General features: G+C 47.1%; 2 protein-coding genes across 2 annotated transcripts; one reads left to right on the forward strand and one right to left on the reverse strand.

The window, feature by feature from the left end:
- Positions 1–48,686: 48,686 nt before the first annotated feature.
- Positions 48,687–54,394, forward strand: CLEC3A (C-type lectin domain family 3 member A; the record flags this gene model as incomplete). The annotated part of the gene is made up of 3 exons (XM_084270157.1): positions 48,687–48,801; positions 50,856–50,936; positions 54,003–54,394. 3 exons carry the CDS (start codon positions 48,687–48,689, stop codon positions 54,392–54,394), a joined length of 588 nt encoding a protein of 195 aa, XP_084126283.1.
- A 12,698-nt stretch (positions 54,395–67,092) lies between these two features.
- On the reverse strand, positions 67,093–121,611 carry VAT1L (vesicle amine transport 1 like; the record flags this gene model as incomplete). The annotated part of the gene is made up of 9 exons (XM_084269916.1): positions 67,093–67,191; positions 69,144–69,227; positions 94,460–94,654; positions 96,337–96,392; positions 97,590–97,693; positions 100,983–101,125; positions 110,716–110,931; positions 114,866–114,995; positions 121,382–121,611. 9 exons carry the CDS (start codon positions 121,609–121,611, stop codon positions 67,093–67,095), a joined length of 1,257 nt encoding a protein of 418 aa, XP_084126042.1.
- Positions 121,612–121,896: the final 285 nt, after the last annotated feature.

Genomic DNA, 121,896 nt, shown 5'->3' on the forward strand with positions numbered 1-121,896 from the left:
AAGCAGCCCCTCTCCATTTGGGTCTGGGGGCTTTCGTTGGGCCGGGAACCTGGCAGGTACCTGCCAGGTTGCAGTTCACGGCCCGAGAAGCACTCTCCGGCCAACATGCCAAACGTGGAGCGACTGCTCCCAAAGCGAAGGAGCCAGGACCCAAAGACCTAGCTGGCCTGAAGGGGCCCCAGGGGGCCCCCAAGCAGCCCCTCTCCATTTGGGTCTGGGGGCTTTCGTTGGGCCGGGAACCTGGCAGGTACCTGCTAGGTTGCAGTTCGCGGCCGGAGAAGCACTCTCCGGCCAACATGCCAAACGTGGAGCGACTGCTCCCAAAGCGAAGGAGCCAGGACCCAAAGACCTAGCTGGCCTGAAGGGGCCCCAGGGGGCCCCCAAGCAGCCCCTCTCCATTTGGGTCTGGGGGCTTTCGTTGGGCCGGGAACCTGGCATGTACCTGCCAGGTTGCAGTTCGCGGCCGGAGAAGCACTCTCCGGCCAACATGCCAAACGTGGAGCGACTGCTCCCAAAGCGAAGGAGCCAGGACCCAAAGACCTAGCTGGCCTAAAGGGGCCCCAGGGGGCCCCCAAGCAGCCCCTCTCCATTTGGGTCTGGGGGCTTTCGTTGGGCCGGGAACCTGGGATGTACCTGCCAGGTTGCAGTTCGCGGCCCGAGCAGCACTCTCCGGCCAACATGCCAAACGTTCAGCGACTGCTCCCAAAGCGAAGGAGCCAGGACCCAAAGACCTAGCTGGCCTGAAGGGGCCCCAGGGGGCCCCCAAGCAGCCCCTCTCCATTTGGGTCTGGGGGCTTTCGTTGGGCCGGGAACCTGGGAGGTACCTGCCAGGTTGCAGTTCGCGGCCGGAGAAGCACTCTCCGGCCAACATGCCAAACGTGGAGCGACTGCTCCCAAAGCGAAGGAGCCAGGACCCAAAGACCTAGCTGGCCTGAAGGGGCCCCAGGGGGCCCCCAAGCAGCCCCTCTCCATTTGGGTCTGGGGGCTTTCGTTGGGCCGGGAACCTGGCAGGTACCTGCCAGGTTGCAGTTCGCGGCCCGAGCAGCACTCTCCGGCCAACATGCCAAACGTGGAGCGACTGCTCCCAAAGCGAAGGAGCCAGGAGCCAAAGACCTAGCTGGCCTGAAGGGGCCCCAGGGGGCCCCCAAGCAGCCCCTCTCCATTTGGGTCTGGGGGCTTTCGTTGGGCCGGGAACCTGGGAGGTACCTGCCAGGTTGCAGTTCGCGGCCCGAGAAGCACTCTCCGGCCAACATGCCAAACGTTCAGGGACTGCTCCCAAAGCGAAGGAGCCAGGACCCAAAGACCTAGCTGGCCTGAAGGGGCCCCAGGGGGCCCCCAAGCAGCCCCTCTCCATTTGGGTCTGGGGGCTTTCGTTGGGCCGGGAACCTGGCAGGTACCTGCCAGGTTGCAGTTCGCGGCCGGAGAAGCACTCTCCGGCCAACATGCCCAACGTCCAGCGACTGCTCCCAAAGCGAAGGAGCCAGGACCCAAAGACCTAGCTGGCCTGAAGGGGCCCCAGGGGGCCCCCAAGCAGCCCCTCTCCATTTGGGTCTGGGGGCTTTCGTTGGGTTGGGAACCTGGGAGGTACCTGCCAGGTTGTAGGTCGCGGCCCGAGAAGCACTCTCCGGCCAACATGCCAAACGTGGAGCGACTGCTCCCAAAGCGAAGGAGCCAGGACCCAAAGACCTAGCTGGCCTGAAGGGGCCCCAGGGGGCCCCCAAGCAGCCCCTCTCCATTTGGGTCTGGGGGCTTTCGTTGGGCCGGGAACCTGGGAGGTACCTGCCAGGTTGCAGTTCGCGGCCGGAGAAGCACTCTCCGGCCAACATGCCAAACGTGGAGCGACTGCTCCCAAAGCGAAGGAGCCAGGAGCCAAAGACCTAGCTGGCCTGAAGGGGCCCCAGGGGGCCCCCAAGCAGCCCCTCTCCATTTGGGTCTGGGGGCTTTCGTTGGGCCGGGAACCTGGCAGGTACCTGCCAGGTTGCAGTTCGCGGCCCGAGAAGCACTCTCCGCCCAACATGCCAAACGTGGAGCGACTGCTCCCAAAGCGAAGGAGCCAGGACCCAAAGACCTAGCTGGCCTGAAGGGGCCCCAGGGGGCCCCCAAGCAGCCCCTCTCCATTTGGGTCTGGGGGCTTTCGTTGGGCCGGGAACCTGGCAGGTACCTGCCAGGTTGCAGTTCGCGGCCCGAGCAGCACTCTCCGGCCAACATGCCAAACGTGGAGCGACTGCTCCCAAAGCGAAGGAGCCAGGACCCAAAGACCTAGCTGGCCTGAAGGGGCCCCAGGGGGCCCCCAAGCAGCCCCTCTCCATTTGGGTCTGGGGGCTTTCGTTGGGCCGGGAACCTGGGTGGTACCTGCCAGGTTGTAGGTCGCGGCCGGAGAAGCACTCTCCGGCCAACATGCCAAACGTGGAGCGACGGCTCCCAAAGCGAAGGAGCCAGGACCCAAAGACCTAGCTGGCCTGAAGGGGCCCCAGGGGGCCCCCAAGCAGCCCCTCTCCATTTGGGTCTGGGGGCTTTCGTTGGGCCGGGAACCTGGGAGGTACCTGCCAGGTTGCAGTTCGCGGCCGGAGAAGCACTCTCCGGCCAACATGCCAAACGTGGAGCGACTGCTCCCAAAGCGAAGGAGCCAGGACCCAAAGACCTAGCTGGCCTGAAGGGGCCCCAGGGGGCCCCCAAGCAGCCCCTCTCCATTTGGGTCTGGGGGCTTTCGTTGGGCCGGGAACCTGGCAGGTACCTGCCAGGTTGCAGTTCGCGGCCCGAGCAGCACTCTCCGGCCAACATGCCAAACGTGGAGCGACTGCTCCCAAAGCGAAGGAGCCAGGAGCCAAAGACCTAGCTGGCCTGAAGGGGCCCCAGGGGGCCCCCAAGCAGCCCCTCTCCATTTGGGTCTGGGGGCTTTCGTTGGGCCGGGAACCTGGCAGGTACCTGCCAGGTTGCAGTTCGCGGCCGGAGAAGCACTCTCCGGCCAACATGCCCAACGTCCAGCGACTGCTCCCAAAGCGAAGGAGCCAGGACCCAAAGACCTAGCTGGCCTGAAGGGGCCCCAGGGGGCCCCCAAGCAGCCCCTCTCCATTTGGGTCTGGGGGCTTTCGTTGGGCCGGGAACCTGGGAGGTACCTGCCAGGTTGTAGGTCGCGGCCCGAGAAGCACTCTCCGGCCAACATGCCAAACGTGGAGCGACTGCTCCCAAAGCGAAGGAGCCAGGACCCAAAGACCTAGCTGGCCTGAAGGGGCCCCAGGGGGCCCCCAAGCAGCCCCTCTCCATTTGGGTCTGGGGGCTTTCGTTGGGCCGGGAACCTGGGAGGTACCTGCCAGGTTGCAGTTCGCGGCCGGAGAAGCACTCTCCGGCCAACATGCCAAACGTGGAGCGACTGCTCCCAAAGCGAAGGAGCCAGGAGCCAAAGACCTAGCTGGCCTGAAGGGGCCCCAGGGGGCCCCCAAGCAGCCCCTCTCCATTTGGGTCTGGGGGCTTTCGTTGGGCCGGGAACCTGGCAGGTACCTGCCAGGTTGCAGTTCGCGGCCCGAGAAGCACTCTCCGGCCAACATGCCAAACGTGGAGCGACTGCTCCCAAAGCGAAGGAGCCAGGACCCAAAGACCTAGCTGGCCTGAAGGGGCCCCAGGGGGCCCCCAAGCAGCCCCTCTCCATTTGGGTCTGGGGGCTTTCGTTGGGCCGGGAACCTGGCAGGTACCTGCCAGGTTGCAGTTCGCGGCCCGAGCAGCACTCTCCGGCCAACATGCCAAACGTGGAGCGACTGCTCCCAAAGCGAAGGAGCCAGGACCCAAAGACCTAGCTGGCCTGAAGGGGCCCCAGGGGGCCCCCAAGCAGCCCCTCTCCATTTGGGTCTGGGGGCTTTCGTTGGGCCGGGAACCTGGGTGGTACCTGCCAGGTTGTAGGTCGCGGCCGGAGAAGCACTCTCCGGCCAACATGCCAAACGTGGAGCGACGGCTCCCAAAGCGAAGGAGCCAGGACCCAAAGACCTAGCTGGCCTGAAGGGGCCCCAGGGGGCCCCCAAGCAGCCCCTCTCCATTTGGGTCTGGGGGCTTTCGTTGGGCCGGGAACCTGGGAGGTACCTGCCAGGTTGCAGTTCGCGGCCCGAGAAGCACTCTCCGGCCAACATGCCAAACGTCCAGCGACTGCTCCCAAAGCGAAGGAGCCAGGACCCAAAGACCTAGCTGGCCTGAAGGGGCCCCAGGGGGCCCCCAAGCAGCCCCTCTCCGTTTGGGCCTGGGGGCTTTCGTTGGGCCGGGAACCTGGGAGGTACCTGCCAGGTTGCAGTTCGCGGCCGGAGAAGCACTCTCCGGTCAACATGCCCAACATCCAGCGACTGCTCCCAAAACGAAGGAGCCAGGACCCAAAGACCTAGCTGGCCCGAAGGGGCCCCAGGGGGCCCCCAAGCAGCCCCTCTCCATTTGGGTCTGGGGGCTTTCGTTGGGCCGGGAACCTGGCAGGTACCTGCCAGGTTGCAGTTCGCGGCCGGAGAAGCACTCTCCGGCCAACATGCCAAACGTGGAGCGACTGCTCCCAAAGCGAAGGAGCCAGGACCCAAAGACCTAGCTGGCCTGAAGGGGCCCCAGGGGGTCCCCAAGCAGCCCCTCTCCATTTGGGTCTGGGGGCTTTCGTTGGGCCGGGAACCTGGGAGGTACCTGCCAGGTTGCAGTTCGCGGCCGGAGAAGCACTCTCCGGCCAACATGCCAAACGTGGAGCGACTGCTCCCAAAGCGAAGGAGCCAGGACCCAAAGACCTAGCTGGCCTGAAGGGACCCCAGGGGCCCCCCAAGCAGCCCCTCTCCATTTGGGTCTGGGGGCTTTCGTTGGGCCGGGAACCTGGGAGGTACCTGCCAGGTTGCAGTTCGCGGCCGGAGAAGCACTCTCCGGCCAACATGCCAAACGTTCAGCGACTGCTCCCAAAGCGAAGGAGCCAGGACCCAAAGACCTAGCTGGCCTGAAGGGGCCCCAGGGGGCCCCCAAGCAGCCCCTCTCCATTTGGGTCTGGGGGCTTTCGTTGGGCCGGGAACCTGGCAGGTACCTGCCAGGTTGCAGTTCGCGGCCGGAGAAGCACTCTCCGGCCAACATGCCAAACGTGGAGCGACTGCTCCCAAAGCGAAGGAGCCAGGACCCAAAGACCTAGCTGGCCTGAAGGGACCCCAGGGGCCCCCCAAGCAGCCCCTCTCCATTTGGGTCTGGGGGCTTTCGTTGGGCCGGGAACCTGGGAGGTACCTGCCAGGTTGCAGTTCGCGGCCGGAGAAGCACTCTCCGGCCAACATGCCAAACGTGGAGCGACTGCTCCCAAAGCGAAGGAGCCAGGACCCAAAGACCTAGCTGGCCTGAAGGGGCCCCAGGGGGCCCCCAAGCAGCCCCTCTCCATTTGGGTCTGGGGGCTTTCGTTGGGCCGGGAACCTGGCAGGTACCTGCCAGGTTGCAGTTCGCGGCCGGAGAAGCACTCTCCGGCCAACATGCCAAACGTTCAGCGACTGCTCCCAAAGCGAAGGAGCCAGGACCCAAAGACCTAGCTGGCCTGAAGGGGCCCCAGGGGGCCCCCAAGCAGCCCCTCTCCATTTGGGTCTGGGGGCTTTCGTTGGGCCGGGAACCTGGCAGGTACCTGCCAGGTTGCAGTTCGCGGCCCGAGCAGCACTCTCCGGCCAACATGCCAAACGTGGAGCGACTGCTCCCAAAGCGAAGGAGCCAGGAGCCAAAGACCTAGCTGGCCTGAAGGGGCCCCAGGGGGCCCCCAAGCAGCCCCTCTCCATTTGGGTCTGGGGGCTTTCGTTGGGCCGGGAACCTGGCAGGTACCTGCCAGGTTGCAGTTCGCGGCCGGAGAAGCACTCTCCGGCCAACATGCCAAACGTGGAGCGACGGCTCCCAAAGCGAAGGAGCCAGGACCCAAAGACCTAGCTGGCCTGAAGGGGCCCCAGGGGGCCCCCAAGCAGCCCCTCTCCATTTGGGTCTGGGGGCTTTCGTTGGGCCGGGAACCTGGGAGGTACCTGCCAGGTTGCAGTTCGCGGCCCGAGAAGCACTCTCCAGCCAACATGCCAAACGTCCAGCGACTGCTCCCAAAGCGAAGGAGCCAGGACCCAAAGACCTAGCTGGCCTGAAGGGGCCCCAGGGGGCCCCCAAGCAGCCCCTCTCCGTTTGGGCCTGGGGGCTTTCGTTGGGCCGGGAACCTGGGAGGTACCTGCCAGGTTGCAGTTCGCGGCCGGAGAAGCACTCTCCGGTCAACATGCCCAACATCCAGCGACTGCTCCCAAAACGAAGGAGCCAGGACCCAAAGACCTAGCTGGCCTGAAGGGGCCCCAGGGGGCCCCCAAGCAGCCCCTCTCCATTTGGGTCTGGGGGCTTTCGTTGGGCCGGGAACCTGGCAGGTACCTGCCAGGTTGCAGTTCGCGGCCGGAGAAGCACTCTCCGGCCAACATGCCAAACGTGGAGCGACTGCTCCCAAAGCGAAGGAGCCAGGACCCAAAGACCTAGCTGGCCTGAAGGGGCCCCAGGGGGTCCCCAAGCAGCCCCTCTCCATTTGGGTCTGGGGGCTTTCGTTGGGCCGGGAACCTGGGAGGTACCTGCCAGGTTGCAGTTCGCGGCCGGAGAAGCACTCTCCGGCCAACATGCCAAACGTTCAGCGACTGCTCCCAAAGCGAAGGAGCCAGGACCCAAAGACCTAGCTGGCCTGAAGGGGCCCCAGGGGGCCCCCAAGCAGCCCCTCTCCATTTGGGTCTGGGGGCTTTCGTTGGGCCGGGAACCTGGCAGGTACCTGCCAGGTTGCAGTTCGCGGCCGGAGAAGCACTCTCCGGCCAACATGCCAAACGTGGAGCGACTGCTCCCAAAGCGAAGGAGCCAGGACCCAAAGACCTAGCTGGCCTGAAGGGACCCCAGGGGCCCCCCAAGCAGCCCCTCTCCATTTGGGTCTGGGGGCTTTCGTTGGGCCGGGAACCTGGGAGGTACCTGCCAGGTTGCAGTTCGCGGCCGGAGAAGCACTCTCCGGCCAACATGCCAAACGTTCAGCGACTGCTCCCAAACCGAAGGAGCCAGGACCCAAAGACCTAGCTGGCCTGAAGGGGCCCCAGGGGGCCCCCAAGCAGCCCCTCTCCATTTGGGTCTGGGGGCTTTCGTTGGGCCGGGAACCTGGGAGGTACCTGCCAGGTTGTAGGTCGCGGCCGGAGAAGCACTCTCCGGGCAACATGCCAAACGTGGAGCGACTGCTCCCAAAGCGAAGGAGCCAGGACCCAAAGACCTAGCTGGCCTGAAGGGGCCCCAGGGGGCCCCCAAGCAGCCCCTCTCCATTTGGGTCTGGGGGCTTTCGTTGGGCCGGGAACCTGGGAGGTACCTGCCAGGTTGCAGTTCGCGGCCGGAGAAGCACTCTCCGGCCAACATGCCAAACGTGGAGCGACTGCTCCCAAACCGAAGGAGCCAGGAGCCAAAGACCTAGCTGGCCTGAAGCGGCCCCAGGGGGCCCCCAAGCAGCCCCTCTCCATTTGGGTCTGGGGGCTTTCGTTGGGCCGGGAACCTGGCAGGTACCTGCCAGGTTGCAGTTCGCGGCCGGAGAAGCACTCTCCGGCCAACATGCCAAACGTGGAGCGACTGCTCCCAAAGCGAAGGAGCCAGGACCCAAAGACCTAGCTGGCCTGAAGGGGCCCCAGGGGGCCCCCAAGCAGCCCCTCTCCATTTGGGTCTGGGGGCTTTCGTTGGGCCGGGAACCTGGGATGTACCTGCCAGGTTGCAGTTCGCGGCCCGAGCAGCACTCTCCGTCCAACATGCCAAACGTGGAGCGACTGCTCCCAAAGCGAAGAAGCCAGGACCCAAAGACCTAGCTGGCCTGAAGGGGCCCCAGGGGGCCCCCAAGCAGACCCTCTCCATTTGGGCCTGGGGGCTTTCGTTGGGCCGGGAACCTGGGAGGTACCTGCCAGGTTGCAGTTCGCGGCCGGAGAAGCACTCTCCGGTCAACATGCCCAACATCCAGCGACTGCTCCCAAAACGAAGGAGCCAGGACCCAAAGACCTAGCTGGCCTGAAGGGGCCCCAGGGGGCCCCCAAGCAGCCCCTCTCCATTTGGGTCTGGGGGCTTTCGTTGGGCCGGGAACCTGGCAGGTACCTGCCAGGTTGCAGTTCGCGGCCGGAGAAGCACTCTCCGGCCAACATGCCAAACGTGGAGCGACTGCTCCCAAAGCGAAGGAGCCAGGACCCAAAGACCTAGCTGGCCTGAAGGGGCCCCAGGGGGTCCCCAAGCAGCCCCTCTCCATTTGGGTCTGGGGGCTTTCGTTGGGCCGGGAACCTGGCAGGTACCTGCCAGGTTGCAGTTCGCGGCCGGAGAAGCACTCTCCGGCCAACATGCCAAACGTCCAGCGACTGCTCCCAAAGCGAAGGAGCCAGGACCCAAAGACCTAGCTGGCCTGAAGGGGCCCCAGGGGGCCCCCAAGCAGCCCCTCTCCATTTGGGTCTGGGGGCTTTCGTTGGGCCGGGAACCTGGGATGTACCTGCCAGGTTGCAGTTCGCGGCCCGAGCAGCACTCTCCGTCCAACATGCCAAACGTGGAGCGACTGCTCCCAAAGCGAAGAAGCCAGGACCCAAAGACCTAGCTGGCCTGAAGGGGCCCCAGGGGGCCCCCAAGCAGCCCCTCTCCATTTGGGTCTGGGGGCTTTCGTTGGGCCGGGAACCTGGGTGGTACCTGCCAGGTTGTAGGTCGCGGCCGGAGAAGCACTCTCCGGCCAACATGCCAAACGTGGAGCGACTGCTCCCAAAGCGAAGGAGCCAGGACCCAAAGACCTAGCTGGCCTGAAGGGGCACCAGGGGGCCCCCAAGCAGCCCCTCTCCATTTGGGTCTGGGGGCTTTCGTTGGGCCGGGAACCTGGCAGGTACCTGCCAGGTTGCAGTTCGCGGCCCGAGAAGCACTCTCCGGCCAACATGCCAAACGTGGAGCGACTGCTCCCAAAGCGAAGGAGCCAGGACCCAAAGACCTAGCTGGCCTGAAGGGGCCCCAGGGGGTCCCCAAGCAGCCCCTCTCCATTTGGGTCTGGGGGCTTTCGTTGGGCCGGGAACCTGGGAGGTACCTGCCAGGTTGCAGTTCGCGGCCGGAGAAGCACTCTCCGGCCAACATGCCAAACGTGGAGCGACTGCTCCCAAAGCGAAGGAGCCAGGACCCAAAGACCTAGCTGGCCTGAAGGGGCCCCAGGGGGCCCCCAAGCAGCCCCTCTCCATTTGGGTCTGGGGGCTTTCGTTGGGCCGGGAACCTGGGAGGTACCTGCCAGGTTGTAGGTCGCGGCCGGAGAAGCACTCTCCGGGCAACATGCCAAACGTGGAGCGACTGCTCCCAAAGCGAAGGAGCCAGGACCCAAAGACCTAGCTGGCCTGAAGGGGCCCCAGGGGGCCCCCAAGCAGCCCCTCTCCATTTGGGTCTGGGGGCTTTCGTTGGGCCGGGAACCTGGCAGGTACCTGCCAGGTTGCAGTTCGCGGCCGGAGAAGCACTCTCCGGCCAACATGCCAAACGTGGAGCGACTGCTCCCAAACCGAAGGATCCAGGAGCCAAAGACCTAGCTGGCCTGAAGGGGTCCCAGGGGGCCCCCAAGCAGCCCCTCTCCATTTGGGTCTGGGGGCTTTCGTTGGTCCGGGAACCTGGCAGGTACCTGCCAGGTTGCAGTTCGCGGCCCGAGCAGCACTCTCCGGCCAACATGCCAAACGTGGAGCGACTGCTCCCAAAGCGAAGGAGCCAGGACCCAAAGACCTAGCTGGCCTGAAGGGGCCCCAGGGGGCCCCCAAGCAGCCCCTCTCCATTTGGGTCTGGGGGCTTTCGTTGGGCCGGGAACCTGGGATGTACCTGCCAGGTTGCAGTTCGCGGCCCGAGCAGCACTCTCCGTCCAACATGCCAAACGTGGAGCGACTGCTCCCAAAGCGAAGAAGCCAGGACCCAAAGACCTAGCTGGCCTGAAGGGGCCCCAGGGGGCCCCCAAGCAGCCCCTCTCCATTTGGGTCTGGGGGCTTTCGTTGGGCCGGGAACCTGGGAGGTACCTGCCAGGTTGCAGTTCGCGGCCCGAGAAGCACTCTCCGGCCAACATGCCAAACGTGGAGCGACTGCTCCCAAAGCGAAGGAGCCAGGACCCAAAGACCTAGCTGGCCTGAAGGGGCCCCAGGGGGCCCCCAAGCAGCCCCTCTCCGTTTGGGCCTGGGGGCTTTCGTTGGGCCGGGAACCTGGGAGGTACCTGCCAGGTTGCAGTTCGCGGCCGGAGAAGCACTCTCCGGTCAACATGCCCAACATCCAGCGACTGCTCCCAAAGCGAAGGAGCCAGGACCCAAAGACCTAGCTGGCCTGAAGGGGCCCCAGGGGGCCCCCAAGCAGCCCCTCTCCATTTGGGTCTGGGGGCTTTCGTTGGGCCGGGAACCTGGCAGGTACCTGCCAGGTTGCAGTTCGCGGCCCGAGAAGCACTCTCCGGCCAACATGCCAAACGTTCAGCGACTGCTCCCAAAGCGAAGGAGCCAGGACCCAAAGACCTAGCTGGCCTGAAGGGGCCCCAGGGGGCCCCCAAGCAGCCCCTCTCCATTTGGGTCTGGGGGCTTTCGTTGGGCCGGGAACCTGGGATGTACCTGCCAGGTTGCAGTTCGCGGCCCGAGCAGCACTCTCCGGCCAACATGCCAAACGTGGAGCGACTGCTCCCAAAGCGAAGGAGCCAGGACCCAAAGACCTAGCTGGCCTGAAGGGGCCCCAAGGGGCCCCCAAGCAGCCCCTCTCCATTTGGGTCTGGGGGCTTTCGTTGGGCCGGGAACCTGGCAGGTACCTGCCAGGTTGCAGTTCGCGGCCGGAGAAGCACTCTCCGGCCAACATGCCAAACGTTCAGCGACTGCTCCCAAAGCGAAGGAGCCAGGACCCAAAGACCTAGCTGGCCTGAAGGGGCCCCAGGGGGCCCCCAAGCAGCCCCTCTCCATTTGGGTCTGGGGGCTTTCGTTGGGCCGGGAACCTGGGAGGTACCTGCCGGCTTGCAGTGCGCGGCCGGAGAAGCACTCTCCGGCCAACATGCCAAACGTGGAGCGACTGCTCCCAAAGCGAAGGAGCCAGGACCCAAAGACCTAGCTGGCCTGAAGGGGCCCCAGGGGGCCCCCAAGCAGCCCCTCTCCATTTGGGTCTGGGGGCTTTCGTTGGGCCGGGAACCTGGGATGTACCTGCCAGGTTGCAGTTCGCGGCCGGAGAACAACTCTCCGGCCAACATGCCAAACGTGGAGCGACTGCTCCCAAAGCGAAGGAGCCAGTTGCCAAAGACCTAGCTGGCCTGAAGGGGCCCCAGGGGGCCCCCAAGCAGCCCCTCTCCATTTGGGTCTGGGGGCTTTCGTTGGGCCGGGAACCTGGCAGGTACCTGCCAGGTTGCAGTTCGCGGCCCGAGCAGCACTCTCCGGCCAACATGCCAAACGTGGAGCGACTGCTCCCAAAGCGAAGGAGCCAGGACCCAAAGACCTAGCTGGCCTGAAGGGGCCCCAGGGGGCCCCCAAGCAGCCCCTCTCCATTTGGGTCTGGGGGCTTTCGTTGGGCCGGGAACCTGGCAGGTACCTGCCGGCTTGCAGTTCGCGGCCTGAGAAGCACTCTCCGGCCAACATGCCAAACGTGGAGAGACTGCTCCCAAAGCGAAGGAGCCAGGACCCAAAGACCTAGCTGGCCTGAAGGGGCCCCAGGGGGCCCCCAAGCAGCCCCTCTCCATTTGGGTCTGGGGGCTTTCGTTGGGCCGGGAACCTGGGAGGTACCTGCCAGGTTGCAGTTCGCGGCCCGAGAAGCACTCTCCGGCCAACATGCCAAACGTGGAGCGACTGCTCCCAAAGCGAAGGAGCCAGGACCCAAAGACCTAGCTGGCCTGAAGGGGCCCCAGGGGGCCCCCAAGCAGCCCCTCTCCATTTGGGCCTGGGGGCTTTCGTTGGGCCGGGAACCTGGGAGGTACCTGCCAGGTTGCAGTTCGCGGCCCGAGAAGCACTCTCCGGTCAACATGCCCAACATCCAGCGACTGCTCCCAAAACGAAGGAGCCAGGACCCAAAGACCTAGCTGGCCTGAAGGGGCCCCAGGGGGCCCCCAAGCAGCCCCTCTCCATTTGGGTCTGGGGGCTTTCGTTGGGCCGGGAACCTGGCAGGTACCTGCCAGGTTGCAGTTCGCGGCCGGAGAAGCACTCTCCGGCCAACATGCCAAACGTGGAGCGACTACTCCCAAAGCGAAGGAGCCAGGACCCAAAGACCTAGCTGGCCTGAAGGGGCCCCAGGGGGCCCCCAAGCAGCCCCTCTCCATTTGGGTCTGGGGGCTTTCGTTGGGCCGGGGACCTGGGAGGTACCTGCCAGGTTACAGTTCGCGGCCGGAGAAGCACTCTCCGGTCAACATGCCCAACATCCAGCGACTGCTCCCAAAACGAAGGAGCCAGGACCCAAAGACCTAGCTGGCCTGAAGGGGCCCCAGGGGGCCCCCAAGCAGCCCCTCTCCATTTGGGTCTGGGGGCTTTCGTTGGGCCGGGAACCTGGGAGGTACCTGCCAGGTTGCAGTTCGCGGCCCGAGCAGCACTCTCCGGCCAACATGCCCAACGTCCAGCGACTGCTCCCAAAGCGAAGGAGCCAGGACCTAAAGACCTAGCTGGCCTGAAGGGGCCCCACGGGGCCCCCAAGCAGCCCCTCTCCATTTGGGTCTGGGGGCTTTCGTTGGGCTGGGAACCTGGGATGTACCTGCCAGGTTGCAGTTCGCGGCCGGAGAAGCACTCTCCGGCCAACATGCCAAACGTGGAGCGACTGCTCCCAAAGCGAAGGAGCCAGGAGCCAAAGACCTAGCTGGCCTGAAGGGGCCCCAGGGGGCCCCCAAGCAGCCCCTCTCCATTTGGGCCTGGGGGCTTTCGTTGGGCCGGGAACCTGGGAGGTACCTGCCAGGCTGCAGTTTGCTGCCTGAGAAGCACTCTGCGGCCAACATGCCCAACGTCCAGCGACTGCTCCCAAAGCGAAGGAGCCAGGACCCAAAGACCTAGCTGGCCTGAAGGGGCCCCAGGGGGCCCCCAAGCAGCCCCTCTCCATTTGGGTCTGGGGGCTTTCGTTGGGCCGGGAACCTGGGAGGTACCTGCCAGGTTGCAGTTCGCAGCCTGAGAAGCACTCTCCGGCCAACATGCCCAAAGTCCAGCGACTGCTCCCAAAGCGAAGGAGCCAGGACCCAAAGACCTAGCTGGCCTGAAGGGGCCCCAGGGGGCCCCCAAGCAGCCCCTCTCAATTTGGGTCTGGGGGCTTTCGTTGGACTGGGAACCTGGGATGTACCTGCCAGGTTCCAGTTTGAAGCCCGTGAATCACTCTCCGGCCTACATGCCAAACGTGGAGCGACTGCTCCCAAAGCGAAGGAGCCAGAACCCAAAGACCTAGCTGGCCTGAAGGGGCCCCAGGGGGCCCCCAAGCAGCCCCTCTCCATTTGGGTCTGGGGGCTTTCGTTGAGCCGAAAACCTGGGAGGTACCTGCCAGGTTGCAGTTCGCGGCCGGAGAACCACTCTCCGGCCAACATGCCAAACGTCCAGCGACTGCTCCCAAAGCGAAGGAGCCAGGACCCAAAGACCTAGCTGGCCTGAAGGGGCCCCAGGGGGCCCCCAAGCAGCCCCTCTCCATTTGGGTCTGGGGGCTTTCGTTGGACTGGGAACCTGGGATGTACCTGCCAGGTTGCAGTTCGCGGCCTGTGAATCACTCTCCGGCCTACATGCCAAACGTGGAGCGACTGCTCCCAAAGCGAAGGAGCCAGGACCCAAAGACCTAGCTGGCCTGAAGGGGCCCCAGGGGGCCCCCAAGCAGCCCCTCTCCATTTGGGTCTGGGGGCTTTTGTTGGGCCGGGAACCTGGGAGGTACCTGCCAGGTTGCAGTTCGCGGCCCGAGAAGCACTCTCCGGCCAACATGCCAAACGTGGAGCGACTGCTCCCAAAGCGAAGGAGCCAGGACCCAAAGACCTAGCTGGCCTGAAGGGGCCCCAGGGGGCCCCCAAGCAGCCCCTCTCCATTTGGGCCTGGGGGCTTTCGTTGGGCCGGGAACCTGGGAGGTACCTGCCAGGTTGCAGTTGGCGGCCCGAGAAGCACTCTCCTGCCAACATGCCCAACGTCCAGCGACTGCTCCCAAAGCGAAGGAGCCAGAACCCAAAGACCTAGCTGGCCTGAAGGGGCCCCAGGGGGCCCCCAAGCAGCCCCTCTCCATTTGGGTCTGGAGGCTTTCGTTGGGCCGGGAACCTGGGAGGTACCTGCCAGTTTGCAGTTCGCGGCCGGAGAACCACTCTCCGGCCAACATGCCCAACGTCCAGCGACTGCTCCCAAAGCGAAGGAGCCAGGACCCAAAGACCTAGCTGGCCTGAAGGGGCCCCAGGGGGCCCCCAAGCAGCCCCTCTCCATTTGGGTCTGGGGGCTTTCGTTGGACTGGGAACCTGGGATGTACCTGCCAGGTTGCAGTTCGCGGCCTGTGAATCACTCTCCGGCCTACATGCCAAACGTGGAGCAACTGCTCCCAAAGCGAAGGAGCCAGGACCCAAAGACCTAGCTGGCCTGAAGGGGCCCCAGGGGGCCCCCAAGCAGCCCCTCTCCATTTGGGTCTGGGGGCTTTCGTTGGGCTGGGACCTGGGAGGTACCTTCCAGGTTGCAGTTTGCTGCCCGAGAAGCACTCTCCGACCATCATGCCAAAGTTCCAGCGACTGCTCTCAAAGCGAAGGAGCCAGGACCCAAAGACCTAGCTAGCCTGAAGGGGTCCCAGGGGGCCCCCAAGCAGCCCCTCTCCATTTGGGTCTGGGGGCTTTCGTTGGGCCGGGAACCTGGGATATACCTGCCAGGTTGCAGTTTGCGGCCGGAGAAGCACTCTCCGGCCAACATGCCCAACGTCCAGCGACTGCTCCCAAAGCGAAGGAGCCAGGACCCAAAGACCTAGCTGGCCTGAAGGGGCCCCAGGGGGCCCCCAAGCAGCCCCTCTCCATTTGGGTCTGGGGGCTTTCGTTGGACTGGGAACCTGGGATGTACCTGCCAGGTTGCAGTTCGCGGCCTGTGAATCACTCTCCGGCCTACATGCCAAACGTGGAGCAACTGCTCCCAAAGCGAAGGAGCCAGGACCCAAAGACCTAGCTGGCCTGAAGGGGCCCCAGGGGGCCCCCAAGCAGCCCCTCTCCATTTGGGTCTGGGGGCTTTCGTTGGGCTGGGACCTGGGAGGTACCTTCCAGGTTGCAGTTTGCTGCCCGAGAAGCACTCTCCGACCATCATGCCAAAGTTCCAGCGACTGCTCTCAAAGCGAAGGAGCCAGGACCCAAAGACCTAGCTAGCCTGAAGGGGTCCCAGGGGGCCCCCAAGCAGCCCCTCTCCATTTGGGTCTGGGGGCTTTCGTTGGGCCGGGAACCTGGGATATACCTGCCAGGTTGCAGTTTGCGGCCGGAGAAGCACTCTCCGGCCAACATGCCCAACGTCCAGCGACTGCTCCCAAAGCGAAGGAGCCAGGACCCAAAGACCTAGCTGACCTGAAGGGGCCCCAGGGGGCCCCCAAGCAGCCCCTCTCCATTTGGGTCTGGAGGCTTTCGTTGGGCCGGGAACATGGGAGGTACCTGCCAGGTTTCAGTTCGCGGCCCGAGAAGCACTCTCCTGCCAACATGCCAAACGTCCAGCGACTGCTCTCAAAGCGAAGGAGCCAGGACCCAAAGACCTAGCTGGCCTGAAGGGGCCCCAGGGGGCCCCCAAGCAGCCCCTCTCCATTTGGGTCTGGGGGCTTTCGTTGGGCCGGGAACCTGGGAGGTACCTGCCAGGTTGCAGTTGGCGGCCCGAGAAGCACTCTCCGGCCAACATGCCCAACGTCCAGCGACTGCTCCCAAAGCGAAGGAGCCAGAACCCAAAGACCTAGCTGGCCTGAAGGGGTCCCAGGGGGCCCCCAAGCAGCCCCTCTCCATTTGGGTCTGGGGGCTTTCGTTGGGCCAGGAACATTTGAGGTACCTGACAGGTTGCAGGGCGCGGCCTGAGAAGCACTCTCCGGCCAACATGTCAAACGTCCAGCGACTGCTCCCAAAACGAAAGGGGCCAGCACCCAAAGACCTAGCTGGCCTGAAAGCTCACCAGGGGGCCCACATGCAGCCCCTCTCAATTTGGGTCTGAGAGCTTTTCTCTGGGCGGGGAACCTTGGAGGTACCTGCAAGGTTGCAGTTCGCGGCCCGAGAAGCACTCTCCGGCCAACATGCCAAACGTCCAGCAATAGCTCCCAAACGAAAGGGGCCAGCAGCCAAAGACCTAGCTGGCCTGAAAGCCCCCCAGGGGGCCCACGAGCAGCCCCTCTCAATGTGGGTCTGGGGGCTTTCGCTGGGCGGGGAACCTTGGAGGTACCTGCAAGGTTGCAGTTCAAGGCCCGAGAAGCACTCTCTGGCCAACATGCCAAACGTCCAGCAATAGCTCCCAAACCAAAGGGGCCAGCAGCCAAAGACCTAGCTGGCCTGAAAGCCCCCCAGGGGGCCCACAAGCAGCCCCTCTCAATTTGGGTCTGGGGGCTTTCGCTGTGCGGGGAACCTTGGAGGTACCTGCAAGGTTGCAGTTCACGGCCCGAGAAGCACTCTCCGGCCAACATGCCAAACGTCCAGCAATAGTTCCCAAACGAAAGGGGCCAGCAGCCAAAGACCTAGCTGGCCTGAAAGCCCCCCAGGGGGCCCACAAGCAGCCCCTCTCAATTTGGGTCTGGGGGCTTTCGCTGTGCGGGGAACCTTGGATGTACCTGCAAGGTTGCAGTTCGCGGCCCGAGAAGCACTCTCCGGCCAACATGCCAAACGTCCAGCAATAGCTCCCAAACCAAAGGGGCCAGCATCCAAAGACCTAGCTGGCCTGAAAGCCCCCCAGGGGGCCCACAAGCAGCCCCTCTCAATTTGGGTCTGGGGGCTTTCGCTGGGCGGGGAACCTTGGAGGTACCTGAAAGGTTGCAGTTCGCGGCCCGAGAAGCACTCTCCGGCCAACATGCCAAACGTCCAGCAATAGCTCCCAAACGAAAGGGGCCAGCAGCCAAAGACCTAGCTGGCCTGAAAGCCCCCCAGGGGGCCCACAAGCAGCCCCTCTCAATTTGGGTCTGGGGGCTTTCGCTGGGCGGGGAACCTTGGAGGTACCTGCAAGGTTGCAGTTGGCGGCCGGAGAAGCACTCTCCGGCCAACATGCCAAACGTCCAGCAATAGCTCCCAAACGAAAGGGGCCAGCAGCCAAAGACCTAGCTGGCCTGAAAGCCCCCCAGGGGGCCCACAAGCAGCCCCTCTCAATTTGGGTCTGGGGGCTTTCGCTGGGCGGGGAACCTTGGAGGTACCTGCAAGGTTGCAGTTCGCGGCCCGAGAAGCACTCTCCGGCCAACATGCCAAACGTCCAGCAATAGCTCCCAAACGAAAGGGGCCAGCACCCAAAGACCTAGCTGGCCTGAAAGCTCCCCAGGGGGCCCACATGCAGCCCCTCTCAATTTGGGTCTGAGAGCTTTTCTCTGGGCGGGGAGCCTTGGAGGTACCTGCAAGGTTGCAGTTGGCGGCCAGAGAAGCTCTCTCCGGCCAACATGCCAAACGTCCAGCAATAGCTCCCAAACGAAAGGGGCCAGCACCCAAAGACCTAGCTGGCCTGAAAGCTCCCCAGGGGGCCCACATGCAGCCCCTCTCAATTTGGGTCTGAGAGCTTTTCTCTGGGCGGGGAGCCTTGGAGGTACCTGCAAGGTTGCAGTTGGCGGCCAGAGAAGCTCTCTCCGGCCAACATGCCAAACGTCCAGCAATAGCTCCCAAACGAAAGGGGCCAGCACCCAAAGACCTAGCTGGCCTGAAAGCCCCCCAGGGGGCCCACAAGCAGCCCCTCTCAATTTGGGTCTGGGGGCTTTCGCTGGGCGGGGAAGCTTGGAGGTACATGCAAGGTTGCAGTTGGCAGCCCGAGAAGCACTCTCCGACCAACATGCCAAACGTCCAGCAATAGCTCCCAAACTAAAGGGGCCAGCACCCAAAGACCTAGCTGGCCTGAAAGCCCCCCAGGGGGCCCACAAGCAGCCCCTCTCAATTTGGGTCAAGGCGCTTTCTCTGTGCGGGGAACCTTGGAGGTACCTGCAAGGTTGCAGTTGGCGGCCCGATAAGCACTCTCCGGCCAACATGCCAAACGTCCAGCAATAGCTCCCAAACGAAAGGGGCCAGCACCCAAAGACCTAGCTGGCCTGAAAGCCCCCCAGGGGGCCCACAAGCAGCCCCTCTCAATTTGGGTCTGGGGGCTTTCGCTGGGCGGGGAACCTTGGAGGTACCTGCAAGGTTGCAGTACGCGGCCCGAGAAGCACTCTCCGGCCAACATGCCAAACGTCCAGCAATAGATCCCAAACGAAAGGGGCCAGCACCCAAAGACCTAGCTGGCCTGAAAGCCCCCCAGGGGGCCCACAAGCAGCCCCTCTCAATTTGGGTCTGGGGGCTTTCGCTGGGCGGGGAACCTTGGAGGTACCTGCAAGGTTGCAGTTGGCGGCCGGAGAAGCACTCTCCGGCCAACATGCCAAACGTCCAGCAATAGCTCCCAAACGAAAGGGGCCAGCAGCCAAAGACCTAGCTGGCCTGAAAGCCCCCCAGGGGGCCCACAAGCAGCCCCTCTCAATTTGGGTCTAGGGGCTTTCGCTGTGCGGGGAACCTTGGAGGTACCTGCAAGGTTGCATTTGGCGGCTCGAGGAGCTCTCTCCGGCCAACATGCCAAACGTCCAGCAATAGCTCCCAAACCAAAGGGGCCAGCAGCCAAAGACCTAGCTGGCCTGAAAGCCCCCCAGGGGGCCCACAAGCAGCCCCTCTCAATTTGGGTCTGGGGGCTTTCGCTGGGCGGGGAACCTTGGAGGTACCTGAAAGGTTGCAGTTGGCGGCCCGAGAAGCACTCTCCGGCCAACATGCCAAACGTCCAGCAATAGCTCCCAAACGAAAGGGGCCAGCAGCCAAAGACCTAGCTGGCCTGAAAGCCCCCCAGGGGGCCCACAAGCAGCCCCTCTCAATTTGGGTCTGGGGGCTTTCGCTGGGCGGGGAACCTTGGAGGTACCTGCAAGGTTGCAGTTCAAGGCCCGAGAAGCACTCTCCGGCCAACATGCCAAACGTCCAGCAATAGCTCCCAAACGAAAGGGGCCAGCACCCAAAGACCTAGCTGGCCTGAAAGCTCCCCAGGGGGCCCACATGCAGCCCCTCTCAATTTGGGTCTGAGAGCTTTTCTCTGGGCGGGGAGCCTTGGAGGTACCTGCAAGGTTGCATTTGGCGGCTCGAGGAGCTCTCTCCGGCCAACATGCCAAACGTCCAGCAATAGCTCCCAAACGAAAGGGGCCAGCACCCAAAGACCTAGCTGGCCTGAAAGCCCCCCAGGGGGCCCACAAGCAGCCCCTCTCAATTTGGGTCTGGGGGCTTTCGCTGGGCGGGGAGCCTTGGAGGTACATGCAAGGTTGCAGTTGGCAGCCCGAGAAGCACTCTCCGACCAACATGCCAAACGTCCAGCAATAGCTCCCAAACTAAAGGGGCCAGCACCCAAAGACCTAGCTGGCCTGAAAGCCCCCCAGGGGGCCCACAAGCAGCCCCTCTCAATTTGGGTCTAGGCGCTTTCTCTGTGCGGGGAACCTTGGAGGTACCTGCAAGGTTGCAGTTGGCGGCCCGATAAGCACTCTCCGGCCAACATGCCAAACGTCCAGCAATAGCTCCCAAACGAAAGGGGCCAGCACCCAAAGACCTAGCTGGCCTGAAAGCCCCCCAGGGGGCCCACAAGCAGCCCCTCTCAATTTGGGTCTGGGGGCTTTCGCTGGGCGGGGAACCTTGGAGGTACCTGCAAGGTTGCAGTTCAAGGCCCGAGAAGCACTCTCCGGCCAACATGCCAAACGTCCAGCAATAGATCCCAAACGAAAGGGGCCAGCACCCAAAGACCTAGCTGGCCTGAAAGCCCCCCAGGGGGCCCACAAGCAGCCCCTCTCAATTTGGGTCTGGGGGCTTTCGCTGGGCGGGGAACATTGCAGGTACCTGCAAGGTTGCAGTTGGCGGCCGGAGAAGCACTCTCCGGCCAACATGCCAAACGTCCAGCAATAGCTGCCAAACCAAAGGGGCCAGCAGCCAAAGACCTAGCTGGCCTGAAAGCCCCCCAGGGGGCCCACAAGCAGCCCCTCTCAATTTGGGTCTGGGGGCTTTCGCTGGGCGGGGAACCTTGGAGGTACCTGCAAGGTTGTAGTTGGCGGCCCGAGAAGCACTCTCCGGCCAACATGCCAAACGTCCAGCAATAGCTCCCAAACGAAAGGGGCCAGCAGCCAAAGACCTAGCTGGCCTGAAAGCCCCCCAGGGGGCCCACAAGCAGCCCCTCTCAATTTGGGTCTAGGGGCTTTCGCTGTGCGGGGAACCTTGGAGGTACCTGCAAGGTTGCATTTGGCGGCTCGAGGAGCTCTCTCCGGCCAACATGCCAAACGTCCAGCAATAGCTCCCAAACCAAAGGGGCCAGCAGCCAAAGACCTAGCTGGCCTGAAAGCCCCCCAGGGGGCCCACAAGCAGCCCCTCTCAATTTGGGTCTGGGGGCTTTCGCTGGGCGGGGAACCTTGGAGGTACCTGCAAGGTTGCAGTTTGCGGCCCGAGAAGCACTCTCCGGCCAACATGCCAAACGTCCAGCAATAGCTCCCAAACGAAAGGGGCCAGCAGCCAAAGACCTAGCTGGCCTGAAAGCCCCCCAGGGGGCCCACAAGCAGCCCCTCTCAATGTGGGTCTGGGGGCTTTCGCTGGGCGGGGAACCTTGGAGGTACCTGCAAGGTTGCAGTTTGCGGCCCGAGAAGCACTCTCCGGCCAACATGCCAAACGTCCAGCAATAGCTCCCAAACGAAAGGGGCCAGCAGCCAAAGACCTAGCTGGCCTGAAAGCCCCCCAGGGGGCCCACAAGCAGCCCCTCTCAATTTGGGTCTGGGGGCTTTCGCTGGGCGGGGAACCTTGGAGGTACCTGCAAGGTTGCAGTTCACGGCCCGAGAAGCACTCTCCGGCCAACATGTCAAACGTCCAGCAATAGTTCCCAAACGAAAGGGGCCAGCAGCCAAAGACCTAGCTGGCCTGAAAGCCCCCCAGGGGGCCCACAAGCAGCCCCTCTCAATTTGGGTCTGGGGGCTTTCGCTGGGCGGGGAACCTTGGAGGTACCTGCAAGGTTGCAGTTCAAAGCCCGAGAAGCACTCTCCGGCCAACATGCCAAACGTCCAGCAATAGCTCCCAAACGAAAGGGGCCAGCAGCCAAAGACCTAGCTGGCCTGAAAGCCCCACAGGGGGCCCACGAGCAGCCCCTCTCAATGTGGGTCTGGGGGCTTTCGCTGTGCGGGGAACCTTGGAGGTACCTGCAAGGTTGCAGTTGGCAGCCCGAGAAGCACTCTCCGGCCAACATGCCAAACGTCCAGCAATAGCTCCCAAACGAAAGGGGCCAGCAGCCAAAGACCTAGCTGGCCTGAAAGCCCCCCAGGGGGCCCACAAGCAGCCCCTCTCAATTTGGGTCTGGGAGCTTTCGCTGGGCGGGAAACCTAGCAGGTACATGCAAGTTTGCAGTTGGCGGCCTGAGAAGCACTCTCCGGCCAACATGTCAAACGTCCAGCAATAGATCCCAAACCAAATGGGTCAGCACCCAAAGACCTAGCTGGCCTGAAAGCCCCCCAGGGGGCCCACAAGCAGCCCCTCTCAATTTGGGTCTGGGGGCTTTCGCTGGGCGGGGAACCTTGGAGGTACCTGCAAGGTTGCAGTTGGCGGCCCGAGAAGCACTCTCCGGCCAACATGCCAAACGTCCAGCAATAGCTCCCAAACGAAAGGGGCCAGCAGCCAAAGACCTAGCTGGCCTGAAAGCCCCCCAGGGGGCACACAAGCAGCCCCTCTCAATTTGGGTCTGGGGGCTTTCGCTGGGTGGGGAACCTTGGAGGTACCTGCAAGGTTGCAGTTGGCGGCCCGAGAAGCACTCTCCGGCCAACATGCCAAACGTCCAGCAATAGCTCCCAAACGAAAGGGGCCAGCAGCCAAAGACCTAGCTGGCCTGAAAGACCCCAGGGGGCCCACAAGCAGCCCCTCTCCATTTGGGTCTGGGGGCTTTTGCTGGGCGGGGAAGCTTGGAGGTACATGCAAGGTTGCAGTTGGCGGCCCGTGAAGCACTCTTCGGCCAACATGCCAAATGTCCAGCAATAGCTCCCAAACGCAAGGGACGAACATCCAAAAACCAAGCTGGCCTGAAAGCCCCCCAGGGGGCCCACAAGCAGCCCCTCTCAATTTGGGTCTGGGGGCTTTCACTGGGCGGGGAACCTTGGAGGTACCTGCAAGGTTGCAGTTGGCGGCCCGAGAAGCACTCTCCAGCCAACATGCCAAACGTCCAGCAATAGCTCCCAAACGAAAGGGGCCAGCAGCCAAAGACCTAGCTGGCCTGAAAGCCCCCCAGGGGGCCCACATGCAGCCCCTCTCAATTTGGGTCTGGGGGCTTTCGCTGGGCGGGGAACCTTGGAGGTACCTGCAAGGTTGCAGTTGGCGGCCCGAGAAGCACTCTCCGGCCAACATGCCAAACGTCCAGCAATAGCTCCCAAACGAAAGGGGCCAGCACCCAGAGACCTAGCTGGCCTGAAAGCCCCCCACGGGGCACACAAGCAGCCCCTCTCAATTTGGGTCTGGGGGCTTTCGCTGGGCGGGGAACATTGGAGGTACCTGCAAGGTTGCAGTTGGCGGCCCGAGAAGCACTCTCCGGCCAACATGCCAAACGTCCAGCAATAGCTCCCAAACCAAAGGGGCCAGCACCCAAAGACCTAGCTGGCCTGAAAGCCCGCCAGGGGGCCCACAAGCAGCCCCTCTCAATTTGGGTCTGGGGGCTTTCGCTGGGCGGGGAACCTTGGAGGTACCTGCAAGGTTGCAGTTAACGGCCCGAGAAGCACTCTCCGGCCAACATGCCAAACGTCCAGCAATAGCTCCCAAAGGAAATGGGTCAGCAGCCAAAGACCTAGCTGGCCTGAAAGCCCCCCAGGGGGCCCACAAGCAGCCCCTCTCAATTTGGGTCTGGGGGCTTTCGCTGGGCAGGGAACCTTGGAGGTACCTGCAAGGTTGCAGTTCAAGGCCCGAGAAGCACTCTCCGGCCAACATGCCAAACGTCCAGTAATAGCTCCCAAACGAAAGGGGCCAGCACCCAAAGACCTAGCTGGCCTGAAAGCCCGTCAGGGGGCCCACAAGCAGCCCCTCTCAATTTGGGTCTGGGGGCTTTCGCTGGGCGGGGAACCTTGGAGGTACCTGCAAGGTTGCAGTTCGCGGCCCGAGAAGCACTCTCCGGCCAACATGCCAAACGTCCAGCAATAGCTCCCAAACGAAAGGGGCCAGCAGCCAAAGACCTAGCTGGCCTGAAAGCCCGCCAGGGGGCCCACAAGCAGCCCCTCTCAATTTGGGTCTGGGGGCTTTCGCTGGGCGGGGAACCTTGGAGGTACCTGCAAGGTTGCAGTTCGCTGCCCGAGAATCACTCTCCGGCTAACATGCCAAACGTCCAGGAATAGCTCCCAAAGGAAAGGGGTCAGCACCCAAAGACCTAGCTGGCCTGAAAGCCCCCCAGGGGGCCCACAAGCAGCCCCTCTCAATTTGGGTCTGGGAGCTTTCGCTGGGCGGGGAACCTTGCAGGTACATGCAAGTTTGCAGTTGGCGGCCCGAGAAGCACTCTCCGGCCAACATGTCAAACGTCCAGCAATAGATCCCAAACCAAATGGGTCAGCACCAAAAGACCTAGCTGGCCTGAAAGCCCCCCAGGGGGCCCACAAGCAGCCCCTCTCAATTTGGGTCTGGGGGCTTTCGCTGGGCGGGGAACCTTGGAGGTACCTGCAAGGTTGCAGTTTGCGGCCCGAGAAGCACTCTCCGGCCAACATGCCAAACGTCCAGCAATAGCTCCCAAATGAAAGGGGCCAGCACCCAAAGACCTAGCTGGCCTGAAAGCCCCCCAGGGGGCCCACAAGCAGCCCCTCTCAATTTGGGTCTGGGGGCTTTCGCTGGGTGGGGAACCTTGGAGGTACCTGCAAGGTTGCAGTTGGCGGCCCGAGAAGCACTCTCCGGCCAACATGCCAAACGTCCAGCAATAGCTCCCAAACGAAAGGGGCCAGCAGCCAAAGACCTAGCTGGCCTGAAAGCCCCCCACGGGGCACACAAGCAGCCCCTCTCAGTTTGGGTCTGGGGGCTTTCGCTGGCCGGGGAACCTTGGAGGTACCTGCAAGGTTGCAGTTCACGGCCAGAGAAGCACTCTCCGGCCAACATGCAAAAAATCCAGCAATAGCTCCCAAACGTAAGGGGCCAGCAGACAAAGACCTAGCTGGCCTGAAAGCCCCCCAGGGGGCCCACAAGCAGCCCCTCTCAATTTGGGTCTGGGGGCTTTCGCTGGGCGGGGAACCTTGGAGGTACCTGCAAGGTTGCAGTTCAAGGCCCGAGAAGCACTCTCCGGCCAACATGCCAAACGTCCAGCAATAGCTCCCAAACGAAAGGGGCCAGCAGCCAAAGACCTAGCTGGCCTGAAAGCCCCCCAGGGGGCCCACAAGCAGCCCCTCTCAATTTGGGTCTGGGGGCTTTCGCTGGGCGGGGAACCTTGGAGGTACCTGCAAGGTTGCAGTTGGCGGCCCGAGAAGCACTCTCCGGCCAACATGCCAAACGTCCAGCAATAGCTCCCAAACCAAAGGGGCCAGCACCCAAAGACCTAGCTGGCCTGAAAGCCCCCCAGGGGGCCCACAAGCAGCCCCTCTCAATTTGGGTCTGGGGGCTTTCGCTGGGCGGGGAACCTTGGAGGTACCTGCAAGGTTGCAGTTCACAGCCCAAGAAGCACTCTCCGGCCAACATGCCAAACGTCCAGCAATAGCTCCCAAACGAAAGGGGCCAGCAGCCAAAGACCTAGCTGGCCTGAAAGCCCCCCAGGGGGCCCACAAGCAGCCCCTCTCAATTTGGGTCTGGGGGCTTTCGCTGGGCGGGGAACCTTGGAGGTACCTGCAAGGTTGCAGTTGGCGGCCGGAGAAGCACTCTCCGGCCAACATGCCAAACGTCCAGCAATAGCTCCCAAACGAAAGGGGCCAGCAGCCAAAGACCTAGCTGGCCTGAAAGCCCCCCAGGGGGCCCACAAGCAGCCCCTCTCAATTTGGGTCTAGGGGCTTCCGCTGTGCGGGGAACCTTGGAGGTACCTGCAAGGTTGCAGTTGGCGGCCCGAGAAGCACTCTCCGGCCAACATGCCAAACGTCCAGCAATAGCTCCCAAACGAAAGGGGCCAGCCTCCAAAGACCTAGCTGGACTGAAACCCCCCCAGGGGGCCCCACAAGCAGCCCCTCTCAATTTGGGTCTGGGGGCTTTCGCTGGGCGGGGAACCTTGGAGGTACCTGCAAGGTTGCAGTTCGCGGCCCGAGAAGCACTCTCCGGCCAACATGCCAAACGTCCAGCAATAGCTCCTAAACGAAAGGGGCCAGCACCCAAAGACCTAGCTGGACTGAAAGCCCCCCAGGGGGCCCACGAGCAGCCCCTCTCAATTTGGGTCTGGGGGCTTTCGCTGGGCGGGGAACCTTGGAGGTACCTGCAAGGTTGCAGTTGGCGGCCCGAGAAGCACTCTCCGGCCAACATGCCAAACGTCCAGCAATAGCTCCCAAACGAAAGGGGCCAGCACCCAAAGACCTAGTTGGCCTGAAAGACCCCCAGGGGGCCCACAAGCAGCCCCTCTCAATTTGGGTCTGGGGGCTTTCGTTGGGCGGTAACCTTGGAGGTACCTGCAAGGTTGCAGTTGGCGGCCCGAGAAGCACTCTCCGGCCAACATGCCAAACGTCCAGCAATAGCTCCCAAACGAAAGGGGCCAGCAGCCAAAGACCTAGCTGGCCTGAAAGCCCCCCAGGGGGCCCACAAGCAGCCCCTCTCAATTTGGGTCTGGGGGCTTTCGTTGGGCGGGGAACCTTGGAGGTACCTGCAAGGTTGCAGTTCGTGGCCCTAGAAGCACTCTCCGGCCAACATGCCTAATGTCCAGCAATAGCCTTTGAAGTCTTTGAGATTGGTCAAGCACCATTTCCCCTTCGTGAATCCATGCTGTTTACTCCTCAGGACCTTCTTCTCTTCCAATTGCTTGGAGATGGCATCCAGAACAAGCTCTTCCATTACCTTTCCTGGGACAGAGGTGAGGCTGACTGGACTATAGTTACTAGTTTCCTCTTTCTTGCCCTTTTTAAAGACTGGAGTGACATTGGCTATCCTGCAGTCTTCAGGCACTTCTCCTGTCCTCCAAGACCTATTGAAGATGATAGAGAGCAGCTCAGCAATCACCTCTGCCAGCTCTCTCAGCACACGTGGATGAAACCCATCAGGGCCCATGGATTTGTGTGCATTAATCCCTTTGAGCTGCTCCTGGACCTCCCCTACTTCAGAGGGAAATTCTTCCTTTCCCCAACACTCCAACTTTCATACAGGATCTGTGGGTCCCGAGGGGCCTTTGAAGTGAAGACCGAAGCAAAGGCAGCATTCAGTATCTCCACCTTCTCAGCATCCCCCGTTACCAGGACCCCCTCCTCATTCAGCAAGGGTCCTACATTATCCCTGGTCATCCTCTTACTATTAATGTATCTGAAGAAACCCTTTTTATTATCCTTTATGTCCCTTACCAGCTTCATTTCCAAGAGGGCTTTAGCCTTCCTAGTTGCATTCCTACAGGCCCTGACCACATTCCTATATTCTCCCCAGGTGCTCAGACCCTTTTTCCATAATTCATAGATCTTCTGCTTCTCTTTGAGTTTACTCAATAGCTCTGTGTTCATCCACGCAGGTCTTCTGCCTCTCTTTCCCGATTTCTTACTCAAAGGGATGCATCGTTCCTGTGCTTGGAAGAAGCACTGTTTGAATAATAGCCAGCTCTCACAGGCTCCCATTCCTTCAAACAGTGTAGCCCACGGGATAGCCCCTATTAAGTTGCGGAGGAGATCAAAGTTAGCTCTTCCAAAATTCAGGGTAGCTATTCTACTTTTTGGGTTGTTTCTTCTGCCCAGGATCTTGAACTCGACCATTTCATGGTCGCTTTGTCCTAAGCTGCCCCTGACCTTCACTTCTCTAACAAGCCCGTCCTTGTTAGTGAAAACAAGGTCCAGCACCCACCCTCCCCTTGTAGGCTCCTGCACCATCTGGAGCAGGAAATTGTCTTCAACACATCGCAGAAATTGTCTGGACTGCATACGACTGGCTGTGTTGCTTGCCCAGCAAATATCTGGATAGTTGAAGTCCCCCATAAGGATCAGTGCCCAGGATCTTGAGGCTGTTTCTAACTGCTTATAGAATGCATTATCAACCTGCTCCTCTTGATCAGGGGGCCTATAGCACACTCCTACAACAATGTCACACGTAGCAGTTTACCCCTAAATTTTAACCCACAAGCACTCGACAGATGGTTCATCCTTCCCCAGGTGGAGCTCAACACATTCTAGGTGCTCTCTCATATAAAGAGCTACTCCCCCACCACGCTTCCCTAGCCTGTCTTTCCTAAAACGCACGTAGCCATCCATGACAGCATGCCAGTCGTCCAGGTTGTCCCAACACGTCTCTGTGTATGCAATGAGATTGTGGCCCTGCAACCGCACAAAGATGTCTAATTCTTCTTGTTTGTTCCCCATGCTGCCCATGCCGAACGTCCAGCAATAGCTCCCAAACCAAAGGAGCCAGGACCAAAAGACATAGCTGGCCGGAAAGCTCCCCTGGAGGCCCACAAGCAGCCCCTAGCATTGTGGCTCTGAGGCCTTCCGTTTGCCAGGGAACCTTGGAGCTATCTCCATAGTTGCAGTTCGTGGCCCGAAAAGCGTTCCCAGGCCAACATGCGGAACATCCTGTAATAGCTCCCAAACCAAAGGAGCCAGGACCAAAAGACATAGCTGGCCTTAAACCTCCCCAGGCAGCCCACAAGCAGCCCCTAGCATTGTGGTTCTGAGGGCTTTCGTTTGCCAGGGAACCTTGGAGCTATCTCCATAGTTGCAGTTCGCAGCCTGAGAAGTGCTCCCCGGCCAACATGCGGAACATCCTGTAATAGCTCCCAAACCAAAGGAGCCAAAACCAAAAGACATAGCTGGCCTTAAACCTCCCCAGGCAGCCCACAAGCAGCCCCTAGCATTGTGGCTCTGAGGCCTTTCGTTTGCCAGGGAACATTGGAACCTTGGAGCTATCTCCATAGTTGCATTTCATGGCCCAATAAGAGGACCTTGGCCAGCATGCCGAACGTACACCAATAGCTCCCAAACCAAACAAGCCAGGACCGAAAGACATACCTGGTCTGAAACCTCCCCAGGTGGCCCACAAGCAGCCCTTCGCCTTGTGGTTCTGAGGGCTTTCGTTTGCCAGGGAACCTTGGAGCTATCTCCATAGTTGCAGTTCGCAGCCTGAGAAGTGCTCCCCGGCCAACATGCGGAACATCCTGTAATAGCTCCCAAACCAAAGGAGCCAAAACCAAAAGACATAGCTGGCCTTAAACCTCCCCAGGCAGCCCACAAGCAGCCCCTAGCATTGTGGCTCTGAGGCCTTTTGTTTGCCAGGGAACATTGGAACCTTGGAGCTATCTCCATAGTTGCATTTCATGGCCCAATAAGAGGACCTTGGCCAGCATGCCGAACGTACACCAATAGCTCCCAAACCAAACAAGCCAGGACCGAAAGACATACCTGGTCTGAAACCTCCCCAGGTGGCCCACAAGCAGCCCTTCGCCTTGTGGCTCTGAGGGTTTTGGTTTGCCAGCAAATCTTGAAGCTATCTCCATAGTTGCTTTTCACAGCCACACAAGCTCTCCCTTGAACACACGCCAAACTTCCAGCAGTAGCTCCCAATCTAAAGGAGCCAGGACTGGAAGACATAGCTGACCTGAACCCTCCCCTGGACGGAACCAACGTTCGCCCTTGAGATCAACATTTGCACCCAAACCTCGAATTATTAACCCAGATGTCATATTCTTTCTCCAAGCTCTCCAATTTTTGACCTAAACATCAAATATATGAAAATACCCATCAAATTTCTGACTCAAACACTCAAATTCATATCCCAAATCCTTAAACCTTTGCCCTCAACATCAAATTCTTGACCGAAACCTCTAATTTATGACCGAAACCTCACAATTTTCCCTAGTCATCAAATTCTTGCACCACAACATTTACTTCTTGGCACAAACCAAAGTTCTTTCCCCAAAACATTAAATTCTTCACTCATAACCTCAAATGTTTGCCAAAATCATCCAATTCTTGACAAAAACTTCAAATTCTTGACACAAAACCTCAAACATTTGCACTAAACATCAGCTTCTTGACCAAAACCTCAAGTTCCTGACCAAAACCACAGAATTTTCACTGAACATCCAATTCTTGTACCAAAACAGTGACTTCTTGCCCCAAACCATCAAAAATTCTGTCCCAAAATCATCAACTTCTTCGCCCAAAATGTCAAATTTTTCACAGAATCTCAAATCCTTGCCTCAAAACCGTCAACGTTCACCCTGAAACATCACCATTTGGACCCCAATCTCAAATTCTGGACTCAAAGCTCAAAATTTTGCCCCAAACATCAAATCTTTGACTCAAAACATCAACTTCTTTGCCCAAAACATCAAAAATTGTTTCTCAAAAACGTCATATTCTTGAATCAAAAAATCACATTCTTGGACCTGACTCAAATTCAAATTCCTGACTCAAACTATCATATCCTTACTCTAAATCTCAAATTCTTGCCTCAAAACCTCCAACGTTTGCCCTGAAACATCAACATTTGCACCCAAACCTCAAATTCTGGACCCAAACCTCAAATTCTTGCCCCAAACCCTCCAATTTTTGACCCAAACATCAAATCCTAGAAAAAAACCCCATCAAATTCATGACCCAAACACTCAAATTCTTGACCCAAAACCTCTAACATTTGCTCCAAACACCAAATTCTTGACCAAAACCTCTAATAGATGACCAAAACCTCACAACTTTCCCTGAACATCCAATTCTTGCACCAAAACATTGTCTTCTTGGCCCAAACCATCATTTTAACTCTCAAACACAGCATTCCATCCGCTGCTACAAAAGAAGTTAACTCCATCCTGACTGAAACCAGGACATTATCCACTCCTTATTCCATAGCATTTACGTCATGACCAAGTCCTCCTCATGATGTACTTTTCACCTTTTGCCTGGAATGTGAAGATCTTGCAAACTTGCAGTGTTCTTATCAGTTTGAGCTAATTTATGTCCTTGTTAAGGAGATATATGTCCTCATTAACCATCTATTTTCCTTTAGCAAGGAGATTTATGGATGTATTCGTGACGGATGCCATCCTGTCCTCCAACTCCTGCCTCTTATAATCACTCCCTCGAGTCAACGCGAGACAATTTCTTACTCCTCAAAAGTAAGCCCTTTGTCAGGGAAAGAAAAACAGGTTTCCTCCTGCATTAGTTGTTCTCCCCAAACTACATGGCTACGTGGCTAAGTTCCATGACCACACTCTTTGAGTACACATGTATAGTTGTGATTAACTTATCGTCCTTATATTGATATGATCCCATGCATCACACCCACCACTGTTTTCTCTGTCTCCCTCTTTTTCCATTTCTCCATCTCTCTGTGGCCTCAGGAGATTTCAGGCCAGGAACATCTTTCAGTCCTGACACCTATAGATCAAGAATTATCACTGCCCTGGGTTCAGCAGGGAAATTGCTTTTGCCCAGGGCAAACCATCCCCCACAACCCACTCACCCTTGGGCGCAGAGGAAAAATTGGTGGGTTTGTAGACTAAAACAGTAGTTTAAAGAGTCAAAATGGTCATTTACTGAATAAAACAGTGTTTTAAAAAAGTGCTTTACAGCACAGAAATAGCATTTTGTAGGACAAAAAGCATTTTATATCTAGAAATCAAACGGTGGCTTTGTAAGGAAAAAAGAGCTGGTTTTAGAGTAAATTGGTGTTTTATAAAAAAGAAGCATGGTACTTTTACAGAATAAAGCGGTGGTTGTGTATGACAACAATTTGGGTTTATAGAATAAAAGTGCTGGTTTCAGGATTTTTAGTATTTTTTTCCTCCCCATAATAAAATGGAGTTTTCCAGGCTGAAATGGCTTCATGTTCCTCCAAGGACCGACTACATGCTCTTCCCAAGGATTTCCACTTGCCTAGGGCTTCTGGTAGAAGCATGGCAATACGTGTGGCATCACTAGATGCAAAGGATAACCATCAAACATTTTGGCTTTTTTGATACCTAGCTAAAGCACATAGGCTTTAACAACAATAATTTTACAGAGCATATGTAGCCATTTTCCTAGCAAGCTTCACTTGATATTTACCTTTTTTATCTACATGCTAGAAAACTGAAAGCTATTTACATACCTGTACAAGAGATACAGCCACTGTAAAAACCAGGATCATTGTTTTCAGTGACAGTCACTTTCTCCATTCAGCACCTTGCATCCCACAAAGCTAACTGCGGTCAGAAAACCCATTCCAGCTCCTTCAGTGCCTTTTTATCTTCTGCAGCCACTGATAAACAACTCAGCTCAGAAGACCAACACCGGCTCCTCCAGCTGCTTTTAATCCTTCAGCAGGCAGGACACTCCCCTTTCCCAAGGGACTGTGGGAAGGGCAGTGGGTGGGGCCAGGGGTATATAAACCACTGGTCTTGCACTAAGCAGCCTATTCTGCTGCTGGCTTTCTCTAATGTTAGTGCTTTGGCTTTCATTTAGCAGATGCAGCTTGGTAGTCAGCTTGGCTTTTTGGGAAGACACATCTGAGGTAAGAGCTTAAGGAGTAGTCAACATTAAACAGCATGTATATGCTAAAGGACATACTCATAGATGGGTTTGAGGATTAGTTTTGGTTTCTTAAGTGATTTGCTATTGTGTTTTTAAGGGTTTGTAAGATAACCCTACGTAGCTATCTGGTCTTTGGTTCAAAGTGTGTGGCATTTTACTGATGCTCCTGACAGGACAGAAGATAGAACCTCATCTTTTATTAACCACTTTTCCCCTATAATGTGTAAATTATGAGCATTATTTCTCATAACAGGCCTGACTTCCAAAACATCTAGCTAGGGTCAGGCAAAGAATATAGCACTTTAGCCTTTCCGAATATGGTAACAGGGATCAAATGGGCTACATTGTTTCAGTTCCAGGAGAGGTCAAGGCTTTCCTAGCGGTTTCCAAAGCACTGTGGTGTTTTCTAGCTTGTTTAGCGGTCACAATGCTAGGGGCTGCCTGTAGGTCCCCTGGGGAGGTTTCAGGCCAGCTATGTCTTTCGGTCCTGGCTCCTTTTGCTTGGGAGCTACTGCTGGATGTTTGGAATGTTGGCTGGGGAGCGCTTCTCGGGCTGCCCACAGCAACTATGTAGATACCTTGGAACCTTGGAGCTTCCCTGGCAAACGAAAGCCCTCAGAGCCACAATGCTAGGGGCTGCTTGTGGGCCTCCTGGGGAGCTTTCAGGCCAGCCATGTCTTTCAGTCCTGGCTCCTTTGGTTTGGGAGCTGTTGCTGGGTGTTCGGCATGTTGGCTGGGGAGCGCTTCTCGGGCTGCGAAATGCAACTATGGAGATAGCTCCAAGGTTCCAATATTTCATGGCAAACGAAAGCCCTCAGAGCCACAATGCTTGGGGCTGCTTGTGGGCTTCCTGGGGAGCTTTCAGGCCAGCTATGTGTTTCGGTCCTGGCTCCTTTTGTTTGGGAGCTATTGCTGGACATTCGGCATGTTGGCTGAGGAGCGATTCTTGGGCTGTGAACTGCAGCTATGGAGATTGCTCCAACGTTCCAAGGTTTCCTGGCAAACAGAAGCCCTCAGAGCTACAATGCTAGGGGCTGCTTGTGGGCCTCCTGGGGAGCTTTCAGGCCAGCTATGTCTTTCAGTCCTGGCTCCTTTGGTTTGGGAGCTAATGCTGTTCTTTCAGCATATTTTCAAGGGATCGCTTCTGTAGCTGTTGAAAGCACCTATGAAGATCCTCCACTTTTGCCTTTTTTATTTTCTGCGACCTGGTTCAGGCACATCAACGGCACCACACTCTGGCAGCATGGTCCTTCCATCTCCCTAACACCCTTTCCCACAGTCGATGTTTGTACAAACCCATAGATGGCTGAGAAACCCTAAACATAAAATCACAGAGACATTGTGGCCCTTTGCCATGCGGTCTGTTTTGCTGTTCTTTGGATTCTGCTGGTTTGGGATTCTCAGATGCAGACAGGATGCTTGCTGACTTGTCGTCCTCCTCGGTCACCTGGGTGTATCGGTCACAGGGGTGCCCGATTATCTGATCCTGTGGATAAAAACTCAGTTTCCAGTAGTTTTATTCTGGAAGTCTGGCTTAATGGACTTAAGTGGACACCATTTAATTCTGACATCTTTAACAGCAGCATACCCTCGTCCCGTAAGGACCAACCTCCACCCGTGTTCCCATTCTCCCAGCTCATTCCTGACTACAACCGGTGGGCCTTCTTCAAGTGCCCAAGTGGCCCAATGTTTTTGGGTAGGACTGTATACCTCCTCTCCTCTGGGGAACTGATTCAGTGCTAACAGAGCAGTTGCCAATAAGCGTGTTTGGTCTCCTGTAGGAATGGTATTGGTGGAACCCTCTGCCTTTGCTAACACTTCTAATTTAGATTTTACTGTTTGGTTCACTCGCTCGACTATGGCTTGCCCCGTGCTATTATACGGGATGCCGTACGTTAAGGTAGTGCCCCATTTCTGAGCAAATGCCTTGACTGATTTGGATACAAAGTTTGAGCCATTGTCTGTTTTAATCTGATTAGGGATGCCAAGCCATGCCATGGCTGTTAGCCAGTGCTGAATGGTCGCTTTCGAGTCTGCCTTAAAGTGTTGTGTAGCTACGATCACCTCACTATATGTGCCTACAGTTACTGCTAGCCATGATCAAGGTTTCAGCAGCTGACAGAGCGTAAAATCTGTCTGCCACACCTCAGAGGCCTCTGGGATTGACTCCACTGCACCACAGCGGTGATTTCTGGCAGTGAGGGCACGTGGCTACTACATGTTTCGCATCTGTGACTGTGATCCCACATCTCCTTGCTAGCGCTTTAGCTCCTATATGGAGAGACTCATGTAGCTGACGAGCGTCTCTTAGCATCCACAACCCTTTTGTGGCGGTGTCTGCTTTGTCATTACCTGTTTGGAAAAAACCTTTTACCAGGCTGTGACTGTTGATGTGGATGACTGATATGGTACCCTTTCAAGAAGCAAGTGCTTTTTCTATCATTAATGCTACTGCAGATGTTGACACACGAGGTCCTGACATGGCTAAGCAAAGCTTAGCTGCGAACATTGAGTCAGTCACTATGTTGAGGTGCTCCGTTGGAAACAATTCGCACGCCAGCATGATGGCCATTGCTTCTAGCTGCTGCACGGAAAGTGCATAGTCAGTCATTTTAACGCAGTGCCATTCTTCTGCTTGCCATACCACAGCCGCTGTTGAGGTTGCTGAGAATGCACCTGTAAAGACCCTTGGTCCCTGTTGGGGTCAGTCCAGGACCTTTTGTGGAAGGTTGATGTCAATAACTGTCAGCATCTGAGTCCACGGGGGCTTTGTAGCATACCTGATTTCTCAGCCAAATCCAGCTAAGGCTATGGCCAGGTACTCTGACATTGCCACTGACTGTGCTGGGAGCTGTTTGTGGAAGGGTAGGTATATCTTGGCTGGTTTGATGCCCAGGTGTCTTAGGGCAAGTTTTCTGCCTTTCATGATGAGGTTACCAAGGCATTTGACTCCTGGTGAGAATGCATGTGATGACTTCCCCAGGACTATCCACTGTGTTGGTTGAACTTTTTCAGGGGGGGCCTTGGGCTAGTGCTCCTACTCCCCCTCCCTCTGAGAAGTGTACATACAGATCAAGTTGGATGTCTGGGTTCCATCTGGTGAGTGTGCTTGATGATATCTGTTGCTCGATAAAATCGAGAGAGTTCATTGCCTCCAATGTCAAAGGTTTTTTGCTCCCATGGGTTTTTTCCTTTTAAGAGATCGTACAGGGGGTTCATGATTTCTGGAGGGATCAGGACAATATTATGGAGCCGTTGCAAGGATCCCACTAACCGCTGCATATCATGGAGCGTTTTGATGTTTCGGCAGATTTTTATTAGAGGTAGGGTTGCGTAGGAACTTGTTATCCCCACTCCCAGTAAACTTACACATGGTCCCCTTTTGATTTTTGCGCCTGTGATTTCAAACCCATTTGATTTCAGAGTCTCTGAGACCGTTGTGACTAACTGGTCTACCTGACTTCCTGTTGGTGCAGTGATCAAAATGTCGTCCATGTACTGAATGATGGTCGCAGTTGGGTCACTGTGCCGGACCGGTGCCAGTGCTCGATCCACCATGATCTGGCAGATAGTGGGCGAATTGATCATTCCCTGAGGCAACACCTTCCACTGGAAGTGCAGGTTAGGGCGTTGGCTGTTTAGGAACACGACAGAAAAAGCAAACCACTCCCTGTCCTCCTCATGCAAAGGGATAGAGAAAAAACAGTCTTTAATGTCAAGGATGGCACAAGGTTGCCCACTCAGTATCATAGAGTTCATGGGCAGCAGTGTTTGGACAGGACCCATGGGTTGAATTCTTATTTACTTCCTGCATGTCATTTAGGAGGTGAAACCCCTCACCGGCTCATTTGTGTATTACAAAAACTGGAGTGTTCCATGGGCTAGTAGGTGGTTCTATGTGACCTTGTTGTAGCTCGCGGTCGACTAGCTCGAGAAGTGCATCCATTCCAGGCTTGGGCAGGGGCCACTGCTTGACCCACACCGGGTCAGATGATTTCCATGTTAGCTTAATTAGTGGGAGTAGGTATACTGCAGTGGCCCTTACTATAAATTTGTTACCCTGGCTTTCAATAGGGCTAAAGCATCCCTTCCCAACAAGGGTGGGACTCCTGACATGATATATGGAAAGAGGGTGATGGATTTTTCTGGTCCCTTTTCAGTATGGAGTGTGATTGCTATCAATTGAGCACTCTTTCTGGCTTGAGATAATCCCCCAACTCCTCCCACTATAGGGGCGTTTTCCAATTTCCAGTGTGGGGCCAGTGTGTTTTGGGGATGACTGTGACGTCTGCTCTGGTATCAATTAAAAAGGGAACACTGATGGTGGTGTCATTTAAAGCCTTTTAAAGGGAGCAAACTCCCCACACCACCAGCGAGTCATCACATTTTATGGCCAGGGGAACCCTGGGGTCCTGACCCCAGAGTGTAGTCCCTGCTGTCCCTGAGGCAAAGGTAGGTCTGCCTGCAATGTTGGTTGGACTATATAATTGGTCGCTTCTTGAGGGGGCAACGAGTTCGAAATTGCCTTGCCCCATTTGTGGCTGATATAATTGGGCCACCTCGTATCCCACTTGGGAGAGAACTGGGTGCAGCCCGAAAGTCCTCTCCCTTTGAAGTTTCCCTGATTGTTACCCCCGCAATCCTTGGCAAAATGTCCCCTCCTCCCGCAAGCCCAACACGGTCCCCTGGGCTGAGTTTGGCGTGGGGGGAGCACTATTGGTGGATTTCCAGACTGAGGGCAATTTCTCCCTATGTGTCCAACCTGACCGCATTTTAAAACACACCACTGCATTGTCTACTAGGGCGTGAACAGCTGCCTGGTTTGGAATTAAATGTTCTTCCCTTGCAACATGCTTAATCATGTCCACAATATTTGACCCTGCTGGTAGTGAACGGAGCATTTCTTTGGTTGCCGAATTACATTGCTGATGTAAGCATTCTGCTATGACCAGGTCTTTTGCTTCTGGAGGCAGCTCTGATGAGTCTACTGTTGCTTGGAGATGATCCACAAATTGTGTGAAGCTTTCGCTTTCACTCTGCTTTATTGTGGCCCATGGTGATGGCTTAGCGATGGCTCTAGAGACTGCACTAATAGCTTCTCTGGCTGCGCGAGTAGTTGCCGCGACCTCAGGGGCCCGTAAGCCCTGTGGTTGTGCCTGAGGGGTAAGCATTGCTGGATCTGTACCCATTAGCTGCTGCAGGCTAGAGTTACGCAGAACATGATCGTCCCCAACTGCTTGGGCCAGTAGCCTCGTACAGTTCTCCTCCCATTCTTGTTTAAAAATGATCATTCCTGCCCCGTCAAAAATCACTTTACAAGTTTGTTTTATATCAAAGGGAAGTAGGTCATCTCCTCCAAAAACCCCCTCTATGAGGATGGAGACCATGGCCGAATTAAGCCCCTTATCCGCAATTGCTGTAATGATCGCTTGTTTATCCTTAGGGTTTAGTGGTGAGTAAACCCTCTGTCTCCTGGGCATCACCCGGACCGGGAACTCTGATGGGGCAGATGGTGCCCAGTCAGCACACAGAATTTGTATCTTTTTCCAATCCGTAAGAGGCATGTTTTCCCCTAATGATTCTTTTTTAATTTGGATGGGAATATTTTTGCTTTTGATTTTGCCTATTCTGATTTCCTCCTCTTCTGAGCTGGAATCAGTTACAAGCCGCTCACTCTGACTAGTATCTGACTCAGAGCCAGAACTCGACTGACCGGCCATTTCCGGTTTTCCCCTCCTTTTTGTTGGGCTCCGACCCCACCCACCAGCTTTGTGGGTGGGTCTTTCTTCCTGCCCCCTTGACTTGCCCCTCCTCCTTGGTGGGTTCTGATTGGCTCTCTGCCTGTCACTCACGCTCTTGTCCCTTCCTTCTCTATTTCTACCACCCTTCTCCTCCCCTTCCCTTTCACGGGAGCTAGCCAGCTCTGGAATTTCCTCCCTTTTCGTGCCAAAACTATTTTTGTCCCGCCCTTTGCCCTTCTCCACCGGCACCATCTTGGGGAGCACGTGGCGGTGGCCATTTTTCCTGAGATTCTGATCTTTTAGCAGCAGCTGTAACCTCCTTGGCTAGCCCACCCCAGAGAGATTTTGCTCGCGCCTGCCCCTCCGTAAGTGATTTTGTTCTCTCCTGCACCTCCATAAGTGGATCGGGGTTCGGGGATGGAGGAGGCTTATCACCCTTTCAATCTTTTGGCTCGGCAAGCTTATCACTGTCTGGGGGCTGCAAAGTTTGTGTAGCCGCCCTACAAGTGTCCTGCTCTTGTATAGCCTTCCGGAGGGCCTGTACGACCCTCCACCATGATTTTAGATTTTTCCCACTACCTGAGGACATAGCTCCCTCAGCCAAAGCATTAGTACAATTCCCCCACACCTTAGGATGGAGTATATCAACCGGCTGGTCAATGACCCTGATTTCTAAAAGTCTCACAATGACGAGAGTAAAATCTTTAGCCTTACACTCAATACCCCACTGCGTACGCAATCCCAATACGACCTTCACGAGGGCTTCCCTCCTCCGGGTACGAGGGCTTCCCTCCTCCGGGTACGAGGGCTTCCCTCCTCCGGGTACGAGGGCTTCCCTCCTCCGGGTACGAGGGCTTCCCTCCTCCGGGTACGAGGGCTTCCCTCCTCCGGGTACGAGGGCTTCCCTCCTCCGGGTACGAGGGCTTCCCTCCTCCGGGTACGAGGGCTTCCCTCCTCCGGGTACGAGGGCTTCCCTCCTCCGGGTACGAGGGCTTCCCTCCTCCGGGTACGAGGGCTTCCCTCCTCCGGGTACGAGGGCTTCCCTCCTCCGGGTACGAGGGCTTCCCTCCTCCGGGTACGAGGGCTTCCCTCCTCCGGGTACGAGGGCTTCCCTCCTCCGGGTACGAGGGCTTCCCTCCTCCGGGTACGAGGGCTTCCCTCCTCCGGGTACGAGGGCTTCCCTCCTCCGGGTACGAGGGCTTCCCTCCTCCGGGTACGAGGGCTTCCCTCCTCCGGGTACGAGGGCTTCCCTCCTCCGGGTACGAGGGCTTCCCTCCTCCGGGTACGAGGGCTTCCCTCCTCCGGGTACGAGGGCTTCCCTCCTCCGGGTACGAGGGCTTCCCTCCTCCGGGTACGAGGGCTTCCCTCCTCCGGGTACGAGGGCTTCCCTCCTCCGGGTACGAGGGCTTCCCTCCTCCGGGTACGAGGGCTTCCCCTCTGCTGGGCTGGTCCTGCTGCTCCAGCCGCCGTTCACCTGACGCAGGCGAGTTTCCGGGGTTTCAGCACCACTTGTTGCCTTCCACAAGGTGCGGTGACCTGGTTCAGGAATGGCAACAGCACCACACTCTGGCAGCATGGTCCATCAGCTCACAGACAACAATGTGGTGGATGGCAAATGATGTTTATTAGCGAGAGGCATGGGGCTCTATACCCTAGGGCTGTGATGCCACTCCCATCCTCTCACCTTACCGGCTACTTGCTATTGGTTACCTGTGGAAGGGAGGGGTCCTACCTTTCCGTAGAGTGCAACATCTTCCAACCACAAAGCCCTATCTACTGACACTTTTGTCTGCCAGGAACCTTTCGAGCTGTTTCCATATATGCGTTTCACGGCCGCAGAAGGGCTCCCTGGAAACATGTCGAACGTCCAGCAATAGCTCTAAAAACAAAAGGAGCCAGGACGAAATACAATAGCTGTCCAGAAACCTCCCCAGGCGATGCACAAGCAGCCACTAGCATTGTGGCTCTGGTGGATCTCGTTTGCCAGGAATTTTTCGTGCTGTCACCATAGGTGCTTTTCATGGCTGCAGAAGTGCTCCCTTGACAACATGCCGAACGTCCAGCAATAGCTCCCAAACCAAAGGAGCCAGGACCGAAAGACATAGCTGGCCTGAAAGCTCCCCAGGTGGCCCACAATCAGCCCCTAGAATTCTGGCTCTGATGGCTTTCTTTTTCCAGGCAGCTTTTGAGGTATCTCCATAGGTGCTTTTCACGGCTGCAGAATCACTCCCTTGAAAACATGCGGAACATCCAGCAATAGCTCCCAAAGCAAACGAGCCAGGACTGAAAGACATAGCTGGCCTGAAACCTCACCAGGCAGCCCACAAGCAGCCCCTAGCATTGTTGCTCTGATGGCTATTGTTTACCAGGAACCTTTCGAGCTATCTACATATTTGCTTTTCACAGCCGCAGAACCGCTCCCTTGAAAACATGCCGATCGTCCAGCAATAGCTCCCAAACCAATGGAGCCAGGACCAAAAGACATAGCTGGCCTGAAAGCTCCCCAGGCTGCCCACAAGCACCCCCTTGTATTGTGGCTATAAGGGCTTTTGTTTTCCAGGAACCTTTTGAGCTATCTCCATAGGTCTTTTTCACGGCTGCAGGAGTGCTCCCTTGAAAACATGCGAATGTCCAGCAATAGCTCTGTCCTGGTTTTGGTCAGGATGGAGTTAACTTCATTTGTAGCAATGGATGGAATGCTGTGTTTGAGAGTTAAAATGAAAGCAGTGCTGGTAACTCCCTGATGTTTTTAGTTGATGTCAGACTGTCAAGGACTTTATCAGCTCTTCATGAGAAAGGAGGGGCAAAGTCAGGACAGGTAACCCGAACTGGCCAAAGAGAGTATTCCATGCCAATTACATCCTGCCCAGGATATCGGGGGGCTGATGGGAGGAAGGCCAAGGGCGGCTCTGGGATGTGTGGTTCTTGGGGGACAGTCGGGTTCTGGGACGGCTCTGGGTGGCACGGCCTGAGTTGTGTGCTTTGGTGAGAAACTGCATTGTGTATCAACAGCTTCATATGTTTTTGCTCTAAAGTCCTGTTAGCATTGTTACATTGTATCTTTCTGTTATCTTAGTAAACTATCCTTATCCCAACCCACAGGCCTCTTATTTCTTGGTTTTGGGGTTATTTGCCCCTTCCTCTTCCTTTTCCCTTCCCTTACCTCTTCCTCCCCACCCCCCCACCCCTCCCCCTTTTCCTCTTCCCCTGCTTTTTTCCTTTAAGGAGCAGTCAGCTGCGTGGATCTTGGCTCTCAGCTGGGGTAAAACCACGACAGTCTTTTTGGTGCCCAATGTGTGGCCCGAAAGGTTGGGATAACTGTAGATCTGACTCTGACCCTATTGTAATTAAGACAAAGTTGTGATAAGCTCTTCGGTTTAAGCAGTTTAAGCAGTCTCTGGTCACAATGCTGTGCTCACAGCTGTGGCAGCAAAAGCACTGTATGTTGTATGCAATCCTAGCAGGATTTTTTTAACATCTTGGGGCTGCGGCTCCTGTTTTCATTCCCGTACCTCATTTTGGTGTACTTTATGACAACAGTCTATGATACAGTGATATCGATGATCGTGAACTTGTGCTGGTATTTGTATGAGATTTTGCTGCCCTCTCTATTCTTTGGACAGGGAGGGGTTAATAACAGCAGCTGGTATGGTGGGAGTACAGAAAGAAATATCTACACTGCTTGCTTCTCCTTTGGGCTAAATACAACAGCTCTGATAACAGTTTTTGAATATCCCAGGGATATAGGAAATTTTCGAACTAGCATTGTGCTGTTTTTAGGTTTGGTGTTTTGGTTCAGCTTTTGTTAAATATTAAGCGAAGGTTTATGAATACCACTCAAGAGCTTTCTCTGAGACCAGATAATCACGAGTGGCAGGGTACATGGCAGAGTATGGGCACCTACCTAGGCACTTTCTCATGCCCGATGTTTTGGAGTTTCACCCCTGAACAGTTACAGGACCCTGATAAAGTGACTGCATATCTGAAAAGAAATTGCTGTAGGTTTCCCAGAGATGTACAGCTTACTGCACTGTGCTGGGCTCTGGCCACTATTTACCAAACACTGCTTGATAGCAGGCAGCACTGTCAGTACTGTCAGACAGAAAGGAAGGAAACCAGACCAGCAGAGACTGTAGCTGCTGCAACCCCCATGACTGGCACTGCAGCTACTGTAACCACTCTGACTAGCACTGAGGCCACTGCAACACCTGTGACAGGAAATGTGGCTGTTGCAACCTGTCCAACCGATGTTGCAGCTACTGCTGCCCCTACAGCAGATACTGCCAATAAAACAAAAAAATCAACCCACACCAGTGTCTGTTGCTCCCGTACGAAAGAGGAAACGCACAAAGGAAGTTGTTCCTGTAGTGAAGGAGGATGAGGATGAAGATGAATCGGGGCCATCGGAAGAATGTCAGGATGAGGCGGGGCCATCTCAACCATCTCAGGATGGGGCAGAACCAGAGGTTGTTGTCACATGATCCCTGACCCTGAGTGAGCTGTGTGAGGTTCAAAAAGATTTCAGCTGCCACCTAAGTGAGCACATCATCACTTGGTTGCTCCCATGCTGGGATCACGGGGCCAGTAGTCTGGAATTAGGTGGCATGGAGGCCAAGCAGTTGGGATCCCTAGCTAGGGAAGGAGGCATTGACAAGGCAATTGGGATAAAGATGGAAATCCTCAGCCTCTGGAGGCGACTACTGTCAAGTGTGAAGGAAAGGTATCCCATAAAGGAATACATTACATGTCAATCACCCAAGTGTAACAGCATAGACACAGCTGTCCAGCACCTGAGAGAATTAGCTGTATGGGAGATAATTTATTATGATCTGGACAAATCACAGCTTCCCTCTGATCCTGATGACGTCCTATGCACCCCAGGTATGTGGCGTAAGGTTGTACAGAGTGCACCTGCAGGGCACACCAATTCACTGGCATCAATGGACTGGAATGATACAGATCCACCAACCATATATGAGGTGTCCTGCCGACTCCGGAGTTATCAGGACAATGTTTCCCTCTCTGTGATCACAGCGGTAGAGAAACTGGTCAAACGACTTGCAAAAATGTGTCCAACTGCCAACCCATATGGAGCAACGTTGCAGATACTGGGGGAAAGCGTCCATCGTTCTAAAAGGGAGTGTATAGAAGGTACACACCATGAGTCACACTGTGGTTTTACCTGCGTGACCATGGTGAGGACATGAGGAAGTGGGGTATGCAGCCCACCTCAGCCCTTCAAGCACGAGTAAATGAGCTGCAGAGTAAAACAATCACACAACGCGATTCTGCCAGGAAGAACACTGCACCAGTGAACAGCCAATACAATCAGCAACAATAGAGGGGCCCTGCCTCCAGCCAGGTGGAGGAGAGGGATAACTGTGTTTATTGGACTGTGTGGATCCGATGGCCTGGCATGCCAGACCCACGAGAGTACAAGGCTCTGGTGCATACTGGTGCCCAGTGTTATTTCTCTACCAGGGTAAGAGTAATTTTGCATCTCTTGGGGTGGTAGGTACCACATGCTATGACCACTAGCATGTGTCTCTCTGGAATGACTGAGTCAGTGGAATGCCACTGCCTTTTGGATAAGCAGGGTGTTCAGTTTAGAATTGACAGTTATCAACAGCATCTGTTCTGTTGTGCACTTTACAGCCACTGGCTAACTTGCGCCTCTCTGTTCTCCACCCTCAGTGAGCATCGTCGTGTTTGAGCCTCACCGCTTTGTCACGAAGCCCATCAACCAGCTATCAGCTTGGTAGTGTTGCGTCTTTTGGATTGTATTGCATAGTAGGGCTCTGTCTTGGGGCGGTGTCTCATGCTGCATGACTCTAATGGGATGGTGTAATCCATAGCGTGGTCATGTCTGGGGATGCTGTCTTGTGCCGTCCACCTCTGTATGTGAACTGTGTTTTGTGCTGTATGACTCCGTAATGGGGTGGTGCAATCCATAGCATTGTCACGTTGTGAGATGCAGTGTTGTGTCACCTGGCATTGTATCTGTGGTGCTTTGCAATGTATGACTCTATCTACTTTGCATTTTGTGCTGTCTGGTTTGGTCATGGGATGGTGTAATCAATAGCACTGTTGTATCATGGGGCTGTAAGTTGCTGTCTGGCTGTGGTTTTTGATTGTCTTGCATTGTATGACACTGTCTTGGGGTGCACTCTTGGACTGTGCAATTTCTTTGTTACGTATGTTTTTTGCCAGGCACTACATGGAGGTTTGGATTCTTGCAGAAAAATTTGCAGCAAGTTTTTCCAGTGTGTAAATTTCAAAGAGAAGCAGGAGGTAGTGTGCCTGAGGTAGTGAAGTGGTTTCCTAGGCTTTGGCCTTTGAGGTCTGACACTTCAGTGTCACAGTGATGATGAAGCTATTTGAAAGGTGAGACCATGCCAAGCATGGCTGTAGACTTGGGGCGATGGCCCGTTGCGGTGGCTGGAGGTCGGATGTCTCTGATGTAGGTGTGCATCAGTGTAGGGGTGGGCAGGCTGTTGGTGAGTTAGTGTGGCTAACCACCATGTGTGTGATGCTTTTGTTTCAGGTTTGCTCAAGCCTCAGGAATTATATATTTAAGAACAAAAATACCCCAGCCAAGGGATTTTACTTTTCCCCCAGATGGGTTTTTTTCCCTGGACCTGGCTGCTCTTCAAGGTGACTGTCACCTAAGTTTGGGTGCAGGTGGTGCTCAGGCCGGGATTTTGGCAGGCAGGGCGATCTTTCTGGAATCCCCTGGGGACCATGTTCTTGAGGTGTACTGTGCTGGTTGTGTTCTGTGGAGGTGTAGGGCTTGTGTTGTCTTGGGTAGGGTTTTATGGATTGTCACAGCTGTGACTTCTTGCAGGAAGCTATGCTGGTTTTTAAATGGTTACAGGGAGAGATTGGTGGTAGTGTTGGTGGAAGAATGGGGAGATCCTACAGGAATGGCCTCAGAAGGACTGGATTGCAGTATTGCTGGTCCTAATTGGGTTGTGACCTAGGAAGCATGTGTGATGGGTTTTGTATCATGTTGTGATTTGTGCTGTGATTTTTTTTTCTGTTAGCTTAAGTGTGGGCGTAGTTGGCGACAAGGTTTCGTGTAGAGCAGAGCTGTTACATGTTTCTTGGGAGAAAAATAAGAGAAAATTGGAGTTTAAAGCAAAATAAGTCTGTGTAAAGAGAAATAATGAGCCAAGTTATAAAAAAAAAAGTACTATGCTAATCGGTAGGTGTTGCCTGGCAAACAAAAGCCAGGACATACCTGACCTGAAACCTCCCCAGGCAGCCCCCAAGCAGCCCTTGGCACCTGGGCTCTGAGGGCTTTTGTTTGCCAGGCAATACTCCAACTAGCTCCCTAGGTGCTTTTCTCAGATGCAGCAGCACTCACTTCAAAACATGCCAAATGTCCAAGTACACTTGCTTCATTTGAAACTCCTTTATCTTGCAACCACTCTGAACAGTTTTCATTTCTCTTTATATTCTGACTCTAAGGGACAAACAGCTACCGACATGCAACTCTTTTTTTTTTTTTCCTCTTGAACTGTATGCTGAGCTGAATTTTCCACTACTGAAACACTGCACAAACCCTCCGAACTTTGTGATGATTCCGGTAGCAGAATCAGCCTATCAGTTCCCTATTTGGCCAAACAGGCAGCAACACAATGAGCTCTGAAGCATGAAGGGGACTGTAGACCTCAGTAAATTACAGTCAGTCAACTAGCAATATGTGAGCAGTTCATTTTGCAACAGACCACAGCATTAATTCTCTTTAAAGATATTTTTTTTACAAGTGGTGCTTTATTTGTAGCACTACTAAAGCAGGAGGTAAGAAAAGGACATCTCCCTACATAGGATCTTACTCCACACATCAGGAAATGGCTTCTGCAACCAGACCTATTTCAGGATCTCAGCCCAGCATCCTGTCCTCATCTTACACTGCCTTCTCATACTCTGTGCCCAATTGCGTGATCTTTCCATAAACCTAGTGATGGTTGAGAATGGAGAGGAAAAAACAGCTGCATAACTGCATGAAGACTTTTTCTGAGCCAGTTTACAGGAGCATATAAAGGTAGAACTGTCTCAGAGGGGAACAGACTTTTTACCTTGAAGAGCCTCTGTGGAGAAACTAAAATAAACCTTTTGCCAAAGGATGCTTATGCTCTGAATGGTTCAGTTGTCTGAAAGCAAACTAAACAGGGTGGGGAGGCTATAAAACCAGCTACCTGCACAGTACAGCAACTATGGCTTTTGTAAGATGGTTTTGTAACAAAGCATTTCAAGGATGAAGTGAACTAAACACCTAGAGAAAAAACAACTTTGTCTGTATGCAGAAATCCTACTATACTGCTGTAAATAAACCAGTCTGGATGTATCTGTAAAGATGAAACTATATTTGTCTAGGACACTATGATATGGAATGAGAAATCATTTGTCCCAGGAAAAAATTACACCTATATGTAGGTGTATAGGGCTGTATTATCACTCTCTCTAGGCTGTACTACATTCCTGTAATTACATTAGCAAAAGAAAATATACAACTATAAGTTACACTTTAATGCTGGTTTCAAGACCATACAGAGACCAGATTACTCACCTCAGTGAGGATCTAGGCCTCCTATGTGGTTCCATTTCCCATTTCCTCAGAGCAGTACTGGGAGTCTGTCTTCTCAGCAACATATTTTGACTTTTAGAATCATAGAATGTGTTAGGTTGGAAGGGGCCTTTAAAGGCCATTGATGTTCCTGCCCCTACACTCTATACAAGAAGTTAGATTTGCTTCCTCAGTTCCTATAGATTAGTCATAAGTGTGAAACCCATTTCTCAAACACTCTAGATAAAGAAGCCCAATACCCTTGTGGTCTCTCACAGCAGCTGCAGGGACAGCTTTGTTATTCAGAGTTTAGGAGTTAAGTCCAGCTGAGCTCCTTGCAGACTGGTAAAATGCTGAAAAAGGCTGCTGAGTGAGGGTGATAAAGCTTTCAAAAGAGTTTCAATCTGTGCTTAAAAGGACCTAACATGACATACTCCAAAAAGCACAGGTTTTTACTGATAATGCTCTTGGCCAAGAACTCTCAGAATACCAAATGTATGTTTTCTTTATACCTCCGTTTGCAGTGAGTTGTGTGTTTGCCTCAGAGTACAGAACCTTCTTTTGTCAGACTTGCTTCAAAGAAAGAAAAAAAAGCCTTAGTTAGAAAACCCAAGTTCCTAAGAGCAGGAACAAATATCTTCTGATACCGATTCCTTAAACACAGGCATGAATAATGCTTGCTGATCTAGCTGCTGGTCTTGCCTCTCTCAGCCTGTGGAACAGCTAAGCTTCACCTGAAACAACTCCAGGGGGTTACACGTCCCTTACTGATGTAACTCAAAATTCGAACTAGTTTAATACATCACGCTATGAGCCGCAGTGGTTCAAGATCAACTTCATGTGCAGTTCTACAGCCTCTGAGAAGGGTCAAAGTGAAAAAACTATCTGGATGCAGTTATTGATTCAGCTGTTTGCCCTTAATTAACTTATAGATGCCTCAATATTACAGGGATAAAATATGGATCAACCCTGAACTTAGGGTTAGTTCTAAATGACAGATTAAATCTTGAACTAGACCCTTGCAAAGCTCCTTGTTTTCCTCTCTGACAGCTCACACTTCTGTTTCTGGTGTGCTGGTTGGAATAACAGCCTTTTCCACATTTACCTGTGTACTGAAATGTGCAGCTGTGTGAGTGATTTGTGAGACAGCCCTGGCTGGGTGGACCCTGTAATAACCATCTCTAGTGTGTTCGATCCATGATCGCACTGAGGGCTTAGCATTATTGATCCAGAAGTTTCCCTACACAATGCAACATACTTAAACATTTTGAGGCAGGACCACCAAAACCAAATTTTATCATATCAGGATGCTCTTATGAAAAGCTTATTAACTAATGATTAATAGATGCTTACTAGTTATAGATTATTAGAATATGTCTAGTTATTTAAAGGTATCCAAAACAGATGGTGTAGGTGTGTTTTAAATTATAAGTAGTAAAGTTCTCTTAGACCATATGTGGGGTTGGAAAAAAGCAGTATGCATTCATGTAGCATAACAGCATGTCCTTAAATCTCAGCTTTCATTTATTAAAACTAATAAGCCTCCTGCTGTTGCAGTTACGAAAAAAAAAGGTAATGTGAGCAGAACATAACCAAGGCAGAGATGGCAAAGAGATGTCTGGAACAACAGCTCAGAGGGGCATGAACTGCTCTTGCCAGAGCCCCATCACTTCAGTGTCCATATTTCAAACAAATCCTCTTACAGGGATGGGGGAGAGAGAAAAAGGGATGTGATGGATGACCATGTTATTGGGACAAAACATTATTGTGCAGAAAAATAAGTGGGAGGTTCTACTTCTTATAGAAACCCCAATTAAAAAGTAGCCCCACAAATCTCAGAGCCCAAGGGAAAATGAAAGATCCAAATGCAGAGAGCTCTTCAAAGCCCAGAGACATTGTCCTGCTTCAAGCATCTCATGCTTTACTGGAAAAAGTTTTTCTTCCTCTGACCACATAATCAGGATTGGGTAACCTTTGGAAGAATACCACTATCTTTTGTTCCCCTGACTAGACCCTGCCCATAGCACACACTGTTCTCAGTCAGAAATGCAGTAATATCTATCAGGTATTTATTAACTCTTCATAAATGAACGAATGCACTACTCACATGATGTGGTCTTTGTATGCATGTATATAAATATGCCTGTGTGTGAAGTAGCTGCAATATTTGCATTTACTCGGGAGTAAGTAAATTCTTTTTCTGTTTCAGTGTAAATAAGACCATGACTGTTGTCATGACTTAGCCAGCTTGGGTCAGAGCCATGCTGGGTGAGCCTGTTATATTTGTAGAAATCTTTTGGCTGCCCCTCCTCAAGGCTGGCATTGTACAAGGTATTTTTTGAGCATCTGCTTTTCCTTACATTTTGGCTTCAAAGTTAAAATGGAGACACAGCAATTTGTGGCAATCAGTGCACTGTTTAGTGCTGGTATGGCCTCTGTAAAAGCAACCTGTCCCAGCTGAACTCAAAACGGAAATAGGAATTTCAGATGAGAGGTGAGAACAAGGGGGTGCCTTATGCTACAGCCAGCTTAAGTACTAAACACATTTCGTAAGCAAGGAATACAGCCAACCCTATCACTACACTTTTATAAAACTGACCTCAGTCGGTCCCTACTGAGATGGATCTGTGTGACTTGCTCTCAGAGCTGCTGAAGAGAATCTCTCCAAGCTTATTGCTAAGTTCTTCAGAACAGACATGGCACAAACTGGACTTACGATTTTTCTGCTCATAAGCATACTACTACTGGATCAGACCATCAGCCAGACTTCCAAATTCAAAGCCAGGAAGCACAGCAAACGTAGAGTGAAAGGTACAGGGCTTTAACTGGGAGGAGGGATAGAAGCTAATAGACTGTGCAAGTTTACTATTTACTTCGCACGAATGAGAAACTAACAACGCTTATTAACAAAGGACAGTTGAGTCTATATTATATCTGTCTTAAAATATTTTTATGTGAACTAGCAAAGCTAAACCCAAGGTGGCAGAATGAGTTCTGGAACTAGAGTTGTATAACAGTTGCATATTTATTGATCTGTTATGCCTATTCATCTCTTTTTAACTTTATTTAGGATTCAGAGGTAGAGCTGAAAGAGAACTCTGGCTGATCAGTCTTAGTTATATAGTTATTCTGTCTAAGATCAAAAGAATGGAAATTCATGTGCATAAATTCCAAGGGCCATTGTTCAGATTTTTGTAACGTTTTCTAACTTTGACAGAATGTCTGTCTAATATTTGTGGAATATTGCTTTACCAGTGTGAAAAGTACTGTGAAATGGCAAGTCAAACTAATGAAAAAGAATTAGCAGGAAAAGATAAAGCATAAATTCCCAGAGCAAAGTTTACAGAGCAAATACAGAACCACTGAACATTGTTTGGAAATGTCTGTGTATTTAACATAAATACTTATTTCTAATAAGAGAGGGTATGATGGAGGTTACACTAACGGCAAATATTTAAACTCCTAGTCAATGAAAAAAAATTTGATAAAGCCATTCTCCAACATGATTATGCTGCTCTGGGGCTATACAGTTATATATACTTCCTTCTTTTGAATCTCTATAGGTTTTAGCTTCACGTTCTAAGGACAGTCTTCTTACACACTTGTTTTGCCAGCACAATTGTTTGTCAAGCTTCCACTACTTTTGAACTTAAAAAAAAAAATTGGCAGAAGAATAGAGCTCCTGAGGATAAGTTTCACAATAGTTTATGAAATTCAGGATGAAGGTTTAAAGACAGATCTGCAGTAGTGTCTCACTATGAAAATGTTGCACCAGAAGCTCAGCTTGTTCTGCTTTTGCTTTATTTGAAGCAGGCAGAGGACACAGAGAGGCTCCTGCAAACTGGGAATTGCAGAAAAATGGATTGGGGAACTGGGATCCTGCCTTGGGAAACCAGGGAGTCATGAAGGACGGCTGGGGTTATTCCCACAGGCAGTAGGGAATGTGGAGAAGATCTAAATTTTCTGGGGTGCAGCTGAAGGATTAGGTGATGTAACACAGATCTGTAGGAACTGTGTTTTTGTTCGTTCTGCTTCATGTGAAAGAGCTTATTTATTCCTCCTGCTCATTACTGTGGCTTCTGGAAGGTCTGGTTACTGCTGCAATCAAATTGTAATCTTGTGCAATGGAAATATGCCTGGTAGTTGTTTGAAAAAAGGAATAGAAAAGAGTACCTGAAAAAAAGAGAGAGTAATGTGCAAATTATCTTCTTTTCTTGTCCCACTCTGTTGCTGGTGCTTTTTGTAAGTGCTACAAAAGGGTGACTCAGACTGAATTTGAGTGACGTAGCACCAGGCCCTCTCTGTACCAACAGAGGGAGGAAGGCTCCTCCTGAGAAGGGTAAATTGCAGCCCAGCAAGCTTGTCTGCATTCATTTAGACTATAAAGTTGGATTCTATTAGCTATTCCTCACTGTGTTAAAACAAGAGTAGTGTGAAACATTTATGCTCACAGAAGTAACGTTTCTTTGAATAACACAACTGTGTTCTGCTATTATTTGTAATTCATATATATACATACCATGGTCCAGAGGTTCAGAAGCAGATAGGCAAATTTTGCTGTGAATCAGATACAGGCACACTAAATACTGATTAGTTGCAACAATCCATTTTTTTTCTCAACTAGTTACTAAGATATGGTGTAACTGAAAATGAGATTTAAACCATGAGTGTGAAAGGTAAAGGTCAGTTTCTCCTGCTTTTTTTTATAGGCACTCTACAGGAATCCTTTCATTAAGGAAAAATCTGTAAGAGAAATCAAAATAACTCCCAGCAGTGCAGAAAGCCATGATATTTTGAAAGAGATTTTAGCATACAATTTTTCTGTCTGTGTGCATCTCTTAAATTCTCTATTTCTTTCCTTTAAGAAAAAGATGACCTGAAGACCCAGATTGACAAACTGTGGCGGGAAGTAAATGCGCTGAAAGAAATGCAAGCGCTTCAGACAGGTAAAGCAGCAGTTTACACTGGTGAATGGCTTCCAGAGTTATCACTGGCTTTCCTCTCTCCTTCACTCCCATCCTTCTCTTTAATGGGGATATGTGGCTGCAAAATACGACTCCTTAAGGGCATGGTGTGGCATAGCTGTAATGGTGAGACAGTTGTTAAAAGGAAGCATTCAAATAAAGTCAAGTCTGAAATAATGGAGTGCAAGCGATGGTTCTTCACTAAAGAACTAATTTGGAGCAAGAACTGCTTTTGCCTTTGCTATGCCCAACCTCAAGCTGTGAATTTGGGGGTAATCAGAGGTAACACAATGAGGGTTGCTGGTTTTGAGAGTTTAGATGATCAGTGAGTTAGGTCCCCAGCTTTGATATGAACATGGGCTAAATATCATGGCAAAAATCTTAATGGAAAAGGCCAATAACACCCACAAAATGCAGCTAAAAGGACTGAGCCTTTTTGAAGTGTGACATTCAAATGTGAATGTTGCCATAAAACCGCAAAGCAATACCCACTGTGAATACAGGAATATCCCATATTGATGTGCACAGCCCACAAATATTTAAATAGCTGGATGGAAATTTCCAGACAAAATAAGAAGGGCAAATACACATGCACCTACTAGACAGTTGTGCTTTTTCACAGCTGTTGACACAAAACTTGGCATTTAAACATGTACAAGAGGGCACTACAGAGGAAATGACATCAATCACATGAAACAGAACACATTTTCCTTAGGGACAGCAATATCTGGGTTGTCCTGTTTTATATCTTGAGATACATAGAGCTTTACAAAATACTTTTATTTTAAAGTTCTTATAAGAAGACTTTGTAAGTTTTTAAAAAGAGGGAGCCTGTGCTAGACAAATGACTCCTGTTTAAAAGTAGTTCTTGTGTTGCTTCCAGAAGGAGCTTGAGTCTAAGCACGCAGTGGCTTAGAAATGAAACCAGAGCCAGGAGATTTTCTATCCTCAAAACTTATTTTGAGCTGTATTCTAAATTCAGAACCCACACTGTTCAACTGGATTCCAAATTTGGTGAAAAGAGATCTATCACCCCTTTGGCTCTGACTGTGTTTATTAATGGCCGCCTTATATTTGAAAAAAAGAGCTGCTTTTTTTTTTTAGCTTATAGACATTTCCAAGATGCATATTAAAAATCTTATTTCTTCTTTTGCTTGAATTTCCTAGTTCTCCTTTCTACATACTGTGAAATGTTGCCCTATGCCATTTAGCAGCACATACTTTCTCCCTAAAGAGGGCCAGTCTCCATCATTACAGCAATACTGCTGAAGTAGATAAGGTCTCTCTGATATTTCCCATGAATATATATTTTTTTAAAGAATTCAACATTTAGAAAATGTGTTCATTATTTTTCATTGGCCATTAGCCACTGGAAAGGATGAAAGTTGAACAATAAACCCTAATATAAAATGATGACCCTGAAAATGTACCTAAGGAATGCCATGAATACTACAACTACAAATGCTGAAGAAATGAGACATATAAGATACGGTCCAAAGTGGATTTCCATATCCTGTTGATCAGATACATAATCACTCTTTTACAAGAACAGATGACAGGAATTAGAAACAGATTGTAGGAAACATCAGGACAGAAGATGTTCATATTGTTTCATGGCATATTTTTAATAGAAGTACAAGATGAGTTCAAGCAGCAAATGAAATAATCTGGAAGTAGTCACATGCAGGATTGTAAAAGCAATTGCTACAGGAGTTTATTCAAGGTCTTTGCTACCTTCCTCAGTTCAGAAGGAACACTCATTTGAGGAGATTCTGTTGAGAGAATCAGTTTTTCATATACCTGCATTAGGAGAGCTGGAAAGCCAAGTTTAAGGATTCATACCTGTGAGCCTGCCACACAGCCTGCAGGGCTGGAAGAACTCTGACATCAGTTCTGCAAGGCAATTCCAGCTACAGAGCACATGCCAAAGTAATGTTCTAGTACATTTGGACTTTACATCAAGACTTCCCTGCTATGTTCCAGTAGAACTAAAAGCAAACAGATTTAGAAATGCAAATGTTTAGATTATTTTGTTCAGATTGTCACACAGCTCAGTAATAAGTATACACTTTCAACAAGTGTTTATAGATTTAACTCACTTTACCTCATTTGAATTTAGAGTTTGGAAGGACAGACTTTGCTGGAAAGACCAGAAATTAAGAACTAAAGAGGTGAATGTGTGCTCTTCTGCAGGTGAAGATACACTTTTAGCAATCATCCAGACAGATTTGTGTTAGGATTTTCAAATCAATGTTTTTTCTGGGGACCAGGACACTTTAAATAGCATTTTTCTGTCCTGTTTTTGTTTGCTAGGAACTAGGCTTAGTTAATGCAACACTTTACTTTGGTACTTTATCATGAATAAGGAAAGACCTTTAGATCTGTCTCTACTATAAAGCCAAGTATGGATTTCCTGATCACCAATTTGCATCTCCCAACAATACAACCAAACATCTCATCCATTCCATTAGTTTTAAGACTGATGAAATAAGGTTAAAATGCGTGAAAGCAGGACTATTCACTAGAAGAAGACATAAGATATGCTGACCTGGGTTACATTTTAGCATTCCAAAACAAAAAAAAAAATCCTTGAGAGAATTACATTGCTGGAGGAAATGTGGGGCTCAAGTTCATGCCTCAGGTTTATCAGAATAAACACAGGAAATCTTCTTTAAAGCTCTTTATAGTGTGAAGATCACAGCTATGTCTGCCCTTCCTCTTAAGTGTCTCTTCACTGGAGCAGCTGCAAGATCATGCTCTGCTTTTGGCTATTCTCTGCAGTCTGAGGTGCTTTGCAGAGTGCCTGTGAGCTGTCTGTTCAGGCTTCCCAAAGGCATGCTAACACTCTGGCTGCATACAAAGTCTTACATCAATAGGAAGAATAGCAGAAGAGTCTGCTACTTTCAGGCCCACTCTGAGCCTTTCGCTTGCTGAGGGCCTTGCCTGGATAATCCCTAGCCTACCTTTAGAAAATTATTGTTTTAGGAAACAGAACTCCAAGTTATAGCCCAAACTTTTACTGAAATGGAAATCAATATCTATTCACAGTCTGTCTTCGTGGGACAAAGGCCCATAAGAAGTGCTACCTCGTATCTGAAGGCACCAAAACTTTTCATGAAGCCAACGAAGACTGCATAGCCAAGGGAGGGACACTGGCTATCCCAAGGAATAATGATGAAACAAACACTCTTCGAGATTATGGCAAAAAAAGCATGCCTAGAGCATCTGAGTTCTGGTTGGGTGTCAATGACATGATAAATGAAGGGAAATTTGTTGATGTCAATGGTATGGCTCTACAGTACTTCAATTGGGATCGTGCCCAACCGAATGGGGGGAAGCGTGAAAACTGTGTCGCCTTTTCTCAGTCATCACAAGGCAAGTGGGTGGATGAAGTCTGCCGTACTGCCAAAAGCTATATTTGTGAATTTCTGATCCCATAATTGCATATACAAATGACCACAGCCATGGTTCTTGTCATTAACATGGAGTTTTGTTTGTTAATAACCCCTCCCACTTAGACAGTGGCGAGTTAAAAATATAAAACTCCAGCATTTTACTCTTTCCTGAAACAGAAGTTTTCTCTATTAATTTATTTTATATTCAGATACTGAAAATTTTACTTTTAGTGTGTATTCTCATTATGTACAGGAATATTTCTTACGGTTTGGCCTACATGGTATCATGTTTTGGCACATTATTTCAGCCTGATGTTCGGGTTGCTGGAATTCACCTCCTATTTCTGTACTTTGTATCTCCATAGTAGGATAGTATTTGCTTGAACTCTGAGCTCTAGTGAATTTATTAAAAGTTTACAAAAGATTGATGTATGGTGACATGTGCCAATATAAGGTGTAGGGATCCTTTTCGGTTCCAGTGCTTAAGAGGGACTTTGAGTTTATGTGAGTCTCTGTGAAAAATGACTGCCTCCCTCGTACATTTTAACAGGATGGATCTGTGACCGAGAGTTTTAACTATGGGTTAAGAAAAACATAAGAAACAGAAAAATTTGATGTTCATTTTTAAACTACACTTGAGCCAGTGTAGCCAACAATAGTAGACACAAAGGTTAACAAAAGGTTTACCACCTCCCATGCATCAGTTTTTATGAGTGTCTTGGGTAGTAAATGGGATCCATTGGTTGATTTTAATTTGTTTCAATTAAATATAACATTTTGCAAATTCTAGTAGTTGTGAATTGTGTCATGCTTGGAAAATTACTGTATGCTTGGTTTCTTTGGCCTTGAAAAGTCTTGCAAAGTCCTTCTTAAGGATTTGGTCTCAGTCCAGCCAGGTCTGAGGCAGGATTATGGCTGACATCCCAACACCAAAGTTATTTTTGGGAATTTTGTACAAACAGTGTGTTTAGAAAAGGGAAGGGCTAAAGTTATGGTATGTGAGGTTCTCTGAAACTTATTAATGCTATTTGGGGTTTTTGCAATCAGTTCTGTTTTTTTCCTGTCATGCTAATTTCCTCTTTTTTAAAAGGAAATTTTCTGGCTACAAGTGATCTGTTAGAATTACAGGAGGTTCCAGGCTTATGCAAAACCAGGCTGCCCACCAGCGACCTGCACTGAAGGTCACCCAGTATTGAAATGAGGGCATTCATGCTGCCTTTAGGTATGTGATGCTTCTGTCCCAGATATGTGCTTCACCTGGGCGCTGAAGGTGGGATTGATCAGGAATTAGGCTCCTTTCCCAAGGTGATATCTTTCAGTTCCAAACCTAGCTGTTACTACCTATGGGTCCAGTACTTTTCAATTCCAGTGTTCTAAATAAAAGCTTTAAAAAACTTTATCTAAATTATGTATGTGTTCTGAAAAGGTGAATTAGAGTAGTATTTTGAACTTCTACAATAGGTGCTTTTTGTATGTCTTTCTTGGGGTCTTTGTCACAAAACCATCTCACAGGTGGGTCTTAGCAAGCAGAGAGGAGGGTAAACAAGTTGAAAGAGGCAGCAGAAAGATTTGTCTTATGTGTGTCATGCATATTTAAGGCAAATATCATTATCTTCTCTATGGGACCAAACTATCTTACCTGTACTCCCTTTCATTCTCTTGTAGTGGCAATGAACATAGATTATGGGTTGTACAGCTGAGAAACCAGTGCTTATCAAAGCCAGAAGAGATTCACCAAATCTACACTGCACTTTTTTTTTTTTTTTTGGTTACCTATCCAATGCTGCTCTGTACTGCTAAAGTTCCCTTCTTCCAGGGTTCTGATATCTCAAAGGAATGGCATAGTTGCCAAATCCTTGTTACTTCAGGCTGCAAAAATAAGCAGGTGCTAAGTGTTCTGCTGACAGTTACTGCCTATTTCTTTAGGCAAGAAGGACTCCAAAGAAAGAGCTATTTATTTAGAGAGAAATGTTTTCATGGCTCTGTGAAATGTTCAAAGAAAGCCAACCGCAATCCCCCTCAGAACAGAGATTTGGTTACAGATCAGCTGACTGTGTCATCTCTAAAGATAAGGGACTTGAGGAGAAAACTTAAAGCTGTTTCTTTGCGCCCCACATGAAAACAGCAGAGTTGAATGGGGTCTTTTAAACTGCTACTCCTGCGGACTTGGCACAGTTTCCATGTGGGGAATTACCGGCAGTGGCTCAGCTTGTTTAGCCCTCGGGTTGTGTGTGAGAATGTGTCTCTCTCTCTCTCTCTCTTTTCTGTAAACACAAATACCTGTTGTGCTAATTTTTCTCCTGTAATGTGTGCTGCCTTTCTTCTTTTTGGAAACGATCTGAAAGCATCCTCAGCATTTAATTTCTTCCTTTAAATGTTTTATTTTTGATCATCACAGTCTCCCTAATATGTCTTCCAGCTTCATATTAACATGTGAACATGAATAAGTTCTGCTCATCTTTACACATGCCAGGCAAAACAACTTGGACAAAGCCGTGATTTAGGCTCTCCAGACAGCCTGAATTGCACATTCACAGGTTCATAGCAGGTTACCCACAGCACAGCTTTGCGTGCTGCCAGTATGGCTGGCCAGAGTGAGGGATGTGTTTTGGCTTGTGTAGATGTTAGCAGGATTTTCCTATAACAGATGGAAAGTCAGACCTTCTCATGAGTGTGATCATGTCTCCCTTTGGTGGCTGCACTTCACCGAGGACTCGAAGCTTCTACTCCAGGGCTGAGGCCATTTGCTTTGCCAACCCAGAAAGCTGAGTTCCCACTTCATGCATGGCCCTGTGGCCTTTGAGGTCCTCAAGTCCTATGCCCTGGCCCTGCTATGGAGGTGCTCTGAGACACTCCCAGTGCTGCTGTTCCCACCCAGCTGGTGTGACTGCCCACCAACATGGACCAGTTTCAGCTGTGGGCTTCCAGCCTGGCTTGAGGCAAGAACCCAAACCACAGCTCTGCAGCTCAAGGCTGTCACAGGACCTGAAAACAGCTGACCCTGCTTTACCATGTCTTAGAAGCAGCATTGCCCCCATGCACAGGCATAATCAGCTCATGCACCAGGCCCCAGGGTTGGAAAACATGTGATCTGGTCCAACTAAAACATGGCTTTTTAAAATTTAAATGAATTTTCTAGCTGCCTGATCAGGAAGGAAAAAGAGTGCCTGAACATAAATGCTGGGGAGATGTCTGCTTGTGTCTGAAAGCAAGCCCCAGCAGTGAGAGGTGGGAAGTAACCCTGCCTTGCTGGAGGCTGGGTAAGTGGGAGTTGAGGGCAATGCCCAGCTCCAGCCTAGCAAGCCCTACCATCACACCGTGCACGTCCCTGACCCCATGGTGGGATAAAAGTGCAAATCACGTATTACCCACTGGATGCTGAGGGTGGAAAAGAAAAAACAGGCCCAGTGCAATTTTCCTTAACAGCCCGGGATACTTACTGAGAAGTAACGCTCGTTCCTGGGAGTGCTGCCCTCTTGTGCAAAGTCCCTGCCTTCTGCAGCTCTCCTTCCCTTAAGGCTGTGTGTGGCGATACACGGATGAGTTATATGCTGTCACTGCGTTAATGTCCCTAAAATTTCCCCAATCACAACACACTGTGAGGGCTCCTTTGAAGTCTTGGTTACTTTTTCCTGGTGAATTGTAGCTTGGGCAGCAAGAACCATGGTGAAGGTAGTGCAGCATCCACCTTTCCTGTCAGATGCTGTCTTTAAGGATTTGAAATCTTAGTATGTGTCTTGGGTGGGTATTTTAGCCAGAGCAGCACAGCCTCTGGTGCAAGCCAGCAAACCATCTATTTGCCCATCTTTTCTGGTATGTTCTGTCACTTGCTTGTTGAGAGCACTCCAGCTATCTAGCGTGAAGCTGGCTTGTTCATACTGATATAAAACAGTCACTGCACTGCCTACACTGTCTATGCAGAGAGGTATTGGCTGAGATACTGGCAATATTTGATGAGGAGAAATAGTCTGGCTCAGAAATGGTAGGATGCTCTAGCTCCTGCACTGCATGGTTTGGGAGAAACCCTGACTTTTTTAATTAAAAGCTGAAGGGATCAGCAAGAATCTACCTGCAGTAATACCTGAGTGAATGCACTTATCTGTGGTTTAGGGGGATTTCAGAAGCTCTGGGTCCAGGCGTGGCATTTTTTGGCATTCAGGACTGGAGGAATTCACATGGCAACTAGCTAAATGGTGCTGTTAGGAAAAGGAGGATGCGTCATACAAATCCTCACTTTATCTTTTTTCTTACTGAAGAACAAGTTTCCTCTGGTAGAGTTGAGGGATGCTGTAAGACAAATATGTCCCTGTGCACTGCTTGGGAACCTCAGGCCACGCTCCCAGATCATTGTCCATCTCCCATATATTTCCAGCCTGGGGCTGCATCCTGTCCCTGTGCCACAACCCCACAAGGCAGGAGCCACCAGAGAACCTGCACTGTGGGTTTACAGTGTTGGATTAAGCAGCTGAGGATGTGCAAGTGGCAGTGCCATGCACCAGGATACACTGTTCTGAGAAGCTCTCTAAGGTGGACTTGGAGTCATTATTACTCACCAACTAGATATTTGTAAGCAAGGGGGAAAAGAGATTGTGTGATCCCCTGTATCATCTACAAAGGCAGCTGGTTTTTGCATCCATCCAAAGCCTGAAACTTGGTGTGCACTTTAGTGTCAGAGCTTCTTCCCAGCACATGGTGCTGTATTCTGTGCAGACATGGCTGTTGCGTGACCTTACGCGTCGGGGAAGAAGGGAGTTTAAAGACTGTGCTCAGAATTGAAGCTTTTTGAGACTGAAATCTGATTCCTCAGTGGCAACTAGAACAGCAGGAATAAACAGGCTATTTATTCAAACATTTTCAAATAGTACTTTAAAATGGAAAATATTCTGGCATTTGCCAAGTAATTTAGTCACTGTGTAAACGTAAATGTCACAGAATTTTTCATTATTTCATTTTTCCATTGTCATGTACATTCTTACTGCAGTTTATTCTCATTTCCAGCAGATGTCTTAAGTACCCTAGGAATGATTAGGAGAGCTCTGATTTTATGTTGCTTATCCATCGAAGTAAAAGAGAAAAAAACGAGCTCTCCTCTGTGCACCTAACACTCAAGGTAAATCTCTTCTGTCCTATGGCCTTACCCTGGTGCTTCCCATTAGAGGGTCAGGCTGGCTGTTTATGCAGTTTCTGCCTCATTACTGTTGCAGACAGACACCCATCAGGTCAAACATGTTTGTACGGTTGGGGTTTCAGAAGGAATGGGAGATGGGTTGTACTGACTTTGTCAATATTCTTTCCTAAAATTATGCCATGGCTTCTGCCCAGGTAAAAATCACTTTCATATGAAACGGGGACGTGATTTCACAAGTGGACAACTGACTGATCAAATTGGCTGATTGATCTAAAGATCTTTGAATCTAGGCTCATGTGTGTTTGACGCTGCTTCATTGCAGCAGGAGAAAGAGCAGGTTGAGTCTGCCCAGACTTGACACTGGCTGCCCGTGTTCAACCTCAGTGCCTCTCCAGCCACAGGACAAATATTTGCAGTTCTCAGCTTGCCCCCAGCAGGGCCAGGTTCCCTGTGGACACGGAGGCCTGCAGCTGACACGGACCTGTCTGCTTTACCTTGTCCCTTGCCTGTGCCTCTCCTTGCAGCGCTGGCAGCTGCACACAGCTGCACCACTGGCAAGCACAGGCTCAGGTTGCAGCCGTGTGCCGTGGCTCTTCCCGTCTCTCAGCAGTCGAGTAGTGGAGAGAGCTGCTCTTTCATGGCTTTATCAATCCCTGTGGTCTCCCTTGCTCAACAGACTTGCACGTTGCTGGAAGTTTCTCAGCCCACAGAAATGGGGAAGTTCCTGTGAGTTAAATACTCACTAAAGGCAACAGTTTTGCCTGTGTAAGGCCAGTAGCCTTTGTTCCTGCTCTGATAATTGATGGCAAAACAGTCAGGAACCATCTCCCCATGCAGGAGAAAGTGGTGCCAGGATACCAAAGCTGGACATGTGCGAGCAAGCCAGCAATATCTGTGCAGCACTAGATCTGAACTGGTCCAGCCTGCTGAGATGACAGAATTGCTTCCAGATGTGCGCTGGCAGGTTTGCACACAGCTACATGCTGCTATGGTGACTTGCATCTTACACAACCTAGCACTTGATACAGGACCTTAGGTGCCAGCCTTTGCATGCTGCATCTGGAAGAGGGCACAGAGTGTCCTGGAGTGTCAGAAGCAGCACGGCTGCAAATGCAGGGGTGCAACTGTATTCTCTCTGCAAGGATTTTCCATTTTGTGCTTCACTTGCTTGCTCCAGTGACTTGATAAAAAAACCCATATAAACCAATACTGCATCCTCAAGAAAGAGAACTAGGTTTGGCAATGCCTTTAGTGTCTTTTAATATGGAGAATTGAGTAAGAATTTTTAAAAAAATAAAAATATTTCTCCCTAAATTTTTGATACTACAGCTATGACTAAGTTCGTTTAGAGGACCAATCAGCTCAATGCTGTCCCTGTCAAAGCCAGTGGAGATTCCAGGTTGAGTTGAATTTACTATCTTAATGGGAATAAGGAAGGAAGCTTGCAACAATTATCCTTTTATTATCCTGTTTTGCTTGATGATTAACAAACAAAACACTGTGTAATAACTTTATACATCACTGACATGTTGAACAAAACACAGATCACAAAATCTCATATGAATGATATTATTTATACTTTATTAAATTAACCTACAATGTCAGGGAATGTGCTGTAAGAAATGCAATGTTGAAATGAGACTAATGTTTGATACATGCATAGTGAGAATTGCTCAGAGAAAGTGTCATGCAGCACAGCCAATGGCATCTAGTATGTTCAGGTGACAGGTTGCAGATTGATCATACAGGTGAGACCTTATGGACAATTCAGCCTGTCTGTCTGCAGTTGTGCCTGTGCAGTGTCTCTGAGCGCTGGGTCTCTTTAGTGACACACCACGTACACACACTGCTGGTGCAAGGGTCCAACATCACTTGGCAGTCAGACTTCATTACAGCACTCATTTTTACAGCCCAGTATGCAACACCATTTCCCATCTGATGCTCAGGTGGAGCCAGACATGCTTGAGGTGAGGATGAGCCAGAACGGCAGGACCTGCAGTCTGAATGCAGGCACTGCTTGCGGGAAAAGGCTGGGTTTTGGGGGGGGGGGTCTGGGCTGCTCCCTTCCCAGCTATGCCCTACTAGAGGCAATTACTCAGGTATATGTGAAGAGGATGATGAAGAAAATAGTAGAAAATGCTTATAATGGCCACATTCAGTGTTGGTTCAGGTTCTGAGCTATTGTATTTGATGAGAAAGCAAGGAAGATTTAGACTTTGCTCGTCTCTGTAGATTTCTATAGGTCTTTGCTAACTGGGTCTCAGCTGAGGGTGTTCAACTCAAAGGTCTGTGCATCACCTTTGCTTTGGAGCGGGTATGATTTGAGACACAGCTTTCAGCTATGGAGGCAAATCTTCCAGCTCAGATGCTAAGTTTAATCAGGATTCCTTCAGTAAGTGGAGAATTAAATGCCAGGGAACCATAAGTCCTCAGACCAACTGGCAATGACACGGCATTGGACAAATCCATTTCATTTTCCTGTCTACAGTAGAAACGGTCCAGGAACTCAAAGGGATGCTTTTATAGGACCAATGAGATCCTTGCCAAGTTACGGGAGGCTTGGTTGCATTTTTATTGGTTTTTTTTTGCAGTGGGAAAATATTCCTAATGTATAATGCAGACACTAGGAGGAAAAAAACAGAAGCAGAGAAACAGAAAAGTAATCTGCCAACGTAAACTGATTTAGAAAAACAAAACACTTCCTTCTTCATCATCTCTCTTCTGTATTAGCAACAAAAGAAATGTTTTCTCCTAGAAGCCTCTGGAACACGCCACTGATCCAAGACTTCCTCCAGGCCACACAGAGCCTGTATTGCCAGAAGACACCCCAGTTCAGGTAACTTCACCCACTGGCCATTACCAATACTGCCTGGTTATTGGCTTATCACCTGGCCAGCCCAAGGGCGAGACATTTTAGGGAAAGCACAGAAATCCTTATCATAAATAATGCACCTGGTGTTATCAGCTGTTCTAGGGCAGCTGAGATGCTGCATCATTTACTGCTGCACTATACAGTGAAACACATCTCTCCATGCGGGAAACGTATTTATCAAGATGACCCAGCAGAAGAGCACAGAATGATTTGTACTGGAACCTGCAGCTTATCAGGAAAATGATGTTTGGCAGGGACACAGCTAATGTCTGGCAGAAGGTAGCACACTCGCAGAGCTGGCGGTTGCAGAGGCAGAGCTGCTTCCAGCAGGGCTGCAGGTAGCAGGAGGCGGATTGATGGCAGCTGGGCAGGGAGACGGGCAGAGAGCCCCTGTGCCTCTGGACTAGATCATCTTTTAGGGGTTGGACTAGATGATCTTTCGAGGTCCCTTCCAACTCCTAACATTCTGTGATTCTGTGATAAAGCTACACGTCAATTTATACTCAAACTTCTCTCAGAGGAGAGCATTGGGATCTTTGCCTAGATGTTACAAATTCTTTAGACGAACAGGTGCCTTGATGCAGATGGGAGTTACAGTTGATTGTTTTGTCTCTTTCTGCAGTGAAACAGACCCCCCCCCCCAGCTCACACTGCATGACTTGGGTGCTGCCCAGGTGAGAAATGCCTGCACAGGTCTCTAAGAGCTGGAGGTTTTAGCTGTGTGTGTGCTGGCAGTCACAGTCATACTAGAAGAATCTTTTCTGGCAAAACCCAACCAGAACTAAGCTCACAGAAAGGGAGAGGGGATGCACAAGATAGAGGATGAGGTGACACCCAGGGATACTCTGTATCCTGGGATGAATTTTGCATTTGATCAGGTCAGATCTCACACACAAGCAGCAGGCTGCATCCCAGCTTGCCTGGCAGCAGCCTCTGTGCTAGCTTGTGTGACAGTCAAATACAGATGGGTCAGTGGCATAGCTGGTAAAAGGTAGAGCTTTATGAGTAATCACAGAGAGTTTGCAGAAGGCAATGGCTCATGGCTTTCAGGAGGAGATGCTGTAACTACTGAAGTGGGATTTTCCAGGGACATTACTGGCTTTAGAACACATCTGGAATGAACCACATCTAGCGTTTCCTCTAAGTTTCAGTATTAGACTGAATTTCATTGAACCATTTCTTCCTTTCATGCAGGGAGACCTCTAAAGCCATGTACTCAAGTACAGGCTAGAGATGACCTGTAAAGTTTGGTAACTTCAATTGGTTCTTTGAAAGACAAGGTGTAAACCTCCTTGCAGCCCTGAGTTAAGACCAGGGAGAGTAGGATTTTAGATGCAATCACATCCTCCTGCTTTCTAGTAGCTAATTTTGTGATGCTGTTTTGGGTCCTATTTTAAGATTGTTCCCTTATAATATCTTAATTTCTGAAAGGAACTGTCTCTCTCAGGACAACTTGTGTGTCACTCCATCTCCCAGTGCAATCTGAGTGCTAAAATTCTAGAAACTAGTGTCTGTCTGTATCAAAACGTGCTTCCCTGAACACTTCATGAACGATGTTTATGTAATGCTTTGAATTTCTTAGACTGCAACGGTCAACATTTTATATCTACACTGTTAATGTTCTGTAAAGTAGCCCACTCAGCCATTTTAATAACTTCCATGTACTCTGTAATAATAAAAAATAAATCTTTCTATATCGCTCAGTGACTGAAATGGAAAAAAAAGACCTCAAATTTTCCTCTTAACCGATTCCAAGTCAGTTCCCCAATGTGACTATAGTATCAGAATAAAACACGTAAGCCAAGGATAATGCTATGCTCAATATTTTATTTATATTTTTATGTAAACATAATTTGCTTTGTAGGCACAATATAACAAAAGCTCTAAAGCAACAAATACAATTAAACAGTGTTTCAGTTCACTTCAATCAATCAGGCTTAAGTTAAAGAGAAGCTTTCACAGTTCCTTTAAGGCAAATTGAGAAATAATTTGTTTCACTTGAAGAAACTATCCAATTGTCTTAGAGTTGTTTAAACAACACTGTCAGTAGTAAGCACCTTCATTTCTACTACAGTAAGACTTGGTCACTAACAAGTCTCATCATTGTCATTTTGTATAACATGCCCTCTATCTTCAGACATGATACTACTGTTTGTGGTATTCTAAAAGGTACTTGGGGCTTGCGGGCCAAATCCTGCTAGCACAAATCCCGCTGCCGGGACTGGTGCCTGAAAATTTTCCCTTCATTTCAGTAGTAACCTTCACCCACATAAATACCAGTAAAACACAGAGTAGAGTTCAGCTTGCTGGCAGTAACACTCATCCGTGTTGCACTCCGGCAGATCCAGAAGTATTCCTTTGCACTCACTGCAATTACCTGATGTTCTGCTGATCAGAAAATGGCCCTAAAACTCGTTATGAGTTAGCATGAAGAGTATCTTTGCCTTGCTAACCAAACCAGAAAGAACTAGCCAAAATCATTTCATTTGATTGTTGTCCCTGTGGTGTCTGTGGCCATGACCAAGATCACCCATCTCTGTCTTGAAGGGCAATTTAACTGTAGAGCCAACCATACTGCGGGTTATAACAGAAGAACGGATTTGCTATTCTGCTTGCCCTACTAATTTAAGGCCTTGAGAATGCCACTTTACTGCCAGCTCGAAGGTCACCAGCAATATTGCTCACTTTGGCGTCAAATCAAAATTCCTAGTTATGTTAAGGTTTGTTGCAGGACAACATCATTACACTAACTGCAAAACAAAATCAGGCATGTTTCCTACCGTTGTCAGCTTATGAGTCATGAAAACTTAATGGCCTTTCTTAAAAGCCCAACTGGCAAGCTCAACACATGGAAAACTCACTGAATATGTATTTTTTTTTCTGTGGATGAAGTCCCTGTTTGGGCCTGATATGGCACTGGAAGCGTAGGCAAGTCCAGCTTGAAAAGAAAATCAACTATAGTGAAGTTCTGCATCAAGATCTAGAGAAAACTGAAGTTCTGGTTCAATTAATGTTTCAACCCCCTTTTTGGCATTTTTCTCTGCAGTTATTTCTTCTCATTATTTTGGGATTTGTTTACCCGAGGGAAATTCCATCAGAATGAACATTCTGCACAATTATCTGGTATTAGAACAGCAGCTTCCATGAGTACAGTGTATAAAGATGGACATTAATACTCAGGCAGCAAGATGAAACAGACAGAAAAAACAAGAGAGAATCCTCTAAAACCACACATAAAAGTCATCCAAGGCCCACGAGTCCTCCCCCACTGAGAAAAGCCTGAGGAGCCCTCCCTCCCTCTCCACGTTTTTATATTAGTTTTTAAACTTCTATCACTACAGGACACTTGTAGATTTAGGTGAACACCTAGCCATGCCTGGGGAAATAATTTCTTTGGAAAAAATATAGTAATTCAAAGCTATATGTTGTTATACGAGGTCTCTGACATTCCTTTAGCGTTTCTACTGGAGGTGATTGCAGTCATTTGAAAATAATTGTGTTAAGACAATCGAGACCTGAGTGGCTGCTGCTTGGATAGGTAAAGACATGGAAAAAATACTGCCTTTCATCATGTTTAGATATAGTTTCCACTAGTGGGAGGTAGATAAGACTGGCTGGTCTCTGAATACTTCATCTGGCAAATAATTACAAAGGTAACTGTACATATGGAGCAGAGCTAGATAAAATGTGGATCCCAGAGCGTAATTTCAACTGGGACTGAGGCCCAAAACTCCTTTTCAGCAGGGTTAACTTCTGTGGGAGCTCAGCTCCAGCCTGACAGTTGATCAACACATAAGGGATTGCAGAGCAGCAAGCTCCATCAACGAATTTCTTTCCACATACTGATGAGTGATCCTTACCAGTACAATTTAAAAATGAAATTTGCAATTGGTTTGGATTTTGGACACAGATAAGTCAATGTGTCCACAGCAGAAGATGTTGATCTGTCAGTAACAATGCTAATTGCTACAGGTGATTAAAGTTCTGGGTCTAAAAGCTGTGGCTCATGGACCTTTTCCTTTGCCTGTAACATCTGGGGTGATAGCTCAGATCAACAGGCAAGCATGGTAGTTGGCACTCTGAAGTACTTCATTACCGGTGCTGATGACTAACGTCATTACACAATACTCATCAAACTCCCTCAATTAATGACTTCTTGCAGAATTTCTGATTCCACGATTCTAAATGAGGTATTTTTGAAAACAGGATTGTTTATAAAATGATAAAGCATGACAGGAAAAGGAAAACTCATCTCTTTTGCAACTTTTATCTGTGGTTTATGAAAGGAATTTTAATACTGACAATCCACAAACTTAAAATCCTCCCTCCAGTTACTAGAATTTTCCAGACAGCAAGTGGGGAAAATTTTTTGTTACTGTTTCCAACTGGCAAAAAAAGCCCAAACCCCATTAATAACTTTATGCAAAGTGTTGGAATTTGCATGAGAAAGATGCCCATCTAAAATTACACAGTAAGTTAATAAGGCTTTTAAACTCAAACAGAAAAATCCATGGGAGTCCTACAGGGAAATTGGGTATTACACAGGAATGTCATAATACTGCACTGGATGAGAATGGCACTTGAGTTCAAAACAACAATGATCAACAGCTCATAGCTCAGCTGACTGCAGACAAATACAACACACACTGTACTACAGCATTTGTTCACTGATGCACAGAATAGGTTTCCCAGTCTTGTTCCCTTCTCCTTCATCAACCTTTCTGCTTCCACCACCTCTGGCTGTTACTGGATGAATGGCATGCGCTCTTTATTCTCATTGTCCCCTTCATGGTCTTCTTCCTCTTCTCCAGCCTCGCTTGTCTCTGTGCTGTCGTTGGCCATCTGCAGGGTGGAAGAGGAAGGACATCAGAGCAGTTCTCACGTTGTTTTATTCATTCTGATTTCAGTTTCATTCATTTGGTAAAGCGATTTAAAAAACGAAAGGAGACATGGTTGCAACATGACAACAAGCACCCTGTCTGTGCAAAGCTTGGTGGCACGATGCCACTTCCAGATGCAACTGTAAGCTGTTCCCCCATGGCTCACAGCTGAGTTACGTACAGAAAGCTGCGCGGTAGGACAGCTGCACAAGCAGACTGATCTGTGCACTTGTAGCAAACTGATATTAAGTCTTTCAGGAAATACAACTGTGCATGAAGTTTGCAGTATGTGAGACCTCTGGTTTACAACAACTTCTGTATCTGCTCTTCCAGAAACAGGCAATGCTGTTCCTTAATGACAGCTAATGGAAGTGATCTGGTCCCACATAAGGAGTGGTGTCATTAAAGCTTCAGACAGCAAGTGTTTTTATAAAAATGCAATGAAACTTTATAGAGCAGTGGGGATGTAGATGCTGGGAGAATATACCCATAACAAGAGTGCAAATCTCGGATCACACAGCGGAGAGAAACTCTACCTCCACACTTGAGTGAAGGTGCCTGTACAGGTAGTAGCCAACTGCAGAAATCTGTAGATCAGGATAGCATTTGAGGAGCACAGTGGGGATTTTTTTCCCATGGGAGTATTTATTACAAATTGTGCCAAGGTGCAAGACTCCCTTGTACTTCACCTTGTCAGCTTGAATTCTCTCTGGGGGCACAGGAAGAGTCTGTTTAACTGGACAAGTGTTTAACAGCCTAGATTGGTATGACTGAATTCTCTTACACACCAACATAACCTCTCTCCTGACACAGGAAGATGCTTGTATTAGCTTATAACTATTTCAAACTACCCACCCAAGGGAACCGTTTACTCTTTACAGAGCAATGCAGTGACGCTGTACACTCCCTGTTTGATTATTAGCCTCTGCTGGAATTGAAAATCTCAAACACAACCTGATTTTCATGGAGAAAAGCAGCTGTCTGACGTTACCAATTTTTGAATTAACACCCTTTGGTGGCAGCGTATCAAACTCGTTCTCACCTTTTAGCAAATCACTGCTGTGAATACACAGTATCAAGAGAACAGAAGGAATAAGTGTATTAATTTTGTGTTATGGATTCCTGTTTAAAGATGCGATTCAGCTACACAATAATGCCCAGTTTCTGTAAGTGGGGCCCCAAAAGCCTTCCTTTTCCTTGTAGCAATTTTGTATGAAATTTGGGGCAATTTTAAAGTAAGTGGAAGTTGGAGCTTAACTGTAATTTCAGGTTCTTTTCTGTTCTTTTGAAAACAGGAGATATCTCAGGTCTGAAAGCAAACTTCATACGTCAGTATTGACTTTAAGTCCAATTTTCATTATCTTCTTTACCTTTTTCCTACATCATTGGTGCACTTTTAGGCATGAGCCTGACTGTATCATTTACTACTCTCTGTAGTGTTTCAGTACCATGTTAAGTGCTCCGAACCCAGTGGACTAGAGCTCCAGAGGAAATACTTAGAAACAGTACTTCATCTATTATAAAACAGTAAAAGGAATTCCTATCAATGGTATACGCCAACTTTTGGATGGGGATCAGAAAGCACTTCTACATTAGCACACTAAAGCAATACTGACTCTATCTATTGTTTTCCATCGCAGGGACGGATGTGGCAGTTCTACCCTGATCTAAGACTTGCAGACACAATTCTGGAGAGGCAGATAGCCATTCAGTACAGAAAAGTAACTGCTGGCACTCTAGGGATTACAATTCCATTTCACTTTGGGTTAAATACACACATTATCATTATTGGTTGTATTTAAGTGTTACAGACAAGGAAGAAATCAGCATAAAAAACTGTAAGGGACACGTTTCCAGAGGTCACTGCCTTCACTTGTGCAAATGTACCCTGTGAATGTAGTGCTTTGCACTCACCAGGGGAGTGGGTGCTTTCTCCACATCCAGAATTAGTTTTCCTATATTTCCTCGGTCATGGATTCTCTGCATGGCCTCCTTCACCTGAAAGAAACATAATCCAGTGTTCATTTTCAGGCCCACTCTGAGAGAAGTCTAAATTCCTGCCTTCCAATCCCAGCAATACGTTTAAGGCAAGCTATGAGCAAGGTCATCCAAAGAGCTGCTTGAAACAAAATTAAGTGAAGCATTTTGTAGTGAATTTGTAAGACCTGATTTCTGCATTGTGTTTGCCAAACGGGCTGCAAGTCTCAATGACAGTTTCTGAGCAGCATAATACACACGTAACGTTAATGCAGTGCAAAGTGAGGGCTAGCTGTGGTGCAGAGAACCACAGCTCAGGGGGTTCATCCTTACAGGGTCTTCATTATATTTATCAGGAAACTGCTTTCACTGAGAGGATTAAATGTTCCAATTGATCTGATATTTTTCAGTTAATTTATTTTGCATTCCTATAGAGGGTATGCCATACCAGGCAGTGACTGTGATTACTGCAATACTATAAGTCCCACTGCATAAGCATATGCATTTCCTTTTTTAACTTTAAGTAAGTAGCGTGCTAGAGATACTGCTAAGACCAGACATTAACAGCTGGCTGCAATGAGCACAGGTTAGAAAGGAACAAAAAGCTCTTCATACGTTATTCCGATGTCTGAAGTTTCAGAACTCACACGAGTTCAGTGTGGATGAGCTGAAATTGTGCATGTGTGTTCACTGTGCAGCATGCAGACCACTATTACAGCACTGAAAATTAGAAGATGTCATGAGTTTCCTCACTTTCATGGTGGGAAACTTCAGGAACTTGAAATGTACACATAAAGGCTGCTTCATATCCTCATCACACTACTTTTTGCCAGCATAACAGGGCATGTTGAGACAAGACAGAGTTTTATGCTAATAGGATCTACCGTCTGTGACATAGTTTTATTGAATATTTTAAGAATAACGGCATAGAAGCTTGAAACAATATGCTGCTGACTTGGGAACAGGTGGGTCCCACGATACGTTTAAAAGCCTGAATTGGGGTCCAGGTACCTAAGATAATTACTGACTCTCTAATAGAGAAGGCGATATGAGATTTTTAAAGATACTAAGTGAATACAGCTTTCAACTTCCAATTAAATTTAATGGATGCTGGGCACAAAATGTCTTTACCATCTGTCAGCCCTATTTTGAAAACTGACTGCAGTGAACTCAATATTACAACCTTGATTTTGCCAAGTGGTTCCCCTCAATTAGTAAATACCAGACTTAAAACCCCAATCTGTTAGAACAAAAGAAAAACTGCACTGCAAAACACAGTGACTTTCTAACTTTGGGCATAATTGTCAATTAACCTTGGAAAACACAGTCTTATGAATCCCACTGGAAAGAAGGTTGACCTCTAAATGTAGTCCTCAGAGTCACAGGAACTTTTAGGATGTTACCTTACAGCATAAACAATACCAAACTGCTGGAAGACTTGCTCTGCACTATGGACAATACCCCTTTAAGAACATCCAACAAACACCCTGAAGAAGCAGCAGCTGTGTAATTTTTTTTATGACCCTTGTTAGCCAAATCAAGCTTTTAGGAGTCTACAGCACAGCATAAATAACCCACATAGACGTGTCACAATTGGATAAATCAGCAAACACACTTGCCCATCCACTGAAATTTATTACCAGGACATCATGTGGAAAGCTGGGTATGCAACATTTATTTTAATTTGTACCGTATCGTATTTAGCAAGGCAAATTGGAGAAAATCTGCTTTCCCTGCATTTTTCACATGCACAATATCAAATGTAAGCCTCTGGAGAAAGGTTTGGGAGTTGTTTCCAGGACACTTGTAAGTAGCTTGCAAATGCAAACAGCAGGCAGAGGCAAAGGGAACAATAAAACTTACAACAATAATAATGGCTATGGAATCCAGATGGAGCCATTAAAATACAGAAAAATTCTGAAAAGAAGTTTGAAGGGCTGATACGACCTCTGTATATTTTAGTGTTATTTGCAACTTACCTACCCAGTTAGACCAATTCCGTACTAGTGCAATGCCACTCAGTACTCTATGTCTGAGTTAGGAGACCATGAGCTATTTTATAAACCAGTAATTTTTATGTTTATGGCTGCTAACAGTCCATTTATTCAACCAAGACTGCAACTACTTGCTTCCCAAGGTGCCTGAATATTGAAACCATTCCCTCTTACACTAGAGAGTGCAGAGAGCATTAAAAACCTTCTCTGCTATGTATGCAGCTATGGCAAAGGCTGAAGTTGTTGTATGCAGACTCCAGAAAAGCACTTACTCCCCTCGCTTGAACATGGAGGTGCTGCACACAGCCTGCCTTTTGCAGAGCATGGTACAGAGCTTCTAACTCTGTGCCTCTGTGAATCACTCTGCATTTGGTTCAAATCAGCCCCAGGCGTAACTGGTAGTACAGTGAATGGAAATCCTGGAAGTTACTGGAGGTTCTTTGAAGAGGTTGACATTTGATTCAAAGTAAATCTCCCTTCTGGCAGCAAGGAGCAGAAGGGTTTCCCTCTGCTCACAGAACCGGGTCCCAAACTCACTTTCCACCGGTTAATCCGGTTTGCATCTGTCAGCTCGAATCCAAGTACACGGATCCCACACGCTTCTGTTTATATGGACAAGTTAATTGACTCTCTTCTGTGCAGCATCGTCAGCAGAGGGCTTTTAGATTGGAAATGCTGCAAAGGAATATTTACTAATATAAAGAGTTTCCATTGGAATAAAACCCTGTTAGCCTCTGTTTGCTTTCAGCATATATAGCTCAGCCCTTGGAGGGCTTGTATTTAAACTAATGCTCAACTACAGATTCTAGCCTCAAGAGCCCCCAGATTGATGCAATACGTACCACAGGGCTCTGCACTGAGATCAGAATGACTTTTTACACATTAGTGGACAACTGGAAAAGGCTTCCAATTTCCATGTTATGTGTAAGGAAAGTTGGCAACCAGTTACTGGAGAACAAGAGCGAGCCAGACCGCTGCACAGCTATGGGCTGCCTGATGGATCCAACGCAGGCACTCCAGGGCAGCAGCGGAGGAAAATGATTAATAGCAGAGGAGAAACAAAAGGAATTGCAAGTTTGCCTTTTCCCTCAGCACAGCTGCCTCAATTCATATCTAGTGAGACATACTGCTTTTACTTAGACATGCTCTAGAGCAAGAGAGAACACTATCACAGCTAGAAATGATTTTCCTCTACAGTCTGACACCAGTGCATGCAGTGGGCACATGGTACTATTTCATTGTAGTCATTCTGTCATTAGTGAGCTGATAACAATTCTAATTTAAGATAAAGTACCAGCTTGCATAAAAGGAGAAAATATTATTTTGGTTTCTTACTAGCATTTCTAAACCAGTAAAGTACTAATAACAGCAGAGTTCTAAGAGTAAAGTGCTAATACCACAACTAAGAAACAGGCTTTTAGGAATCACATTATACCTACAATTGACATACATAAGTTTAATGAAGTCCTCTGTCAGAACTCCTGACTAATTTGCAAAACATTTCTTTATGAGAAATAGATGTAAAAAAAAAAAAAAAGCACAAAATTAAGCCTGGTATTACCTGCACTCACTCAGACTGGAAAAAAAGATCCTCATACTGGAAGTAAAAATAGCAGCCAGAACATGGGTTTCTTTTTAACTCAAACAGTTTCTGCAAATCTAAAATCATGAAAAACAAGGTGCATTCCAAACAGCACCAGTAATTTAATACACTAGCTGGTCATGACATTACGCTTGGGTATTTGCAGCCAGCTTCTGGTTACGTTGGTTTCCCATCGCTTTTGATGGCAGTGTGTAGCCAGGCTGGTTCAAATTCACTGACAGACCTTTTGTTCCTGAGACACATCTCACACACCTGCCTTAGCACAAGGAATTTTTCCTGTGTTCTCCTTGGATTTTCCATGTTTGTTATTAGCACTGTGTTTTCTTCCCTCAGGTGAAATTAGTAACTGGGACAGATTTCTTGTCTGGCTTTTCATCTTAAAGTCATTCATTTCAGGTCTCCACCTCTATGTCATGGTAGCCATGGCACTGATCCTTCAGCTTGCTGAAGCCTGCGGGTGAAGCAAGATGAAGAAGGGAGTGCAGCACCTTCCAGAAGATACCTTATGATTTAACTTGGGATCCCCATTACAGCACAAGCTTGAGAACCGTACTGAGACTACGATTACTGTGGGAAGTTCCTCAATAGAGATGTTTTTCTGGATACAAGTCTGACACTCATAAATAATATGTGCCTGAAAAACAACCGTGCTCCTAATCTGCACTGCTACAGTTAAGCCTCCACTTATTTACCCATTTTACTTCAAACTAATTTGTTGGTTGTTCTGCATAGGAAATCCAGAGCCAACAGTAATCTCTCTGACATACTCAGAAATGCTTGCTGACAGTCAGTTGTCTCTGGAACTTCATTTTGTTGTTAGAATATAGCAAAAGCAGTCTGCTGCTTTATAAATACAGGAGAAGTTACATGGAAAATATATATTACTAATTATCTGTTATACCATTTCAGTGTGAAAAAGAAATGCAGCCTGCCTAAGAAATGGATGCTATTTTCAAGCCTTTGGATATTATTTTAAACATAATGATCCATTTCTGTATTTGGCTCTTATTAGGAACCAATCTCAGGAGTAAAGAGAGACTGGGAAGCTGGAACACAAAACTGCTTGCTATGCCAATATAACACACTGGGGCCTTAGGCCCATGCTACTAATAAGATGCTTAGTAGAGAGGAACAATGCAGGCAACGTGCCATGGAAAAACTTCCTGGTGGAGACATCAGAACCTATAATGCTGTCATCATCCTACGTGGAACTCTTCAGCTCAGTAATATCATGAATTTTATAAATTTTTTTCTTAGTAAAGTTATACATTTACTTCAGGGAAAAAGAAGGTGGTGAAAGATGCTGGTGTGATGGAATTTAAAGTCTGCAAGGTTGAATGCACTTTGTTGCAGAGATGAATTTCATTTCTGCAGATGAGGACTTTACCCCCTCACTCTGAGCTAAGGCAGGTTTACTGGATGGCTGCAGAGGACTGTCTACTTCCTCTGGTGATCGTGGCTTTCCCTGAGGTATGTGAAAGGGAATACAATAAAGGTTACAAATTTAATCCAGTCTAGAAGTGAAATTGATTCAGTTATCTCACAGCAATAACCTGTCAAACTCACCAATTGCTTGAAAGCTGTATCATCATCGCACATTTCTCAAAAAGGTGATCGGCACCCAAACAAAGGGAACGTCCCTCACCTCCAGACAGGCACAGCAGAACACAGCATAAATTTAGTTTATGATCTACAAGTGGAATTTTCCCCTCTCATTAGTTCCACACCTTTAGGTTCAGTATAGCAGTTTATTTTCACTCATCATCTCAAAGAACCACCTTTTGTCCTCTTGACACACTGAAAACATCCAAGCTGTCCAGCATCTCAAGACTGTTCCTCACTAGCTGTGAAATAATCCCCTCATCCACTGTAACCCACACTGCAATGCCCCCCCAAAGTCTTACTTTTCCAGCTGTGTCCCTTCCTTCTTTGATCATTCAGCTGATTAATCACAGAATCACAGAATCCCAGGGGTTGGAAGGGACCTCGAGAGCTCATGGGGTCCAACCCCCTGCCAAAGCAGCTCCCCAGCTCATACTGCACAGGTCAGAGTCCAGATGGGTCTTGAGTATCTCCAGAGAAGGAGACTCCACCACCTCCCTGGGCAGCCTGTCCCAGGGCTCCCTCACCCTCACTGTGAAAAAGTTCTTCCCCATGTTGGTGTGGAACTTCCTGTGCTCCAACTTGCAGCCATTGCCCCTTGTCCTGTCTCCACAGACACTGAAAAGGGGCTGGCTAATTCCCCCTGCATTCCATGCTTAAGATACTTATAGACATTAATTAGATCCCCCCTTAGTCCTCTCAAGACTGAACAGCCCCAGCTTATTCAGCCTCTCCTCATAGGGGAGATGCTCCAGGCCCTTAATCATCTTCATAGCCCTTCTTTGGACTCTCTCCAGGAGATCCCTGTCCTTTTTATACCAGGGAGCCCAGAACTGGGCACAACACTCCAGGTGAGTGAAGTTATATATATATATTTATATATATAAAGCACCTATCACCATACTGATAAACATTCTTTGGAACCACTCTGATGGCAGAGGTAAGGGCAGGAGTCAGCCTGTCGGTACCTCAGCACTGCTGACAAAAGAAAACATTAAAAAAACACTAGTAACATTAACTCTCTGCATCTGACCATCAACCCAAGTCTCTTCTGCCCACATCACCTCCTGTGAGCATTTTTACCCAGTACTATTTTAAGCACCCACACAATTTTTCCTGTGCTACCTTTTCACCCCAGAGTCTAACAAAGACATCTCCAACAACGGTGCTCTACTGACTTTTTGCAGTAATCTCTAAAACAGCAGTATCACTACACCCCTCTGTTGTGATTTATCCCCAACCAGCAACTAAGCATGACCCAGCTGGTCACAGTTCCCCCCATGTGATGGGAGAGAGAATTGGGAAAAGGGGAAAGAGAAAAAAACAACAGTAAAATGGGACAGCAAAAGAAGAAAAAAAACAACAAATGAAGCAAGTGATGCAAAGTGCAATTTCTCATCACCTGATGGCTGTATGGCCCAGCCCACCTCTGAGCAGTGATCACACTCACCCCCAGCTTATATACTTAGTATGACATCATATGGTATAGAATATCCCTTGGGCCTCTCAGGTCAGCTGTTCTGTCCCCTCCCAGCTCCTTGGGCATTTCCTTGCCAGCAGAACATGGCAAGCTGAGAAGTCCTGGACTTAGTATAAGCACTACTTACCAGCAGCTAGAACATCAACGTGCTGCAACATTATTCTCACACTAAACCCAAACCACAGCATTATACCCCTTAACTAGGAAAAAACTTAATTCTATCCCAACATCAGAGGAGCCAGGTGACAATGTGTTCACCTGGACACCAAAACCAAGACACCCTCAAATTCTTCCTAAGTCTCTTTTGGTGTGTACATGGGAGTGTGAAAACTGATTATTTGAGCAGTAGCTGCCATAGTCACACAGGAGTTACCCCATGCTCCCTCACTTATGTGACACTATGTGTCTCATGCCACATCATGCTCTTGGTCAGTTTTTAAGGCAGGGACTGTATCTTCTTAGGGGTAAGTATATCATGTCAACAGACCCCCCACCTGATCACAGCCAAGCCTGCTAAATCACAGCTGTGGCACACAGAAATAGTAACACCACCTTTTAGCCATCTGTCACTGCACAGCCAATTTCATATAGAAATAAAAGACACGAACAAAACATTGTGCAATAGCAAAATACCTTTATCCAGAGGATATCATACTTCTGGTTCTCTAAAGAATATGGGGTGAAAGAGGGAGCACCCATTTAACCTGCTTAACTGTCAGAAACAGAATGATGTCTGTTCTCAAGTTCTGTTTGTCTGTTTTAACTGTGTTTTGGATAAAAGAACCATGAAGTTCAGGTAAGGTAGAGGCCAAATAAAAGAAACGCAGAAACAAGTGAAGCATTTAGCTAATTATCTAAACATACAGATTTGGGTTCAGAAATAGATTGGAAAAGACAACAGAATGCTGGATTAGTTTATGAGATCTTTGTAATGCTCAGCTTGGTCTTTGGTTTGCTATTGCTGTGTAGAACAGCTCCCAAATCTACTTTGTAGTGTTATTTTGAGGTTCAGTAGATGCTGGGAAGGAAATCGAACAGCATGACAGTTACTTTTTGAGGAGTATTTGGAATATTCTGTGTACACAAACAAACCCCACTCCCTGTTCCAGTGGTGTAACTTCCCTGACATCACTAGGTTGCACATGAATGAGAAGTGTGGGTATAAGAAAGCCTCATTTGATAAAGAAATACTAGTAGTGTTCAACAGGCTTCAATTACTTGAATGTATGTTCTGTAAATGAACATTATCCTTCAAACATGGTTTTCACACAGGCTAGTCTATACACAGCTAAAACACTGTTTAGCCTCTGCACTACTTCTGTGCAGGCTCTGACAGAGAGAAGACCTGTCTGCAAGAGCGTTCCTTACCAAGAATTAATTCCTCCCTTGCTTACTGTCGTGTGTCTGAGAAGCCTGCAACTGCATCATGTCTGCAAAATCACATGGACAGATCTCCATGGTGATAGTGTCATGCGGTATGCAAACATCAGCTGGCTAGTCAAGGTTACTTTGGCAACCCAAGTGCCACAGGTAATGATCCAAATCTTGCTCAGACTGATGAAAGAATAATCTGAATTAAAAACTTGCCCATTTCTCATTCTAGGGCTGGTTTTGTTCTGTTGCTGTTCACAACAGACAATATTTCAGTGAGCCCAGAGCTATCTTCATTAGAGTTACAAACACTAATATCAATAATATTTATTTAAGCATCATTTGTATGCAGTAATGAAGAAAAAGATGCATATTCTAGCTGAGATACTGCATAAACAAAGCTTTAATACTCCTAGCTTTCATTAGTGCCACGAGGCAACATGATTTTTATTATCAGGATCACTGCTGTGGTCTGTTACAAAGCTATGTTCTCTTTAATATGAAGTGTGAGCTGCACTGTAATTGCAGATCCTCTTCTCAGAACAGAGAGGAGTTTTCTTTCATGCTGCTGGCATATATGGCTGCTTAAACTGAACACCACAGCACTCCATACAAAGAAAAAGCACATAGTCTCCATCTTCTGGATTACATCTGTTTAGCTTTGGTCTGCAGAAGATAGGAAACCCAAGGACAACAGTTTTGGAGTTTGCTGGCAGCTCTGGGGGAAGGGAACTGGCATACTAAGCCAGGGAGAATTTGCCAGAAAACAGCAAGTATTCTGTACGTCCCTTTTGTGCTCCATTTGCCACAGCTCTGTTGAGGTGGCTCGGGCTAACAGAAGGGACAGGACAGGTCCCCCTGGCTACGCTGTGACACACACACGGCAACCGGTCACTGGGCTCCTCTGCACTAACACCACTATCCCTTCTACTCTCAAAAGTGACATCTCAAAATTTAGTCCTATTGCTTCGCTGGCATGTTTCTTCCTCTCCACTGATCTCAAAATGTCTTTCCCATGTTTATGCAGCATGATTTAGTGGAGTAATATTTCATCAGAAATCATGCTGGCTTTTTTAAAAGCTTTTTTTTTTTTTTTTTAATGTATTTACAATACTTTCTCTTTCTTATGTTAAGTCTTCTGGGCAAGTTTTTCTAGAAAAACTGCCTGGGTGTGATTACTGACAATCACCCTACCACAGACGCAGTGATGTGGGTAAAACCATCCTTTTTCTGCGAGGGATTATTTCCCTTGGGAGTGAATGGAATAACCTGCACTGACCACAACACGCTTCCACGGGAATGATCTGCATTCCTGACAGGAGCGTTTTCCTTGCACTGTGTAGCTGAATAGCTAGCAGAAAAAGTGCATCTAGTATTTGACTGACCTAACTGCTGTGACAAAATTTGCCAATAACATATTTGCATGGGCACTGGGTATATGGGAGGCTGGCAAACCCACATCTGCCACTCCCCTGGACTGGATTACCCCTGCTTCCCCAGGCTGATTGTCCTCTCTTATCTATGTCATTAATTATAAGAGACCCCTCAAACTCTCTTTGCTTTCCTGAACTCTGAGGGTATGCAGCATCTTGCAAAAGCAATGAAAAAGCAGCATAGTATTTACAGGATTTTGAATAGGCTCTATTCCTGCCAGCTCCCCACACGCAGAAATCAAGCACTGAGCAAGAAAACGCATCAAACTCAGGGTATCCACTACCCAAACTTCATAAACACCTCCTGGAAAAAAAAAAGGTATACAGGGAAAACATGGACACTACCAAAATCAACTGATAAAGTGTAAAAAAGTATCCTTAGCAATAATTTTGAACTGATTAGAGCATTTTACACGCAGAAGTAGGAAAATAACTTGGGTCACAGAGTCTTAGTTCCTTGCTGTGAAGCTAAAATGTCATCCTGCTAGCATCCATCTGAAATTAGAAATGATTTTACCCAAGTCACCAGTTTCTGCTGTTACACTGAACTTTCACACCCATGGTTTTGCCTGCATACATGCAAATGGGAAGTACCTTTAAAACCCCTTTCATTCCTCCATTGCTATTCAGGGCGGCACACAGCAGCTCTGGCCTCTATTCCCTTCTGTTGCCTGTCAGCGAGGAGGGACCTTTTCTCAGGAATACCTTTTAGCCTCACTGTATGTTGCCATGGCAGCAAGACTAAAACCAGACCCAAGATGAGAAAAATGTCAAAGGAATAAAAACTGACGCTACAGGCAAATTCTGACTCTGAGTCCTCCCTCGGCTACTGAAGATATCTATTAAGTTATATGTCTTTTAGATGGAGAGCCACAGCTGCAGAACGGTCCTGTTTTCACTCTCCCCTTATTCCTATAAGCTCCTGCTGACGTCAATGACTATTTGTTTGCCTCAGTAAAACTCAAAGAAAAAGATTTAAAGCCTTGTAATTACAGAATAACAGAGCCAAACCTTGCCAGCTTTTACTTACCGAGTCAACAGGGATAAAGCAGAAAAAAGGCAGAACTAACATCAAATTAAATATTTAGAAGTACTAAACAGAAATGCCTGGTTTATCAGCTTGGTGGGAGCTTTCCTACATGGTAAGAGAGGAGAAAAGACATTGAAATTTGATCCATCAACACCAAGAATTCCAGCAAGTTGGGACAGCTCAGGGATATTCAGCACTGACCATTAAAGTCCAGTGGTTTGGTTGCATGCAAAATGCTGTAGAAAGAACTCCTCTACAAGACTGTGTATTATCTTAGAAAAACCTGCATAGAGTGAGAAGGAAAGCTATTCTTGATTTCAACTGCTACAGCACAGCTTTTCTCATTATCACTTGTTATTAAAATAAGCCTGAGGAAAAAGGGAGGGGTTCTGCATTAATATGGGAAAGAATTACCTTACTACTTTCAAAGTCAAGGGTTGATTCTGAAGGGTAGAGATTTAGCAAAGAAATCCCTGAACACACTCAAACAGAAAAGCCATGGTGTTAATCAGGATGAAGCTTTAAGGATCCTGTGTTGGCATTTCTTTTGGAGCAGAATAAATCTAGAACTCCTGGACCCAAACCTTCTGCAGCATCCTGTCTAATCTCATTTCTACTGAGATTAACCAGTCCTCGAGTTCCCCAAATCCACTGACCAAAAGGGGATCCCTCCTGTATCACGCCTCTGGCTGCCACTTGATCCCTGTGAGCCACTGGCTTCCAGCTACTGTTTGAGACTTTGGCATTGCTAGTAGAAATGATGATAGCACGGTCCCAATTTATACTAGGAAGATGGCTTAAGCATAGCAAAGCCATGAGCAGAGGAGCTCAGAACTCATCACCTTTATGTTACCTTCCTCCATCCTGAGCAGTGATGCATCTTACAGTAAGTTGTGGCCAGTTGTGCGCACAGAGATGCCCCAGACACCCCTGAACCTCAGGGTAAAGTGCAGTGGTTCAGGTTCCACTCTAGTGAGTCTGGTTTGGTCCACAGCAGAGGAAAATTAGAAGCAGCACTGCAGCAGCTGCACTGGGGAAACTTCCTCCAGCTGCAAAAGAGTTTTGGCAGTCACAGGCAAAAGCACCAGGCCCTCTGTATTTGGTTAAGACGCAGCAGTCTCCTGCCTAAATTGAATTCATATATAATGTTCAGTTTGGTGTGTTCCTGTGCTCCCATCACAATCTGTGATAACAATTTATGACAGCAAATAAAGTTTATTACATTCATCACTATGCAATTAAAAAAAAAAAGAAGACATTTAATGTTGTTACTGACTATCAAGCTTCACAGCATCAGTTTTTGAACTCTCACCTCGACAACATCGCCTTGTGATCTCTGGAAAACATTTGGAGAGGAACTGCACTGACCCACAAAAGTGTCTCCTTCCCTCTCTTTAACAGCCCATGCTCCAATAGCTAGAGTGCCTCTCCCTCCTCAGAACATGCAGACTTAATTCGAAGCATACTGCTTTGGGTAGTGCTGTCTATCTAATTGTAGCACCTAGACTGCAGAAGGTGAATGCCGTCCATCTCCTCTGCACAGCCCAGCAATCCTGTCTGGTTCCTTCTCCGCGGGACTCTGCCAAACAGGTGCCTCGTCACACAGGAGTGAAAGATCAGCCACACTCTCTAGAACTGCAGTTTTCCCAGCCACAGAACTCCGAGTCTGAAGTACTTGCAGAACTACAGCTTCTCACACAGCTGGCTAGACACTCGCAGGACACTATTTAAAGACAGAAGAATCTTGTCTTTGACACCAGACCCTGAACTGCCCCTGAGCTAACCAGCTTCAGTGCACTCTGCATTCTGGCTCTGGGCAAACGGACACAAACATTGCCACTTGGTGGGGGGTGGTGGGGAGAACCCAACAAAGCGTTAGGTGATTCCTGAACACGGCACTTACCAAAAATCCGTGCCAATGCCACCATGTTTCTGCACGTGTATGCAGTGATACTAGAACATACGTGCAATACCAGGAGTTTGCTCTTCTCTGCAGGCCCTCTGTGTCGTTGGAGCAACATGTGGGACTGCCACGGCAGTGTTAAACCTTCACAGTGACAGCACCTGTGGGTATTAGCTGATTTCCAGGGTCTGAGAAGTGTCATACACACACCCACCTACTAGGATCAGATTACACCACCACAATAATGTTGTGTCTTTAAAAAAAACAACCAACCCACAAACTCAGTGTTCTCTTGTAAGAGTAGATTCTCTCCAATGTAATCCATCCTATTGGTTTACTGATTAGTAAACCAATTATGTAAATTCTTGAAACTCATCAAGGTAAACCCCAAAGGTCTCTAAAGATCCAAATGAGAAAATAATTCTCCTTTGACTTCTTGTATAATGTTTTTTGTTTGTTTCAGGAAGCAGTACCATGAGGATTGCAAATCTAATTATTTCTAAGTCATCATCATATTTTTTTATTATTTGAAAAGCTCTGTAAGTCAGATCCCACTCTAACTTCATTAAAGTAATACTCAAGGAAAACCAAAACCCACCAACATATTCAACTGTAATACAGTTGTAATGTTAGAGAGAGGGATTCACATTATCCTCAGTTTGAGCTCCATCAGTTTACAGTAAGCTTGAAATCATTCATCTAGGCAAGATGAAAGGTATTTGAATTTATCTTGTTCACTAGTTGACAGTTTTACAATATATTTTACAGTCCTATTTGCTTTATTACTTAATATTTCTCCTAACACTGTTAAAAGATGTCTCATTCTTAGCGTATATTAAAGATCTTAACTCCATGTAAGTATTGTACTGACGTGATGGCTCTAAAAATTGATTTAGTTTACAGGAAGTTTAATGCTCATGTGTGAATACTCATTCAGCTCAGCACTGCACTATATCGACTGAAATCAAATTGCTATGTAATTGGTAGCTGGGAAGCCAAAGCAGAAGTACTCATGTGATAGCTGAATCAATGACTTCCTGAGCCAGTTTCTAATCTAATTCAATTAAACTTGCATGTGCAAATGCCTCAAAAAAAGCAAACAGCATGTATACTAGCTACAATAATTCAGAAAAATAGGCATGAACTTTAATAACATACATTTTGCTAGCTCTAGGCTAATGAAGGCTTAACTGCAGGAACTCTGAGGATTACACTGGATGTTTCCTTCCAACTGAAGGAAAAGATCCAGCATTGTGTTCACTCTGCTAAAGAATTCAAAGCCCTTTTTCCTGAGGAAGGTTTAAGATCTTTAAGCTATTATACCCAGGAAATAATGATAGCATATAATAGAAGAAACCCTCAGGTTCTTCTCAAGGTTGTTGGTCTTTGGTGCTGGTTGGGAATTCACTTTTACACAACCTGTACTCTACTCAACTGCATGCATTTAAACAAAGATTTGGAGCTGTCTGATGCACGAGGCTTTCTTTCTTATAGACGTGGCCCACATTGGAAAATGTGTGAACTTCAGTACCACATTCAAAGCCTGAACTTTGAGGTTCAAACTAGTGCATTCAGTAAATTCACACCAGTGGAAAATCAGTTACTCATTTGAAAATCTTAAATCATATTGCTTCCTTTTCATATTGTTTTCTTTAAGTCAGTGATGGGAACATACAGGTTTTCCCTACAAAACTCTGCCTTCAGTCATTCACATGAGGCTAATATATATGGGAACCTTTTAGTATTGACAACATACCTGCTTTGTTGCCTTGGTGTTAATTTATATGATTATCTGTAATGAGCAACAGTATCATTACTAAGCTGCAATACCATATAAAACTCTCAATTATGACATTAAATTTGGATTATATTATGCTAAGAGATGTCTTTATGCCCAAGAGTAATTTTGCTTTTAAAACTCATCTGTTTAAAACGGTTGAAAAGACTTTATGAGCCATTTTCATTAGGTGAGAACATTTATCTTGATTAATGATTGTTATGCACTAAAATAAAGTGTTATTTTGAACGCAAGCATTGCATTTTGATCAGGCTAAAATCACGTAAACCAGAAAAGTAAACTTGATTCCAACCAAACTTCCCCACTATACTTGGAAAAGGATAATCTAATCATAGTAGGAGATACTGTTGGAAACTGGTATAGAATCTGAAAGGTTTAACACTTTAAGCATCACATGACAGGGAATTCTGGATGATAAACAGATCCAAATCAGAACAGCCTATTAGTCAGGTGGCATCAGAAGAGAGTTGTACGCAGCACGTGCTGCTGCTACTTCTAAGTGCCCATTAGCAACTTCACAGCCTTTGGGGAAAGCGCAGGAATACCCTGGCACGCCCCAAGAGTGGGCTTAAACCATGGAAGATGCCAGTTTCTGCAGTCTGGGATATTTGTTCTCTGCTTTCTAGAGAAGGAATTTGTCCATGTTATGATGATCCAGTAATGCATCTCAAGGCGTGTAAGGCAGGGCTCAAGCACTAGAATATGCCAACTCATTAAGCTTAATATTTAACTATCCCTCCTAAATACATTCAATACCAGGAATGGATTATCTGGATAATATGTTGATGATTATCCAATGAAACTACAAAATTATCTTGTCTGCAATTCCCATGGATAAGACAGCAATAATTCTTCTTGTTATATCAGCAAAGTTGTATGAAAGAGAACTCAAAACTCAGGTTAAAGAGAATCTAGTAACCAAATTAGACTATCAGTATGAAAATTTTTAAAATTGGAAACAACCCAGGAGAAATTTTATGCTACTGCTCATGAGATTTCCACAAATTCTGCTACTCTGCCAAAACTAGTCATCAACATGATTAGTTCCTGAGAGACAAACTTGGTATTGCTGACGGAACTAATAATTCACTTTTTCTTTGGCTGTTGTTATGTGTATGCACTGATAAGTAGATCCAGGAGAGCCAGAATGTCCATTTAAAACTGAACAGGCCCAATTAATTTCATTTGAGAGTTCTGTGTCTACTGATAACTAAACATCCTTCGACTATCACTAAGAGCTTATGTCAACATTATCTCTTTATAGGCCAAGCACCAAAAATGCCCCAAGGCAGAAAATATGAGCTAGGATACAAGGCAGGAATGCTGAAGGCATAGCACCTATCTACTGACGTTTCTAAGCACAATAATGCTGCAGTCTCTGAACACATCTCATTCTCTTCTGCTCTGCTAACCTTTCTGCTCACTGTCCGTCATGAAAGGCGGCCACAGGGACCACAGCTGCCCATATAGCATCTGTTAGACAAATGGGCCCATCACATTTCAATATAGAGGTATTTTCCTTATTCTTATCTCCCACTTCCTTTTGATTCTTTTCAGTGACTCCTTAGGTGGCTTTCTAGGCCTTCATCAATTAATGATATATATCAACTAATGAATTATAGCCAGAAAAAAAACCCCCAAATAAACAGCCTGAATTTTGGAAATCAAAGGTCAAAGCCTCATCCAAAACAATCAGGTATCTCTTTCCAGTCTGAAAACAGGAAAGCTCCAAAGGCAAGAGGAATCTAAATTATCTGTACTGTGCCAGATATATAAGGATGACATCTCTCAGGTCTCTCAACATTACCAAGTAGACTTCATTATTTCTCTCTCAGGTTTTTTAAACCCTTAGCACCTGGGGAAATAGGTCTTTTTAAATTTGAACTGAGACCAAAAAATAATTTCTGACAGAATGAAAACAATCACTAGGAAACAACACAAACCTCAGACTTCTCCTTCATGACACCCTGGGGAGAAGAGCTGAGTTTCTCACATTAGCAGTCGCTGCCAGTTCAACTTGAACAACTGAAAGCTTTCTTTCTAACCAGTCAACTAATTAACAAAGGAGCACGAGTGGAATTTTTTGACAAGAGAGGAAAATCCCAGGTTCCATTCACAGGCTCTCTGGCCTAAAACTATACACAGTAGTAGTGCACAGCATAAGAACGAAACAGCATCTAAACATCTCTTTGAAAACCTCATTTCTACTATTTTCCCTTTAGTACCTGCTATTTATCTATCTAGTGTTTTCCATTTATGGCATCCAATAGTTCTCTCTCCAGAAAACACTCACTGTTCCACATCTCAAGAATTCCTTGCCAGTTAGCAGTACTGTGAAACACATGATAAAGTAAACTTTCTTATGCTCCATTTGAAGTTATTTCTGCTGGTGGATGTAACGCATCAGCATTTATTAAACAAACCCGTATGGAAGGCAGGGAGGAGACAGGTCACTGTTCATTGCTTTCAAAGATAGAAATAAAAAGGAATTGAAGCATGCTTGGATCAAGGATGTAAAAGCAAGTAGCTTTTGTTGTCATGAAGTTGTTTTTGGATAGGGAAATGACTCCATGAAACCCTGTTTTCCTGACAGTTTAAATTCTCTGACACAAACAGTAAAAACAAAGTGTAAAACTAACATTCAAGATAGAGTATATTCCTTCTCTTTTTTATCTCCTGGAGTTATGCATACACATTAGTATTTTTGAAGGTGTCCCTGATGTCTAAAGTATACATCTGCTTTGGCAAAGCTTTCCCTAGTTAGGGCTCTGGTTATTTTTTTGCAAGAGTATAGCAGCACCATACCAGTTCAATACATAAGGAGCCAGTTTGTTACTTAAAAGCCAACGAGTAGATTCCACTAGCAGACAACTCCTATAAAATACTGCTTCTTCACAGTAATTAATCAGCAGCTTGCTCCACCTAACAGGTTTGTTCTTGTTTTATTTCTAATAAACGACAAATCAGTTTTTCCCATATACAATCTCCTACTGCTAATTTAATTAACTGGAAGCACATAACTGGTTATCTTCATCAGCGCACACTTGAGTGGAATCCATCAATCCTTCCTATATAATTTTCCTGCCTTTTCCCCCTGCCATCACATTATCCACCAGGACCAGGTCTAGATGTAGTCCTCCTCTGGCCTGCAGTTGCAGAAAGCCATTATCTCTGTGGCACACAAGGGCAAACAGAAATAACACTCTGTCCTGACCCAGAAACACGCATCGTGACTCACCACTGCACTTTCAACTTCCAGCGCCTCATGCCTTCCAGAGAAGTATTTTCTGCCTGTGTATCTCCCTAACGAATTAATTCTTAGCAGAGTGCTTACTAAGTGGATTAGAAAAGTGCTGTAGCTGCGGGCTGTATTTATGTTAATTGAGAGGTTTAGTCTCACACTAGTCAGCTTCTAACCTTTGTATTTGAACACAGAACCGCTGTTTGTCAGAAATATCACCACAAGAGTTTTCCATGTCTGCTGCTTCCCTCCATAACACAAGATACCAATCCCCTGGAGTGGAACAGCTTACTGAAGTTTGGTAACACATCCCACTCCCAGGTCAGAGCCCGCAGTAAACATGAAGGCAGAGGCTGCAGAGGTGCCCAGACACAGCCCAGGGGTCTGGCTGTTCAGGCCAGAACCGGGAATTAAGAAATTTTCAGGCTGATCCATGATCTTTTCACTAGCGTGCTGTGTGGCATCAGGAAAGTGAAGATATCCACCATCTCTTTTGTGATTTAGCTATTAAGTGAGTATTAGAGCACAAATATTCTCAGCATGCACAAGGGAACATTCTGAAGACTCTAGATGGCAAAATTGTTTAAACACAGCTATTCAACTGGCAGGTTAGAAAAATCCAAGCTAAATTTCAGAAGCTGTAAAGAAAATGAAAGTAAAGCACAGCACTGAAATAGATTACTTGTTTAATTAAATTCTATTCATGTAGCTTGAACTGCACGCAGTGTTTATGAATAATATATACCAATTGAAAATAATTGACTTCTGCTCACATACACAAGTGCAGTCTGAGTTTCCGAAAACATCTCATTAACCCAACCTGATTTTGAGGTAATCATAGCTGATGTCATGTATCTGAGGCATTGTTATGGAGCCACAGTGCCTGTATCTAAATCTCATCTTGCTTTTTTCCATCTTTCTCTTTTAATAAAGTCATAATCCCATTGCATTGCCAGCAACAGAGTGTGACGCCAGAAAGATTACAGGGTTATGCCGACATTCTGATACAGGTAGGAAGAGCAGAATGAATTATGAAGTAATATGAAGTCCTGTTAAATAGCAGTAAGTGGGGAAGAAGTGTAAATGAAATTATACAGGCATTTTGTAGCACCTTAATAATTCATGTAAGAGCAGTGAGAATCCCATTCTCAGGTATGCACGATGTTTTAGAGGGGAAAAAAATGCAATACGTAATTAATTTCCAGTATTTTCAGGGTTATTTTCTTCCTCTAAGCATAGAGCATCAAAATTATTTGGAGATTTAATTAAAATTTACTTCAGATAAGCATCCTGGGAAAAATTCTTTGCAAAGTCCTTATTAATAAATCACCTTATTTGTGTCTCAATTTTAATTCGTTTAGAACTTGTGTTCCTTACATTTAACGTTAGTGAGGTAAAATTGAAGCGAAATAGCTTTGCTGTTGCTCTAAATGTTGAAAGATATTTTGGCCTATAACTGTGCATAATTTGTTTGTGAACACAGAAACAAACTCCCTTGAATTATTCATGTTTTGCTTCTCAGTTTGCTTTCCCCACATCTCTATTTTGAAACCTGTTACATCAGTAAGACTCCTTGCATTTCTGTACACTTTGATATCTGCACAAAGCTTGTATTAAACTTATGTTAGACTTGTTTGTATACAGAGAAACAACAGTGATGTACAGATAAAACATTTAAGTTTACTTTCAACTACAGATGCTTATTTCATCCAGTGGAAGGGAACAGGAACTCACGCGCAGGAGGAACAGAGAGTTCTGTGGCAGCATCACAGGACAGTGTGTGCACAGAGTGAGTACCTGTACATCAGGGAAGTGATTCATGAACAACTGCCAGTGACTGACTGTCAAGGAAATACTCACAGCATCAAAACAAGCAGAGCCTGTGCTCTAACGCTAGAGAAGCAAAGGAAACACTGCCACGCTCATGGGAGTTCTCACAGAGTGAGGTACACTTCCTTCTTTCTGTAACACATTAGTGCATAGTAAATTGGTTTATCCTTCTGAAAATACATCTTCTGTTTTTCAGGATGGGTTATAAATTTGGTTATAAATGAGCTTGCACTGTTATCATGTTAGTCCAGATTATTCTGCATAGCTCAGAGAACAACAGAGGTTCTAAATGCTACAGAAGTCACCTGACTTCACAAAAGGTGTAGTTTCTTCAACTGAAGAATCTGTTTTCATCAAGCAGAAAAGCCATACATGCCATTATTATATTATCACCAAAAAAAAAAAAAGGCACGAGCTGGCATTCAGTACTCACAGTGAGGTACCAGCCTGATCTGGTGGTGTATTAGATTGCCCCCTTACTGTGTTAAGAGTCACTAATGGGTCAGTTTTCTCTACTCTAGTGATACAGGAAAGGCTTTTTGCCCTAAAGCTAAGATTAAAGACATGAATAGCTTTTCATGAAATTAAAGTCTCTGCTTTAGAAGCTTCACTGTTATTATTCTGCTATTGTGGGTTTGAGATTTTCTGTCCCCTGTCCCAAATAATGTTGATACAGTTGGTATCTAACAGCATGCACTGAGACTGTAATTTATACAAGAGGATGAGTGAATCCTTTGAAGCCACAGAGTAGTGCTAAAACTAGACATACTGTGATAGGTTTGCCCTCCCCAAAACACGCTATAAATTCTGTATGAGAAGTGTTCCTTTATCCAGCTCTTGTCCCTGACTGCAACTTGGTAAGGCTGTGATCCTGGACACAAGGGTTCTACAGTTTTCCTCTGCAGGCTAATAATATTGAAAGCTACCACAAAGTATGTGAGAACAGCAACATAGGAGAAAATGTTTCTTTTGAAGGAAATCTTGGTATCAGCAGATATCCCATAATGTGATCAGTTGCACTCCTTCAGGTTTTGTTTCTTAAACACAGCTTGGTTTTTCCATCACAATTTAGCATAGAGAAAAGCTCTGACTTCAAGAAAAGGAAATCTTACTTTTATATATAAAAATTGTATGCAGAGCCAGACCTGCAACATCTCTCAATTATTTAGCCAAAAAAAACCCAGCAACTAATAGTGCAGTGATACTTATGAACTAAATTAAGGTGCAGGGCTCTTTCCAGCCAAAAATTCTCCAAGCACTGCCCATGAGACAGTCTCTGGAGTCCTCTGATACTCGTATCAAGATCCACAGGGCTTGAGCTGTAAATACATTAGTGCCTCGATTCCCCTGATTTCAACCACAGCAGAGTGCCACAGTATATGCCTGGATATGGGCTACAGCTCTGGCATTACTATTTGCTGAGTGAGGAGCTGAAGTCATTATTACATTATCACTATGAAACAATGCCATGGGGTGACTTCCAATGCCTACTATAAGGTACTGCTCTGATCTTACAGTATTATCAGATTATCCTCTTACTCTTAAAAAGTAAGTAGCAACTCTATTTCACAGGTTTCAGTGTCTTTACCATTCTTACTGTCCCTAAGGCATTATAGGCCCTTGGTACCATTACCACTGTGTAACAGTGCACTCCTTTCGATCATCTGATAGACAACACAAGGAATCCTGTGGTATACAGCTCTGGTCTGGGGTCAGGATGTTTTTCCATGGTCGCACTGGTTATCCAAATACAGGCTAAAACAGCCCAAGTCTAACCTCTAGGGAGAGTGGTGAGGTGCTGGAACAGGCTGCCCAGAGAGGTGGTAGATGCCCCGTCCCTGGAGGTGTTCAAGGCCAGGTTGGATGGGGCCCTGGGCAGCCTTGTGTAGATCCAGGCCTGGAGGTTGGTGGCTCTGCCTGTGGCAGGGGGTTGGAACTCTGTGATCCTTGGGGTCCCTCCCAACCCAGACCATTCTATGATTCTATGATCCTAAAATCATTCTGACATAGAGAGCCTTTTTTGAAAGGAGCAGTCAGTCTGGTGCTGGGAAAGGCCCTACAGGTGTTCTGACAACACAGACCACATTTTGCACTGTCTCAGGAAGCCGTGAGTTTTGGTTTACATACCACACCAGTGCTCCTTTTAACTGCTGTACATCACCAAAGAACGTGCCTATAGCTTCTATGTCAATAGCCTGTTCTAAGATGTATTCCCTTTTGCTGAAGAAGACAATTTTAATAGAAAAGTGTCACAGGTGTATTTCTGTTGAACACCCTAGAGTTTTTTAGTTTTCATCCTGTTTAATAATCCAGAATTGTCTGCTGTGTAAAGGCAAAGATCCAGGCCCTCAGGAAAATGCTAATGCATAAATGCACACCACAAATTAATCAGAATGAAGAAGAGACTAACTGCAAATTGAGGATTAGATAAGTAGTTACCAGCAAAGAAACATTCACAAAGCTCAAATATAAAACAGTATTCAGTGAAAACTATTTCTAATGAAATGCAATCTTACCCATCAGCTTTTCACTACAAACTATTTTAAGCAGGTACCATCTACAAGTCACCTTGTCTTTTAAACCCTTAAACATTTAAACTAATAGCTGCAAAACAGCAAGACATCTCAACAGCGGCTGATTTATTGTATGACTTCACTCATCTCATGATGAGTAATTCCCCAGTTGCATTTCCATTTTAAAGTATCTGTGGATTTTGTTACTGTCTCTTAGTTAAAGCATTCTTACATCAATATCAAAATGGCTCTAATGGTCTACCTAAGAACAAACTTGACTTTACTAGCATTTATGGATGTAAATTTGAGATAAAAATTACTCTTCCAAGCCAACACTAACAGATAGCACAGCAATACAGATAGTTTTGCTCTACAGCTGTAGCTGGTACTCTAGATCCCGATCTCCATGTCAGCAATAATCTGATGCACTGAAGAAAATGAAGTTACTTCTACATTTCCATCCCAAATAAACCCTGTCCCACTCTCCAGTCAATTGGTAAGTTCATTTAAGCAGCCTATACTGAAAAGGTAGGGCAATGCTCATCCTAAACCAAAGAAAGGCCAGTGAAACTAGGAGTCCTTCCACTGGCTTCCATGACCTTTGATAAGGCTCTAACACAGAGAAATCAGAACAGCAGAAGAGATTATATCCTAATTAAAGGAATACATTCAAACAAACGCAGATGCAGAGTGAGTAAAGCAACCTGAAGGAATGTGTTTGGGATACATCTTTCCTATCACACTTACAGACACATGGAAATTAAGGAGATGATTTGTGACAGCCAACATGGTTTCACAAAGGACAAATCCTGCCTGACAAGTTTGGTGGCCTTCTATGATGGTGTTAAGAGTGTGTTGGAGGACAAGGGAAGAGCAAACAACATCATCTACCTAGACTTGTTCAAAGCACGTGACACTGTCCCACAAAATACCTTTGTCTGTAATTTGAGAGGCATGGATTTGACAGATGGACCAGTAGATAAGGACCTGGATCAATGTTCGCACTCAAGTGAACTGCAGTCAACAGTGCGATGCCCAAATGGAAACCAGTGACACGTGGTGTTCCTTAGGGGTTAGTTAGCATTGGAAGTGGTGCTGTTTAACATCTGTTTTGGTGATATGGACAGTGGGATCAACTGCACTTTCAGCAAGTCGCCAAAGATACCAAGCAGTGTGGTGTGAACACGCTGGAGGGAAGAGATGCTGTCTAGAGGGACCCTGACAAGCTTGAGAGGTGGGCCTGTGCAAACCTCTCAGGTCCTGTACAGGGGTTGGGGCAATCACAAGCACAAACACAGGCTGAACAGGGAATGAATTGAGAGCAGCCCTGAGAAGGGCTTGGGTGTGTTGGTGGACGAGAAGCTCAACATGAACCAGCAATGTGTAGCTGCAGCACAGAAAACAAGCCATATCCTGGGAAAATTTCTCCAGGAAACATCAGTAGTCAAAGTTGCTGATATTGGTTTAATCTCTAATGAAGACTACTGAGAATGGTCAAATGGAAGTGGACATTTGGAAAAAATGAGGCTTAATAGGAAATGAAAAGCAATCAAACATCAAACTCTGAAGTAGGGGGAGATGTTATGAGCTATGGAGTTAAAAAAAGAAACCTCCCAAACCAGAACAAAAATACATACCAACCTTTCTTCTGTCTGGTTCCATTTCATGCCCAGCTATGACACATTTATCTGTGTATTATATTAACTTCAGAGTCAGCCCCAAGTTATTTTTATACCCACAAAAACACATCCCCAAAATGATAACGCCCTGAATGAGTAACATTTCAGTAATACTTTGCAATCAATTAAGGACACCTCTAGCAGTGTTATTTCCCTAAGCTTCCCAGCCAGACATTTCCTCTGTTAGTAACCAGATAGCTGAGGGAGAGCGAGCAGGCGTGATACATGAGCTGTAGTTCTCTAGACTGCGCTTTTTAACAGATGTATTTACACATTTCACAATCCACCAGTAGGGATGGTGTGTGTTACTGCCAAATGTTTGATGAGATGTTATCAAACAAAAATGTCCCAACGAATTCCCATCATGTTGACTCTTCAGATCAGACTGCCGTGTGTAATTCTTCATGTTACATCCTCAATCAAGATTATTTAAGCTATTGTTAGTTTTAATTATCCTTTTCTTACTCACCAATATGTAAAAAGTGCATGTTGACAGGAAATAAGAAATTACAGAAAAGCCAAGAGACTTGTGCCAATTTGTGACTTAAATTTTTAAGTACTTCATAAGCTTATTTAAAAGCTAAAGTTGGAAAAAAAAAAAAAGACCAAACCCCTAAACCTGATCCCATTTCTACTTTACACTGCTATTTAAAGGGCTCTCCTTTTCACACAACACCAGAGGGTTTTGTCTTGCCCGAGCCAGCTGCTCTTTACCACAACATCTGATTTCCCTTAAGCAGTTCGATGGTGAGAATTAGCCACTCAGGCCTCTGGCTGGTGAAATTCAGAGGTGTTACTGAGTTGCTATTGGTGACAGTGTGGCCTCAAAGAAACATGATGAGATCCTGAGGAAGTGGTCATTGCTCTCCAGCAAAACGGAGAGGAGCAAGTGGAGCCCATACCATGTTGGACCATCTGCACTGGCTGTACCACGTGAAGTGCTATGTTGGGGTACAATGGGTGTACCCAGTAGTGATAGTAAAGAGACAGGCAGTTCCCACATCAGCACAAACTCAGGCAGCACACACCTTGTCATACAACCTGACCACACAATTCATGATACCTTCTTCCTTGTGTCCATGACAGTGGGGGTGCTATAATGCCACCTGAATAATGAACAACATGCTGGGCTCAAAATCCTGCCCAAAGGACATTCAAAATCTTAATAAAATACATTAATATTAATTTATTAAGTCTGATGGCTCCTGCTTCCTCATGATAATACCAGATAATGTGTTCAGACACAGGGCAGAATTTTGTTGCAGCAAAAAACCCACACTCCACAACTGTTACATTAAAAGTGATTCCTGATTCAACTGCCTGTGATACATGTTCAGCAACTTCCTGAAAACCTCCAGGCTTCTAAGGTTTGTAGCACAAATGCAACACTGAAACTAAAGCTTATGTGTTAGATCCCTTCCTCAGAATAGATTTTAAGTTCTTTTCAATTATAGCAGCTGCATTTCACGCTGCATTTGTTAGTCACATGTGCACTTAGGAAACAAACAATTTTACAAGATTAAAACCACCCACATTTACTATTAGAATTTTATTTTAAAAAAACCCAGAACTTTGCACAGAGCATTTGGAACTCCAGAAATATTTATTAGAGAAATGTGTGGAGAACTGGATCATGCAGTTTCTGAATAGCAGGGGTGCTGGAGACATCTTGTGCACAAACTAAAAAGAATACATTAATAGCTAGAAAGCATATTTGAATCTAAAAGTACAAATATTTCAGAAGTTTCAAAATGGGGAAAGAAATTTTGGTCCTACCTCTTCCAGAGCCCATAACGAATCAACCACAGGCTTGATCTTCTTATTGTTATACAGGTTTAGGAGTTTGTCCATCACACCCTTGACCAGGCCACCTCGGTTCTGTTTGAAAAGTAGATTCAACAGGGAAAATCCAGCGATGACTTTGTTCTCCTCATACAGCTTTATAGGATTTACTTTCTCAACCTGCCACCACTGGAAAGCAATAAAGAACAGAGTTAGGAAACCATTTTTCAAGAAACATATAGGAAAGTTCACAAGAAAACCATCCAGGCAGATGTGATACATGACTCATCTGTCATATCTGAACCAACAGCCAAAAGACTAAGTAAGGATTTTATTTAAGAGGAAGAAAAAGAGTATGCAGTTGACTGACATAGGAAATAAAACACAGCCTTGTGTGGCATGAGATTACGGTGTCAGCAGAATGGTGAACAGATCTGGTTTATTTGCACCTCCCTCCTTATTTCTGCTGTCCTCCTTTGTTATCTCTAGAGAGCCATGCAAGCTTCCCAAACGTCTGCAAGCAACTCTTGACTATCACCCTTTCCTCAAAACCAAGGAAACTATGTGCTGCTTATCAGCTGCTGTTTACTTTTCACTCATTATCATGTTTGTGATATTTGAGCAAGCCTCACATCTAATGAAATTATTTTATATAGTTTAGCCCAAGAGCATCCTTGAAACTGAGACCGCACTTCCTAACGAGATTTATTTGACTTGGTCAATTTTTAATTAAAGTTCTCATATAATTTTGATGTGATAATTTTGCAGTATAATTACATAAAGAATCTAGTTATACTTTTATACAAAATCAGATTTTTTAAAAAACTAATTCAATTTATTCGTATTTATTCAGTCAATAAATACGAGCACTACCTGAAAAACATTTCAGTTGAAGTCAATTTTGCTGGGGCAACCTACCCTACAATATAAACATATCCAGATGCATAGAATTTAACAGTAAAAAAGCAGCATAGTAAAGATGATCTTGTTTCAGTTCACAAATGCATGACAATAACAAAGAGCATGCCACTACAGCCATTAAGAAAATGTAGGGAGCACAGAAGAGTTTCTTGCTGCAGTCTTTGATTTGTCTTGTTTTCAACCACACAAAGACTTTTGAAGCTAATTTCTCCTGGGAAGGGATTGTTGTGGGAAGCTGTAAATGAGCTCTTGGCAGAAAGATCACATGATAGATCTTCAGTCAAGATTTCTCCCTCTGTTTTTCTTGTCTGAAGGAATCACTTTCCCTCCCAGTTAGCTTAGTTCTTGCTAGCAGTTTATTTGACGTATTTGTCCCTTCTGACCTCCAGGATTTGTAGCAGATTTTTGTTGCTATAGTAAGCTGAAGAACAAAATTAAAACTTGAGTTTTGGTTCTGTTAGACATCATTAATTAGGAAACAAATGCAACATTGTCATCTCTTTGATATTATTTGAAATGAACACAGAGAACAGAAAAGCATTTCTTGAAAAGCTGGAAGTAACTCGACACAAGCTCCATCTTAAAAGATCTATCTTCTTTAATCCATTGCACTGTCCTGACAGTGGTTTCAGTCATGAGCAACCTACAGGGTACCATTACCCATATCCATAGGTATGATATTCTGCCACAAGTAAATAAATAATGCAGTCTGAACTTAGCTGTGTAAGAGATACATGTCTGATGGCTAACAAGGTTGCACAGATCCCATTCCTGCCTCGCTGGCTTACTAGAAGGAAACATGTCAGATCACACTGCAGTCAGAAAACCATTCTTTTTAGCAACATCAGGAGTAACAATGCAGCAGAGATAAATGAGAATGATAAAAATGAAAGTGCTATGGAGAAGACTGAAGTTAGAGGAACGAGCAGTATCAGCACTGGGACACTTACTGATTTTGCAAAACTGAAGAAGCTTTTTGTCTCTCCAGTTACCATGTTAGACGAACCTGTAAAAGATGAGCACATTCACACAAAACTAATCACATGCTGATGAACAGACAATTCATTATATGCAAACAGACCATTTATTATATGTAAAAGTAGTTTCCATGATTCATATTAAAGAAAAAAAGAACCCAAAACCATTTTCCCCAATCTTGAAAGGGATTAATAGACGTCTTTAGACTTTGGGAGTAAATCACAAACAGGCCACACTGACAGGTATTCTGAGATGACAAAAACAATCTATCAAATCTTCCAAAACCAGGAAGGTGTTAAGTGCTACTGGGCATCCTGACACCAAAACTCCTCCACAGCTCCCTCTGCAGTAAAATGCCATTTGTCCCGAGATGCTATTAATTACCCATCTGTAGCAATCAACACACAGGTGTCCTTTCTCAGTACCTCTAAAAATACACGTATCTGACCACTACACGTGTGAACATACATGCACACCATACACGACCACATGTTAACAAGGCAAATACTTCATTAGAAATAGGCAATGAGGTTGGCTTGCACAGTCCAAGCAGACAGCTGGGTGACAAGGTGTGTGTTACTGCCACCCAGCTAGCTAGCTGAAGGCCCAAGGAAAATGGTACACTTGTCCATGATGTCACTGCACCTTCCACTGTGATACTGATATATTCTTAATTTCAGAAGCCTAGCAATCCCTTCAGTGGCTCTCCAGAAGCTTGGCCTGCTTAATCAACACACAACATGGCAACGTGGCAGCAGTGCAGGAAAGCCGTGGTTACGCGGTATGTGGAGCACTCCGTGTACATGAACGCAAAGTTGTGAACAGAAGCCTGAGCTTGAACTCCCTAGTCACTTCAAAGAAACACAATCACATTCTTCCTGAGATCTTCCTCCAAGTTTCCCTCCCATAAGAACTACATTACAGTTTCCTTTGGCCACACTGTCATTCCTATGGTGTATGGAACGAGATCCAAGCCCTCTCTGACACTTTTCCCAATAACGTTTAATAACCTGAAACATGTTCAGTTTCACTTTGGGATTTTCTTAAGAGTTTCTTTGCATTACCAATTGTTTCTCAACAATTTAGTCCATGCTTAGCTTCACTAAAATCCTTAACTAAAAATGGCTAAACAGTGCACCCTCCAGCTCTGGAAGCAGTGGCGTGGGTGATTTTAAGCTTTGCAAAGCTTTAGTTTTGGAATATGTACCTGCCTTTTTCCACTCACCATATAAAATATAAGTCCCAAGTGGTTTGAGAAGACTGAGGCCTTTCCCAGTATTTTCTCCACACAGGCAATCCAACACAATGTCTACTCCATCTGTTGAGATTCTAAAATTCAAGAAAGAAATTTCAATTTGCAGTGAGATGCCCAGGACTGGTCTGCCAGCACAACACAGGCTGTTAAAGTAATACTAACATTTTCCAGGTCCTTTAGAAAGGACTAAGGCTGAGACTTGGACTATGTGAAAAGTTTTTACTCATCAAAAGACAATTCAAACTCATTCAGTGCTGGAATGTGAGTTTGTTGTGCTGGCCAACCCATGCCTCTCAGGCTTAGAGAGGGAAACCATCTTGTTACCCCTTTGTGAGAGCTTTCAGCACAATTATAAAAAAGCAGGTGATAAAGTTGCTCTTGAATGAACACAAACATCAGAGAATGTCTTTTTTTGGTCAATTAATGTTATAGAGAAAAAGGACATTATTCACATCTTATATTATTCTTCTGAATCTGTAAGGAAACATTTTATCCTAGTTGTTTTTAGATAAAATTATGTCCTTGTAAAGTTAAAGTCTTCTGTTTCACAATTTGTTTCAATTAGACATCAGCGAAGAGTTAAGTCATGCATGAAGAGCAGTTATCAAGAGCTAGAAACCCAGTTCTAAGGATATAATCAGGCCATATTATGGACAGCAGAAAGAATTTATACTCTTTCAATAAATAGTTTGCATGTTTACAGTTTTCCAGTAAATTATTTTGCAAATGCAGCGTCAATATGATGTTGAAAAAGAACACACCTAAGTATCTGAAATATCTCCTGGCAAAACATCAGCCTGCAAAACCCCATCACCAGTTGGATTGATCTGTGTCCAATATCCTACCTTCTAACTAAGTACACAGCACACGTAGTAGTGAATTCTTGATTAATACACCTCAACAGTTATGCAAAAGCTTCCTGGTGTGTAACGCATCTTTCTGTTTCCTCACCAAGTAAAGGGGTTACCAAGCCACTAGGCACTAACAGCAGCAGAGTCAGACAGCTTTACTCTTTGGGACTATGGGGTAATAAATTGTTTAGATTCAGGCCACTGGATAAGCTTTCACTGCAAATGAATAATGACTTTGTGATCAAACAGCTTTCAGTGCCTTCCATGGTTGAACTGATTCCTCATCCCCTGGGAATATTTCCATATTCATACCATCTCTGTGTCGTGTGTTTGTTTATTTGTCTGGGGCTTTTGGAGATTTTTTCAGTTTTCATTTTGACTGATGAAAACTACTCTTCCCCAGAATACTCCAGCCACGTGCAATTAAGCAGGTTCCTACCACCATCCTTTCCTGACCACAGGCCCACCCTTCCCTGCTCACTAACAAACACAAGAACCATCCCCTTCCCTCAGGGCTGCCCCTGACCCAGTGTGCAGTGGGCAAACACAGGCCAGCAGCCTTCCCTGCCAGCAGCCAGGCACAGCATACAGCTAACATCCAGCAAGGACACACTGTTCCTCCCACAGCTGTACCACACAGCATCTTTCAAAAGACAGTTTCCCTCTGTAGCCTTCTCAGAATTACCACTGTACCTTTCCTTGCTTTGTTTCAATGCAAAGTGAAAATACATGGATCTGGGCAAGAAATCAGAGCACTGCATGCTCTACAAGGCACCAATTCTGGCTTTTAATCAGGACTATCAGTTGTGTACTATTACACATCTCTACACCGGGACAGCAGCGCTGACTTTGTTGCAGCTACACTTCACCATTTGCACCCACTGGTTCTCTGCCTTATTGGTCTATTGCAAGGTGAAAAGCATGTGTAAAAGAGGGATCACCAAAAGGGATTTGTAAGTGAATTAACAGAGCAGACAGAATTCCACTCCCTTCACAACCAGGTCTCCTGATATCAGTAGTTATGCTGTTACACAGAGTCAGGGGTAGCATCAGGGAACTGACCCCCACAGAGGGGTGCAGGAGCAGCCAACATCACCTGCAAACAAATTTATCAGACATGAAAGGGGCTTTATTCCTTCTTCAACACTGGCTTCTGGTGTATCTGCCCCCACATCACCTACCCACTTTGATCAGACATTCTGCTGCTCCTGCCAAGAGTTAGGATCAAGGGTGCTGCTGAACTCTAATGCTTTCAACTGTTCTTTCTTGCTGAATCAATGTTTATGAGGTGGGGATTACTAGAATTCAGTCTTCATCTCACTTCAGCCTTCATCTCACTTCAGCCATTCTCCAGGGGCAGCAAGAGAATTAGACAAGTATACTTTCCCAAGAAAAAGTCTATCAAAGGGCCAAAGAAACATCTGCATGTCTTCTGAGCTGTACGAAAATGGTAGGGGTGTCATATGCTAGACAAGTCCTACCTTTGTCAGTGAAACTTCCCATAAGGAAAAATTTCCTTTTGATGTACAACCTTTGTGATGGATAGCTTCAAATCTTCTCTCAAGCCCTCAGGAGTGCTCCAGAAACAGTAGCAAGACACCCTGCATTCTCCTCCACCAGTCTGGATTACAAATGGCTCAGACAAAAGTCTGTTCTCCTTGAGGACCAGTAACCCTTCTTCCAAAAGATCTGAGACTTCTGCAAGTCGCACTGAAGAATGCAGAAGTCTGACAGGAGCCTGTCAACTGTACTACCTTGGGGTGCCCCTTCCAGAAGTTTCTTCTTTTATGCCCAGCCACATAATCTTGTATTTTGACAGGTACAAGATGAAGGGAAAACATTATTCTTATCTGTCTGACAGGTAAAATCAAAAAGAATTTTTTTTCTAAGATTTTCTTATCAATTCTAAAGCTTTGCCACCTGTTTCAACATCAATATCTAAAAACAGACAAACTGGAAAACAAAGTATTTGAAAGCACGTAAACAGAAATACACATGACGACTTCAAAAGGCAACAGGATGATTCTAATCTGAATGCAAACAAACAAAATCTAAGGACCTGAAATTAAAACAGGCATCATGTGCTCTGATATCAATTCCTGGCAGATGATAAAAACCCAGGCAGATAGAAACGCACCAGAGAACTTCAAATCCTGGATAACTTACAGATCCACTTAAAATATCTTAACTCGGAGCACTGCAGAGAGCAACTACATATGTAGGTAACAGCAGTGCAGATCCCTCTGGTAAAGTCTTTGCTCTTTTTCACTCAGTTTACATTGCTCACAGCAGATGCCCAAGTACGATCATGGGCAAAGCAAACATTGCTTATAAAGAAATAGGGAGATGCTTGCTATTTTGTCCCTTGTGACAGCCAGATGTGCTATCTGGCCAAACTGCAGTTCCCAAACTCACAAATGAAATCTCTTCTCTTAAATAGGATCAACCTGGTGTCTTTCACAGCATTTTGACAGATACTATACAGCCATTATTCAGGAAAAGAAAAGATTACCTTTTTACTTCTTGAACATAGTCTGCATTTCTGTCAAACAGGTGAGTTACTGAATCTTTGATTGCTTCATGTTTGAAAGATGAAGCTGTTCCAAAAACAGTAACATTGGGAATAGTTGAACAGAGCTGAGCAACAGCTTGACCCTGCAAACACATGATTATGTTAGTTCACTGACATGGAAATGGTTGACAGACTTTGCAGCTGCTGATTCGCTCATGACACAGCAAAATCCAAGACCAAACATGTGTGAGGACTTCTCAAACTAATTTCTTGCCAGTGCAATGCAGCTCAGCCACAGGAGAAAAATAAATACACTTAAATCAAAAGGATATTCTGAATGCAAAGTAGCCTAGATTTTGTTTTACTCTCAGCACACTAACAGTGGAAGACAGACTTTCAGTAGCCATGTCCTGCCTCTGGAGCAGGCACAGTTACACGGGTATACCCAGAAGTAAGAAACGGCACCACCATTCTAAAAATAACATCTGATGGAATTCAGCAGATTCTCACTTATCTTACTTATATTTGCAGCCAAAAGGTGGTCATCTGTAAACTGTACACATGACTAGTAAAATCATTGATGGGCAGACACGCTTCTCTTCATTCCAATCAGAAACCCTGATTATTAGTATGTAAATACCAGTAATCAGTGCTTGGGTTTTATTTACAGTAGAGTAATTAGATAACCCTGAGTACCCCGGGGGTCTTGGCATCCTCACATACAGTGCTGAATTAATTGCTAGTGACAATTCCCTGACCTGAACATCCCAAATGAGGACAGCATTATTATTTATGTATGGTGGCATCCAGGATTTTAAGATTGCTGACCAATCCAGTAGGAAACCAAAGAGCTACACACCAAGGCACACTTTATGGGATCCTTTGAACAGGTAACCCACAGGCACTGAGAAGAGATTAGCAGAATGGAGACTTTACAGATAAGAAAGGGAAGAGCACAACAAAGGGCACCACCTCTCCAACAGCTCTGAGAAACTTACAGCAGGAGCCAGGTAGGAATGCGGAATTAGAGAATGGTAAATCCAGTACTAAATATAAATAACCTTTTCTTTTTAAAATCATCCACCACTTTCCTGAATTTGAATTGCCCCATCTCTTAGAAGTCACAGGAAAAATAATTCCTGAGGGGCCTCATCTCACCAGGTCCTGCTCCTCTCATACTTCATGTCTCTATTACTGACTCGTTGAAGCCCAGGCTTTAGCCTCCACAAATACTGTAACATAAAACTACGAGAAAACGGATTTTGTATCTCTCCTTCTCTAAGTAATTTTCAGTAGCAAACTTCTTTTATCTCTTTCTGTGTCTCCCAGAAAACCATCACCCACAGTGATTTAGATAAGTCAGTATTTCATAATGTATGCTGGTCAGGTGAAATTCTGACATTATTGATCTATTCTCTAATTAGTTTTCTGCATTTTCAATCTAACTTGGGAAGACGAGGGATAATGAGCGTACCCTGAATCAAAAACACTGACTGTTTAAAAGGTCAAATATTAGAGTAGAAAACATGTTGATTTTTATCCTGCAGAAGATGATTTAACATCTAACTAACTGACAGCCAGATGAACAGGAGAAATGCACAAAAAACCCAGGATGCACATAGCCTATTTTCCTCCTGACTAACTCTTAGTACACTCTTCCCTCGCCCCAGAGAGATAAGCTTATCTAAAATCTCAGATCAGAATAGTTCCCAGCTTTCTGTAGGTATTTAAAGCCTAAAACTGACTCATATGACCAGTATTTTTATAATTGGATGAACAAGTCTCGTTTCTAATTCCTCAAGTCATCTAGCTACCCCTGGATTAGTAGCTAGTGTTTAGAGGGCTATACATTTTAATTGCAAGTAGGTGGGGCCCCACAGCTCACCAATGACACATGCACAGAGGGGTTTGCAGGGGAGGTATCCATGCCGGCTCCTGTCCCGCCCCGCACTCTCACCAGGCAGCACCCTTTATTTAGGGGGCATACAAGCCCCATCCTGTCTTTTGGATTCCAAAGCCATTCCCCTCCTAAAAACTGTTTTATGGTAGGCAGAGACCAGAAAGATTTCTGTCTCCTCCCTGCCTAGCCACAGCCACATCATCCGTGCCACCAGCTTTCAGTCTGGAGACCACATGGATATGGAAACAGGCACCCTGCTATTAGAAACACTGTATGAACCCTAAAGCCTTCAGCTGAGGGGTCTCATTAGGCAGGCATGACTTGAAAAGGGAAAATAAAACTCTTCACACATCTAATTTCTCATGTATGACACAAATTTCTACATATAAATACAGACTAGATTCTTACTTCTGGAACCTGGGACAATTGATGTATGGCAAGAATAATCATCCCCAATTGGACAATTAATTTTACCTCTAACAGGTTTTAACAGTCTTCGAAAAAAACGTGATCAATGGCTTCAGTGAAGGGGATACCCATGGTTAGAAAATATTCCCTTAAATGGAATGAATCGCCTTTAAAATATGCATTTATTTTATCTACTACTAATTATGCAGAAGTCCACATGGTGAGCCCTCAAAGAAATCAGTAAATTGGATTAAAACAGTCAGTGGAATTGAGGCATGTCTCCTAATACTGGATTTGGCATAGGAGTCTTGTGCCTCTTTACCTTCAAAGTCTGTTTGATGGACTCTTTTTCAAGGCATCCTGTCAACTTACAAAACCACTATGTTGAACTTAATCTACACATGTGATTAATGCAGAATTTATTATAAATTGATATGCTTATAGTAGTTTTAGATCCAGTAGAAAGACCGAGATTTCTTTACATTTCTTTGCTTTAAAACCCAACTTTAAACCTGCAGGATTGAAACTTCTCATACTGAGATAATCACATAAAAGAAGAGGAAAGACGACTTTTAGGAAGTAAAAATGAAATAAACTGAGATTGCTTTAATGCACAGAACAAAGTTATAAAGTCATTGACATTTAAAAGTCATTACACAAAGTATGAATATGAGAAAACTTCCTAATCTAATTAGTTTATTAATTTCACTGGATGAAATGTAAATAAGTGGTAGAAGTTATGGGATTTCCAAAAGGGTCTGGCCTAATGGCACAAGTCAGACCTCAGCCTGAAGTGCAAGCTGTGCACTGAATTACAGCAGCTGTAGATTAGTATACTTTCAATAGCAAGAAATAGGCTTTCTTATGTAAACTGAGCCCAGCTTTATAGCAGCAGAGAATAGACCATCTAAAAGATACCACACTGCAAAACTACATCTATTAGAACCAACAGCATCAGTAAGAAATCACAATTTCTGTGATACATTTTTTGGAGCCCAGAGGTACTACAGCATTTTTTAAAAAAATCATTCAGACTTAATCTTGCACAAGAAACCTGTCTGGAACTGAACGTGAGGAGAATCCACATTGCCAAAATGCTTTGATGCCACATCACCATATCTGAAGTACACAAACGTAGTAAGAAAAATGCAGGAGAAGACATCTAATCTCCTGGCATCGAGGGAAACTTTCCTCTGGTGTTAGAAGTCAGACACACAACACTCCATCTCCTGAAAGGTGTCATTTCTCCAGTTACAGCAGAGGAAATTTGGAACCAAGCACAAAGGTGAACATTGCTGAATGGACAAGCTGAAATGTTATTCTTGAACAAACATAAGGCAGCATCTGCTACACTCAGTCCACCTCAAAGATGTCCTGGAGTAGAGGGAGGGGACGAAAGAGTCACCATGAAACTGTGATTTATTTTTTAACTCCCAAAATCTCTTATTTTCTGCAACAATTACGGTGTGCTGTCTCCTAGCCCCTTGTGAAATTGTGCAACTGAAGGGTATCCAAAACTCAGCTCTGAAACTCCACCTGGTATAAATCCTCTTCAGCTTAGTGGCACTACAATGTACAGAAGCAGAGATCCCAGCCCAGGGGATATAAACTCTAGCTGAAAAGGTGGAACAGTCAAGGAAGAGTTAACCACTGCCTGTCTGTGAGTGACTCAGCAGGGCACCCAGGGAAAGGATATGTCCTCTGGGGAGCGAAGGGCTGCAGAGGCCAAGAGAAAGGCCTTCAGAGACTGCAGCCTGCTTTGGTCAGGGAAATTGCTTTTTGTGTATGACTCGCCAGGCTTTTGTGTTTGATTAACAGATTATGCTCTGAGGCAGCGTCTGGAAATAGTCATGGCACTGGGACTCTGCTGAGGGAGCACAACCACTGCTGTAGCAGCATTCAGCAGCACAGGGCAGCTCAGCGTGGAGATACCCTGGCTGGCTTTAAGGGAAATAGCTGGGGTACTTACAGCAGCCTAGACTTGGTTACACAGAGCTCTGTGTGAGCTGATTTATTCCCTTCCTTGGCTGCTGGAGATGAAATAAGAGGAAAGCACTTTATCAAATGCAGAACAGCTACGAACTGCTAATATGAAAATAGCCAGTGCAGTTCTGGGAGGTATTGGGTAAAGATTTCAGCAAAGTGGGAAGTATTAATGCCATAGTACACTCCACTGGCCAGGACCATCAGAAGAGCAGAGTAAATTCTAATTATTCACATTCAAGGAGGACTGACTCAAACACAAGAGTGCTATTTAATGTGCTCCTACCTGCTAGGTGCAGACAGATCTAAATTCAGTCTACTCATACAATGTATAAAAGATCAGAGGTGCTGTGAAACCTATTTTAAAAGGTTCTGGCTTTCATACCAGCTTACTGCTGCCTTGCTGCCAGCCAGCTTGGAGCTCAGGAAGTACGTATGTATCTGCCTGGACCAGTATCTGTAGGATGAATAAGTAAAAAGACTTCTGACTTTACAAAAAAGGTATGAAGAAACAAACCTGCTTTCAACTTGAAAAATACAGACCTAGGAAAGATTCAACTCTGAGCTTGTTCTAGCCTTATACACATAATACAATACATCCAACCAAAAAGAGCCAGACAAAGTGCCCTGAGAGGAAAGACTGGCTAATTCTAATTAACAGGCAACACTAGCAGAATAACAAAGATAAATTAACTGGCCACAAATAAAGTCTGGAAATTGAGAAAGATTTCTCACTGAGCAAGACAAAGCAGAGAGAATCTGAAGGGACAAACATGCAGGTTTGGATTTTTTTTTTCCTTTAAGAAGAAATATGGTAATTCTCTTGAAAGGGTTCCTATATGCTGCCTGTGATAGTGAGTGACTAGATTTACTAAGGAGTACCAGTACTTTGTCAGATAAAATATCACCACTTCAGTGATTCAGCTTGGAACACATCCTCCAATATTTGCAATTTATGCAGGGGAGACACAATAAAAAAAAAGAGGGTCCCTGCCAGGCAGTAACCAGCCCTACCAGGATGACCTAAATCTGCTGTCAAGTCAGGTTTACCCTTCAAATTCAAACATGACAGCTGCATCTGTAACTTACTCTGCTTCCTCTTCCTCTGCTGCTGAGCCTGAAAAGGAAGGTCACTCAGGACAACAATCCACAGTACTGCATGAAGAGCAGCTTTAGCTTTATTTTAGAATTAGTAAAATCAAAATGCTAAAGAATTGGCTAGTAATTCTGCCATGTGTCTTGAAGTGATGAAATTGAAATGTTTACACAATCATGGTAAGTGACCAAAGTTTTGTGCTCTAAATACTCAGAACAGGAAGAGCAAGCAAATAAGTAAATGGGCATAATGGCTGTTTCTCACAAAACTAAGTCCCTGAAAGAATTAATTTTTTCAGGTAGATATCAGAGATGGAGATTGGAGCTACAGAAGACGACCCCAAAGATGGGGGGTTCTGCCTTCTTTTATAGTAAAACAGTCCTGTATTTATACTACTTCAGATTTACATTAGTAATTTTAAGAGCAACTTTATAATCTCACACAAGCCTGTGCTGTGACTTGCACTGAGCACACTGACTTCACCAGTCCTCATTTTAAAGAGCTAATTGCTTATTGCAGCAGATCAGTCCCAGCAGGGTGCAAACTGCTGCTCAGTTTCCGCAGTGTATTTTCTTCAGCCGCCACTGTGCTTCACTTGAGGAAAAAAAAAAAAAAAGCTGGGGGAGTACATTTGTGAAGGCAGCTCTCTGCAACTGTCTTACAGTCATTTAAAACACTAATTACAGTGTTCTAAAGTTAAGATGCCCCACAGTTACACGTTCTTGCAAACTCGTATTTCCGACCATTAATTCCTACGTATGGATAGTAGAAGTTTCTAAAATACAGTGTGAGCTGACTTTCTCCTTATTTTATCAACCAGTTCCAAAGGACACTTAAACATTCCCATAGCTTTAAGTATTTAAACCCTATTTAAATTACAGTTATACCTCTTGTTAGTTATTGAGCTGCCATGCTACTCCATGGAACAGTTTAAGAAGTGCTAAGCATCCTGCCAAGCAGAAGCATGAAGGGGAGCGTGTGAGCCATTGCTCTGGTTAGATCTTGGTCAGCAGCAGCTCAAGCAATGGTAACAGCCTGTTTGGGAAGTATTAGCTTCTCATCAAAGTCCAGCTGAATCACACATTGCAACTGTAAGCCTGTACCATGCCTTCCTGGAGGGCCACTACCATTTCTCCAGCCTGCTTCACTGTCCAGGTTGAGAACCCAGAGTCAGTATCTCTTACCAAACCCGACCTGAAGAGGTAAAATGCCACAGGAAGAGCACACTGACCCCCTAAAGAAGCCCCCTTTCCAAACAATCAAAATCAACAACCTGGCCCTAGGAAACAAAAGCAAATACAATCTCTCCTTTCAAAGCCCATTTCTGAGCACTGCAGCAGCTCCTCTGCTTCAGGTGGAAAGCTGCAATATACCAACAGTGTCACGACCAGTTTGTGAGTGTCCACCACTCTGCTCCTGGTTCAGAGAGACAAGATGCTTCCCTACAACTAACCATGTTTCCTACCATGAACAGGGAAGACTGCATGATGCCCTGACCTTTTTCAGCTGAGTGGGCAGCAGGGAGGGCACTCATTTAGTATACAGAAGAGGATTCAAGTCTCTGTAAAAGAGAGACAGGTACAGGAGGCATTTCTCAAGGTAAGTTATCTTGGTACATTTTCTTTTTATCTACGTCATCTTCTGATGTCCCCTGGAACTTCTGGAAATAAGTAAACTGACTTATCTGAAGTATCCTGTCATACCATCACTTACTAATCATACCTCAGGCAGAGCTGGGAAAACAATTGTTATTGTTACCTCAGTACCAGAAATATCTATAAACTGAAATAAGGTCACATAAATAAACAGATGCAATATGTAACTAAAGGTCTGAGAGACTTTTCCTTGACTCAATTTACTGAAAGAGCTGCAGGATGCTCCTAAAGGGGGCTGGGGAGACAGAACAAAGAACCTCAGTAACATTTTTGAAGGAGCAAGTTCTTTTTCATGAACTGCCTGAAGCAGCTAAAATAATGATCTTGCATAATGAGAAAGGAACAATTACAAACTTCTAGTCCCACAGGGAGCCTATTGTTTCATTAAAGTGTTCTGGAATTTCTGTGACATTTAGCAACAAACTGGACAGGTTTCCCACTTGCTGAAAGTAGGAATGGGCCTTCTATCTATTATAGCAACAGCACAAAAGAATACCTCTTCCCATAGTGATTCCAGTGCCAATCTTTTTTTATTAACTAAAACCTTCCTGAGAATGATTTGACTGAGGCTGTTACATTTTTCAAAGGATTAACAGACAGATTATTAGAGCAGTTTAAAGAGTAACAAAGACCCCTATGAAATCTTTATGTCTAGTTAGCAGAAAGGAAAAAATTCCATTCCTCTCCTGAGTGATATTTTATATTTAAGATTTATCAAATGATGGGAAAAGTCTTTCCTTTCCAATTCTAGCTATACATGCTCTTCCCTTACAAGTAACAGCAAGCTGCATAAGGCACCTTCCCCTGTGACACAGCAATGAGCATCTTGCCTCCCAGGCTAGCCAGCCAGCCAGCCCTGTCTCCCTCTTACATAGGGTCTGTTCCATCCAGACCATACACAGACCTTTATCAGTTATCAGCCAACTTAGCTGTTCTTCCTGTTTCTTGTCTTTCCTTTGGAAACTCTGTTTTATTTAACTACTTAGCAGGTGATGGATCTGGTTTCCTCTTCTTCTCCTGGCAGCCAGCCAGGACCCATTCTTCCCTTACCTTCTCCCAGAGAAAGTCCACATGCAGCCACAGCAGAGGACCAGCCAAAAGCTGCTCATTGAGCATCTGCACTAAGAGATGAAGCTGGAAGCTGTTTACAGGAACAGCTCAGCACAGAGACTGGACACTAGTGAAGACAACTGTGTGAGGGTTGGTAGAGTATTAACAGTGTTTCAGGAAGAGAAGGAAGAAATAACAGGCAAGTGACATTAAAAAGAAGAAGAGAGAAAGACAAAGAAGTTTAGCAAGGATGCTTTATCTTAATAAGGAGCTAATTTTCTCTAGATACGTGCATAAGTGCAAGAACTGCTTTTGGGTGTTTTGCTAATTCTGTGTGGCTCTGTAACACTGTCAGCTGGGTAAATGCCCTTACAGCCAATGCTGAGCACTTGATTCCTGCAAAAAATGAAGTCCCTCTGAATGTGTGGCCTCGTGTTGCTTTAACAGTCCTGAATTCCACCTAAAAAGATTTAATAATAAAGAACAATAAAGCCAGCCATAATGGTCTAGGTTGTACTGTGCTGAAGCATAATACGATTATAAATTCCATTCATTTACAGAAGTATTCCAAGAGGACCATTTACTGCAAGTAGGATTATTGTTAGCTAAAAATGCTTTCTACAGGGAACTCATGAATTTATTCCTTTGATTACAACCTCCTTTTATATGAGAATCTGAAAGAAGGTCTAAGGGCATAGAATTAGGGGTAAGGTATTCAGGGGTGCCCACAAGACCTCAAGGAGACAAGTGAACATTAATTCAGCATAAATCAGGCATAAGAGGAAAACAGAAGAGGTACTGCAATTTGAAAGACTGAGGTGTTAATGTTCTGAGGCCATAAAATCTGCCTTACAGAAAAGAACTGCCTAATTTCAAATGTAAACAAACATCCCATCAGTATCTTAGTAAGTTGCACAAGCTTAAATGTTTTCCAAAGGGGAGAGATTTTCCTAAAAGATAGTTCAAGGAACTGGTAATACAAAATGCTGACTTTTTACTTCACTGTGTAGCCTGGTGTTCCACCAAATTCGTCCTACTGTTGCTCTGCCCATGCAACACAACGCCTTCTTACTAGTAATCCAAGCTACTGACTCAAATTCAGTATCTGCCTATTTTCCTCAGGGTTGGCATTATAATGCTTTTCACTGCTTTCAATCCCTCTGCAACAAAAGAAAAAGTTTTATGCAAAGAAAACATGTCACACACTCACACGTGGTATTTCCAGGAGCATTCCAAGAGCGTTATTTACTGCAAGGAGGATTATGGTTAACCTACAGATACTTTGTGCAGGGAACAGATTTCTTTATTCCTTTCATTAGTCTTCTTTCACATGGAAGCAACAGGAGCACAAGCTGAAAAATGCAGTGTTTGGGACAACACTTGCTCATTGATCTCTGACAATCAGTTAGGGGGTTTTGGGTAGAATATTGTCAGAACATTTTTATTTCACCAAAAGTTCCTGCTAACCATTCACATCAGCACTTTGATAGGAAAAGAGATGCAGGTCCTTCTACTGCAGTCCCTCAGGTAGAGAGGTCTGATACTGAATCAAACTGCAGGGTCTGACTTCTTTCAGAGATCAAGATGGATCAGACTGCTTCATTTACCTGGTGACAGGAAAGTAAGAGAAGTTCAACTTACCACCCCACCTCCTGCCGAGTGAACCAGCACAGACATGCCTTCTCTTAGGTTAGCAACTTCAAAGAGCATCATGTAGGCAGTTACAAAGTTCATGGGAAATGCAGCAGCTTCAGAGAAATTCATGTCATCTGGGATCTTGTAGACAAATTCTACTGGGGTACACACGACTTCAGCCCACGCACTGTAGTTTACAAAAGCCATGACTCTGTCTCCAATCTACAGAGAAGGAAAAAACTGATGAGGATATGGCTACAACTGAGACTGCAGAGAGCCATGTACAAGACTCTCCTGTGGATCACCACCTGTCAAGATAATTGTGGTCCACATCCTTGTTAAAATAGCAGCTAAGCTGCTTAGCTTTGAGCTTTTACCATTTTTTTAAATGAATTTTAAAAGTGAATTCAGCAAAACTATCTGAAGTTAAGGACACTTCTTTTTTGATACAGTGCTTCTCTGATGGAGCAGCCTTACATCATCACTAATACAGATAATCTGCTAGCAGAGCTCCTCAATAACAAATGGAGCTGTACACAATAAAAACAGCATTCTTACTAGCAAACAGGTAATTTTCTTACAGAAAAAAAGAAGAAAAAACCAGCACACAAAAAAGGAAAACTGTTTATAGTGATAGTGATGAGATGCATGGGATAAACAAAGTTACTTGTAAGAATTTGCAGTTTACTTTCTCAGTCTTCACATTAATTTAGATCCACTTTTTCTCTCTGTGGACTAAGAAGGGAAAGCCTTGTACTCTGGTAGAAAGAGCACACGAAAAGGTTTGAAAATCACTCATATAGAAGATAAGGCCATCTGCATCCACCCTCTGTTTTTATTACCTTAATAACTGTTTCTACCAATACACTTCCATGTAATTTCTACAGTGATGTGTCATGCAGAATTTGATCCTGTAACTCCAAATAAGCCACCTTAAACATCAAACTATACCTCTGGATTCTGAGGCACTACTAAGCCTACAGAGTGAACCTGACAGGATTTATTGGAATGCAACATTTCTCTACTCAATTTCCCTGGAAAACACACAGTAGTGAAAGGGTATTTCACTATGGAGAAACAAGAGATTCTATGTTAATATTAGATAGAGCTGGTTGCTCCTAGGAACCTTACAGAGGTCCAGGCACATCACATCCATACATTTGTATAATGGCCTTCACAGCAGCTTCAGGTTTTTAAATGGAGATAGTGACTCCCCACAGATGGGCAAGAATAACAAGGCAACTGGAGCTCTGAGGTTTCTGCAGGAGTACAATCAGACCCAGAAAGCACCACTTGTGCAGAAGTAGAAATTGGTCTGCTGAGCCTACTGGGGAGAGCCACAGTGAGCAAACATTTGGCCAACAGATATTAAAACCTTCACCAGATGTGACTCTTACTAATTCTTGACAATGGCCTGTCATCAGCAGCCCCTATCAATCTTTTACCTTGTCTTAGGCCTCTCTGCCTTTCTACACCAACAAAAATAACCATGAGAGGAGCTCTTCAATGGATCCATGGTGTAATTAATAAAGCAGAAATAGCCTCAAACTTCAGGACTTCATGTTTTAGCTAATATTAACAGCAGCTGTCCCTCTAAAATACCTTTGTTTTGTCTATCTTCTGTTCTACTAATACTGTAGAAATAGTACTAGCTGTTCTTGGACTATTTTAACCATCTCCCACAGCAATGGAATGAAGTGCAATACTTTTACCCTCAGATAAAAGTTTAGAGCACAAGTACATTTTTTTGGTCCCCCAGGTACTTGTCCATCCATTTGGCTTTTAGATATTGCAGGTTTGCTAAAAGCTAAGGTGCTGCTGACAGTTCTGAAGGGCTTGTCTCCCTTGGAATGAGGATGATGAGACAGAACTGTCATTCCAAATTACTGAAATGCCTCATCCTTTTGAAAAACACATTCAAATTAACAATGCCTTACTGGTAACTACTCTGTGGTTCCCTTCTACTGTTAGTGAAGCATCTAAAAATCTGAAGTCTGTTAGGATTGATTAGTGACAAAGTTATTATGTTCTACATCCTTAGAGAGAAACATAAATTGCAACCCAAAAGAGTGCAGAGAAGTCCCTCTTGGTGATTCCCAAGGGATTTCTTGGCAACAATTCTTTATTTTACCACACTGTACAGAGCCAAATCATCCTGTCAGATTAGGCATTAGCTCCTGACAGTCACCCCCAAAACTAGAGGCAGATCAGGCCTGATACATTTGAGCTCAGCAGAAATCAGCTTTTTCTTTTAATGGGAGAGGGAACTGCATTACACCATTACTCCATAAAATAACATTTTCTTTAAATGTAAAATATATTCTTACACATTGCTGCTGAAACAGACTGCTGTTCAATGCTGTCATGTGATAATGCAATCACAGCAAGTGAAGACAATAAATGGTTGGCAATATCTCAGGTGGCACAAACTAAGGGGCAGTGCAACATGTTTTTCCAGAGCATGAAATGCCCACAACTAACGTGACTGGAACTGGAAGATGTCCATAAGGGAAAAAGAGGGCCAGAAGATGTAGGGTGCAATCTTTACCATTCCTGACACTGCTATGGGCAGTGGTAACAGCATATGTGGAGGAGACCAGAAGCACCGAGGGTGCTCCTATTGTGTGTAAGAGATGAATAAAGAACCTGATAGAATGTTCTGGCATCCTCCTCATGGTACATTCCCATGTTGATGGGTTCATATGTGTACATAGCAGTTACTCTGAGTGCCAGCCCTTCTAGATCACTCAGACTCTACCATGTCTGTGCAGATCATATGCAAAAAATAAAATGCCATAGCTTGTTTCAATTTCAGAGAGGACACCAAAGCACAAACACCTTCCATTGTCAGAACAAAGATACAACTGCAAAAGAGACCCAGTATGTTCAGTCAGGTGCAATGTTATTCAAACAAGCACCATATGCTGGAGCCTTGTGATGCCCTTTAAAAATAGCAAGAACTTTCAAACTGAGAATGCTGATCTAGGGCAGAGACTTTCAACACTTTTCATTGAATATTCTTCAGTATGGAGCATACCTGTAACACACAAATACTACAGTGGACCAACTGAAGCAGTAGAGTTTCAAAAAGCAAAGTCACTGTTCAGTTATTGTTTGTCACAAAAAACACTGTAGGATTATGACTTGTTTCAAAGCAGAGATGGGGCAGGAGAGGGAAGGTACAAAAATGTCCTAAGAGCAGCTCATCACTGCGACCCTACTAGAAACTAAATTGGCCATTATCTTCACTCAACTGAGAAATTCTACAGCTCTTCTAGAAGAGCAAAAATGTTACCTTTAAAAAAAATATTTTAGGTAACTGCCTTCTTAAGCTCAAGATACAGTAAGAATTCAGAAAATGCAATTACTTGATTGACTGGGCAAATAGCTAAGATAGGATTGACGTGCATTAACTCAGTTTTTATTTCAAAAATTTTCTATCCACTTAGGAAATGAAGTGCAAGAATGGAGGGAACATAGATGTTTAACATTATTAATGGAACAGGAGGTAGGACAGAATGATACTTATATGCAGCAAGAGATAACAAAGAGCCAACCGATTAGGAAAGCTCTATTGTATACATTAACTATTCATCATTTATCACCAGTCTGTTAAGTGAAATAGATAATTTTCCTGAGTGATCAGGAAACAAATCATATACCCAGAATCAGGGGCCCAATTTTATCTACGTCTCATGAATGCACATGGCTGCTAGAAGCAGCATTTATTGTAGATGTGGGTGTCTAACTCAAGATCAAAAGCCAGAACTAGAATCAGCAGCACATGACATGTGAGGGACAGAACAACAACGATGGCAAACAGATCCAAGAAAATAAACCTAACAATGTTTTTATTTTCTTTTTACTTTCTTAGGGCACATCAGTCATGCTTTCCAGTTCCTTTTCAGCCATCAGGATACGTACGTGGCACAAGTGAATTTTGAGGAAGGATTTTAAGATGACAGTGGTGGCTTTAGAAACTAATTCAAGAGGTCGTTCTCATGCTTGGGAAGCAGCAAGGAAAAACTGCCCTTTCAAACCTCAACAGGGTGGAGAAGGCTACTGTCATCACTGGCAGACCAGAAGGAATTAGGAACAACATACTCAGCAAACTGGTTATTATTCAGTCTTCTTCTGAAAAGAAAGAAAATATTACCTCAAATCCTTTCACACTATCTCCAAGAGCTTCTACAATTCCAGAGCATTCAAACCCAGGAACAAGTGGCGTCTTAGGAGGGTTGTCAATATTCCCCTGTCGCACCATCAAATCAATAAAGTTCAAACCACTGTAAAACACAGGGAAAAAATAAAATCTATTAGCATAGAGCAAAGTAGATCACCTCAGTGATGGGAAATCCAGAAAACTTCAGGGCAGCAGTAAACACCTGGGCCCTGCAGCATGAGGGACCCAGCAGATATTCCCATCCACACAAGGAACAGACTGACTTTACACTGTGCTGCACAAGCCTCGGGCAGAAGAGCACACGTGCAAGGCAACCACATCTGTCATTAGCCCTAAGGCTTACAACACTGATTAAGAGTCATACGTACAAAGTCACAAAGAGCATTTAAAAATTCAATACAGTGGAACATTATGATTTCTGTGAATGCATTACTAGCTGGCAAGCCAACCCAGTTCTATTTAAGAAGAAAACCCCAAACCTCACACCTTATAGATGACTTGAACCAAGAGCCACCTGATGTAACTGTCCTAAGCTCCAATGAGACTCCAGGAATGAGTCTTGTGTTCGTCTCAGGCAGGAGTCCAAACTTTGACATGAACTTATTAAGTGTCAGTTAAGCTGCTCTTTTAAAAGAGTTCCTCCTGGATCACTTTTGTACAGTTCTGCAAATGTTATTTAGGTCTTTGGAGCCCTAAGGGTTGCTGCTCAGAAGTAGTACAGGTCTTCCCCTGTAGTTTCAGTTTTGCAAAAAATCTTAAAGCATCTTTGTCTTTTATAAGCTAGCCAATTTTATTAAGTAAAATGTTACAAAAGACAACCAAAAAAAGGACTGTTTATCTACTATGAGCATCTACTGATTACTGGCACAAATGCCATTCATAGCTAGTTGCAGTTTTAAAATATGCTTCAGCATTAATCTATTGTTCCAAAACACCCAACTGTATTTATTAGTATGCAGCAATTTTGGCTAACGACTCCCCCGACTATGAAGCTATGCGTATAGTCAGTCCTACTCATGCATATGATACCAGCAACTGCTTGGATACATAAAATTACTGATATGCACAAGTATTTAGAAGATGGAGCTTTAGTCAGATACTAATCAAGGCACAGACAGATTGAACAGACCCAACCAACAAAAAGGCAGAGTAGGCTCACAGCGTAAGCACAAAGACAAGGCAGCATTCATGAGATGTAGGTCACTGGGGGGAGTGGGGGAAGAGAATTCCACCAAATGTAAACATTTCTAACTGTGGTGGAGGGTTTAAGGGCAGCCTGAACCCACTAGCTGTGTAAAAGCATGATCAGGCTTTATTTTTTAAAAGCATGGCTTTGACAGTGTAGCTTGATAAACTCAGGAGAAAAACGAAGAATAAAAAGAACAACCATCCCCCCTACATGGTTATTCACAAAACTCATAGCATTAACCATACAGAAGGTTAGGAGGGGTTTGGCACAAATAAGTTGGGAGCTTTGAAAAGGCCACTTCTTATCCAGTGGCTAAGACCACCTCCTACATCACCACTGTTATGCTGATAATGAAAGAGAAATTCCAAAGAACAAAAATCATTTGGGAAAATCAAACAAAAACCCCCTCAACACAACCCCCCAACCCCTCATAACATACACAGTGATGACCACGGTCTACAGACATTAACTTCATTGATGACCTTCTAAACGCATCTTTCCACACTGAGAGCATTTTACAAAAAGTTAACTTTTTGTACATTCCTGCAGGAAAGAGTGTCTGGAGGCAGAACTGTGGTGTGGAAACCTGTGCAGGAACACGCACTGTGACATTATAACAAGTAGGCAACAAGCAGACAGGTAACAAGGCAAAGCCATAGCTATTCAATAATGACATATGATTACAAATACATTATTGCAGCTCTTTTCTAGAAGCATTCATTCTTATGAAGTAACTCCTCAGACAATTTTTGAAAGGGTACGTATTCAGTTTTGCATCTAACAACTTAATACCAGCAATTCAGTTCTGTTCTAGTTCCATTTCTCTTCCATCTGTCTTTATCCTCAATAAATGGCAGCAATAATAAAATAGAGAGTTCACCTCTATTGCAATCAACGTACAAGACTCGATACTAGAACAGGCGTAACGAGACAAAAAACACTACATGAGGTACACAGCACCTAGTCACAGGCTTTTATCCTTCTAATTACTAGCTGGAACATAGAGTGTTGATCTGCTCTTCTAATCTAGTCACTTTCCAGAGAGCTGCTTCTTCACTCAATCTTTAATCTCCTATATATCTACATGTTGTCACATCCTCTTTCTCTCATATAGAGATTTGTTTCCATTTTTCTCCACTTCTAAATAAGGAAGAAATAAGTTGGTTTATTTCACCTGTCAGATATGAACAAGCCTTATCAACACCAATAGATTCAAAAGCACAATTAAACTGGATGATAAAACCAGCAATTTTCATTTTCTTTTTCCTTTGAGTAACCTGGAGGGCTCAAAGATAAATGGCTATTTCTGAAACTACCTACAAGACACCCAACCTCATCAAGTCCTTCACTGAGATTCAACCTACAACAGACATAGGAAAAAGGGAAGTTTGGCAGCACAGATCATCACAAGAAAATGTGTCTCATGAAGATCAATAGCTTTACAGAATAAGCACAATTTATTTCTTGTATCAGGACAAACCAGCATAGCCTGCTCTGATGTCTAGCCAGAGGAAGCAACTCCTGAACTTGAAATAAACAGCACATGCAGAGGGAGATGTGTAAATGCAAAGTGATTCAGTAACAGAAGTGCACAATGTTACTTGGTTTTAATTCTACATCAAGAGCTGGATGCAAAACGAAGAAAGGAAAAGAAATGAATTGCCAAGATCAGTATGTTGACATAGGGGTTCTGGAAGACAGTTTCCTGTGAAAGAAAACTCCTGTGGTGCCAACTCCACAGACTGAATTACCTGTGCATCTCTGGAGGCAGAGTTTATCAAACATGGAAGCATCTTTGTACCCAACTTTTAAAGTCTGCAATCCTCTGTCTTAATACCAATTTTGGGGATCTTGAACATTATTTTCTATACTTGTAGCTTTGCTCCACTGCAATTCTTTTTAAGTGTGTGAAGTTCTGCCGATAGAAAGCTGTAACCTGTGCTTCTTTCACCACCAGACCAGTGACAGTCAACTTGGTTCTGCCTGCTCTATCCCGTGCACTCGAGAATCCTTAACACCTTCCACTGCAAAATACCAACTTACAGAGATGATCCTCCATGCTTTGAGGAAGAGCTGCTCTTGATGTGTCTGATTTCACTGAAAGTGATTGCTGAAGTTAATAAAATATAACAGAGCAATTAAATGGGCTGCTAAATTTTAAATTCTTAAAATCCTTCCTCTTACCCTGGCCACCAAATTACCTGGCAATCTTTAAAGCAAACAAACAAAAACTCTAAACACATAATTGTGAGGGTTTACAATTAGCTGATCTCATGCTTTTTATCCATAAACAACCACAGCAGATGAACAAGACTTTAAGAAAAATCTTATACACTGTCCCCCACTCTTCTATACTTAGGATTCTTTTATTTGCTACTGCTTTTTTTGGTTTTTTAAGTGCTGTTACCTCACAGTCAACAGTGTCATAAGGTCACTTCTGCCTCATTCCTCATGATGTACATGTATAGTGGCACAAGAAGAAATAATTATAACAGAGAAAAGAAAACTAAAGGGAGGTAATTACAGGACACTGTTCCTTATTCACACACCCCATCTAAAACACCACTTCAGTTTGTTCTACCTCCTTGTCTAACCTTTTAAACAATATGTATACTTGTGTTCTGCAGACTGCAAATTATAATACGAACAAATCCAACAATTTCAACTGCTCCATCATTATCAATCAAAAATTATTTCAGGAAATATGCAGAAGCTGTGACTCAGCTTGGACATCGATGGCTGTTCCATTTCTTAGTCACTGAATGAGGCTAAACATGACTCATCTCAGCTGACACATTTTCAATTGGATCATTGATATTCCAGACCTTCAAAAGGATTATTCATCTGGCTTAGAGCTAATAACATATCCTCCATCTCCTCCATTTATAGTACCATAGTATAAAATGCACACGTATGATTTAACTGGTGTATATATATTGATTCAACTGGTTTCATCCCCCAGAGAATGCAGAGATCACAGAGTACTTGCACTTTTTACTGATATTGCTATTTATCATCCATGCACACATTCTGCTTAAAATAAGATCCATTTTTCTCCATCACCTTGTGGAGAATGATGGTCATCACCTACAACGATGGTCAACTGCAAAACAGATTCAAATAAAACCATTATTTGTTATGTCTCACCAGAGCAGCTCATCTTTCCTGTTCAGCACCGCATGCATTAACACATGCACACTACACTGGGCAAAACCAAGAGGCATTTTTCTCACTCAGTCACTCAGACTAGACTACAAGTCCATCATCATCCTGATCAATCTTCTGTATTTACAGACTCAGGTCAAGAAGACTGGCAAATTGATTCTGCCTTGCTTGGAAGCACACTTTGGTGACCTGATCACATATCAGCCTTACGGCCACTTCCAGCCAGGAATGACAAGCAGAAGCTGTCCAGCCTACAGGCTTCTCTGGCATGAAGGGAAGCTTCCAAAGCACACACGGAATTGTGCAACCTGGCTGGAACTATGAAGCAGCTGAGCGGATCTCCTGATGTCAGACAGCAACCATGCAACTCGCACAGGTCACTAGTAACAATGTGAACCTGAAGAGGAAATGTTGCTGTAGCAAAGCCAAGTATTTCTATTTTACAGCCAAGCAGTATTTTGCATGTAACTTACTATACAGATACATCCACTGCTTTAATCAAATAGGAATTCATACAGGTACTGGAGAGTGCCATAACTCCCCCAGGCCTTTAAAGGAATATGTCCACGTACTCAGAACATTTTGAGTTTTGCTTGTTAGCCATTGCTAACTCAACAGCTGAAAAAGAAAAATCACTCAGAAAACACCACAGCCTATTCTGAAATCTAATTACAACACAGCTTGATGGCAAAATGAGCTACCCAGCAGCTACTATGCTACAATTACACCCCCTGAACACGGAATTTCGTGCACTGCCCATAGTGACTAGTAGTGAAAAATTAAACAAATGAGAACACAAAAGATCTCAGCCCTTCATTTATTAGTCCTCATTCAGACAGATTAGTACCATAATTTTTCATGGGCAATGCCTTGGAGTGTGCATGTAGGAAACACTTGCAGAGGTCACAGACATTATGATCCCCAGGATGGAAAGCCCCAGCGTCTGAACAGGCCAAGACATTCAGGTACATTAACCAAACGGGATAGTCCAAGATCTGAGGCGCTGCCACTGGGTATGTAGTTCAGAACAAGCTCACTGCCCCATGCAAGCATAATCTTTAATGCAAGTTACCTCTAAAATAAACTACGTGGCCTTCACAGTGGAATTTATCTTACAGAAGCACCATGTTTTCACACAGCCAAAGAGCAGAACAAAAGATAAAACCCTACCTGGACAAAATTAGTTTGGTCTTTGGTACACATCAAGCTGTGCAATAAGATCCTAATGTTACTCCTGTCACTTAAAAAGGTTCCTATTTTCAGGAGGGAAGGTGAGCACGGAGAACCAGCCATCTAGGAAGAACAGGCTGCTCCAGTTGCCTGGGGGGAAAGAAAAGGCTTCTAGGAAAGCTCACGTCAGGATGCTGCCAGATTGCTAGCCACTTGTCAGCTGGGCACAAGTTACCCTCAGCTCCAGCTATGCTGCCACACCAGCTCCAAAGAAACATCGTGACTTAAGCGATTCCCAGGAGAAAAAAAGCCAGGAAAGCCAAGAGGTGCTGAGCAACACACACGAGCTGGTACCCACATCGCTCTGAAAGGAAACAACAAAGCCCTGAACACAACGGGCCAGGTTCTTCCCCCCATTTCTTCCTGCACACCAGTGACAGGTTGTTCCCTTCACAGGGGCTGCTGGCTGCAGCCAGCCGCCCGGCTTTACTCCGCGCCCGCCTCGTACCAAGCGACTTACGAACCCTGCGCTGGCCCCGGGGTGTTTCCCGGGCGCTGGCGGTACCTGGGCAGGCGGCGTTAGCGGGGCAGGAAGCTGCTAAGGCAGCCCGGAGCGGGGCTCCTCACCCAGGGGGAAGCCACAAGTGAAGGAAGTTAGTGCAACAGCCGCCCGCCCGCCCCGGGCAGCAGCAGCAGGGGAGGCTGCGGGGCTCGATCCCGCTCCCCGGCCCGCCGGGAACCTCCGCTCGTCGCCCCCGGCCCCCTCCGCGGGCAGGCGAGCCCCGCTGCAGGGCAGAGCCGCCTGTTCGGGCAGGAGGCGGGCGGCGCCACGCAGGCGGGCGTGAGAGAGACCCCCCCGGCCTCCCACCCGCCCGAGAGGGGCCCGGACCCCGCCCGCACCCCGCGGGGCTGCGACCCCCTCAACCGCCCCAGAGGTAAGGAGAGGGCGAGAGGCGATACTGGACCAGGCTTTGACGCGGATCTTCAGCTCCCCTTCCTGCGGCTCCGGCATGGCTTTCTTGGACACGCGGAGCTTGTTGAGCCCGCCGAAGGCGGACAGCACCACGGCTCTCATCTCCTTCGTGTCCCCAGCCCGCAGGCTGCCGGCGGCGCTGCCCTCGGCGCCTTCCTTGGCGCCTTCCTTCTCGATCATCTGCTCCGTCTCCTCCGCTCGCTGCGCTCCTTCCTTGGCCATGGCGGGGCTGCAGCGGCGCGGCTCCCGCCGGCTGCTCCTGTGCGAGGCGCGGTGCCGCCGTGTGGAATGGCCGCGAGCGCGGAGCGGCACGGCGGTCGGCCGGTTCGCCCGCCGCAATGCACCGACTAGCTGCGCAGAGCCATCCGCCGCCCCGGCGCGGCGGGAGGCGGCCCCGCGGCGCCCCCCCCGGGTCTTCAGTCCTCGCCCGGCCACCGGAGCGGGAGGAGGGAGCTGCTGGCGTCGTGAGGAGAGCGCCTGGGGCCGCCGCCGTGCCGAAAATCGCAC

This window comes from Gallinula chloropus (assembly GCF_964237585.1).
Source record: "Gallinula chloropus genome assembly, chromosome: 13".
NCBI lineage: Eukaryota > Metazoa > Chordata > Aves > Gruiformes > Rallidae > Gallinula > Gallinula chloropus.